The following is a 144,179-nucleotide window of genomic DNA, read 5'->3' as shown; positions in this document are numbered from 1 at the left end:
TTCTGTGGAGATCCTCTTGAGAGTGGCACAAGTGACTTGTGACCTCTCTGTGTGGGGGTATACCAGAAGTTTTTCATTGATGATTTATCATGGGATTTTCTAAGATGTCTCTCCCATAAGCTTTACTGAAAACAGGACCATGGAAAGGCAGTGGTGAGGTAGAGCATGGCTCTGTTGTCTGCTTTCACACAGTGGCTTGGGCCTGCTTAGGATTCTTGCCTACTAGCCTGTGGTGACCAGAGCGTTGCTTTCCCATTTTCTTCTTTTCTCATCCTCCCACAAAGGATGCAAGCTGTTATGAGTAATAAAAGAGTTACTCATTTTTTTATAAAGGGTTGCAGAGTTACAAGTTAAGTTGGGAGCTAATTGCTGTCCAAAGAGGGTTCTTTGTTACCTGCATTTGTAATCACCTGTTAAGTGTCAGTCGTTAACCCTCTACTGTGGAGAATTCTCCTTTTTTTGTGTCAGTACCACCCTGCCTGGAGCCAAGTTGATAACCCCTCTCAGACAGTACAAGGAGGGGACAACAGAGTACGTGCAAATAACCTCAAACCCAGAATGCAATGAGAGAGGATGCCCACCATACTTACTGAAAAAAAGCCCAAAAGCAACGAGCCAATATGAAAAATATGAAATTAAGAGATCAAAGTGATGTCTGGACATTAGGACAAGAGTCCAGAGCCTGCAGAGATGATGAGAACCTTGGTTGTCCCTCGCCCTAGGCAGAGAAGACCTCAGCTGGGGCCAGTACCCTGGATGGCAAACTCAAAAGGTAGAGACGGGTTTTACCTCCACTGCTCTCGTGAGGATGGGACCCCAGCTCTGCTCCCTGGACAATGCTGCATTATCCTCCTCTTCCGAGTCACTCCTGGGAGTGATGATGGCGAGACTGCGGACCCGTCAGGTGGCGAGACCGTGGATCTATCGGGCCTCCCAAACTTAAGCTGATCGCTTTTAATAAAGGCATTAAAAGAAGAATCTCCTGCTCTATTTCTTTCAGAAGCCTCCACAGTAGAGGGTCATGATGATTTTGTCCCTGTACCCCTACTGTGATACAGGAATCACAACCCTGCTATTTAACCCACACATTTAATTCCTGTCACTGGGAAGGCTCTCTACTTGGGCTTTAGAGCAGACCTGCAGCCATTAGAAAATATATTGGAAAAAATTTTAGAAGCCCCACCAAAAAAACATGTCATAGCTTATGACCTTGAAACTCAGCCTGGCACATCCACTGATGAATTATTTATTTTACCATTCTCTCTGTAAAGAGAGAACTAGCACACACTCAAGCCCACCTCTGTATTTTTGCTTTTCTCCAGTTACCTTGACATTGGCTTTAAATATCCAGGAATTAGTGAACATTTCTAGCTTGACTTCTGACTGAGCAGATGAATGTGAGTGTGCTGGTTTTTGCTTTTCAGCTTGCAGCTGTCTTGTAGCAGGGCTAGTGTGTGCTTGAGGAAAAAGAGCAGACAAAGAATTGCTTGTCTGCATGCCGCTGTCTTGTCTTGTGTCCAGATTTGGGCAGGAGGGTGGTGGAAGGGTTTCTGTGCTTTTGGCTCTCATCCCCCCTTTGTGCAAGGACTCTTCCCATTTCAACTGTGAAATTTGTCATTCTTGTAAGTGCTTGTGCCAAACCAATGTGTAAGTGGCTTTAAGGAGGTTACAGTCATGAGCCCTGGCTTTTATTAAAGGATTTGAATGGATTGCTTGCTGCTTACAGGCTCAAAACTGCAGAGAATAGGTATGCAGAGCACATGGGCTGTATTTGTATACTCTTGTTTGGCATCTTACCTGGTGCCAGTGTCTGGACATTCTGCATGCTCCTATTCCTCTCAAAATTTCAAATAAAAATTCATTATTTCTTATTCAAAAATTATTATTTATTATTAAAAATATTTCTTACGGTGTAGGCAGTAGATTTTATATTTTGGATTAATTTCTCCTCCTCATGTTTTAACTGTGGTTTATACTTTGGAAGAAAGAAGCAACTCATTCCTGTCAGGTCTAAAATATCTTTTGGGAAGCCTTTTTGTGATCCCTTCCTTTTCGGTTCTTTAGCTGTCGATGTCAAGCCCCATCCCCATCACACTGTAGTACAATTAATTATTTCTTCTTTTAACTCTGGCATATAAAAATTCCTCTCTCTTTTCTTTCCTGTGGTCAGGGTAGTGTGAAATTACATCACATTAACAGGGTACCAAGTGCATAGGTGGGGCACAAGGAAAGCCAACCTGTTGTAAGGTAGTTAAGGGCTGACAAAAGGTCCAAGTGAGGCTGGGGTCACACCCTATCAATTGAAGGAATTACCTGGCAGCTCATGGGAGCTGGTGGTAGAAATAATCCTGTGGACTATTTTTCTAGAAAACACAGCATTATAAAAATCTGTATTTAACTGAGTCCCCAAGGGGTGAAATGATAAGAACAAAACAGCTGCAAAGGTTTATATTAGTCTTTGATGTACTGTCTTATTGCAACATGTGGCATATGAAAAAGTTTTCTTAAGAAAGGATGTTCTTTGATGTTTGATCTTTGTATACTTTCAAGCCTAATCAACAAGAAGGGAGATTAAATCTGTGAAACAGATAGCAGCTAACAAGCAAACTCTAAATGATGCCAATGTATCAGAAAAATAAATCCTTCTTTAAGTTTAGGGCATGACATGCTTCAGTGATCTCAGATCTAGGGGGAGGTTTAACAAGGATTGGGAAGAAACGATGTTCGCTGATATTGGACACAAAGAATGCAGAATTTATGTGACATCTGGTAGAACTCCCATGATAAGGGAGAAACTAATAAAGCCAACTCAGCAACTGTGCTGAAAATAGCTCTGACTGGGTAAAAGGTAATTCCTGGAGGGGAACCTGAGACCACTGGCTCACGGACCACAAACCCAAGAAGCCCACTGACTCAAGGGAAGAGAAAGAATGAGCAGGCAGACTAATTAGCATGGGAAGCAAGAGAATCGTTTACCAGGACAAGATAAGACATTAATTAATAAGAACTATGTAACAAGTACGTATTGTGGCATTGTGGCAAATGAACACTAATTCCTTTGTTTGCTAAAATATATCAATACTAAAAAGCTTTGAAGTATATGATAGAGATAATTCATGCTTTGTAACTGTATAAAAATTATAAGATCCAACCATGCCTCTGACCCCCATGGCCAGAAGCAGGGCCTTCTTTCTATTCAAAGATTTCCTGGACTCGCCCAGATAAAATCATGACTATTAACGAATGAAATGAATCCTTCCCGGGCAATCATCAACCGTTTCCCAGGAATGTCCAGAACATTCACAGAACAGCACCTGGAAGAGATTACATCGAGGACCTGCCGACATCCTGGTTAAAATTGAAAAGAAGACTATTTGAAGGAGCCCAGACAGCCATCCAAACCTATGGACTGACTTTTGTAGGGGACTGAATCTGTATAGTCCCCATTATACAGATGTAGGGACTTACAGAAATCTTAGGTCATTTCTGCTCCAGGCAGAATAAACTGTATAAAAACTGGCTACCTGGAGCAGTTGTTGTGACACTCTGGCGAGACACTGACACTATGTCAGTTTGACCCAGGTTCACCCAGTGTCAAAGTCTGGGGTTGATGCTGTCTTGGCTGTGGTGGTTTTATAATATTCTATTTTTGGTTGTCGATCTAATAAATTTATAAATTTTTTTTATAAATTGGGCTGCTGATTTGATCATTTACAACAGCTTTAATAGTTGAGGTGCTTGATTTGTGGAATGCCATCAGGCATCCAGGCTTGTGCAACCTTGAAATAAATAATCAATGCCCCTCTAGAGTGTGTAATTATCAGCTTGCTGCGCACCAGGTAATGAATCAGTTTCTTGTGCACAACAGTCTGTTAGTAAATAGTCTGTCATCACTGAGTCACTGTACATGACTGCATCGCCAACCATGACTTTTTCTTCCCCTTTTTTAAAAAAAAGCTTATATTAATGATTTTCAGTATATTGTACCACTTATATTACTGAAAATAAAATTTTAGGTAAAGTCTTACAGCATGTTGTAACTTTAGGGATCACAAGACCATTAATCCACACATCATTTCATGTCTAATATAGCATGAATTCTTACTGATTAGGGGAATGTACAGGAACTGTCTGTTAGTGTTTATCACCCACTGAAGAGTCTTAGTTAGCATTTGCTAATAGCAATTTTGATTTTTCTGAAAATTTACAGTACACCATCTTCATCAGTGTCCCTTTGCTCAGGAGGACCAGTGTTACACAGATCTTTTTCATCTGCTTTTCCTAAGGTCACATGAGCCCTTCCTAATTTTCACACTTTTTCAGTTCTGGTTGATGGTGAAACAAGAGCTGGAGATGTGCCCATGAATATATGTTTAGATGGTGAGTCACAAAGAATCACAGATCTTTAGGTTAGCAGATTGCTTTTGCTGAGCCTTGTGCGTGCTCACCTTTTCAGAAAGGAGAAAAGCATTGTGAGGACCTTCTGCTGCTGTTGAGTGGTAGTGCCTTCATTCATCAGCTCAGCAGAAGTTTGTGAGAGAGGCAAGAGGTCACAGGAGACGTTCTTGTACTGAAAATGCTGTGGTTTTCAAGTAGCAGTGATTAGCAGTGGTTAGGTTTTCAACTTAAGGACAGAGAGTTAAGATGTAGTTTCCTGGTGAGAAAGTTTTGTGGTTATTTTACGACTTTCAAAAGATCTAATTAGTGTACCTTTCCATGATCACTGTAACAAAAGCACTTTGCTCATCTTTAGGAACAGGGAGACTTCATTGAACTTTAAACTTTGCAGAGTCATGTCAGTTTTTGCTTTCTCTTATTTTTTTCTTTTCCCCCACTAAAATCAATTAGAATATTTTAAAAATTCATATTTTTCAAGGTTGTCTTTGAAGCCCAGGTTTTGCAAAAAATTATGCTTTCCATACAACCAGAAACAAAGCTTTTCATAAAGCCTTTAATGGATACTTTGTAGCCCCGGTGCTTCTGAGAAAGGAACATCAACTTTGTGAAGTGTAGTGTTGGAAAGTCAAAGTTGCCAGGGTAGCTTTAGTTCAGGCCCTTTAAGGTTAGGCATTTTTATGCCAGCTTTAATTACATTGTTGCATACATGTTTTGCTACTTAAAATTTCATCTACTGTCATGCTAATGTTAGTAAACCTTCCAGTGTTTGATTTTTATGGTGCCTTACTCTCCAACTCTGGCTGCTCTATGTCCCAGGAATTCTCTTTGTGCCTCCACCTTGACTCATGGGCTGTAAGCTCCCTCTGAGCCTATCAGAAGCAGTGTTCCTTGGGAATTCTGCTGCCTAACCAACTGCTGTTGTCTAACACCTTGGAATGTTATTTACAGGTACTATTTGCCTGGATGAAACAATATTATATTTACTGGACTTCTGAGGAAAATTCCAGCCCATGTGATGGTCAGGAGGAGGACTGACAACTACATCTAACCCTGAGCAGCACTCCTGCATGAGGCTCTTGGAGCTCTGCTGGGCCACAGTCGCTGCCCCAGCACCTCCCTCCCATCGCAGCATCCCTTGGAATTCAGCAATTTTGCAATTTACAACCCTTGGGCCACCAAAACCTGGCATTAGAGTCTGGGCTGATATTTCCTTCATCGAAGCTCAGCCTGTTGAGAGGTGCAAAGACATCCAACATGAGTATTGCACTGAACTTGAGGTGAATTTTTAACAGGTATATACCTCTGTACATACTTCTTTGCGCTCGTATGCATGCATGAATTGATTTAAACATAATTTCCCTTTGTATGTTTCATTCATGTAATAGGTAATACAGTGAACCTTACATTGAACTTTGTTAAGTTGTGCTTTTGGAAGTTTATATTTAACCTTCTGTTTGTTTTTTTTTAAAAGAACTCTGATGATTATTCTTTAAGTGGTGTAAATCACTCATTCATGACAGATGAGGAGAAAGCTGGAAAAATGGGGACATAATTCCTTGGGATTTTTAAAAAGGAAGCCACCCCTTAAACGAAATAATTGTCTTCTTGAGATCTCCTGACCTTTCACATGGGTCTTTAACAGAGATAAGGAGTCCCGACGCTTTTCTCATTATTTGAATTAAAGGAGTGACTGGTGGTGTAGAAGCCAAATTGACTTGAGCTTCCTAAAACACGAAAAAACAAAACCACAGACATGTAATGCAGCTTGAGCTCCTGGCCTCTCTTCCTTGATGACATACAGCATAGTCTTCTTTTCCTCTCCTTTTCCAGTCTGACATGATGAGTATTAAATGTGAAGGTGCTCAGAGAAGAATCAAAATCCCAGGCCCATAGTACTGTATTTTTTTGAGTTGGTTCTGCCAGTGAACACAAGCTTTGTTCTCACAGCAGCTATTCATCTGGTTTTAAGTGGATGGGAATTGAAATCAGCCTGTTCTAGCTCCCTCTCAGTGCTGTTTGAGGGATGCTGTCTTGGACCTCCCTTACGCGGAGCTAAGCACTCACACTTTTCAGGAGCTGCTCAATTTCTCAGAGGACACAGACCATGTAGCAAATGACAGAGTATTTTTCTAATGAAAAGAATATGTTGGAGGACAAAATAAATTACTACTAGAGAAACACAGACATTGGAAAAGGGGAACAATAAGAACATATTTTAAAAATCAAAATCTCGTGGAAAAAGATCTTTGTGGTTGAGGGGATGGAATACAGACTCCAGTTTCACCAGCTGTAATTAAAACCATAAACTTCGGTTGTGATCTGATTAAAAAAAAAATCCAGAAATCCGTATGGAAGTCATTATTTAACTTCTTGGTGCACCACTGAAAGAGAGAGGAAAGCTGCAGTGTCACAAGTTACTCCACACGGGCAAACTCCTTTACCTTCCATGAGTTCCACTAATTTTACTAATTAGTAGGGTAATGTTGTTGTCTCAGATATGAGCTCATTACCTGATGCACAGCACCAATTCACACACTGAGGAGAGCTATTTCTGTCTTTCATTCTAAATTTTATTCTAAGTAGTGGGCTTGGTAGTAACCCATGAAATCCTGGCTCACAGATCATTAAAACTTTACACTATTCATACATTTTAGCAACGTACAACTCAGTATTCAATTGGTTATAATTACATAATTTTTAAATTTTTTAATACTCAACCCCCTATTTGTTAGTTATATTTCTTGTTTTTTATGCTTCTTAGTCTGCAGGTGCAGTTGTTCCCTTCACTTGAGTCTGGGGTCTCTTTCGAATAGGTGGACACAGAGTCAGTGGATATGATGGCTTGCTGCTGGAATTATCTTTCCCCCACTTTCTGCTCAGTTCTGCTGACTTTATGCTGCTGGCTCTCATCCAGACCCCCTATTCACCTTGGGATTGCCATCAGTTTCCCTTAAAACAAAAGATTAGCCAAGCATACAACATTCACAGTGCAATTGCTTAATCATAACTGTCCAGCTGTAGCTACTGATTAACAAATAAAAGTTTGGTTCAAATTTGGAGGTGCTTAAATCTTCCTGGGCTTGATACCAAGGTCTTAAAGGGACATGACTGGCAGCTTTGGGGAGCATCAGTGCTTGGCTTGGTCTCTGCTTTTTGGTTTTATCAGCAGGATGATGGCAGCAGCACTAGAATGGGTTGGTGAGCCAAGCAGGTGGAGGAGCTTTGCCCAGCCCAGTGCCTGCAATGTGCTGCTGGTGTGATCTGCTCCGTGCGTCACTCTGACACTGTGCAACGTGGCTGTGTGGGCTTTGCCATGCATTCAGGCAGCTGAGGAGTGCTGGCTCTGCTCCCCAAAACTGTGCTTCAGCACAGCAGGGTCCTGGGTCTGCATCAGACCATCTGCCATCCCCACCCAAGGTGTACCTGCCCATCCTACGGCAGTGACTTTCAGCATGAAGGCGTCAAATATTCAGACAGTGTCAAACCATGAGTAACATGAGATTCCCCAGTATTTATGAAAGGATGTTGGTATAGAATCAATAAGGATCTACCCTTTGAACTGTCCATCTGTGCAGGTAAGAGATGTGTTATGAAAAGGGTACTCTTTTGGACCATTATAACTTTAATAATGTCTTCTTTAGTCTTCTCTTTTTCAAAAATACATAGGCAGACATTGTCTCAGTAAAGAGAGACACCAAAAGATGCCCAGTGAAAGGGGTTTTCTTTTCTTGACTTTCTGTCCATGAAAGAGCTCATTGTTCCACCTCCACAGTTCACTGCTGCTTGTAAAGAAAGGAGTAAATTACTGAGTGCCAGCAGAGGAAAAGTATGGTATTGAACTGAGATGAACAGAGGGTTTCATCATCACAAGAACAAGACAGATAAGAAATCAGTTGATTTGTGTCGATGGCTGATGTTATAGTTTAATGTTCCAGTAGTGGCTGTGCTGTCTCTGATGCCTTTTGGAACGGTTTGTACTTCAATTTAATTGAGAATTAAAGCTTTAAAACAGAGTCAGTAAGCCCCTGGGGAGAGGAGATACTTGTCAGCTGTGATTACATTTAATTAGTACAAGAGTGAAGTTTTGAAACGCAATTTTCCCCCTTAATCTTAGCTCACTAAGCTCTATTGTGTCTCTTTGGAGTTCCATATTCCCTTTTGGTTCTCTGGGTTCTGAGTTATGCTATACTCTACCATGTTTCTGATGTGAAGTTTTGTAACAATCCTTGTTGACACAGAAAAAGATATAAACCCAGCCAATAAAAAAAAAAAGATCATGTTGCATGACCAGGTCATAGCAGAATGGGCAATATAATAAGGAAAAATTTAATTTAATTTGTGGATGAGTATTAATTGGGACTTTTGTGCATGTTGAATTTACTTAGTGGTAACCAAAGCTACACTGATAGAGATCTACATTTGGCAGTGTATTTCTCTGGTTTAACAGAATTGCCAGCAGCTATTTTGCTGGGATCTTTTGTGCTTGGCTGTGCTATCATAAAGTCTGAATGATGAGGATCAGAAAATTTACATTCAAAAAGTACCAGAGCTTTCCTGGACTACTGCTGCTGAACATTACACAGTGTCTGCAAACATGTTTGATAACCTATGTGAGTAAAATGAAATAGAGGGAAGAGGCTCGTCTTTGGGGAGTTACACATGGAGGACAACCAGCAAAGTATCAGGCCAAACAGATGAAACCTGGGAATCACTGAAGAAGGGAAATTGGTATATTCAGGGGGCTGGAAAGGTATTGCAGAAACCATCTAATGGTTAAGTGAACGAACAAAGCATGCTTTCTTCTACTTTGGTGTCTGACTGCCTGTACATTAACCTGATGTCACATCAGTGGCAGGCCCTGAAAGCCCTGTGCATGAGGAACAGCTGGCCATAAGAATCTGTGACTCGGAAACTCCAATAACACTGCCTCAAAGGGAAGAAGAATTCAGGGCTGTGTACAGACAATCTTCATGGACATGGGCACTGGGAAATGTCCAGCAAATTTAGGGGCTGGAGAGAAATTTCCTGCCACTCTGCAAAGGATCTGTACAAGGGCTGGTGGTGCTGGGCAGAGAATTTCCTTTTGACAGGCATGAATTATTATTCTGCTTCCTCCCAGAGGCATGCCTTGAAGTGTCATAACCATTCAGCTAGTGATTTGTTTTGTAGTGAAAACAGTGACCCATGGAAACTGAGTTGCTTTAATTCTTCTGGAGGTGAAAGTGGTGCTTTATTAACTCCTTCAGCCTCTGGAGTTCCCAAGGGGGTTCCAAGAGGTAAGAAACCTTGAATCCAAAAATTAAGATTTTCAAACCAAGATCTTTCTGATACTGCAGAGCCTGCGCTGTTTGCACAGCATGTAAGCAGTTGCAGTTTAAGAGAGAGCTATTGTTTGTGCAAATGTAATTTAATTTTCTCTTTTTGCCCATTAAACCAAATGTTAGTGCCCAGAAACAGCTGGAAAATAGCATTTCACAAAGCTGGAAAAATGAGGAGAAATTCTATGGACAGTAGTTTCTCTTTGAGCCAATAGGCCAAAATGTTTAAATAAAATGATGGCATGTGACTTCAATAAGACACACTGAAGGTGAAGCAAAAGTGTTTTCTCAGGAGACCTTGGCTAGTGGTTCACACCACATGATCTAGGACACCCGGCCCAATATGCTAGTTGTTATAAATGATCAATTCAGCAGCCAAATTTATAAAAAATTTTATAAATTTATTAGATCGACAACCAAAAAAAAAAAATAGTATAAAACCGCCACAGCCAAGACAGCATCAACCCCGGACTTTGACGCTGGGTCAACCTGGGTCAAACTGACATAGTGTCAGCATCTCCCCAGAATTTCACACCAACTGCTCCTGGTAGCCAGTTTTTATACAGTTTATTCTGCCTGAAGCAGAAATGACCTAAGATTTCTGTAAGTCCCTACATCTGTATAACGGGGACTATACAGATTCAGTCCCTTACAAAAGTTAGTCCAAGGGTTGGATGGCTGTCTGGGCTCCTCGAAATGGTCTTCCTTTCAGCTGTAGCCAGGACTGTCCCTGTTTAATCTCTCACAGGTTCTATGAATGTTCTGGACATTCTTGGGAAATGGTCGCTGATCACCCAGGAAAGACTCATTCACTCGTTAATGGCCATGATTTTATCTGGGCGAGTCGGGGGAAATCTTTTGGAAATGAAAAGCCCTGCTTCTGGCCATGGGGGTCAGATGCATGGTTGGATCTTTATAATTTTTATACAATCTCCAAAGCATGAATTATCTACATCATATACTACACTAGTCAAGGTTTCTCTTGCCAAATGGATGTCTTCATGTCTGTGTGGTATGTCCCTGACACCATATTCCAGGCAATTCTCCTTTAGGAAGTGGCACCTCCTTTTGCACTGAGACTTGCCTGGAAAATTGATGTCTTTCTCTGCAATGCATCCTGGACTGCTTCAGACAATACTGGAGCCAATGCTTCAGAGTTGGATTCTGGGCTTGATATGACACATCAAGGATCACATTTTCCCAAAATAAGCTCTGTGGTTCCCCTGCATCTGTTTTGATGACTGTTAGTTACTGATGTAATCAAATCTTCATCAGCTATCATAGATGAAAGAGGAAGATTCAGAAGACAGGAAAATACACAGTATCATCCCTAAAGTTCGTCAGCAGCTGTCTTGAGTACTGTTAGGGGGAAAACAGTGGCAATAACTGTAATTCGAGAGATGTGCTCACCTTTGTCATGAGTTCTGCTTCTCAGGCTATCAACCTTGTATTAATTACCCCCTAAAGGTACCAGCTGAACATCATGAGCTTCCAGGTGCTCTCAGTGCTTGCAGGAGCTCCCCTACGTCCCTGTCTCTGAAACTCACAGATCTTTGACTTCTGCAGCCTTGCACTGCTGTCTTCTCCCTGATGATGTCTCTTTTCTGTTCCCAGAACCATAATGTGCTAAATGAAGCTGTTCTGTGTTTTCCTTGCTGAGCCAGACTTCTCTTTCCTTGGTGTCATGCTTGTTCTCTTTCTTGTGAAGCTCCAGAGGACACAAAGGGACCTGTGACTTCCCATGTATCCCCAGTCTGCTCACCAGCATGGCAGGATGAAAATCAGAAACCTCTGTGTAAGCTCTGCTCAACAAGAAGAAAAACATCTCTCTATTACCAAACCTGTGTTCTACACAAATCCAAAACAGTCCCATGCCAGCCACTGTGAGGAAAATTAGGTCTACCACAACCAAAACCAGTGCAGGCCCCTAAAGCTGCTGTCACAACTGCTGACCAGCACAATGCCTGGCTTGCAGCCAGCTTGCAGTGACCCTGGTACACACACCGTGAGTGTGGTGCATCTGCCTGACTATCAGACAAGTGTGGGCTGCCTTTCTGGTGGCTGTGGCTGTCCACTGGCACTGGTTGCTTGAAGAAGTCAGATGTGAGACAGCAGAACCTGTGTCTGTCCGAATACCAGGAAAATGCCTCTGGGGGTGAAGTTAAGCACTGTTACAAGCAAGTGAAACCATCAGAGGAAACCTGCTTTATCTGAAAGCACCAACTCCCTGTTGGAATGCTGCCACTGCGTGCCTGCTCAGATGGTACACTTACCATGAAGTACATAATCTTGATATATCTCACAGAAAGCAGAAAAGCTCTAAGTAATTTTCTGTGTTCAGTTGGCTTGTGTTGGTGTCCCTGAAATAAATGGAGTTGCACAAGTGAGATGTGCATATTAATTGCAACTGCTCTAGACTACTTTTTGGAGAATTTGTTTTCTTATTTGATATGATCCCCAAACTAGAATAATTCTGACCATGAAACTGGAACTTAGCTCCTCTTTAGAAAATATTATATAGGCATGTTCTATAGCAGTCTAGGTGCAGTCCTGCCTTTTTGCAGCAAAGCTCCACTTGTAAGCTGGTGGTGAAGTCCTTTAACATTACAAAAATATCCCAGAAAAAAAAATAGTTACCAATCCTAGACTAATTATAAGTTGTGTTGTCGTCTCAATTCTTCCAAGTTATGGCCTAACTAAAAAATGGCAAGATTTGTATTCTGTCATAAAATGCCACAGACCAGAGTTAGAACCATGTCAAGGTACGGAGTTTGAGCTACCAGGATGGCTGAACTTCACTGCTTTTCTCAAAGATGCTGCTAGGTCAGCAGACTGCCAATTTCCTGAATACTAATTCAGAAAGTCTGTAAGCAATTGGCTGGAAAATGCAGGATATTTATCTCACCGTTTCATTATTGCTTCACAAGTGCCACAATTATTTTTCTTTATCTGTGGTGGTGGGTTGACCTTGGCTAGGTGCCAGGCACCCACCAAAGCAGCTCTCTCACTCCCCTCTGCAGGTGGACAGGGGAGAGATAATATAACAAAGTTATGTTCATGAGGTGAGATAAGGACTGGGACAGATCAGTCACCAAATACCATCACAGGCAAAACAGGCTAGATTTAGAGATATTAATTGAATTTATTACTATCAAAATCAGAGCAGGATAATGAGAAGTAAAACAGACCTTAAAAACACCTTCCCCTCATGCCTCCCTCCTTCCCAGCTCTACCTCTCCCCCAGCAGCACAGGGAGACAAGGAATGGGGGTTATGGTCAGTTCATCCCATGTTGTTTCTCTCGCTGCTTGGGGTGAGGAGTCCGTCCCCAGCTCACTGTGGCTTCCCTGTCATAGGAGGCCATTCTCCATGAACTTCTCTGATGTGAGTCTGTCCCACAGGCAACAGTCCCCCTCAAACTGCTGCAGGGTGGGTCACTCTTCAACGGGGTGCAGTCCTTCAAGGACAGGCTGCTCCAGTGTGCACTCCTCTCTCCACAGGTCTCCTTTCAGACATCCCCCCCCTCCTCTGGCGTGGGGCTCCTCTGGTGCCTGGAGCCTCTTTTCCCCCTCCTTCCCACTGACCCTGGTGTCTGCAGGGCTGTTCCCATCACATGTTCTCACCCCACTCTTCTCTGGCTGTGATTATAATGGTGCAATGAATTTTTTTGTCATTTGTAATTTCTGATCTGCCCAGCCTTGGCCAGCAGCATGTTGGCCTTTGGAGCCTCTTGGCATTGGCTCTGCTGGGCATGGAGGGACCTTATGGAAGCTTCTCACAGAAGCCACCTTGGTGGCTTTTGTAGCCACCCTGATACAAAAGCTTGGCCATGCAAACCCGATCAAGTAGTTAAGTGAGGGAAATATTAATATAAGGACATGGAAATAAAACCAGACTGCCACTCTGGGCACTGATAGAGACAATGCTGAGATTATAGTAACAATAGGGAGCAAACTCCTTTCTTCTCTACACAATTTTCTCATCTTCATTTCATTGTCCAGCTTGCTTTGTAATGAAACCCAGAATTTAATGAAGAGCAGCTATATTTACTCAGTTGGGCTATGTGAGATCAAATTACTTTTTGTCTTACAGTTAGCTGCTGCTTATTTATTTGCTGTACATTATGTAAGGCCACAATTTCAATACTCTCCCCAACTGCATGAAAGAAGACTGTGTGTGTGCATGTGTGTGTTCAAACTGTCTTTTCTCTGTGTGTGGTGAATGAATGCCAAATACATTGTCCTCATTACCAAAATACAATTGAATAAAAATAATGCAATATGCAATAATGTGTTTTTCATGTGCATGAGGTGTGCAGGCAGACCTATTTGGTGCAGCTTAGCAGCCCGAGCTTTAAAGATTTGCTCTGCAGTGTCTTGACACAAAGCTTTCTGTAAACTACATTGCAGGCTGATGCTTTGTTATTTATTGGTGCAGAATATAAAGACACCAAAGATCTTTCTCTTGTAACTCCCTGGATAAGAGGAAGCAGGTGTAACTGCTAAGATCTTGCAGTAATGAGTATCTCCATTATGGGAATGAGAGAAATACAGCAATCAGAAACTTGCTATGTCTGGTTAATAATCAACCTTAGCCCTGTATCTGAAAATGATTGTTCATTTTTTAAAATCAGCACACATTTTCAAAGTTCAGGGCTCTTTGCTATCCTTGCTTGAACTGACAACATGAGAAAATAAAACCCTGGACAATTTTTGTCCTCCAAGGCTACTCTCTGTTTCCTCAGGAACACACAGCTTGCTTGGACTCTTAAAAGAAATATTGTAAATATAAACAATTAAAGGTGGAGCCCAACCTACCAGAACAGTTTCACTCATGCTAATGGCTGAACATTTTTTACAGCTGTCAGTGCAGTTCTTCTGTGACCCTTACCAGAACTGACACTCCCTTAGGGAACTGTATTTTAAAACAAAAGCAGTACTTAACACTTGGAAAACTGACAAGTGTCTGAAGAACCATAAAATTACAGGCAGTTTTGCACAAGTGTCTACGGAAAGAGAGCAAAGCATCCCTCCTTCTTCCATTCAAATCTGAATAAAAAATTTTTGCCCCTACATCTTCCCTGCTTTTAAACTAGAACCCCGTGTGGTTTACTCTCTCTTGAGTAAAATTTATGTTAAGAAGGTGTGCACGTTAAGTTTGTGTGTCTGATGATTTGGAAAATATTTGTATTTCTATTTAGAACACACTGGAGTCCACTGAGGGGGCATACATTGTGCATACTGTAATACTCATGAAAGGAACAAAATAGAAATGTATTTGGCATGTGTCTAGATGTCTTTTACTGTGGTTGAGCAAAGTATACATAAAAGGTGCAAGACTACACTTCTGACAAGCATTTTTTAGAAAATGGGCAGCAAAATTGTGTTGATAACAATTTCAGAAGAAATCAAGCCTATTTTGCAGGCTGGCATTCCTCTTCAACCTAGTGAACAGGAAAATGTTTGAATGTCATGAAGATTTTGCTATCAATATTTAAGTGGAATGGTTACAGTGTGTAATACATACCTTTCTCTCTCGAGAATGTGTACAATATGCTTTATATTATATACTATTCAACATGGCAGTTGAAAAATTGACAGTAATACGGTAATAATTTAAGATATCTTGACTATTACAATAATTTATCCCTGGGTCCTTGAATTTCCTTTCTGAAGCATTTTGAAACTTTAGGCTGTTGGCCATTCAAAAGAGTAAAAATTGAAGATTCTTCATAAAACTGCCACTGCTCAGGACTAGTGATGACTGCTTTATTGACAGAGCTCTGGCGCCAGTTAGAGATAAGATATAACACTTCAGATAAAGTGGAAGAAACTGATTTGAGACAGCTACAAACTAGAAAATATAGTTTAGTTGGTCAGAGCATGGTGTTAATAATGCCACAGTTGTGGGTTTGATGCCATTCACTGAGGAGTTGGATGTGGTGATCCTTGTGGGTCCCTTCCCACTGAGATTACTCTGTGATTCTGTAATATAGTGTTCTTGAGATTCATGGTAAAAGTACTGCCTTGCTTTCATATGTACAGTGAATTTGTTGATAGAGGATAGCTTAAGACTGGACAAAGAAAATGGCTTTCCTATCTTCTATTTTTCTGATTCCGCAAAATGATACCATGTGCTGTCAAGACATTAAAATAAGCTCTGGGTGCTCACCTTCAATTTCCAGCTTTACATTCAGTAATAGCAAAATGTGGGGCATTACTCAGGCTCAGACTGCTGCCTGGCACTAGTGGGTGTACTGTGACCTGACACAGTCAGAAAATTATCAGTTCTGATTCTGACCTGTAGTATATGGTAGAGATAATTCATACCATATATGTGTATAAAATATTGTAAGATCCAACTCATGTCTTTGACCACCCTGGCAGGGAGCAGAGTCTTATTTCTATTCAATTAGTTCCCGGAACACGTTAAGATAATATCAAGTCTGTTAACATATGCATGAAACCTTCCCAGGCCATGATTGCTGACTTCCCTGGAATGTCTGAGCCACTCACAAGGACTTGCACCTGGGGAGATTGCATCTACCAACTCAAGCACCAGGGCCACTCTGCTACATGTGAATGCAGGCTCTGCCAAAGAGTTCAGACAACCATCCCAACAACTGGACTGGCTTTTGTATATTTCTGCATCTGTATGGCCCCAGTTCTACATGTGAAGGGACACAAAGGAACATTCAGTCATTTCTGCCTCAGGCAGAAGAAACTGTATATAAGCTAGCTGCATGAAGCAGTCGGGGTGAACCACTGAGGAGACGCTGGCACTCTGTTGGTCAGATCCAGGTTCACCCAGCACCGACACCCGGGGTTGGCACTGCCTTGGCTGTGGTGGTTTTTATTTGAAATTCTATTTTTGTTAACGATCTAATAAATCTTTGTTAAATTTTATTATAAATTTGGCTGCCAATTTGATCATTAATAAGATGAGCCTCCCCCCAAGGCCACCATGCAATTTAGAAGGTAATATTGAGTAGTAAAATCTTCCTACCTTCCTTTTTGTCACTTAAGGGCAACTTTTTTCATGAAGAAAGAGGATGGAGGCAGCTGAAGATTTCAGTTAAATCAAATGCTGAATCACCTCAGGGCAAATGCTGAACCATACAGTGCTTCAGATTTCTATGGCATTGCCACCTTTGTAGTTTGCTACAAAAGGACCTTTCCTCACCTTTCTTTGGAGGAAAGAGGTTCAGGTAGGAAGGGAATCTAGAGTCTGGTTCTTGACACTGGGCTTCAGCACACTGAGAAACTGGCATGGTCTAAATGGCATATTTTTTTCAGGACATGCAATTTCATTTTGAACCACCAGTATTGTTATGAGTAAAAAAGAACTACTAATTTTTTATTTTAAAAGGGTTGCAGAGTTGCAAGTTAAGTTGGGAGCTAATTGCTGGCCGAGGAGGATTCTTTGTTACCTGCATGTTGTAATCACCTGCTAAGTATCAGTCGTTAACCCTCTACTGTTGAGAATTCTCCTTTTTTGTATCAGTACCACCCTGCCTGGAGCTAAGTTGTTAGCCCTTCTCAGACAGTGCAAGGAGGGGACATCAGAGTGCATACAAATAACCACAGACCCAGAATGCAACAGGAGAGGACCCCCCACCACACTTACTGGAAAAAATCCCAAAACCAACAAGCCAATATGAAATTAAGAGATCAAAGTAGTGTCTAGACATCAGGGGCGGGGTCTGGAGCCAGCAGAGACACTGAGAACCCTTTTTTGCCCCTCACCATAACCTCAAAGATGTTGGCTAGACAGAGGACCTCAAATCAGGAAGTTGGGAACAAAGGCTATGCCCCAACTGCTCTTGTATGGATGGGATCTCCCAGCTCTGCCTGCTTGTGGACTGAGCTGCATTTTCCTCCTCCTCCAAGTCACTTCTGGGAGCAATGATGATGAAACTGTGGACCCGTTGGGCCTCCCAACCTTGAGCTGATCACTTTTAATAAGGGCACTAAAACAAGAAAGATCTCCTCCCCTGTTATTTCAAGTATAGATTGTAAGAGAAAATCCATTTTTCAGGAAGCTACCTGTGTACTTGAAACCAACATATGCAATTACCCATCGGTGAAGTGGGCATTTTAAGAATGCAGAAGACTTGTCCAGTTACACAAATCTTTCAGTTTTCATTTAATCTTTCATCTTTCAGTAGAAAAGCTTAAACAACAAGATAAAACCTTAAATTTGACTTGTTGGGGTTTTCTAAATATGCTGTTCTTAACATTTCATAAACAGACTGCATGAGATATAGAAACATTCAGGAAAGCTCACTGTTCACCAGTAATGGCTCAGTCATGCCTCCACTAGCAGAAGTCTGTTACTTCACTTTTGTATAATTCTGATTTCTTTTTAATAGCTGCTCACCAGCAGCCATTTGGTTGTATACTGAGGTGCTCAGAAAAATTTTGAGGATGCTAAAAAATGCTGCCCTTGCAAATCTGCTCCTTTGCATTTGGCAGGAACGATGTGGCAAAAGTGAAAATAAAAGGAAAGAGACTTTAAAGTATACCAAGGACAGGCCAAGGTGATAATGCCATGAAATTTAGAAAAAGCTGCACTTTAAAAAAGGTTTTCTAACTTGGGAAGGGTCAGGCTTGTGCATTGGCAAAGAATTTGTGGAAGTCTGTATGGACCTTTTATAAAATGGCTTGAAGGTAGTGCTGAATACAAGTGAGGGAATAGGAGTGGCCTGGTAGCAGAAGGATTGGATGAGTTAATAGATCCTTTCTGTCTTTAGTGCCTGTCTTTCATACTCTATCAGTCAGCACATGGTATATGGAGAGAAAATGTGGTGCAGCCAAATTGGTTTTACAGATGAGATTGTTTTCAACAGTTATTTCACACCTGCCAAGAACCACTTGAGTAAAGTCCTTAACCCATCAAACATGGGCACATTTCAGCCTTCAGGGCCTCACTGACACTAAGGGAAAAAAGAAATCCACCTTTTTGTGAACTCACAAAAGGTGTTTTCCTTCCCGAGGGATGGTGCTGCCCTTTGCAGGCAAAATGGCTGTGCCAGCCCTGTAGTGTTGACTTCTTGCATTTAAAAATCAAAAGACCTCTAAGTAATGGCACAACTGTAATATACTTTGGCTTCCTTGAATGTTTGTTCTAGCTTTAAACTCCTTGTATTTATGCTTTTATTATTTTTCTTCCTCAGGAAAAAAAGCTAATCTCTTTTAGAAAATCAGGGATCCCTGTAATAAGTTCATACACCAGGAACTAAATATTCATCATTATATCAGACATGACAGTGAGTTGCAGAGTTCACTTAGCAGAATGAACAAACATTTTACTTATGGGTAAAACAAGACCCCTGTAGACTTCTACATGATTTGGGAATGCAGAATAGAATTGTAATTTTGAACATGGACTGTTTCAGTCCATATTATTTTAACCTGTGCTGATGTCAAGGAATACCATTATTCAGGATCCCCAGAGCCCACCAGGGGACTGGGAAGAAAGAATTAAGTCACAGTATGGGATGAGGGTCTGCAGGAGTGTGCAGAGTTAGTTGGCACTGGTACATCTTCACCTTCACTTCAAAGCAGAGAGGCCATTGTCACCCCACACTCATCTATATGACATCTCATGGAGATGTATGACATCTCAGGAGTCTAACCACAGCTGCCTGGTGACTGAAGTACTCGTGAGGGTCAGCTGGGCATGCAGTCCCATTGGAGGGGACACTGTGTGACATGGCTTGGGTCCTGTCTGCCTGGGTGGCTAAGTTGCAGGTCAGCCCACTATAAACAGCTTTCTTGTTGGCCTGCTGCCACAAGATGCCACCAGACAGGTAGTGTTGTACCTTTTGAGGTGAAAGACAGTAGAGATAAGTGTGCTACAATAATTTGTTTTCTCCTGTGCAATGTCAGTCACTCATGTCCAGAAATTCTGGTCTGTTAAAACTCAAAAAATGTGCATGTTTGAGCAGTGTTTTCCTTCTCAGCAGATCCAAGGTTCCTCCATTGCAAAATAACCTGGCAATGACAGGCTGTTTAAATGGATAAATAGAAGGCAAGAAAGTAAGCAAAGCAATTAGTGTCACTAAGGAGGTGATGGCTCATGCTCCACCCTTCCATCAAGGTGCCAGCTTTTCAGGTTTTGAAATAAACTCTACTCCCAGTCTTCTGTAAGCCCCAATGTTCATATGTTATCTGTTCTACTAGTGTTGAAGCAACTAATATGCCAAAATATTCCAGCTGTCTGGGCTGAACTGATCTGGATGTCAGGAATTTAAAATTATGATCTTGTCATTAAATTGATTTGGATAAAGGTGCAAATAATTGCATGAGGAAACTTTGCATGAGGACACTTTATGTGAGAAAAAGCACAAAGATTCTCATTTAATTACTAGCTAAGATCCATGTTATGACCTTTTCTACAAGAAAGAGAGTTTTTTCCTCCCCCCTATATCCTTCTTCTGTAGAAGGCTGTCCTGCTTTTTGCAGTCCTGGATGTGCATTATCCATAAGTGGAGTGGGAAGCTAAGTCTTTAAACACAGCGCTGCTTGACAAATATAGAAGGCAAACTGAGTCTGATAATTCATTAATAGTTTATTTCTCACTCAGCAAATATTTTTAACACAAACTGTGGGAGCACTGGAGAATACAGATCAACCTAGAAAATGAGTTGTCCCTTTAAGGTTGGTGGGATGATTTGCATGGATAAAGTCTACTCATGATACTACAGGCTGTACTCTATGACATGGGTTTTGCAGCTGTGCAGTCTGAAGTCCTGCTCTGAACAGGTACTGGTTAGAGCGAAGGAAAAGACACTATCTCCCGTGCTACTACAGCTCTATCCTTCTGGTTAGAAAATTGAACAGAGGGTTTTTGGATATTTTTAAATTTTTTTTTTTCCTGAACTTGACTAGGCCTTATGCTTTTGAAAAAGCAAAACATTAGTCCAGAAAGCATTTTTTTTTCAGCATTTTTTCTGCAGTGAAAATAATGGGAAGATTTGAAACATAACCTGTTCAGTAATTTCTTTCCAATTTAAAATTTGCAATACTCCTTTTGGAATACACCCACAAAAAAATTTGGGTTTTCACAGGTCATTTTCAGCCAGTGTAAGTAGTCTGTGAGGTTCTAAATATTTTGGAAGCCTGTTCAAACCCAAAGCTTTTCTATTGAAAGTTGGAGCGAGGTTGTACTACTTTAAGACAAACTTCTTAACAGTCAACAGAGCTCACTGCTTGGTAAGAACTATTTGCCACCATCTGCTAGTTGTTGCACTAACAATTTTCCTAATGAGTAGATGCAATAAGAGTGATTGAACAAGACTGCAGCCTGATCATGTGTGCAGGTGGTCTGAGAGCTGGGGACCCGAAGGCAGTGGTCACCTGTTTCCTGGGATGGAGCTTTGGAGCCAGAACGCCTCTGCTTCTCACCATGGCTTGCCCAAGCCAAGTGCAGGTCATCAACAGAAGGAAGGAAAAATCTTTGGCTGAAGTCTGACTCTGGCAACTCCCAGAATTCAGGAACTGTCTGCTCTGTGACAATGGTATCTTTGACTCTTCAGCCTCTTGGTTTGCAGGTATAAATTTAAGAGTCTCAAAACTTTTACACTGCTAATCCATCTGTAGAAGCCCAAAGTTTAAAGAATATGACTCCTTTTCACACATAGTGCTGTCAGGAAGCAGAATGTTGTCTGATGCTTGCACTCTGTGAAAATTCTTGGGGCTGCTGCCTTCATTCAGTGCAGAATTCCTCTAAACAGAATGTTCCACTTGTTTTGAAACAATATTGTAAAGTGTGGCTGATTTCCGTGCAAAAGATAATATAAAACCATCATATTAACTGGTTTCCGTGGTTTCCCAAACTGTTAGTGGAGGTTAAGTGGAAAGCATTTTTATAATTTTTAGTGTAATGATTGGTATCCAGTAGTAGCTCCTGACTGATGGTGCCAGGAAAGGAATTGTGTCTGGCCTATCATCAGCAGCATGCTGCATGTAGGGCTCAGGTTTAACTTAGTAACTGCAGAAGAGGATGACACAGGTGTAGAGTGAACAAGTGTGAAGGCAGGTGTATGACATCCCTTGACCTCTATAGGATAAGCACCACAGAGTACAAGTGGAGGAGCAATTATGGGCTCATAGACATGTTAAAGCCATTTATTCCCCAAACTTTGCATAGAAAGCACTGAGGAGAAACTGAGTGCTGTTCTAGTGTAATGCTGGGCTACAAATAGCTGAACTATAGGCATGATTTTTTAGTTTATGCTCTAGTTTCTTAGGATGGCGGAGCTACTGTAACACAAGGAAACAGGGAGTTATTAAAACTCAAGAAAATCCATTCACCAAGCAGCAGAACCACCATTAACCTGAATGACTACATTCTCTACTTAATTCATAAGGGTACTGTGTCAGGGAAGGTTTAGGTTGGATATCAGGAAAAGGATTTTCACCCAGAGGGTGGCTGGGCACTGGAACAGACTCCCCAGGGAAATGGTCCCAGAACCAAGCCTGTCTGAGTTCCAGAAGTGTTTGGGCAATGGTCTCAGGCACATGGTGTTACTCTTGGGATGTCCTATGCAGGACCAGGAGTTGGACTCCGATGATCCTGATGGGTGCCTTCCAGCACAGGATATTCTGTGATTCTATGACTTAATTGGCACACACACTTGACAGCAAGTACTTTCAGTCTGTCTGCAAGCAAAATGAGTAATCAGTATTGCAGATCTGGCACATTCATAACAGTGTAAGTTTCACCCAAGGCACACAACACACGTGCACACAGTGTTATGTTGACCTAGTTCATAATTAGTCAAAACTCGTTTGTGCCTTATCATGCTCATCCTGAAGCAGCTCATTGAATGATCCTACACTACAAATACCAACCTATTATTTCTCTAATATAATCCCTTGAAATAACAATAACTAAGTTGCAGTCTTGCCACGAATGTTAATTTGCAGTTGATGTTGTTGAAGGACCAGTTTACTGTCTGAAACATCTTTTTTTTAATAGTTTGTTTTACAGCTTTTGCTGTACTCGTACAAGTTGATATTTGGATTTATTCAAATGAGATTACATATGAACAGCAGTTCAAACAGAACTATGTCAGTTTGGCATTTCTTCTGGAAAAATTAGGTATTTTTATTTGGTGATAATGACAATTAAACTTACATACTTAATATGTGATGGTTACAGCAAGACATTAGGATCAGCTCTAACAATGGCAAAGTAATTTTCTTTCTCCTCACTTTTCAGAGAGTAATGGGCATCAGGAGCATTTCTTTCCTTCCAATAATGTACGTAACTATGACAGTAATGGAAAGGAGGAACTATCATAGTGATAGGTGTGTTTTTGTGAAAGCATGGACTTACAGTGACCGTGCTGTGAACTGCACTCACAAAGAATTCTCACTTCAGCTGGAAATTATGTACATCTTTCATCCTCCTCCTTTTAAACTTTTTGTCTTGATTTTAACTATATGAATAATCTTTTCTCTCTAACAGCGAAACTACAGCATTTTGACATAGTCTGATTTCATCAGGAAAAGATCTGTCCCAGGTTGCTGCAAACAAATTAATTCAGATTTTAATTTAGGCTAGCTTCTGAGTTCAGTTGTGAAATGGGGCAGACATCACCAAGCTGATTTTAAGTGACCTGAGATGCAGCAGGAGCGAGCCATGAGGTGGGCTTAGAACAATACAGGAGTTTTAATTTGATGTGTTCATTACAGCTTGGCTTTAGTACTGGGATTTGAGAAGCATATTGGTGCAGTGAAATAGTTAACTCTTTTTTCTCACTTCTAATATTTCCCTTCTTAAAATTTGTAATGAAATCATGTTAGAATATAGATAATATCTGCAGATGAGTAAATTTCATTGATGAAATATGTGAATATCTGCTATTCAGAAGTTGACTGGAAAAAGAATCATAAAGTAATAAGATCCTATTTTTTTAGAGATTGTTTAAAGCTCTCCTTCTAGGAGGGTGCTTTTTGTTTCGGCTTGGGGTTTTTTTCGACATTTATTCAGGGTGGTTTCACTGGTGCCCAGTGCTATTTTTTTCTGCATTTTTTGCCAAAATATTTGTTTCCAGCAACAAAATGTCAAGGTCATAGGTCATGACATGGGCAGAGGAGAAAAACAAGAGGGAGAAAAGATGCTGAGAAAAATAAATGAGAAATTCCGAAGCAGTGCATCCCACCTTCCTTTCCATTATTAGTCCTGGTCTGTACCAAACATGTGGTGTGTCAATAAGGTGGATGTGCACGCTGTTTTTCAGGATCATTCCCACCTGTCAGAGGGGAATGTATTTCCCAGGGGGTTAAAGGTTTTTTGTTTGATCATCCCTGTTTCAGCCTTCGGTGGAGAGGTGTGGGAGACCAGGTTGCCTAGTCTTAGTAACCAGGGAGTAACCTTCAGCTCTTGCATCTGCCTCCAATTCCAAGATGTTTAACCAACAGAAATGTGTACTGGGTTCACAGGGTTCAAGTAAACATGTTTCAGCTCAAGCATGTTGTGTTAGTCAGCTGTCTTGGGGGAAGTTATTTACAGCTAGTTCTGCCTACATTTTGACCTCACTAGCTTTCTGCCCCCCTTCCCCAAATTCTTGATTAATTTCCAGGGTATGACTAATGCATTTCTCTAAATGCTTTGGGCTGCACACCCCAGCTCTTTTACTTCAATGATTTGTTTCGTCATAGTCCTGTTAACTAGTGTTTCAGTCAACAAGACTTGCTTGCTCCCTGAGGAGAACACAGGAGTAACAACGCCTGAAATTATTCCTAATCAAGTTCCAACTACTACATGATGAGAAAGATGAGAGATTAATTATTATTAATATAATCTTGTCAGACCTCAAATGTTTTGGTAAAGGGTATCAAGATAAGCACCCAGGTACTTAACACAGAAGGAGAATTAAGAATGGTGCTATTAAGGTTTAAAATGGAAGGCTGTACCCTTCTGCCAGTGAGTGTAAATCAGTTGAGAGAACAGTTGCAAATATTTTCTGTTGTTTCATTTAAACTTGTCTGGGCTAGCGTTTATCCAGAGATTTACCAGTGCTACACCTTCATTAAAAGTTTTGTAGTGTAGGAAAAATAAAGTTAATTAATCAGTTCTAGCCCTGGTTTAAATACCATTGGTTTCTGTCTGGTCAGCTGGTGGCAGGCAGAGCAGGAAAGCTACCCCAAGGAGATACAGCAAAGAAGCTGCAAACACTGGAAAATGACCATCTCTGCCCTCTGTGTGTCTCCCATCTGTGTTCAACAGAAAGAGGAGGTTGGGGTTTGGCAGGGACTAATAGCTGGAAGGAGGTCTTTGTGGAAGTGTAAAGGAGCCTGGAACTCCCTTTAATCCTTGGAGAGGTTCCCGTGGGTGTGGGGTAATGGGTGTGACTATGAGTGTGATCTATGATCAGGGACTGGAGAGGTCACTGTGACTTTATGTGCTTCTATGTCTACTCTCTTGTACTTGGCTGAAGTGAGAATCTTTCTCCATCCAACATGTGCATGACTAGTTATGTTCTTTCCAAAAGAACATAATGTCACCCCAAAATTCCAAACTGGGATCCTGCTGATTTGTTCACAGAGACATGGTCATTAACAGGATTTGTGTGGAGGTCCACAATGTTATGATCAAGATATTGTGCTCACAATATGTGGAAAAGTTGATTTATTTCAACACAAGAGAAAAATGTGTGAAGTCACCTATTCATCTGAAAAACCAAGTGGGCACAGTGGACTAAGAGGATTTTTGTGCAGTTTATTTGTAATATCTCAGTATAAGGAGATGTAATATTCCATGTAGGATCCTACAGACATGGGAGAGAAAGTGACTTAGTCTGGAACCTCAGCAGGAAGATGGAATAAGACTCACACACAGTCTTGTGCAAGCAGGCTGACAATAACAATATGGGCAGTTGTCTGGGAAGGATCCTAAGCCTTTGCTGGAATTCCAGACTCATAAGCTGGTTTTGTGTAAGAACTGTTCTCACAGTTTTCTAAATCCTAACCTGTTTTTTTTGGAATCCAGGTAATTAAGATTACCTGGCACACTTTTGTTAACATCCAAAAATCAGAAAACAATTATACTGAGAATGTTTACCATTCCATTTACTGCAGCTGCTGCTTTATCATTTGTTTCAAAATATGAGCAGGTGAATTCCTTTCAATTTTTACATTGCAGTTGACAAGAATTAATCAGCCAAAATTTTCAGTTCTTGTTTTGCAGATATCATAGAGCTGATAAGTAAACGCTGATAAAATCAAGTGAAGTTTCAGCTGCTTTCTCCAAAACATATTGAATCCCACTGTTCACAAAACAGGAGCTGTAACAAAGTTTCAGTCACAACTAACCTAGTTTGAATCTTGGAAGCTGGTAGCAGTGTTATGTCACCTTTGGAGAAAAAGGTATCTTGCTTGATGTTAATTAGGTGACATTCTATATTTGAAAGTTATGCCCCAGATATTTTAAAGTCTGTCTGATGTTTTTGATGTTCCTCTGATTTGAAAATAGATTGATATGAAAGTAGTTGTTTTTGTAGTATTTTCTTTGTCAGGGAAAAAAATCTGTTGCATCTTTGTGTTTTTCAATTGGCATTTTAAATATAATCTTTATTTAATACTTATTTCATTAAATTGCACATGTTTAACAACAAAGGAAGTACATATTCTGCCATGTAATGTGCTAAAATAACACTAGTACATTTTGCTTCAGGCCTGTGTGGTACTTGATAAAGAATAAAATTTCAGGGAGTTGGTGCTCTTCTATTCTCAAGCATTTATTTCAAACAAACAAACAAACAAACAAACTATTCCCAAAAGGCCAAGCCCAAATCCAAAATGGAACCTCCCTCCCCCCAAACTCATGAAAAACCTCAAAACAAACCTCCCTCCCCAAACCAAAACCTGAACTAAAGAAAAGTTAATCAGTGACAAGGACAAGATGTACACAGCCTGGACTCAATGTCCCCATCATTTACAGTCCTTTTCCAGACAATCTTCTCCATTTTCACATGTTTGTGCATGGAAGGATGAAGTTTGCCTCCTGCAAACAGTTTCCAAATTTCATCCAATTTGAGTACAGACAAGTTGGAGTTGAAAAGTGAGCAATCTTTTTCTGAGAACTTGAGACAAAATTCACCTGTGTGTGTGTGAGGAGTGGGTGAGCCCAGGTAGACAGGGATTTCCCTACTAGATTTCCACTCTATCCCTTCAGTCTTTTCCAATTACAGTTAAACTGTGTGAGTGGCTCAGGAAAAAAGGAAAAGGAAAAAAGGAAAAGGAAAAGGAAAAGGAAAAGAAAAAGAAAAAGAAAGAAAAAGGAAAAAGAAAAAGAAAAAGGAAAAAGAAAAGAAAAAGAAAAAGAAAAAGAAAAAGAAAAAGAAAAAGAAAAAGAAAAAGAAAAAGAAAAAGAAAAAGAAAAAGAAAAAGAAAAAGAAAAAGAAAAAGAAAAAGAAAAAGAAAAAGGCTGTAAATTGAGTGATGGAATGCACTGGGGGAGCACTGTAGTCTGCTCCAGAGCTGCTGGCTGCTAGGAGTCCAGCTTGACCTGCTGAGCATGTAGCGCCATTTCAGTCCAGCAGACACGAGCTGCTGAGCTGGCAAGGGCAGGGCACACAAGCAGGAAAAGGACTCATGTTTTTGTCAGGAGCAGATTTCCAGGAAGTTCGCTCAGCTGGTAAGGAGCACTTGCTGGATTTCTTATGAAGGCTGACAAGGTTTTAGAGGAGTGGTAGGGTGCTCCAGTACCTAAAGGGGGCCTGCTGGAGAAAGGTGGTGAGGGACTTTTTACAAGGGCATGTAGTGAGAGGGCAAGGGTAATGGTTTTAAACTGAAAGAGAGCCGATTTACATTAGCTATTAAGGAGAAATTATTTTTTGGAGGGTGATGAGGCGCTGGCACAGGTTGCCCAGAGAAGATGTAGATGCCCCATCTCTGGAACTGTTCAAGACCAGGCTGGATGAGGCTTTGAGAAATCTGGACAAGTAGAAGGTGTCCATGCCCATGGCAGGAGAGTGGAATTAGATGACCTTTAATGTCCCTTCCAATTAAAGCCATTCTATGTTTCTATTGACCCTGATTTACTTGGGCACATTAAAAGGTTGCTCTTCAATGAATTTTTTTAGAAGAGAATTCCTGTAGAAGAATGACATCAAGTGAGTGAATGAGGAGTTAGGATGTTACTGACTGTTAAAGGCCTGGGCTTTCATAGCAAGGATGATTCAAGTAATTGAATACAACAAAGCTTTTTGTTCAAGGTTAATTGACAGCTCACAACACCCTCCTAAACCAAAGCCCAAGTTCTTCAGTTAAGTGACATCTGACAGGCTGTTCCAACTAAAGAAGTACAGTTAGTAGTTGTTTCTTGGATCTTATTTGTAAAGAAATCAGTATTAAATGAAAAAAGGAAAGATTAGGGTATGTCCCTAGAGAACTGCTGATGTTTCTTCATAAATCCTTCTGTTTGGATACCCTACACTTAGAAATTAGGTATTAAAGTAAACCATCTGCACTTGGTATTAAGTGATACTAAGATATTTACTTGACTGACTGAACTTGCTACAAATATAATTTCTCCTTTATGTGTTTCCTCTGAATTTTTGCAGGCTGACTGGTTAAGACTCAGGTGACCATAGAAATAATAGACCATGGAAATGTCAGGAAATAACATGGCATGATATTTCCTAAGCAATAAATTAAGACCTTCTTCTTGCAGCAGTGGCAATGATGTGCAGTGGCAGTGACGTGCTGGGTACTCTCCAAAGAGTACACACAATGCAATGTGTGCAGTGAAATAACATCTAGGAGGAAGACCAAGTGAAAAAAAAGAGGGAAGAAGAGCACTAAAAGCTAATTGGTATTGAAACAAACAAGATTCTCCACAAGAAAAAACAAGATTAAATCCCTAAATAAAGGTAGTTTGGTAGTTTGTTTGGTGTTGGGGATTAAAAACAAAGTAAAAAGTGGAAATAATAATGGCCTGTAGAGAAATTCATGTGTTCTGTCTGGAGAAGAGCTAATAAAAAAAGTATATAAATGCCTTTGTGGGAAACTGCCAGTCACAGAGAAATGAATGATTGCTTAGCAGAGTGTCATGAGAGACAATGAATGTAGAGACAATTACAAAACTGTGAAAAATGGGAAAAAAATTGCAGACCCAAACAATCCTGTAATTTCAAGGAGAAACTGGGCAGAGAACAGCAAGACACATTACAAAGGTAAATGGCAAATAAAATATAGCACATAGAGCCTACATGTTCATTTCTTCATGTGTGCCATGACACATTTTCATTTTGCAGTCCTCTCCCACTAATGCAGCAATAGTGAGAAAGCTAGTGCAAGTAATGCACTACTAAAATTGCTGCCAAATTCCTTCCTGTTTTCAGAGGCAAATCACCTTCAGATATGGCACTCAGACATGAGGAGGGGTGAGTGGTTCCCTGGGAGGCCCTGGAGAGGCCTTGCAATTAAAAAAGGCAGGATGTTGTGAGCCAAATAAACAACTCACTGACCACATCACTGTTTGTATCCTAGGTGACTCATCTGTATTTTCCTCACCTTTACAAGTGCTTCTGTGCAGACCTTGCCTATAGAGGAAAGATGCTCATGACAAACAACCAGGCACAAGGATTTTCATTTGTTCCAAAGGCAGCTAAAAGCATTTCTGAATGTCTCCAGCATACTTTTTCCTCCTTCCATTTTGCATCGTTTCCTACCACTCTTTGGAAAAAGTCTTGGTTATTTAGAATGGATTGGAGTCAGGATGGAGTATGAGCAACTTCAGTGTTCAGCTGCTTTGATCCAATTCCTTGTGGCCTATATAGCTGCAGGAACAAAGTTTATTCCTGCCTTGAGTCCTGGCACTTTATTCCACATGCATTGTTGTGGCTTCCATGGTAGGTGGGTACTGGTCAGTGGACACAGCAGCAGCACCACGACCACCACCATTTGGAGCAATCTGATCTGTGTGAGAAAGCTTTTTGTGCAGCCTGAAGGGGCTATCACAGGAGAGCTGTCAGAGTAGTGATCTCTTTCTACATGAAAGGAAATGAAAAAATGCCACAAAAGCAAATTGAAAAGAGAACAGAAGGTGAGGGTTGCACGTACTTGAGCATAACACAGCAAAGCTCAAAGTTTCAGACAAATGTAACAGCAAGGTTACATTTGTAACCAGGGAACCAATTTTTTTGGTGATGAAGAAGGTGTGGGTGTGATGAAGAAGGAGAGGCTTTTGTTTTCCAGACATAACCAGAATCAAGGCAATAATATAGCAGTCTGCCTTCCTCCTATAGCTCAAGACGGTAGCTCAGGATACAGAAAAGTTTGTCTGAGTAAGACTAACCACCATGGGAGAGCAGCAGAGGTGTGGAAGTGGAGATCATGTCAATGGGTGAGAAGTGTTGACTGAAAAATAGACTGGAAACCCTTTGGTGCCTCAGTGAGACTGAGGAAGGGGGAGTAGGACCCACTGAGGAATCATTGCAGGGACTTCACTGCATCTTGCCATGGTGTGCTTAATTCTGCTTATTTCAAATGTGATGCAGAAAGGAATTCCTAGGATAACTGACTACATCTATAACTAGCCTCATGATTGTTGTTTTTTTAGTCAAAGATTCTGCTGGAAGTATTAAGATATTATAAATGTCTGCTGAATTGAATGCTTTTATAAAAATAAAAACAATAAAGTTGTTGAGAGAAGAAAATGAGGTGAGGAAAAAAGGGCTAGTTATAACTAATTATGTTACTAAGATTCTTAAACTTACGTGAAAATATTTAGGAATGTTTTTGTGCACCCCATTATATTTCTAAGCTGTGTATCCTGATGGCCAGCTCTATTGCTTTCTGGTCAAGAAAGGACTGCCAAACCAGACATTTATTTACTCTGGTTATTAGGCTACACATATTTTTAGCTGTTTAAAGAACAATAGTGTATCACAATTGCTTTCAAGAGCAAATGAAGTTTGGTTGCAGGAATTTTATGGCCTGTGCAGTGCTTGCCTGAAGAAGCCTTGGTAGAGCAGCATTTACTTGTGAAGCTATAAAAATGCTTGTAGTATTAGTATTAGTATTAGTATTAGTATTAGTAATAATAATAATAATAATAATAATAATAATAATAATAATAATAATAATAATAATAATAATAATAATTCTTTAGTTTGTTTAACCTTTTTTCTCTAACAAATTAAGTGTCTGAAGTACCTTAAAAATATACCCTGCCCTGGGAAGGACTTTTTCATTTCTGTAGTGAATTCAGTGTTCTGGGTTCACAGATTTAAGGACTGCAAATATTTTGTCTCCCACAAAATAATGAAAACCAATAACTGATAACATTTTCCAGGTAATGAAAAGCAATACCTGCTCACCGTACCTCCTTGTATTTTTGAATTGTTTTATTCTATTGTAAAGCTCTAACTGCCTTTGCTTGACAAATCTGTGGCTCTCTGGAGAAGCCTGCTGTATAATGTCCTCTTAATTTCAAGATGCTCATTTAGGGACTTGCCTAGTCTGTTAAGATCTGAAAGAATGTGGGTTTATGTTATTGGGGAGGATCTCTGTTTCTACCAGTGCTTTCTCTTGGCATTCATGGTACGTAGTGTACTTTGGTCAGCAGCTGCTGGGGTCTATCATCCCCAAAAGCTCTGGATCACCCAGAAGGGGGTCTGCCCACTTCTAGACATTTCTCTCTTAGCTGAAGAGCCAGTTTTCTTGCCATCAGCTAAGAAAAGGTTGTTCTAGTTGAAGGAATCTCATGAACTGTGAATTATCCATATGAGGAGAAGTCAGGTAGATCAATTCAAATTGGTTGGCTGGATAAAGCAATTTTGAATGGACAGGAGAGTGCTCCTGTAATCCATTTTCCAGTGTTGTTTATAGGTTTCAGAGAATGATAAAAACTAACCATCAACCAGAACACCCATTTGCCAGCTAAACATTTCTCTACTCCCCTGATTAATTAGCTGGGGCTTTTTGTTTTCTCTGAGCAATCTGTGTGCCAGGAATACCAAACAAAAGTCTTCTGTAAATGAGATATCCCCACATGATGTAAGTTTTCTGCAGTTACCTGACAGTTTATTCATATTTAATTTGCCATATTCAAACAAGCTGAGAACGAAATCCAAGTTAAAATGCTCAAATTAGTTGCAATGGATTTGGTTGCCAAAACAATGCTTAGATAAAATAAATGCAGGCTAAGAATCAGTTTCCTTGAAATCTTAGGAGGATGGTGGAAAGAGAAATGTAAGAGCTAAAGTCCACATGGAGTCAAACATATTTTTATCAAGCAACCACTTACTAAAAGACTGTCACACTCAAGAGTAGTTTTTCTGAGTGTCTGTACAGGTTTAGAAACAGTAGAAGAAACAGGTGCTCTTTGCACACAGCAAGGCCCCTTGTATAACTATTGCTCTTCTTGTCAGTGCTAATAAGGAAATGCATTACCCAATAGTCCTGGTAACTAGTCTATCATCAGAAAGTGATGTTGCAAGTATGAGTAAAGGCGAGGAAGATAAAGATAACTCATTTAGAACAGGAAGGGCAATGTCCTTGGTGACTATCATCACTGCACTTCTGCTCTACAGGAAGAAAAATAGGTACAAAACACAAGGATTTTTTTAACTGCTGCAGAAGATTTCACTGGATGCCTAAGAATAGAAAAACCAATTCATTTACATTGTTACATTTTCTCGGTTACTAGCTATGAGAAGCATCCATTTTCTCTGCAACTGCACCTGTAGTGTTATGTTTAATTTCTGATCAGTAAACAGAGACAATAATTGAGGTCAAACCCACAAATTGTAGTGCCAGTTTGAGTTGCTGTTTTCTTCACTAAGAAGCTACTAATTGATTTACTGCTGTCCTACTGTGATCCTCACTGTTTTTTTTTTTTTCTGTAGCAGTTCTCTTTTCTGCAGAGTGAATAAATAATTGTTCACCTGGAGTTTATTTTTCCCTCCTGGTCCTATGTCTAATATTTAGAAGGAGATTAAATATCTCAAAAGCTTTACACTGTTTTTTCAACTTTAAAAACCTATCCAGTTGATTTTTTTTCTCCCCAGAGAAAATATTGTTGAAGATCTTGAGGCTATTCAGTTTTGCTACTTAAGGAAGCATGTAGAAGACATGTAGTACATTTTTCAGCTTGTTGACTGAAGCTGATTATAACTGCTGGGGTTTTTTTGAAGTATGCAATCACATTGCATTTCAAGTTTTGTTCTGCTTTTTTGGTATCACCTGTTACAGACTTCCAGTAAACAATAGAAATATATGATGTAGTTCTTTAGCCAGTTGTTCATGCCTACATTTGCATAGCATGAACTAATTGTAATTGGTCTTTGGAAAACAGGAAAAAAAAATTTAATGAAAGGTACTTTTCATAAAGAAACTTTGACTTAACAAGCATTTCTTTTAGCAGTGGTGCTGTTGTTAAAGGCTGTTACCCCTTGCCTTTATTCTCAGCCTATGCTTGAATAGTTTTAACTCCACCCTTCTTTGTCACAGACTAAATGAGTTTCCAAGCCAAATTTGCCTTTATGAATGGGATTAGCTCAATTTAGCTACATACACTCAGTTGTAAAGATATCACTGGTTATGAGATCATACAGTGGCTTAGATTACAGAGCTCATCTGTGACAAAAGCTGGAAAAAATACAGAAAAAATATATCACAATCAAAAGGATTCACAATTCACAATCAAAGGATTCACAGTTGTGCAGGATTCACAGAGTGGGGATGCTGGTGAAGGAGTGGTGAGAATCACCAGTGTTTTGATGGACAAACATGAATGAACCTGCTTTGGAGAGGTTTTCGGTAGCTAATATCCAACTGATATTTAATATTCAGAAAGTGCAATTTTTCTATTGTAATAATTCACTTGCTCTAGTAATTTTCTTCCTGTGATCTGTTTGGACAGTGCTTATCAAATAATTATGTTTATTTTTCAAATGGATTTACTTGATCTCTCAGCAGATGAATGCTAGTGATGAAAATAAGATCAACAAGAAATAGAAAGTCTGGTGTTTCCAAACACAGAAATGAGATAATCTTTTATAAGATGGAAACTTGTAAACATCCAAAAATAAAAGGGGTACTAGCAGTTTGAATCACAGTCTGTCTCCTCCTTTTTTTTTTTTTTTTCAGAAAAAAAAATCCTGTAAAAATTGCTACTCTCACAAAAATGTAGCAGCTCTAAAACCTGTTCTCTTGTTGAAAACCAATTTGTCAAGGGAGGTGATCCTGTTCCTGAGAGAAAAACTTTCTAAAGGTACTCTTCTCAGAAGCTATATATAGAAGAAACCATTTCAGATGGCTCTTGACAATAGAAGATAGGAAACGTGCTGTGCTTCCCAATTCACAAGAATAACTTGTGGTTTTATTTGTCCTTCTCTGCTGACTTAAAAGTACATCTATGTGTTCCCTTATCCAGCATTGCCGTTCTCTAAATAATGGTTATAATCTTTTCTTTTTTCACTCTAAATAAGTTTTATTTCTTAAATGGAGGTAAGTCTACTATACAGTTTTAGGTCCCATACGATGTGACTGCTTTGTCAATTGTACTATGATAGGGAAAAGATGAGCTGCTTTGATATAAAATAACCATACTATCAGGGTGTGAAAGCCTTCCTCCCCTGTGGTGTGTTTCTGTGAATTGGAATTGTCATCCGGTATGGCTCAGGTGTGGGGTCACCACTGGGCACCGCTGCCCTTCCCTACTAATGTCCTAGTGAGTCCACTTGTGTGGCTTTACTAAAGAGACAAAGCCTTAGTGAGTGATTTGACTTCAGTGAGGTCCAGTCTGGAGAAATTTGACACTGAATGAACACTGTACACACTGGAGGTTTCCTTGAGACGTAGCTGTATCAAGTTTTTAAACAGACTTACAATTTGAGGATAATTTCTCCTGCATTAACTCAGATTATTAAAAAGAAGGAAATGAAGATGCCCTCTGGTTTGTGATATCTGAGTCAGTGCATGGAGCAATTTTGCATATGGGTAGTATTTCAACAATATGACACACAAAAAAAAGACAATTAAAAAAAATCACTAATAGAAAGAATAATTTCCTTTAGGAGGCTGGGTGAGTGAAAGGAAAGCAGAACCGTAACTCTATTTACCAGTGGAATTGTTTACTTTTTTGAAGCTGCAACCAAGTATGCCTTGATAATTTCTGTATTTTCTTGCTTTTATTAAAAGGGAAGGAAGACAGTGTGAAGTGAAACTCTTGATGTATTTTTTTTGCAGGCTCACAAATGTCAATTACTGTTGTAAATTTTAGGTGTTGCTACACAGCTGATGAGGGACAATAGAAAATAGTCTGAAGGATAAGATGGATTCTGAACAATACAGGTAACTAGGAGAGATCTGTGTGCTCCTCATGCCTGTGCCTAGAGCACCATGTGGCATTTTGCTGTCTTTTCAATTTACATCCTTCCCTTTACAACAGTATCTCAACAATATAATAAAGTTCTCCGATTCACCCTCCTTGTAATTTTTATTTATCTTATTTAATCTAGTGCGTAGGTGGGGATTTCTTACAGATCGCACTGCAGTGTAAAATCTGAGCACTCAGTCTTCTGCCTAAGAAGTGAGGGCTTTATCTCAGAGAAACCAGACAGCACTTTAAGAACATTATTAGATAGCTTGCTTCAGGCATATTTTTAAAAGAAGTTTTCTGTGTCATGACATTTGGCACATTACAAACTACTATCTCCCATTTATTTTAGCAGAGAGTGTCTAAATCAGATAGCTGACGATCTAGTTAATAAATTCAAGAGCATGTGGGTTCTTCAGACTTTCTAAAAATAACTTATTACATGCTATAATGTCTTCAAATTAAAATTGTTAGTATTAGAGTCATACTGAATGGGACAGAAGAAGAAAAAGGTGCATCGTATGACCAAAAATGTATTAACTCTATTCAGCATGAATACTTAAAAAAGGAGGGAAATTGGGCTTTTCACAGAGAAGAATTTTCAAGCTCATGTGTATTGAGAACACGAGCTACTGCCTTAACCCTGGTTGCCTGTAGTGTTCTGTTCTGCAGGACCAGGCTTAGTGGAATGAGTAAGAGATTACTGTGGCCACAGAGTCTTCAGTTCCTGCAAAAAGAATTAGTTTTGCTTACTTCAGCTACACTAACCTTTCAACTAAACTAAATCGCACCAAGTCCAGTGACTTCATCAGAGCCCTTTTCTTGTCCATATCATATGGTAAAACATCTTAGCTTTTCCTCTTCTTTAGTTACTAACAGATAACTTGCTTTGGAGATAGCCCTGCATTAATAATTCAGCTTTACTTTATGCTGATCCCCAATACAAAGCAGGGAAATGTGACTGGTGCCTCTGCTTTGTCCTATCCAATGCTTCCAGGGAGCTTGCAGCCAGACATGGTCTGGAGAGGGAAGGAAGGATGGCAGCAGTGACCATGCTTTTCTCCAGGCCAACACTGAGCGCAGCTTTAGCAATTTAGAGCATGAGAAGACATGTTTTGTTATCAAAGGCATAATAGATAATTACAGAGTGTGTGGAAAGCAGATATTTTCAGTATTCCCCCCACTTGGTTTATTTAATATGCAGACTAATTGGGAGCATCTTCTGATATCAGGTCCAGGGATATAGATTTCCTTTGTTTAAAAATAAGTCAGTAGGAAACCTGACACTTCCTTGGCTACCTGACTGCATTGTTTGCTAGTCCAGAATATCATCTGGAAATGAGAAATAAAAAAAGTGCCAGAGGGCCTAGAAGACTTTTAGTGCTAAATTCATCCACTGCTCTTTTTTTTTTTTTCCCCCAAGGACAATAAAAGTTCACAGGCTTTTCATCTACAGTGCTATAAGCATCTGATTAATTTCTTGTGTAGTCCAAGAGCAGACAGGGGAGGTGGTTTGTTGGAGAGGATGGTTTCTTACTGGTGGGGAATATCCTGCAAGATGTGGCTCTGGTGGCAGCTTCAGATGTGATGGAGCAGATACTGCTATTGTGTCTGAGTTGAAAAAATCATTGGAAAGCAGCTCATGGTTCTCTTCCTGTTTTTATTCACTTCATCCAGCTGCACCAGTGAGGAGCCGTGCAATAACATGAATGAGTCATTTCTTACATTGCTTAATATTTGTTTTGAAATTCTGACACAGATTTGAGCACCTGACTTCTCCTTCTTCTATGATGACTTGGCTTTAATATCAGTTGTGGAGTTGTTGAGCTCTTGATTTAAGGAGGAAGAACATGTGCCAGCTCTGATCAAGCAGAGACATGCTTCTGAGCATTTGAGAGCAGAGTTGGTCTCCGGAATGGCTCAAGCATTTTTTTGTGTATGGTGCAGTGATTCTCTGTCTGGAGTCTCAAAAATATTTTTGTGCTCCCAAGGTGTACATAGGGACAGCATCTTTTTATGCAAACAATGGGAACTTGTTTTTGTACCCTGTCACTGAGTCTCAGTCAGGGAGACCACCCAAGGTGGAGAGATGGGAACAGGAGGAAAAAAAACTTCACAGGCTCTATCAAGCGGGATTTTTTCCAGTGTGCATGCTCTGTCTCAGGGTTTCAGAAGGGAGCTTTGGAAAATCCCACTCCCATTGCCTGCACACATGAATGTCACAGGGTGAAACAGATTGTTTTAGCCCTTTTTGTTTTGGCATGTAAAAAGCCCAATTCCTCTTCTCCTCCTGTAGAAGATAAGAACATTGCTCATTAGTCCATGTAGGTGCTGGTTTTGGTTTTTCCTCCCAGTTTTTACAGTCAGTGAAAGCAAAAAGGCATCAAGAATGAATAAATAAACAAACAAAAGCAACAAACCAGAGCCATATTCTTAATTCCAAGTGGCAATGTGTGACTTTTCTACTGGGAATCCCACTTATCTCTACAGAGATATCCCAAGGGTCCAATCTGCCCCTGCACCACCTTTCAGCAGGTCTCTCTCACTGTAACTTGTGGTGAGTTATCCTACTGTGTCCCCACAGGTTCTCACTGTTACTACCCCAGGAAAACCTAGCCCTAGTTCCTCAATGGAACTTCAGCTGGCCTGTGCATGGCATGCATGGCATGGTGAGTGGCAGGGCTCAGCCCGGGCTGGCCCTGGCTGAGATATGTGCGAAATCTGGGGAGGACTTTTCCTCAGGGGTCTATCAAATCATAAATGAAATGTACCAGGCAGGGACATCTGTTTGCTGTCTCTTCCAAAATGAATGTTGGGAGGAATCAACAAGCAGAGCTGCTGGTTCACCAGGCTGATAGGGGTCAGGGTGTGAAAGGGCACCTAAATCATGCATGGGTTGATGAACAAATTAATGAAAAAGAATTCTCCAGAGGATTGGCTAATGCACAGTGACTGTGTCAGGTTTGGGAGGTCTATGAACTGGAAAAGGTGAGAGGCTGTGAGGAGGGCACTATAGGGAAGATGTGCTTATGTGGCCACAAAGTTTATAGCCACAGGAGGCGCCTGCGGTCCAGTCCAGGACAGCTGTTCTTATTTATATTTATGCAAAAGTACAATAACTATTTTGAAATAGCAAACCATAAGAAGATTGGAGTATTACTTTGAATAATGTCCTAGGAATATTTTTGAAGATGGCAAAAATGACAGGGGATCTTGCTTTTTCCAATGCTTTTTAAAATTACCATTCTCTGCTCACTCATCTAAAATGTTTCTAATGTGCTCATGCATAGTCAGGGATATTGACATTGCTGGAAACAGTGGGGGCTGTTCATCTCAGATGGGTGACTTCCCCCTTTGTCATGGGGAAGCATTTTAACTCAGAATTCTTGCATGGGCTCGTAGCGTTAAGTCATACATTATTTTTTAAGAATTCTGTGAGGTAGAAGGAAATTACAAAATGTAGGTGGAATGGTTTCCAGAGGTGGCTTCAGCCTTTCAAGAAGCCATCCCTACAAGATGTTTTAGTATTTGTGACTCACATTGGAGTGTGAAGCTAATTGTTTATACCAATGTTTTCATGAGAGCCCACTAATTCAGTGTGGCTCCATGTCTGGGTTGTTAGATGAGAAAGTTGTTGGAAACTTCCTCTAATTTAGTCCCACTAGCTCCAGTGGGAGTTAAGAGCCGCTCTACATAAACATGTGAGTCTTACTGGCTGTTCTGCATCTTAATGAATATTTTCATTTGAGCTCTCTGTTCTGTCCTGAAGACAAACAAAGGTGTCTAAAGGACTTTATTTGCCCTCCCAGATGCCTCTGCTATGGAAACCATCTATAGAATAGAATGTCCCCATAGCCTCAGCTCACCAAGAATTGATTTAGGTGAGGCCTCTGTTAGGGCACGGACAGTCCAGCACAATGTTTTCTTGGCTCACAAGGCAGTGAGTAACTTAGATACACTTGGCACCCTCTACCAGAGTGGCACAGCTCTCACATGACAGATCAGTGTGGTTAAAAACAGGAAGGTCAGCTTCCATTTTTAAACGATAGGGTGCAGTATAAACACTAGGATATGTGAACTTGTCATATCTAGCAGTGATCAGTGGAGTTAAATGATGCAACTGGCATAGTGTCAGGAGCTGGTAATTAGTCTGAAACACATTCAGCCATGGTTAACAGTCTTTGCATTGACTCACAATAAACCAGCACGTATAAAGAGAGCCATAATACAAAATGCATAAATTTTTTGTTGTGATTGAAACAAAGCCTAAGTGCTGGATTGTTTGCTGTCTAAATAATGAGAAATCAGAGACAGAGCACAAACCATAACTCCTGTTTATGGTTTTGTTCTAGTGCTTCCTGCCAATTAGGAAGACAGCAGTTTCTTGAGGATACTCTCTATAAAAACAACTGAGGTTGATCACTGGCAATCTTGCACTGCCTGTGTGCCCTATACTAGTTTGATTGACCGGCTAACAGTAATGATTTAATTATTCTGACAGGCACAGAATCCAAGTTGCAAATTTTGTGTGCTTATGAATAAGTTATTTTTTAATGATCAATGTAAAGCCTGTAAGTAGAGAAACTGTCATCAATTGTTGTACATGCCAATAAGGCTCCTGTTGATGCAGGACCATCTCTGTTCCCTGCTGTACAGAGAGAATAGAAAAAGATAAAATAATGATGTTAGCTCCTTAATATACTGAAATGTGAGTTATTTTATATATATATATATATATATATATATATATATATATATATATATACACACGCACACACAGTATGTAACTATTATCATAAAACATGGAATTTTGTATTATTTTTTTCTTATCTGCATTACATGCCAGTGAAATTTTGACTTTAAAAATCCACCCCAAAAAAGTAGGACATTAGTGCAAAAAATACAATAATAAAATCTATCCTAGTTTCATCTCATCAAAAGTCAATCTTTTTGGTTGAAAATTTGTGATGTGTGTAGTATTTTTTAAAACTAAATTATAAGATAAGAAAAAGGAGTGAAAATTAGCAGAAGTAAATCTCTTAAAAGAGACTAAGCTGCAAATTAGTTAAGACAGAAATATCTATTATGTTCATCATAAAGTCTAATGGAGTAAAATGTTAAGATAAGGGGAAAAAATTTGCCACATAAGACCTGAGATTTTCTCACTGCTGAATTACATAACTTGTGTAAGTTCAAAATTGCATTTCAAGGATTTAGGTGTCTGAAACCAGAATAATGACATGGTGAATTGCAGTAGTGTCCTGACATGTGTGTGGGGACTTCCACAAACCTCCAGTGTCTGATTGGAATACTGTTTGAAGAAAATGGTTGGGATGTTCTCTAGTCACTGGCCTTGACATGGTCTGTTCTTGACGGGGGTTTTGCTTCTGGCTTTGAAACACCTCATGCTTATGCCATTTGGTAAGAAGAAACATGACTAGTTACAAACATCTGATGGCCGAATTTTTTCATGGATGAGACTGCTGAAGTGCCTTACATGAGCATGTGCTTTGATGCTCACCTGAGATAGGATCTCCGCTAATCATCTGGACAACCTCTGCAGTTGTCTACTGGCTCTGGTCAACAGAGACTCTTTTTAGTCCTTGAGAAGCTTGATACACTTTCATTTTATGCTCACAGAATCTCAGGAAAAAAATTACAATATTGTGTGCTTCAATTAATTCCTAGAAAAACACTATGAAATGATAATAGAAGACGCAGAAATAGAAATAAAGGAAAAACAAAATAATTGCAAAATTTTGTTACTCCTCAGTACAACCAGGCTGGAAATTTGCTGGATGAGGAATGCTGACTACAGGTTGTATACAGAACCTAGCTTGTACAGATGTAGTGTCCTGTCAGAATATCTCAAGGTATTGATTTGCACAATTTACTAGAGTATGTTCTTTAGAGTACATAATATTGGCATCAGGTCCCACACAACCCCAGTAATGACCACCCCACTTCCTATTGTTTTATGAAATATACATGCTATTTCTCTCTTAGTCTCTGGACCACCCCTGAAAAATATGCACAAAATGTCCACCAAATATCTGTTGAATTAAATTAGTTCATGATTTTGGCGTCCCTCTGTTGTGGTGTTTCCTCAGGACAGGGGAGGTGGTGTGTTGCAGGGACTTACTGAGCACCAATGCCACGTCAGGTTGGGTCTCTGCTGCACTGCAACTGCTTCTTGTAAGGCTTCTCCTCCATTGGTTTGGGTAGTTTCTCTTATCATAAATCCTGAAACATGCAACTCAACTTATGGCTTACAATAATTTAAAGTTCTGTCCATTACATTTTCCACCCCTGTTCCTTTTATGCTGGGTTATCTGGTTTAACCCTGCAACAAACCCCTCCTCTCGTTTTCATCTTGGCCAACAATGAGGGGTTCCTTCCAGAGTCCACTATCAGCACAGTCCACAAGTCCTCTGTGGGCTGCAGGTGATCTCTGCTCCATCATGGTCTCATTGACATCACAGTCCCTTCAACTCGTCACACTGGAGCTCCTTCCTTCCCAGTATCCCAGCACAGAAAGCAGCAGCACCATGCTGGCCACTGGCCAGCACAGGCTCTTTACCGTGGTCATGACAAAAGTGTTCCCAGGCAGAACACAGGAAGGTGATGAGAAGTACAGCAGCAGCAGCAAAAGCAAGAAGTGGCCACTGACAAGCTCTAGACTCTAATATTCAGTCAGGAAATACAGCCCCATGGCGAGCACAGGAGCCTGCTCATTTCCAGCTGAATACCACTAGCTGAATAAGTTCCATCTAGTACATTGCCATCAAATCTGCCATTGTCTCAAACCCCTCAAGCCCCACATGGGGAATCAAAAAGGATTGTGGTTGGTTGACCTGGGCTGAATGCCATGCACCCACCAAACTGTTCTGTTGTTCCCCTCCCCACCTAGACAGGGTAGAGAAAATAAGAAAATGAGTCAGGCTGAGATAAGGCAGTTTACTGAAGCAAAGCGAAAATTTGTACATGCACAAGAAAGAGGAAAAAGAAAAAAGGTTTATTACCTACTTCCCATCACCAGGCAATGTTCAGCCTTTTCCTGGGAAGCAGGGCTTCAGCATATATAGCAGTTGCTCCAGAAGGCAAATATTATATACGATGTATATAATATTACAGTATACGATGAATGCCTGCCTTCCTTCCCTCTTCCTTTGCTCTTATCTCTGAGATAATGTCATTTGGTATGGAACATCCCTTTGGTTAATTTTTGATCAGGTGGCTTAACTGTGTGTCATCCAAGGATATTGCTCACTCCAGCCCCTTGATGGGGAGAGAATGTTGGAGAGGCAGCTCTCTTGCTGTGCCAGCCCTGCTCAGCAGCAGCCAAAACACTGCTGTGTTATCAACCACCTTCCAACTAATGCAGAGAGCAGGACTGTGAGGGCTGCTGTGAGAAAAGGAACTCCAGCTCAGCCCAACCCAACCCAAATTATTTGCCCTTAGAAAAGTATTAGTATTGTTGACTGTCAATTATTACCTCCTTTAACATGCAGAAGAATCTGCTTCATGATCTTGCTGGACACAGCAGTGGGACTGGACGGTCTATGGTTTTTGGGTCATCTTTTTTTCCTTTTTAAAAACGGACCTTATATCCCATTTTCAGTGAGTGGGATCTTCACCAGGCTGTGCCCTGCCTAGCCATTCAAACCTGACAAATGGTGGCTTAGATATCTCCTCTGCCAGTTTCCTTGGGATTTATGGATGCATGTCATTGTGTACCACATATATGTGCACCTTCAGCTTCCTTAGATGGCCTTGAACCTGATTTTCTACAGCTCTTCATTCTCCAAGCCTCCGCCTTTTCCTTCTGCAACTCAGGTGGTGTGGCTGGCATACTTGACAGTGAAGATTGAGGCAGAACTTTGTTGAGTGCCTCAATCTTCTTCATATCCCAGGTTATCAAGTCTCTAATTTCCTTCTTGAGTGGCTCCACCATTTTCCCTTCTCTTCCTTTTACCACCAGCATACTCATAGGAATTTTTCTTGTTGGTCTTGATGTCCCTGTCAAGGTTTAATACTATCATGGCTGTAGATTTCCCAACCCTCATTTCCTCCATGTTATCTATCCCTGTGAATATCCTCTGTAGGTTTCCTTTTTGTGTTTGAATTTTTCCATATGAGCTTCTTGCTCATATACACATGCCTCCTGGAATTTTTGCCAGATTTCCTTTTGGAAGGATACACCACTCCTAAAGTCCAGGGCAGTGAGCTTGCTTCTCACCGTCCTCACTGCTGCAAGGATCTTAAACTGTCCCACTTCATGGTCACTTCAGCCCAGGCTGCCCTTGAGCTTCACCTTCCTTGTCAGCCCCTCCTTGTTGGTGAGATCAAAGTTCAGCACAGCACCTCTGCTTGTTGGCCTTCTCTCACTTGAAGAAGGCAGTTGTCATCACTGTATGCTGGGATCCTCCTGGATTGCCTGTGCCCTGCTGTGCTATCCCTACAACAGATGTCAGGGGCTTTGGAGTCCCCCAGAAGGACCAGGACTTGACATTCAGAAGAATGTGAGACTGCTCTTATCTGTCAATGGAGAGGCTCATCCTCTTGGTCTTGCTGGTCAGGCAGTCTATAGCAGACCCACATTATGTCACCTGCCTCTGCCCTCCCTTTAATCCTGACCCATAAGCTCTCAGTTGGTCCCTTATCCATCCCCAGACAGAGGTCCATATACTCCATCAGGTTATTAACATGAAGAGAGACACCCCCTCCTCATCTCCACTGCCTGTCCTTCCTACACATCCCGTGTCCATCCATTCCAACACTGGAGTGAATCATAGCAGTCATCCCACTACATCTCTGTGATTCCAGGAAGATCACAGTCCTGCAGACATGTGCAAATCTCTAATTCCTCTAATTTATTCCCCATGTTGTGTGCATTTGCATGGAGGCATTTAGATATGGCTCCCTATGAAGCTGACTTACTAACTGCAGTGGTTGGAATTCTTTTGAACTGTCTCAGTCCTCCTGCTGACCTGTGATCCCTCTCTAGACTGAGGGCATCTGTTGCTGGTCCTGGCACGAGACTAGTAGGAATGGGATGGATTGAGGTTACCTTCTTCTGGTGACTTTAGTTTAAAACAACACCACTCTCTCCACACCACTGCTTTGTTTCTCTGTCTTAAATTGATAACTTGTGTTTAAGTGAAGGCAAAGAAAAATGTTCTTTACAATTAGAACAAGAAAAATATTGAAGAGGATATAAGCCCTCAGCAGGACCTCATTATTAAAATGAAAAAAATGAAAAGGACAAGACATAATATGTTGTGTTAGAGAGTTTGGAAGAAACACTATACTTGACAAAAAAAATCTTATAGCTTCCCCAATTTTTTTTATTGATACACGAAACACAAAATTCAGTAAATGCTTGGATTTTATGAGCATTTTAATGTCAGTTTCTTCATTAAAGGTATCAGAACTCATTGGAAAGGTGTAGTGAAGCCTGGGGGTGCTCCAGTGCTGCCTCTCTACCTTTAGCTGGGCACAGGCACAGCAGGCTGAATCTGAAGGGCCTTGCCTTCTGCCCATTTAACTACTTCACTACAGCCCAAGCAGTGCTGCTCCACAGGAGAAAACAATCATGGCCAGATGTAATTTTGAACTCATTGATCCTGGTAAAAGAACACTCCTTAAGGAAACACTGCCAAATGTTGAATCCTGTCAAAAGACAAGAATGTTCTGTGCATTCACAGCACAGATATCCTCTTGTCATTTTTCTGAAACACCTTCTGTTAAGTCCTAGATGACTCTGGTTCCTGTGAACATCTTGACTAACTGATTTCTGTAGCTTGTCCACCTGAAGTGAAGAAACTTCTGTGGTTCAGTGTAGAGGCCACAAGGTCCATGAGCACCCTGGGGACTGGGGTGACTTCCAGAAACACTTATGCTGACTGCTAGGGAGATGCCTCTTTCCTGCACATGCATTTGTGACATTACTAAGAGATTCAGGTTCTCCTTTGCGAATGATAAGTGGCGCATGTCATCCAGTAGGCAAGTAAAACAGCAGAGGTTACATTCCTTTTAACCCCGTGAAGAGTGTTACATATACTGGAGTGCCATCTACTGGCTCTTTTCCTCTGTAATAGACAAAAGTGCCAGCTTTGTGTATGTGTGTTACTTCATCTAGGACTATAATGTAAGTTGCATCCCAAACAGGATTCCTCACTTCTCCCTCTGCATCCAGGACCCAGACCCCCAGAGACCTTCACCCAGCTCCTAGACCTTCAAAGTCTTCATGCTGGTATTCAGGCCAGCCCTGTGCATACCTCAGCATCCTAGTTCTTCCCTTGTAGTGGTTCTTCCCACAACTTACCATTTTTGCTGCCTTTCAAGGTATCTCAGGAGAGAGGCTCAAGTGACTCCACTGAAACACTCAAACACTGTATGCACAAGTAACGTCAAAACAGTTAATCATGGAATCACAGAAACATGGAATATTTCAGATCAGAAGATAGCCATAAGCATAATTGAGTGCATCTCCCTGCTCCTCTTGGGACTAACCATACAACTAGAGCATTATCCATAATCTCCTTGATGACAGACCTCGTGCTGTGACCACTTCCCAGGAGAGCATGTTTCAGTGACTGACAATGCTTTCAGTGGAGAACCTTTTGAGAAAGACCAATCTGAACTTCTTCTTAAGCAACTTCATTCCTCTAAAGGAGCTCTGATTCCCAGAGACAGTAAGTCAGCAGTCGCCCCTCCTCTGCTACACTTCAATGAGGTCCCTCCAAGCATTCATTTCTCCAAGATGCACGGGACAAGTGACCTCAATGCTCCTCTTAAATCTTGACCTTGAGTGCTTTCACCCTCATCTTGGTCATCCTCCTCTGAAAATACTCCAGAGTTTGATGTTCATATATTGAGGTGCCCAGAACTGACACAAGATTCAAGGTGAGGCTACCCCAGGGCAGTGTAGAGTGAGACAATCACATCCCTTGACCAGACAGTGATTCTGTGCTTGATGTACTCCTGGGAATGGTTGGAATAGACAGGACACTGCTGACTCATGTTCAACTTGCCATCAATCCAAATCCCCAGGTTTCTTTCTGTTGGGCTGCTTCCCTGCCTCTTATCCCCCAGTTTGTACATACCCCAGGATTTTTCCATTTTAGATGCAGAAGCTAGCATTTTCTCTTTTTAGTTTTCATATCATTCATGATTGCTCAGCTCTCTAGTCCATCCAGATCTCTCTCTAAACCTCTCTACCCTCAAAGGAGTTCACGGTTACTTCCAGTTCAGTATGGTAGGCAAAATTATTAAGTGAATTTACGTTTGATTCCTGTGTCCAGATAATTTATAAAAAAACATTAAGGACCACTGGCCCTAAATGCCAACCTGTTCTAGTCCCATTTGATAAAATCCTTTGAGCCCAACCTGTCAGACAATTGCTCAAAGTATCATTGACTTGTCCAGCTGTGAGCTGGCCAATTTATCAGTAAGCATACTGTGAGAGACATTACTAAAGGCTTTGCTAAAATTAAAAACCACACACATTTTCTGGCTTCCCCTAGTTAACTAGTAGTGTGACCTTATCATAAGAGGAAATTAATGTAGTTAAGCAGCACATTCCCTTTGTTAACCTGTGCTGGCTGTGAACAGTGATTTTGTTGCCTCTCAAGTGTTTTTCTGTTGCTCAAAGATTAACCTTCTCTGTAATTTCAGCAGGCACCCTGAGACTGACAGACCTGTAATTGCCAGCCTTCCTTCTTTCCCTTCTTGAAAACTTGGGCAGCATTTGCAAGTTTTTAGTTCACTGGGACATCTCCAGATTCCAAGGTGTTGAAAACAATGGAGAGAGGTCAAGAGATACTGTCAGCCAGCTCTCAGTATCCTGGAATGAACCGCCTTGGAGTTATTTATGTGCATCCAGGTGAGGAAGCAAGTTATGAACAAGTTTGAAGTTGACAGAGAGAGTATCTTGCCCCCCAGTCATGGTCTTCCAACACTGGACTCTGGGTGCACCAGGGCCCACGACTGGTGTTGAAGACAAGAGCTGAAGAAGGCTTTAGTTTTTGCTTTGTCTATGTCCCTATTAATGACCAGCCTTGTCAAGTAATGGACCAGTCTGATCCTCCTTTAGCCTTTCAGATACTTGTAAAGCCCTTTTGGTTGTCCTTCACAGCGCTAAGCAGCCTGAACTCCAATCGAACTTTGCATGCAGGAGAAACACAGTTTCTCTGTACAACAGGGAACAGCATTGTCTGTGTTTTCTGTTCCCATTTTCAATGTATGTGCACCTTCATTTTCTGCCTAAGTTCTGGAAGCAGATCCCTGCTTAGCCAAACTGGCGTTCTGCCCTGCTAGCTTCACTTCTGACACTTTGAAATGGCCTGCTCCTATGAAATTGTCACTTGTAAGAGTTGACAGAAAAGCAACCAGCATCCATGGACCCAAGAAAATTCAAAAGCAGATCCTCAGAGGACCTTACTAAGTAGCTCCTTCTGCACTCTGAAGTCTGCTCTCCCTGTATCCTGTTTATTTTCTTTTCCCTTCATTCTTATACAAAGGGTCTCCACAGTGTCACCTCCAGCTGCAAGAGCCATACATTCCAGACCATCCATTACATAAAGCACTGCCCCTTCACCTTACCTGCTCTGCCTGTGCCTCCTGAAAGGGGCTGTAACCCTCCAGCAAGGCACCCCAGTTACAGGATTCATCTCACCATGTTTTGCTTTTGCTAATGATATGTTTTTTCTAGGACTGGCCCAAGACCCAGTCCTGCCTTGTCCTGCATTTCCCTTTTGTATATTTATAGACTTAAAGAGAAATCTTCAAATGCAATAGTAAGGATGGGAGTAATAGCCATAGATTTGAAGGGACTACATAGCCATATAAATAAATTTTTATATTGATCATCATAGGAAAACTGGACTTTATTTAAAAAGAGAGGACGGAAGAATGGCAAGGTTAGTATATTTGAAAATATTTATTTACACAGGTCCACCTGTCTCTTGTGGTGGTGTCTGTCTGTCTCCTCTGTTGATAAACATTGTTCCTGTAGTGCTGAGTTCACAAAATTATTTGCAGGTGTTTAAGTTTTACAGCCACATTTAGGTTTTTGATTCATGTGCCTTTTGAATACATGGAGATAGAATTAAGTTTCTACTTTTTTCTCCTGGATGGAAGAAGAGATGGAAGAAAGCATATAGATCTCCTTGCTTTCTTCTGTAGTTATTTGCTTTGTCGAGTGGTACAATTTGTACCACTCGACAAAGCAAATTGTTAGATATCAGGGAAAATTTTTCCTCAGAAAGCTGTTGAGCACAAATTGTACCATTAGCATCCATTTACTGTTAGAAACACCAGCCAAAAAGTATGTCATGTCATGTCACACCAAAAGTTGACTCTTTCCAGAGCCTTTTTCTCCTGTAGTTAGCTGCTCTCTGGATGTTACTTTGAAGTTATTTCCGTACAATGAAACAAAAGAGCGCATTGTTTATATCACTGACAGATTGACTAAGAATGGTATTTTATCTCTACCATCTAAATAGTTGATTAATTTAGATGTAACAAATTATGGTAAGGATGGACATAACTGACACAATGCAAGATTAATCCAGTTTAATCTCATGCTCTCTCTTTTGCTTCTTTTAAGCAAAACATCTGTTGAGTGGTCCACTGCTTTCCCAAGTAATCAGACCATGATTTTCCTTTGATGCTGGTTTCGCTGTACGGGGAGCCCTTGCATTAAGGTGCAGCTGGTTCCCATGTGTTGCCATCTGTTGACAGCTGAAACTGCAGATCCACAGGAGAGGTCGTAGAAAGACAGAATCTCACAATAAGTTAAGTTGGAAGAACCCCATCCAGATAATTTAGTCCTACCCCTGTCCCTGCACAGGACATCCTAAGAATCATGCTGTGGGCCTGATAGCATTGCCCAAATGCTCCTTGAAATCTGTCAGGCTTGGTGCTGTGACCACTTCCCTGGGGAGCCTGTTCCAGTGCTCAACAGCCTTCTGGGGAAAATTTTTTCCTGATATCCAACCTAAACATCACCTGACACATCTTCATGCCATTTTCTTGAGTCCTCTCACTGGTCACAAGAGTGAAGAGATCAGTGCCTGCCCCTTTACTTCTTCTGGTGAGGATGTTCCCCTCAGCCTCCTTTTCCTCAGACTGAAGAGACAAACCACCTCAGCCCCTCCTCATACAGCTTCCCCTCCAGACCCTTCACCACCCTCCTTGCCCTCCTTTGGGTGCTCTCTAACAGCTCAATGTCTGCTTTATGTTGAGGCGCCCAAAACTGCCCCCAGCACTCGAGGTGAGGCTGCCCCAGAGCAGAACAGATCAGGACAATCCCCTCCCTTGCCTGGCTGGAGATTCTGTCCCTGATGCCCCCCAGGACAGGCTTGGCTCTCCTGTCTGCCAGGGTACTGCTGGCTCATGTTCAACTTGCCGCTGACCAGGATCCCCAGGTCCCTTTCTGCAGCACTGCTGTCCAACCTCTCAGTCTGTGTGTACAGCAAGGATTACCCCTCCCAGGTACAGAATACAGCACTTGTCCTTTTTAAATTTCCTATGGTTGGTGATTGCTCAGCTCTCTTATTTGTCAAGGTCTTTCTGCCCTTGAAGGAGTTGACAGTCCTTCCAATTAAGGACTGCAAGTATTACTTTGAGTCCTGCATCCAAGTATTACTTTGAGTCCTGCATCCAAGTTGTTAATGAAGATTTTGAAGAGAACAGGGCTGAGGATGGAGCCCTGCAGGTCCCCACTAGTGTCCCCAATAGTGTCTGATGTTACCCTCATACCCTCATCCAGTGCCTGGCCACTGGAGCTTTTTCCCAGCAAACTGTAATCCAAATTTCTGTCTGTTTGACTCTCTGTTGTATGTATGTATGTATGTATGTTTGTATGTATGTATGTATGGCCAAAGAGTGATGGAAATAATAAAATAATAATTTTTCCACTTCTGCATAAATGAGGAGCTTTAAGTTAATTAATATAATTCGGCATATGTGAACATGTGTGTGTATAAAATTGCAAATAATGAGTGAGTATTGTATTACTTAATGAAAACAAATGTGTGCTAACAGAATTGTAAAATTTTTTCCCAGAATTTGGCTGAGAGGCCAGGACTGTGCAACATGGCATATTACCCACAGAAAATGGATACTGAAACCTCTGAGACATTAAGAAAATTAGGAAGAAAAGAAAGTTCTTTCCATGGCACATATTCAGCTGTCTCACTTCCTCTTGGGGATAATTAGAAGGCTAAGCCAGGCCTTGGAGGACCAGGAACACCATGGATTTAAAATGTTGGTCGAGGCATTTTGTCACTATAGTGATGGAAATCTTCGTGCTCAGGAGTATGAGGTGGTGTTTTTCCCAAGGATCTTGTGTTGCTAAATGATGACTCAGTGCTGTCTTGTTAAGACACAAGAAGACAAGGGTATTCTGGAAAAAGTCTCGCAAAGTTGCCTCTGTTTTCCAGCAAATTCCAAAGCTTATGTGAAGAAAACTGTAGCATGTCATAAGTTTTCTGTAAGATTTTTAGAATACTAGCTGATGATCTGAATTTTGTCTAAATCATAGTAACTTCAAGACAGGTTTTAGTGTCTATTACATTTAATGGTGTTTTTTTCTCAAAGAATCTTTTATGTTGCAAATAATTCTTTCAAGAGTACTTAACTTTATAGCTTTGATTTTTAGGAGAATGTGATTTTATGGTTTTAAGCATGTATTTCAAGCCTCAGTCTGTGTATCCAGGGTTTGAGCATGGCAGTATATCTGGAGTTGCTCCACTGGGTGCAGCCAAAACTAAGTAGTAAATGCAATTATTTGAGCAGTTTGCCCATTTGTCAGCTCACCAGGTGCTACAAGCAGTCACATAAGCAGTCTCTGCTGCCATTGTGTGCTGCTGGATATTAATTAAGAAAGCAGGTCTACTGATGGCCATTCATTCAGCCATTAATTTTTAGCTAGAAGAAAGACAAGAATATGATTCTAAGTTGACTTATTTAATTCTAAACAGTATTATCATTAGAGGAAATATATATATGCATATCTTCACATGGAATTCCTGAACATTTCCAGCTAAAAATTTTCAGAAGTCGTACAAAGAGCAGAACATATGGTCTGTAGAAACTCTTCGAAATATCTCCTTTTCTAATCAAAAAAAAAAAAAAAAAAAAAAAAAAAAAAAAAAAAAAGAGCATTTTAGTGATTATTTAGGATTTTAAAGTGGGTTTTAAAGGATTTTAAAGTGGGTTTTGAGGCTATAATAAGACATTCAAATTGCTAATAGAGCAGGATAGATTCATTGACAAAGACAAGTTTGGATAAATTCTTCTAAATCACACCACCCAAATATCATTATTTACATCAATTGATTAGCATTTTTTAAATTGACTTATTTGTGAGGCTTTTGATGTTTTTTCTATCAACCCAGTTCTTTTGTCTACCATGAGAATCTAATGAAGATTACATCCTGCTGTACTTTTGGTTTAAATTTCAATTTTTTAGAAAACTTGAAATACAGTGTTTCAGAAATGTCAGAGAAATTACACGTGGCTTTAGAAACAGTAATTGTAAAAGTGTGTTGGCATTCCTTGTAGTTTTTCTGACTTAGCTGTTGGATTTCCTTTCCACAAGGGGCTCAGAGATCTCTACACAAAAAAAGCTCTTTCTACAAGTAGATTCAAGCTGTAACTCTTTTCTCAGTCAATACTAGAGAGGCATCAGAGCAATGTTACTTGTGTTTCTGTTTGTGACATTCCCTAATCAATGTTCAGCAGCTGAACTCATTGACTTGGGAATTAATATTTGAAAAGAATGCAAGGCAGCTTTTGCAAGTTTCTGGCATGAAATGAATCAATCTGATTTGTCATCTGATGGTGCCTTTCACCCTTACCCAGTGCCAGTGTCACCTCCCTGCTCTGCTAGCACTGCTGCAGGCTGGTGCTCCTGGGGGAAGGTTTGACCCCCATCCCGCTTCCTGCTGCAGTCTCCTGCTGCTCTCAGACTGATTGGCAAAATCATCCACTCAGCTGTGAAAAGATGTGGGATAATGAGGGTAGTAGGCACAGACTTACCAGTTAATGCAGTTCAGACTCCTCTGAGTCATTTGAATGTAGAGGTAGGGAAACATTGACATTGAATGGTACATTAGGATGAAAAAGGTGTTTCTGCCAGCATGGCAACAGTGCCATGCCTTCAGACTGTTTTTGTATCTACTTCCAGGACTCCCTGATTTTATCATGCCCTTTGACAGGCAGAATATACACTCTGCATGCCTCTAGACAAAATGGCATTTTAAAATCCCATCCTGAAAAGAGTAACCTTTAGCAAAGCCTGTCAGAAAAAAAAAAATATTTTGCATTAAGTTTAGAAACAGAGGAAAAATTCACCTTGAAATATGTAAAAATCAACATTCAGTGCATTTCAGGGCTGTAGAAAGGGTTTTCAGCTGTCTGTGAAAGTGTGAAGAAGGAAATTACAGGGGTTCTTTGTGCATAGGCTGTGACACTGTAACTTAAAAGCTACTTACAAGCAAAATTGATGCTTGCAAATTTACCGAGGCATTAATGTTTATACAAAACATGGTTAATTTTGGTGTCATTGCTCTTTTCCCCAGCTGGATTTATCTGTTTGGCAGATGGCTATCACTTCAGCAGTGTACAGAAGGGTATGCAGACCAGTACTTTCCACTTCTTCTTCATTATGGGTTTTCAGCTAAGGTAGAAATAATTGTGTATTACCATCCTCAGCTTTTTCCTACTATGGATGCTTCAGCTCTTGGAATATATAGTAAGTGTTTATAAAGAGATGGAGATTTGAAAAAAGGGAATAAAATGTGACCTGTTTGCCAACATGGAAACTTTCACAGTTCAACAAAGTCCATCAGGACTAGCGCCAATTCTCTAAACCTATCTGCACTGAGAATATTTTCATATATTTTTATTTACAAATAACATTCTGGATGTTCTAATTTAATTGTCATAGAGCTAAATTAAAATTGTTTGGGGTTTTTTTTTTTGTTTGGGTTTTAGTTTGTTTATCTGGTTTGGTTTGGTTTTTTTGGGGGGGTTTGTGATTTTTGTCTTTCAAGCCTTGTATGCTGCAAAGAGAACCTAGTGTAAATGAAATCTTTGTTCTCAATCTCTGATTAGTATTTGAGCTTCCAGGGTAAAGGGAAATCTAGCACATATCTCCTTCTATGTTAGCTCCAGTGACAAGCCTCTCTTCAAAGGTTTGCAACCTCTTCCTGTCTCCTATCTCCTGACCCTGGCTGCCCTTTCCCACATCATGTCAAGATTTGACTACTGCTTCTTGTGCTAATACAATTGTCTGTGGACTGTGCTGTGGATGGGATCACTGCACTAAGCTGACTTCAGAAACTGATTATTTGCTTTGATTAGTGATCCAGTCTGCACCGCAGCCCCACAGAGACATACTGATGAGGGCAGCAAGTAGAGGAACTTAAAGAAACACTTGACTGTATGGATACAAATATAAACTGCAAACAATACTGGAAACACTAACAAGCTGTACTGTGATAAAAGTACTTAATGAAATCTAGTTGCTGACTGAGTCAGACCTTCAGAAACAAAACAAAATATTCACAATTCACATATGTCATAGCAAATATTCACCCACAGGCAACATCAGACTGCATGTTTAACTCTTTTATTTTTGTATATTTATAAGTATTGCCTTTGCATCTCTGATTTTTCTGTTTTGCAGTTTTTATAGGGTAAGATTAATAACTCAGCATTCAATTTTTTTCCCCATTCCTTTTCATAAATCCAGTAAAATATTTTCAAATGTGGCTAATAGATGTAAGTGAGGTATTATTATCTTTAAATTCTGAAGAAGACTTATAGGACCAGTGCTCTGGTCCCATTTTGACTGCAACTACAAAATACCCTGTTAGAATTTTCTGACTGCTTCTTTTTGAAAGTACTTGTAAATCCACGCACATCATTCTTCCCAAGATATTCTTCTTTCTGTTATTAAAGAAGTACAGAAGTCTACCAACTCAATTTTTAGAACATGATTATTACTGTCTGAATACTTGAAACATAGTCTAACTAGGGATATTCAGGGATGGTTTGAATTCTTGTTTTGTATTAGAAGTCTTTCCCAAGTATATAAACCCACAGGATCTAGGATATTATGAAATGACTAATATAAGAATGCAGCAAAAGGGAAAAATACTAGTTCAGAAAAAATGTTTTATAACACAGGTACTCTTACAATTGCAAAGGCAGGCTTAATCTCTTGGGGAATATTTCAAACATACGAAGTTAATACTCTAAGAGAAATAGCAATACGTTTCAAAACAAAAACCCCATGCAGCTCCATGCTAAAGGAAAATGAAAAGGTAAAGTAGTCAGGGTCACTGGATTAATTTCCAGATAAACTTCCTTCAGACACCTGAATAACAACTCCAAAGAAAAAAAATGGCTTTCACTGTCCTGTGTGTAAGAGGATCCAGACACCACTCAGGAGCATCTGAGAAGGTAGGCTGTTCTGCAGATGCTTACACCCTTTTTCATCTGGGTCTCACGGAAAGAATTTCAGATAAAGAGTTATGATGGAATTATCTAGTTAAATACAAATACTTAATGCAAGAATTGTATTTTGTGTTGTTTTATTCCCAACATATTCTTTCAGATTTTTACTTCCCAACTTGACTTGTCCTGTAAACTACATTTTGGCTCTTTTTCACTGTTAACTTAGCTTAAAGGCCAATCTGCTTAAAACTGGTAAACTTAGGGTGTAATATCTGGATATAAAGGCAGAAGCAAAAGTCCTAACAGAACTGCAAGGAGGTGCAAATGCAAACTAACAGAGAAGTCAGAATCTATCTCATTTTGCTAAGATTTTTTTAAATCAGAGTCAGGCTCTTCTATTAAAGCTATGAAATTTAAGCATGTCTTTGTGATAGAAGAATAATCTATGTAATTTCCTCCATGTGCAGAATTGTAGATCTGAATACAGCATGAGAGCATACTCATGTGGACACTGTAGAATGTCCTTCCTCAGTAAGGCACTTAAGCACTTAAACATTAGTGTTTGTCATAGGTAAGTACGTTGCAGAAGGGTTTTTTTCAGCAATAACTATAAAGAAGGTGAATAACTTGTTTGATTCTTTTAGTCCTAGCATGCCAAACCTAAATAGTAAACTAAACACTCATGAAAGATTCATCACTTACGAAATTAGTATCTTCTTATATTTCAGTGAGTGAAACTTCACCAGCGCCACCCGTTCAATGACAGGCAGGATGATATTGTGGTATGCTTCATCTTGAACTACCCAGCCTTTGGACACTCTCCTGTATATCCAGCACCAGCAGCAGCCCTGTGAAACACCACAATGACTAAACAGGACAAGTCAACAGAAGGAAACGGTAATTGCAAATATCATGCTGCAACTTAAGCACATATTCAGCTCAACAGTGTGAAAATTCTGTTTTCTTCTACTTCTTTTTTGATGTAAAATCTTGTCAGTCAAAATTCATTATCTTTCTTCAGAAATGTGTTTTATTTGGTAGTTGATTAGTTGTAGCATGATAGTGTGGCTTTCCACTGATTAGTAAATCAAAAGATTGGGACTACAGTCCTGCTACTTGTCTTACACTTACATGTAGTTTTTAGGAAATACTGAGAAAACAGTGTTACTTTGTGGCATATGTAAGGTGCACAAAAAAATGCCTCTTTTTCTTACTGCTTTCTATATTTATTATGAAATGTCAAACATTCTTCATAATAAGATTAACAATATTTCTATACTGATACTACACTGTTCTGGATCTAAGAAATATTTTTTGTAGGAAAATAATGCCTAATGCTTTATTCTGGCAATGTGCAGGGCAAGTCTAATAAGGGAAGTGTTCTCAGTTCTCATGACCAGTGCTACTCTTTCTAAAGCAAGGATCTGTATTGCATGCAACAAGCATGGTGTTTCTCATCTTCAGCATGGCAAAAAATTGCCAGGGACCTTATTTTAGGTTTTGCTAAGTACCAGGGCTGCTACTACTAAACAGGGCTTCCTAGATTTTTAATCCATAACTGTAACACTCAATATTAATAAAATATGTTCTTGTTCAATAGAAAACATCAGAAGCGACTTCTGAGCATTTTGACAGACTATAACAAGCAGTTCATTTTAAAAACCCATCTTAGTTGCTTTCCTTTTATTGTGTGAGATCTTATTTTTCTCCTCAACATTTTTTCTACAACACCCTTTACTGACCAATTTAATTTTCAAGCAGTACATGCTGATGGAACTCATTTTAACACAACAGAATCACAGAATTTAATGCAGCATAGTCAAAATACTTAATGGCTTCAAAAGAATTTTTATCTCCATAAGAAATCTTATGAGCATGACCATGGATCATACACATTTTTATAAGCATTTATATGAACAAATTCTATGACTAACAAGGTTCTAAGTTTGCCATTAACATCTACATTTTACTTGAAAATACTTGGCTGAATTGACTTGTATTCATTCAATGATTTTATTATTAATTTGAATTATAGAGGATATCATTCCCATGACAAGCCCTTTTTATCTGGAGAAGGCAAAGATTTTCGTTGCTGAATCATGATCTCTCTTTGACACTTCTTTTTTCCATGAAAATTTATCTTTTACATATAATTTACAGTAAAACCTAACAATGACAGTTTATGTGTGTATTTGGAGATGAGATCATGTGAGTAAGCTTAGGAATGCATTATGATTTCAGAACATATGAAAAGCTCAGCCTACATTGCAAGTAACTATGAGACACTTCCAGAATGTAGTTCTCAGTCCACTCCTAACTTAAAAAGCCCAGGGGCTGGAGCTATACAGCACAGAGTTCAGGAGCTAATCTATTGCAGTTTCTTTACAGTAGGTTTTGTATCATCACTGCTGACAGTCCTGAGGAATATTATTGCAATAGTTTCAAATAATGCATTTTTGCTTTTTGGTATCTTTATCTTTAGTGAAACCATTCTTGGTTTGGTAATTCTTTATGTTTCACAGCATGTCTGCTGCAAAGTCTAAGATAGCAGGAGATGTATGGTTCATTATCATGAGTTCATGAATGTGAATTCATTGTTCTTGGAATCTCACACAGGAAAAGACAAACTAGGTAAAATTTTTTCAGAGTGGATTTTCAAAAGGGAGCAGCTGGAAAGTGCTTATTATCCTCTAAATATAGTAAAAAGAATATGTGGTGAGCTGGTCAGCTCTAGTCATCAACCTTAAAAATCTTTCCTCTCATGAATAATAAAAAATACAATTGACTTCATATCTACTAAGAACTCTCCATTTTTAACTTGAATATAAACTCTTTTCTCCATATACATATGTGCTCTTCCCATTTTAACAGCATTATAAGTGAATGACAATGAGCTAAATAAATCCCATTTCAGACCTGGAAAAGGCCAGATTGGTATGGTTTACTGCAGTCTCAGACTTTTTTCCTCAGGGCGCACTGAATACTTAATATTCTGATCCTAATTCTTGCAGTAAAGCCTGCAATGAAAATGGAAAATTGCCCACCACTGGCTCATTGTGTCATGCAGACCAAGTGCAAGTGTTGTGTCTTGTTCCACTACAGCAACCAATGTGCCCTGCAAGCTGGTCAGCTCTCTTCTTCTTGGATAAGGAGAAGCACCCCAAGGTTAGACCTTTGCAGGGCACAGGTAGGAGAACACAGAGGTGGAGTGAGGCGCAGAGGCCTGGAAACTTTTACGCATTTCCTTGAAGGGGCTGAGGGGCTTCTCATTGAACTGTCTTCCTCCTCTGCCTTTTGTAAGATTTATAACAGTAATATCAGATTTTAGAATCCTTGCACTGAAGTCATGCAATAAACAACTTATTTATCCCAGAGGGGAAGATTAGCCTAGAAGAAGTCCTGACCCTCAAACTGAGAGACAGCTATCAAACCTTGCCATGTGTAAGTACAGCCCAGCAGGAAGCTGGGAAGAAAGAGGAGAGTGCAATCAGATGATGTATCCCTTACTAACTACAGGGTCAACATGACTTATGTGAGATCAGTCTCTGACCTTTCAGTAGAAAATCAGTAATTTTTTTCTTACAAATGGAGAAGAAATGAACTATTTGTGGATGTGAATTGAAAGGATTTCATTTGCTCCCTGTGGTCTCCAGCTGTAGTTTTCAAGTATTGATTTCCAACATTTCAAATATTAAGTGGGCAAATTTTCTTTGCTGCAGAGGGAAAACTCATTGCTCCAGAGACAATTTCTGGAAATGATTTAGTTATATAGGCCTGGAGGACACAGCATTGTACATTTAGACCAGTAAGTCTTCCAAGACCCTGGTGTCTTTATGACATTGAAGCATAAATATTCTGCCTACTTTGGTATTTAAGATATTGCCATCTTTGGTATTTAAGATATTTTTGATGGAAAACCAAGCAATATATTAGCCAGTTTGTGTGTAACTGAATAATGATTATTATTTTACTTTATAAATTCATAGCTATTGCTGGTCAGGATACATTTTTTTGAGCTGCATGATTGTTATGTTTGTTCTTTGAAAGTAAAATTTGTGACACTTACTGGGAAAAAGCAGAGGAAAAATAAAGCATGGTCTGTAATATTGAGTGTTATGGTTGCTCTATAAACGAAATTTTTATTTGAGATTTCTGTGTTTCAAGCTCTCTTCTTTTGTGCCCAAGGTGAGCCAAGGTGCTCTTTCCAAAGTCTGTAAAGAGACTAAGAGGACAGGGTCTCTAGTGTTAAGGTCACAAATCTTATATATTGAAGCCTTCACTAATTCACTTTTCCAATAGACTTTCTGTGATAACTTGTATTACTTCTCGTATATTTCACAGGTGTTACTTCCAGTGATATTTATTTTTACAGGAGTGTTGTGAGATACTCTCATATATCCATGATTAGAAAGAATAATATGGAAATGTATGTAAATATATAGAACTGAGTGTTGCATAACACTACCCTTTTATGACTAGCACTTGCCAGGTATTTATTGTCTAATACAATCTTGCATTTCTGACATTTCCTCTTGTTGAACTCTTGGTTTATTATATACTTTGGATGATGTCTTTCCAGCACTTAAAGGACGTGATCCAGTTCAAAGGAAAACACAGATGATCCATTTCATTGGCTTGACACTTAACTAGGTAGAAATTTATGTTCATAACATATATAAAAATTTAGACAGCATTTTTGATATACAGGTTACTTTGCATTCCACTGAATTTTTTGTAGCACCAAAATGCAGAATTGCTTAGCAGCAGTCAGCTTTACACAGTAGGAGTGGGAGCACAGATATTACAAGAATGGGACGTGTTCTATGAGTTAGTCTCAAGAATTATTATTCCTCTCACAGTGAAAGATCCATAAAATGATGTCAGTATAGAATAATAAATAAATAATTAGATATAAATATAAAAATAAATAGAGAATAATAAATAATTAAATATAGAATGATAAATATAATATTTATATAATTTAAATATAGAATAATAAGTAATAATTTAAAAATTCCAAAGCATGGAATCTGGTTAATAGCTTCTGATAGAAGGTATAAAACCAACTTGGGAAATCAAGGTAAGGGTGAAAGTATTCATATGATCTGCTAAATAGACACTTGATAGAACAAAGACTATGGTGTTATGCATTTTTTTCTGCCATAAGTTTCCTCAGCAGTCAATATGTCAATGTTTGGAGCCCTCTCCCTGAGCTGTCTGATATTCTGCCTTGTGTCTGTGGCTTGCAGGATGGTCTGAGCCCATATTCAGGACACCCTCTTTAAGCCTTGTAGTCTTATTTATGGCTATAGTCTAAATAAGACTTGGGGTAAAACGATAGCTTACTTAGATTACCCTATCACTGCCCTTAATCTAGAAAGATGAGAAAGTTTCCCTTAAACTACTTGGAAAAAAAATAAGAATGTTATTGGATTTCCTAGACTAAAAGGAATTATGGACTATATCTTCAAATATACTTAATGGTACATATGAAACTATACAGTCATTAGGACAAGATAATGTATCCTGGAAGGCATAGCAGTTGAGCTTTTGCTCTGAGTCAGCCTAACTCAAGTTAGCTGAGTCAAAGGCAGCTGTTAGCCCTATGAATATTAACACTGTGAAGATAAGGGGTTCTATCAACCCTTTTCTGGAAAAATTGGTAATTCTAGACAGTGCTTTTGTGACGGTTGTTTTACAGAAGAATTCACTGAACTTTTCATAAGTGGGATCACATGGTCTGTTTAAAAATTCCCAAGATTAGTTTACAAATTTCTCATATAGTGAGGGTTATTTTCCTGCAATGAATACTACAATTTAACAAAACAAAGCATAAAAAATATATTTTGGCTCCCTCTAGGATGAAAATATAGCGCCTGAGGAATTCACTCTAATGTTTGTCCCTGTTGTGGTTTACAGCAGAACATCTAAATTAAGTACTAAACTGCATTTAGATATAGTGTCATCACAAAATATTATTTGTGTTTGAATATTGCAGAAATGCTTCTTCTGTAATTCATTGAAACTTTTACACAAGCACCTGAACTGCTGCATTGTGAGCTGCCTAGCCTGTTCCATTCCTCTTTGAAAAGTATAATGGAGTTTATGACCTGAAATAGTTTAGTAGTAGTAGTAGTAATAATAATAACGCTTGTTATTATTATTATCATTATCATTATTATATTATTCAAATACCCAGCTAACTATCAACACTTTTCTTTCAATAATAAGTGCAAAACAATAAGACACTAAAGTTACTAATGCAGCTTGTCTGAAATACAAGTTGACATATATTTTGTTCAGCACAGTTCTCAGGGGTGACAGAGCTCTTCCATTCTCCTCTGTGGGTTTTTCACTTCTAAACAACACTAACTGCTATTACTGCTGTCACAATCAATAACTTTTAGTTCTACCTTGAGCTTCTGCAAAATGCTCTCTGCATGCACCTATAATCTGGAAGAGGTGTCTTTTTTTTTGTAGATATACCAGAATGAGAAGGACACACCTCTAACAGTCTTCATAATAACACACTTTTTCTCCATATGAAGTTCACTTTGGAGATGCAGTTTGAAATCTCTGCAGACATAAATTTTGAAGTGCTTGCTGGGCATGTCTGAAATACCCATTTATAGCTAATAGTCCCATGTAATCACTGGTCATGCTTTCTAGGTTTTTTTAATGGAAATATCTATTTCTGTCTGATTAAAGGCTTTTTCCTTATTTTTAAAAAAATGTTCTTTACCACTCATGTTCCTGATGAAAAAAACCATTATCGTACAGAACTTAATATTCAGATAAACTCATCCATAGCAATGTTTTCAATGCTTTTTCCAAGCAGTCTGAAATCTGCAAAGTACCTTAGAATTTTATCTCAAATTTTCAGTGTAATGAATTTGCTATCCTTATGGTACTATAATTAAAGAGATTCCAGCAGCTATCTTCTGCATTGTTTAAGTCTGTGTCTCACAATCCCGTGTCACTGTCACTGTTATGTCAATATGATGTCTACTCAAGCTTGGTAGACTTCACAGCGGATGCATATTTCAGTATGTATGGTAAGCTTCCATTTGTTTGCATGTTGTATGGGCTCATCAGGCTGCACTGAGGCCAATCTCCAACCAATAAAGTGCTTTCCTGGGAATTCCTGTTTGACCATAGGACATCGGCCACAGCAAGAGGCAGTGCCCTCCTGTTGCATGTGAAGTATCTCTTTAGAGGTGTTTGTCTTCATCTTTGCAAGCTTAAATAGCAGCACAATGGTCTTTATCAAAGGAGATCCTGTTACTGTCAGCAGCAGAAGGCATGTGTCCAGGCAGAACAAAGGGGCACTTATTGTCACATTCCAATGATGATATCAAATGATAATATTTTTGCATAATCTTAAAAATTATGGTTCAGAGGCTGTCAGAGTGGTAGAAAGTGTTAATTACAATTAGATGTTTTGTGCAGGGAAGTAAGACTTAGTTTTAATATGCCAGTTAAATTCTGGTTAATAAAACTTTGCCTGTTACTGCACATAGTGAAAGAAGACCCTGGACTCCTTCTTGTTTGCATCCTGACATACTCTTCATTTTACTCCTTTTCTTTGATATTAGGCAAAGTCAAGAAGTTAGCCACAGGAGTCCCTAAATAAATCAATTTGTGTATAAATTTTCAACAAATTGGTAGTAGCTTAGTAAAATTTATAACAGAAACTGGGCAACCAGGGAATGTGTGAAGAAAGAAAAATTCAGAAATGTTAGAGATGATTGAAAAAGAAAGATACCTGCAGTTTCTTACCTAAAAAATGCAACTGTAAGGATCAGCACCTATCACCCATCCAAAGGGGAAACTGGACAATACATATATGGAACATACATATTATATAGGAGTGGAACAACTACTAGCATACTTCTACTCTTTCATGGTAATCTCTGTTAGTCTTCTCATTAATTTCCCACTACCATCTATTTCTATAATTACCACCAAAGTGTCTAAAGTGTTTAGCCATGCATACAAGCTCAAAAATACCTCAAAAGGGCCCATTAGAACTTGGCTTCTCAGATATTGTTTCTGAAAAAACTTTCCTAGGGAATATCAGTAGCAGTTTCAGAAGCAGTTTCAGATTACTTACAAGATAAGTGATATGTTCATACCACTGTATTCAAAAAACACATTAATTAGATATTATGATGGATATAACACATATGAGAGTATTTTTATTATTTACTTTATTATCTATAAATCCATGATCACAGTTTCAAAGTGTACCAGGCAGCGGATAGTTTTCTGATTATTAATAGGTAGCACAGACATTGTCTATCATTAGGCTTATTGAGAATGAAAAATTAAGCAAGATGTTTCTAAGGAGAAACACTACAATCTTCTAAAAATAGACTATCCCTCTAAAGCCTTCGATGATAAAAACATCTTGTGTGGTAGAGTGGTAGAATAGAACTTGTATGTGGTACAGCATGGTGATGCTGGATCAAGTTTTGTCCCTGCACTTAGAAATTTGGTGGCTGGAACTGAGAGTAGGTCTGCTCTTTCTTCAGGAATGGCACTCTTCAGCTATGCTGCATGTCTGGAGCTTCATGCCCTCCAGTCAAACCAGAAAATGATTATTTTAGTATTTTTTTAATCTCAGCAAGTTATTTATCTCTCATGTTTAAGAAAATTTCAGAGAATTGTCTGAGAAGCATTTTCATCCTTGTTCTCCAAATTTTAGGGGTTTTCCAGCATCCTCTTTCCTATATATTGCTTCCATAAGAAAGAGTTCTTCCCAGTGTTCTTTGAGGTATATTTATTTGAGTGCTGAAGGAAAGCGTAACTGGTTTTTCTGCCTTCATCTTACCTCTTGAAAACTGTTTGCCATGTTCTGAAAAGCTTGGTTCATAAAAAGTTATAAAGAGGTACAGAACAGTAATTGCCAAGAATTTCTTGAAACCCCTGAATTCCTAATGATTGATCTACTCTTCACATCCACTGTCCTTCTTTTTTTTCACTTGACAGATGGCAGTGATGACAATGAAGAAGGCAGCGCAGTTGAGAATGAAGAAAATGCCAAAGGAGCAGGTCAGTGATGTGGATTACTTTGAGGGCAGACACAGGCACCTTCTGATTATTAGTAAGAATGAAGGAGGAGGAAAGTTCTCCTTCTAACATACACCCTCCTCTCATGTGTTTTTATATTTCTTTAATCAATCACAGATAAAGGTAGGAAGAGAGCAACACCAAGAACCAGAAGAACACATGCCAGAGGGAGAGACAGGCATGGTGATGAGGATGATGAGGATGATGAAGATGGGATGAGGAGAGCTGGGCCTCGCAAGCACAGAAGCCGTAGACGAGGACGAGCAGCTGGAAATGAGGCCAGTGATTCTGATATGGAACCTGCAAAAGCCAGGAAGAATCAAGCAAATCAGAAATCCAAGGAAGATGATGAAGAAGAAGAAGATGAGAAAGGAGGTAAAAGTGGGAAAGGTAAAAATGAGAAGAAAGGGGACAAAAAGTCAGATAAAAAAGGAAAAAAAGAGAAGGCCAACAAGAAGAAAAAAGACAAAAAGAAATCAGGATCAGGGTAATTAAGTTTTTTTTTCCTTATACTAAAACTATAATTGTCTTACAGGAAACCTGTTTTCACTTATGGCTGTGAAATACCAAGGGTCAATATGCCTCCCTTACTTGTGACAGTCAGACTGGAGCTGGACAGATATGCTTTGTCCTCCAATGATGAAATGACAGCTGAGTGAAATGGAAACTTTCTGGAAAGTCATATTTAGTTATATTCTAAGTTATATATTTAGTTATATATATAGATATATATTATATGAGCTGTATTCTAGAGAAAGGTAGTGAAAATGACAAAGGAGAAGAGAAAGTGGTAGAGGGAAGTGATAACATGTGAGATCTGCACCTCTTTTTTCTTTCTGCAAAATTAAAATGCCCCAAACTCCAAGCTGATTACCTTCCAAGAAAGCCAAGTTTTATTTCCATTATAGAACTAAAATCTTGCTGCTTCTAAGAGGATCACATTCTTGTTTCCCCACCAGTTTTGAGCCAATTTTTCATATCAGTTGCAACATTTCAAGAACGCTGAACCAAAAACTAAAATGGGATTTTCCAATCTGTCTCCCACCCACTTCCTCTGAAATGTCACTTTTCAACTTTCCAAAGTATCCAATGAAACCTGGGGTTTTTATAAGACTCCAGAGACAGGGAGCCCTTCAGAAAAACATTTCTATTTCTCTGCCATCCTAGCATCCCTTTGCTCCTTGTCCCTTCTTGTGCTTTTGAAAGGAAGCAACCCTGGGAGCCATACATGAGGAAGCAAATGGAGCTAGCTATCTCAATGGAGAGGAAGACAAACTCCCATTCCTCATTCAGCACTTGTTATAGCTTTTTTGTTCCCAGAGGTGTCACTGGAGAGCACAGGCGGACTAAAAGGAAATGAAAAAATACAGTAAGATATGCTGTTGTATTAATTTGTCTCGGGTCCCGTTTCTATAGCTTTCTACTTCATTACCCTTCCCAATGAGAATTAGAAGGCCTAAAATCATTCTTTCTGCTGGGTCTTCACTGTGGTGGCAATTATAGTCTTGTGTGCAGTTTCCTGTACTCACAGAGCAACAGCCCTGACTCTGTAAACCTACGTTCCTTTGTTTATTTTTTTCTTCATTATAAACATTTACGAAGTGTTAACTATAAAAGGCCACTAAAAATAGAAAACTGAACAAGGGTGCAATGTTTTTCATTGTCTTCCGAAGTTTTTAATATTAAAAACCATAATTTTGAGCTAAATAACTTGAAATTGCTGCCTGAACAAGACATTGATCCTAAAGTAGTAAGCCTAATGACATTTGAGGAAAAACTGAGGATACTCTCAAAGATAACTCAAGAGTACTATATTTTTAGACTTACAAGAGCTTTTGAAAAGATTGAAGAATAATAAAAATATTTTAAATTATTTTCAAAGGAAAAATCAAAATAATGTAAGAATGAAAGATAGTAGGCTGTTGATCAGTTTGGCTGTGATTGAGATAAAGGGTTTGCAAGGCTTCAGAATGGAAAATAAGGTTGCCTGTATAGAAATATAGCCCCTCTAGCAAGTCTGGGAGAACCTATCACAACAAATTCTCTCTATTGTTTAAACATAGACCTTGCTGATGCAGTTTTTTAATTGCCAAGGTGTTTCAGCATGAAACAGCAGGAAAAGAGCAAAATCAGAAGTTGAGACAGAAAACACCAGAAAAAATTCCCTAAATGAAAAGTGGAACTATTTGACAGAGAGATAATATTGTATTTACTGCTGTCATGGTGGCTTTTGCTAAACTCTAGCAACATGCCCCATTTTGGTGAGATCGCAGTACAAGTCAATGGAATCTGTTGCAGTTGCCTTCTTCTCCCTCTGTACTTTTCATTTAAATCAGGAAAACTTCTTCATGCACTACTTATTCCACATAAAAGACTTAAGGTAATCCTAGAAGAACTCTGCATTGATTTTCTGGTTTAGTTGTTTTGTTTTTTTGAAACTTAAATATTCCGCTCTTGGTTAACTTGTGGTAGTGAGTTCCCAGGGTAATGCCATGGTGAAAGGAGCTCTTTCTCCGTGAGTTTTAAAACTTCAGTTTTAAGATGTTTATGGTTGCTGATGAGACTGATTGTTGCCTGATATTAAGGGTGTGAGGAGGGCCTGCGCTACACTGTTCGTAATCTCCAACCCCAAAATGATCAATGATCATTGATAAATTGCTCCTTTAATCTCACTGTGGGGGTCAGAGATGCTCATGGGTTAAAAAGTGGTTTAGTTCTTTACTGCCTTGTTTCGTTTTGTCTGATTGATTTTAGAAACTCTGTGCTGTCATATGAGGAAAAAAAAATAGGAATGGGATCATATTCTTCCTACTGCTTAGCTCTATCTGTGAGTAAATAAACTGACTTTTATTAAGTTCCTTTGAGAGTACAAAACTCCTGTGGAAGCGTGGAGATACATGGAAGATTAGACACTACTTCTTTTTTATAACTGAATAGTATTAACTGACAGGCAATGCTATGGGGATTGTCTGTGTAAGTAGAATTTACACAAAAAAACTAGAAAGAAAGATTTCAAATTTAGTCAAATTTATTGAATTGTTATGCTATACTCTCAAAGTCATACCAGTCTTATCATGTAACATCCTAGCTCAAAGAAAACATTTTCATCCTAATTTTTAATGCCATACACAGAAATCATGAGAAAAGTAGATTTCATCCATAAAGAGGAGATGAAACTAAAACCAAAATAGAGATGCATAATAAGGTCGTAAAACCAAACTAGAGATGAATAGAATGAAGAAATTCATTGTGTGTTCAACTTGAAGAAGCACTTGATTTCAAGAACTCTGCTGACTTAGATGTGTATTGAATTGGAGCCAAGGAGGCTGGGGTCTTTATGTCAAGATATTTATTGACACTTGATGCTTTATGTTAGCCTGCAGGTCCCAATGAACCCTTCTGACCTTCAAATGTGTGAATAAAAAACCTTTCATGAGAGGCTAAGGCTTTTGATTGCAGAAGACAGAATTTTGGTTTCCTGACTTGAATAACATGGTGTTCCACCACATGAGCTGAAGGAAAGGTCTGCTGTTACTCCACCAAGTTTGGCTGCATAATGTAAACACACTAGAAAATACTGACTTCTTAAAAAAACACTGAAATTTTGATTTTTAATAATTTTTCTTGTTCCAAAGCAAAGTGAAGAATGGGAAGATGAGACATGTTTGTAAAGACAAACAAAGCAGTAGCTGGCAAAGGTCACAAAGCCTGTATTATCCTGACTTGACCTCTTGTGTTCTGTTAAACTTCCTTTTCTCAGTAAGCTCACTTCATTAGCACAAAGCCCTCCTGTTTCCCCCTCTCTCACTGCAGCATTGTAAACCAGCAAATTCCAGCTTTGCATAACCTAGCAGTCTTCCATCAAAGAACATGTTTAATGTCAGGCATATCATTCCGCTTAGTAAAATGGAGAACAGCTGATTGCGACAATGGATTCTGAGCTCTCTCAAATCAGACTTTTAATCCTTCTGTTCTTCATGAAGACATGACTCTTTGCATTTCCCCTCAAAATTTTATGCACAAGTAACTTTGTTATCCTTTATCCATTTGACTTCAGTTTTCATGCCATTCTCAACTTGTTCTTCACAATGAAGAGATGTGGTTCTCAGTAGCATTTTTTCTTTAGCTTCTGTAAAGTTTTCTGTAGCTTCAAGCTTTCTATGATACAGTTTTTTTGTCATGTAAAGCCCAACACGGTAAGACTGATGGGTACAACTTTCTAAGATGACAGTCTATTCAGTATGGGCCACAATGATGCTCAGAGGGTTTAAGTACCTTTCTTACAGGACAGGCTGAGAGAATTGGAATTTTTCACCCTAGAGAAGAGAAGGTTCTGGGGAGATCTGCCTTAGGGAAGCTTATGAAAAGGAGGAAGACTTTTAATATGGCCAGACAGAGACAGAACAAGGGAGAAAGGTTTTAAACTGAAAGAGAACACAATTATTTTAGATGTTAGGAAGAAATTTTTTACTCAGAGTGTGGTGTAGCACTGGATCAAGTGGCTCAGAGAAGCTGTAGATGCCCCACAGCTGGGGAGTGTTCAAGACCAGGCTGGATAGGGGTCCTGAGCAACCTGATCTAGTGAATGGGATACCTGCATAAGGCAGAGAGGGTTGGAGAGAAATGATTTTTGAGATTCCTTCCAACCCAAACCATTTTGTGATTCTATGGCTCCATGATAATAAATAGCATTTTAACCTTTAATAGCAGGGTGACCCATAGCTATGGAAGCTTCTTTCTTTCCTTTGCTAACTTCTGTATGTCTGAAAGTTTTCAGCTCATCCCCTAATCTTTAGCTATAATTAAGTAAAATTAATGAAGACTATAGGCAGAAAACCAATAAGAAACTTGTCTTTTTCCATGTTTCAAAATGTATTTTGCTTTTATTTGTTTGTTTTGAATCCTGTAAGTATTCTTGCTGGTAAACTCTTGTGTCATTTATATCCTTTAGATCTCTAAAAAGACCCGTGTTATCTGTTTTGGTAGAGGAAAAGTTTTATAATTTTAAAATTATTCAGGAGATAGAACCTATACATTAGGTATTGAATAATTCAGCGCTCACATCAGATCTTGGATATCAAACTCTCAGAAAGGGGAAGTATGAGCAAAAAAGTCTGAAAACTACTTGCTTGATAAAGTCAGAATGAATTTTTCTCCAGTCAAGCCAGAAAACCATTAAAAAACCCCAAACAAATTTCCAGTACAGTTTTAAACATTCGTAAGACAAAGAAACAGGAAAGCAAATCAACAAAAGGAGCTGAAGAAAGATCAACAAGAACAGAGAGACATGCATCAAACTGCTACCACCAAGAGATCACTTAGTGGTAGTTGTCACTGTCAGCTTTTTAGGGCAGAAAGTCAGAGTCTATTTATTTCCCTTTTATCATTTTTCTGTTCACTTGCATAAAAAAGAGGAAGCACTTGTTGACAATTAATTGCTACATGCCATTATATGACATGCAAGATTGCTCACAGTAAAGGGTATAGAAAGAGTTTAGAAAAGTGAATATTGTTTTAATCAGCAATTCTTTGCAAAGATAGTGCAAACTGATGTATGGATAGTATGTTCAGATCACAGACACAACATATTTGGAGATGCCATTACAATTGCACCTCCTTTCCTTGAATGCTTGCTGAAATGTGGCTTTGAATTTTTTCCATCTATGAAATGTTATTGCCTTGGTAAGTGCATGGGCTGTCATTTGTCTCTCTGGTGTGACATACTGAGGTGAAGGAGTTTGCTTTTATGGTTGCAGTTTGAGCATCCTCACTTGACCATAGTGAGTTTGGGTGGGACTCTTAGAAGGCTGATTACAGCTGCAGAAGAAATAAGTGATGGTCAGATTTTACCCCAAGAGTGCTGCTCACTGTCCCCCAGTTCTGCACTTTGTGTGCAGGCTTTGCCTTTCATACTAAAATTAATAGCAAATCTAAAGGAACTGTGTCCTCCCTTCTGTGTAAGTGTGAAGGCATTAATCTAGCCTCAAATTTAACAGAAATTAACACAAAGTATATTTTTTTTCTGTGAAAACATGTGCCCTATCTGAGTTTTGGTGATGTTTTTGTTCCTGCTTTTGTTTGAAGCTCTGATTCTGAGTCTGAGGAGGAACCAATTACAGAGGAGGAATTGGCCAAGCTGAAGGAAGAGGTAGAAGAAAAAAAGAAACTGATTGCCACACTGCGAAACAAGCCATGGAAGATGAAAAAGAAGTTGTCTGTCCTGAAGTATGGTTTGATTTCCATAATGAATATCCATTTTCCTGCTTTGCACTATTTTTCTGATCTTTCACTTTAGTTCTGCACCTACTCACAAAATTAACTTCAGACCACCTCTAGTCTCTCTTCCCTAGGAGATATGCTCACTGTAAGTGAAGGTAAATGATGCTGCAGAACACTGCTTTCTTGTCCCAGTAGAGCTGAAATCAAATACGGAAAGCTAAGCCTTTTGTTTTCAGAATTTCCGCTAAGCAGCACAAAATCTTTCTCTTTTCTTCAGTTAGGTTAATGTTGATGAATTCTTCCATTGCTGAGATTAATATCTCATTAATATATCTCAGAAAAATTATGAAATTGCAGGATTATCTCAAGATTGCTAGAGAGAAAGGAGAGGATTTTTCTCCCTAATCATTAAAGAAAGGAAAAAAAACAGCTTATGGAAAAGCAAACTCTTTGGAAGCAGAACTTGTACTTTCATGCATTTTTATTTATGCCACATAGAAAACTGTATTTTGTCCTAGCATATCTATTGCTATATTTATCGGAAGCCAAAAATTAAGTATTTCTTTACATTTAAATTTCTACCAAGCACAGGAACTGAGTAAATAGAGAGAATTTTATTCTTTTGACAAAACTGCTCCCCTGTTTTCAATAACTAATTTGCTGCAGCAATACCAAGACACCAACAAAACGTATCTAGCGGAGAAAGGATGGTCTCTCCTGCAGTTTTTAATATGAACAGAAAACACAGAAATATGAAATATTAAATATGATCTGGAAAGTCTATAGATTTGTCCTATTAGAAGGTATGGTAATTTTGGAAAGGGTAAACTTGCAAAGAGGTAGTGAAAGACTCAAAGTAGGTAAAAGGGAACAGTATCTAGGAGATGTAGAGTAGAAGAATTGTGGTGGTAAGAGAACTTTCACTAAATATAAATGAGTAGATTAGGTTTTGGACAATCTACAGCTGAAGGATCCCCATGTACATAAACTTAACATTTGTTTGTAGTTTTCCTATGGAAAAAGCTTCAATTTTTACAGCCATTCTTCTATCCCATAATTCACAGCACATAATTCATAGCAATTCCAAGGAAACTTCATGACTTGGTATGTCCTTTAGATTATTTTCCATTATTAGTTTTCCATGTGGGCAGTGATGACGCTGCAACATGTAGCTCAAGGATGATCAAGAGACACTTCTGGGTCTTGGGATATCTGGTAAGGAAAGCTGGCACAGAAGTTATTTTTTCCACTATACTTCCAGTTGTGGGCACTGATACTGGAGAAAATAGATGCACCCAGTCTATTAACACAATAATTCACAGAAAAAATCCTCCTAGAAACTCTGCTAAGGCTCTTGGAAGATGGGGAGGTGTGTTGAGAAAATAAGCACTTCTTCACCAGGGAAAGAGCTGCCTGAACAAACCTTCTGTGATGAAGTTACTACATCAGTGGACAAAGGAAGGGTTGTGGATGTCATTTAGCTGGACTTCTGTAAGGTCTTTGACAGGGTACTCCGCAAACTCCTTCTCCCCATATTGTAAAGATGCATATTAAATGTGTGGGCTGTAAGGTTGCTAAGAAATTGTCTGAATGGTCACACCTAGGGAGCTGGTGCTCAATGTCTGCTTGGACATCCCTTTGGAGGACTTGGGGGTATTGGTGGATGGAAAGTCAAAGGAAAGTCTAGAACGCGGGTTTGCAGTCCAGCAAACCAAACCCAAAGCAGCCTGGCCAATAGGGTAAGGGAAGGGATTCTGTTCCTCTAAACCACTATAGTGAGACTCCACTTGGAATATGGGATCCTCAGTACAGGAAAGGCATGAACTTGCTTGAGCAGGTCCAGAGGAGGGCCACAGAAATAGTCAGGGGACTGGAGCAGCTTTCCTAAGGACACAGGCTATGAGACTTGGGTTTCTCAGCCTGGAGAGGAGAAGGCCTCGAGACACCTTATAGCAGCCTTTCCATACTTAAAAGGGGGTTTTTAAGAGAGATGGGAACAGATTTTTACAAGAAGATGTGGTAATTAGACAAGAAGTAATAAAACCTAAAGAAAAATGGTAATAAAAACTTAGAGAATTTAGATTCAGACTATATATAGGGAAGATGTTCTCTATAATGAAGGTGTAGGGACACTGGATGAAGCTGCCCAGAGAAGCTGTGGATGCCCCATTCTGGAAGTGTCCAAGGACAAGCTGGATGGAGCTCTGCTCAACCTGGCCTTCTAAGAGGTGTTCTGCTCATGGCAGAGGGTCTGGAAATAAATCATCTAAAATGTTCTTCACAGCCTAAACCATTTAATTATGATCTCAGATTATAGATACCAAAATATAGTTATAGGGTGTGTTTTCTAGAGCCCTGCTTTTGCAATTGTTTCTTTGGAGCCTAAGTTCAACTGAGTTGCAAGACAAGACTAGGAGTTTTTATGCTACTTAAAGTAAAAAATTTATCTATAAATAGGCTCTCTACTATGATTACAGTTACAATAGTATCAGCAGGTAAGGTATCTATGTTCTGCATTTTAGCAAGAAATTTATAACAGAATCATTAGTCCAATAGATTGGCATTGTTGGCATTGTTCTTGTACGTAAGAAAAATAAACACATGCTGGCTGTACATGCCCTTAAACTTTTAAATCAATAATGTGACTTTTGAATAACCTTTGTTAGTGTTTCTGGCTCTTGAAACTCTTGGTGAACCATTGTTAGTAGTAAGGTTTTCTCTCCTCTCATCTGCTTCTTTCCCTGTGAAGGATTTAAAATATTGTGGTGAAAAAACCAAGCTATCTCCTTACAGGTAGAAGAGCAAATTGCCCTATTCTTTGTATTCCTGCTTTCACAATTGAGAGATACTTAATTGGAGGTTTCTTCTCAGACTTATGATAAACGTTACATAATTATATAAGCCAACTCCCACTTCCATGTTTGTTCTGTATTAGCATCTTTATTTCCAAGAATGGAAAAAAAGTGCTATCTAGTAATACATGGCAACAAGACCAAAAAATGCCTTTTTATATTATTTTGAATGGTAAATATTAATATCAATTAGGACTTTTCATTTTAATAATGTTTTTTTAAAAGAACTATTGTCAAAACAAACAGTTTTGGGGGAAGGAGTTAATTTCCAATTACAAGTGTGTTTTTTAAAAATCAGAACATTCTAAATAATTTTAAAAAATTGTTTAAACATTTTCAAAGGAAATTTTTTTCAAGACTAAACTGTGTAGGGTGGGAAGGATGATTTATACTTAACTCTAGTGATTACTTGGTTAAATAGTAAATATTTTCCTTCATTCTTTAGGAAATGCATGAACAAACAATCATTTTAGAACACAGATGTAGAACTAGTTACTCTGCAGAAGATGCCTTCTGTAAAAATGACAACTCACTGCAGAAATGGCATTCTTAATAGAACTACACTGGCAATTTAGATCAACTCTAACTTCTAATTTAAATCCCTGTGTTTAAAAAGATGCATTTCAAATAACCCATGATTATTCTCTGAAGAGCCGTGACTTGATGAGGATACTGCTCTGATACAGTGTCCCTCTGCAGTTTGAAGTTGAGCTGTATTGATACTGTCAGACTCTAAGCCTACCTTGAGACATCAGGGTCAGATCTTCACAGCTCTGGAGATGTGAAAAAAAAGAGAGGAAGAAGATATAGAGAGGGGTGAAAAATGTTACAACAGCATCCCCATTCTCCTAGGCCCTAAGCAATAGACTTCTGGGCTGGGCACACACAGGTCTGTGCTGCTGAGTAGATGAGTGTGCCTAGAGTCCAGACTTTTTGTCATTTCAAAGACAAATCTTCTCCTTCAGAGTAGTTTTCTTGTTCTAGTAATATCCCTTCTACTGGTTTACATTGCTCTACCTGTTCTATGGGAAATGAGAACTTGGGACATTTCTTCTGGACCCTGCTTATTCAGGTCAGCACCAAGTTACCTGAAGAGCCACCAGGTGAAAATGATCATTAATTATTACTTGCAAGACTGAAATTTAGAGAGAGGAGTAAATTGATTGATTGACTGATTGACAGAGACCCTTGGGAGTTAGTTGAAGGGCAAAGGAGTCCAGGAAGAATGGATATGCTTTAAAAAGGAAATTGTTAAAAAATCAGGATCAGGCTGTCCCCATATGCAGGAAGACAAGTCATTATGGAAAAAGGCCAGCCTGGTTAATATTAGGCCTGATCTCAGGAAAAAAATAGAATCCATTTTTTCTGGAAGGAGGGACATGTAACTTGGGAGGTCTACCAGTATGTAGGGAGAGGATTAGAACAGCCAAAACCTTACTAGAACCTGACTGGCCTCTACTTTTAAAGACAATTAAAACTTTCTATAAATAGTTTTGAAATAAATGGAAGGTCAAAGAGTGTCTCCATTGTTTGTTGAATGCGAAGGGTAGTGTAGTGGCAGGGAATAAGAGCAAGGCAGAGGTACTTAATACCTACTTTGTCTCAGTCACCAGTATCAAGATCAGTTTTTCTTATGATAGCCAGCTCCTTGAGTAGGAAGTTGGTGATGGGGAAATGAGTGACACCCCCACAATCCAGGTGGAGGTGGTTAGTGTCCTGCTATGCCAATTAGATGTACAGAAGTCTATGTATCCTGGTGAGATCCACCTGGCTGGAATAAGAGAACTGGTGAAAGAACCAAAACACATTCAATCACCTACCAGCAGTCCTGGTTAACCAGAGAAGTTTCAGCTGACTAGAAATTAGCACATGTAACACTTGTCTGCAAGAAAGATCAGAAGGATGATCTGGGGAACTACAGGCCTGTCAGCCTAACCTCAGTTCTGGGCAATTTATGGAAATATTATCCTAAGTGTTGTTATGCAGGACAATCAGGAGATCAAGCCCAGACAACATGGATTGATGAAAGGCATGTTGTGGTTGGCCAAATTCATCACCTTCTAAGACAAAGTGACCTGCTTAGTGTATGAAGGGAAGCCTGTGGATGTCATCTATCTAGACTCCCAAAGTCTTCCAGAAAAACTGGCTTGGATGGGTGCACTAGGGAAAAAAACTCTTTTTCTGGGCCCTGAGAGTGGTGAGTGGAGCTAAATCCAGCTGATGGCCAGTTGCTAGTGGTGCTCCCCATAGCTGTGTTTCAGGGTCAGTATTGTCTAACATTTTTATTGATGATCTGGGCATGGGAATTGACTGCACCCTCATTAAATCTGCAGATGATATTGAGTTGGGTGGAGGTGTTGGTCTGCTTGAGGGCAGGAAGGCACTGCAGAGGGACAGGCTCAATCAGTGGGCTGAGGATGACTGCAGGAGGTTCAACAAGGCCAAGTGCTGTGCCTTTCATGGAGGTTGCAGCAGCCCCTGTGCAGTGCTGCAATCTTGGGGTGAGGCGGCTCCAGAGCTGTTCTTCAGAAAGGAACCTGGGGGCTGCTGTTTGAACATGAGCCAGCAGTGTGCCCAGGTGGCCAAGGCGGCCAGTGGCATCCTGGGCTGTGTCCAGAGCAGCGTGGCCAGCAGGACGAGGGCAGCGACCGTGCCCCGGCACCGGGCGCTGGGGAGGCCTCACCTCAAGGCCGTGCTCAGCTCTGGGCCCCTCACTTCTAAAGGGACACCGAGGGGCTGGAGCCTGTCCAGCCAAGGGCAGCGAGGCTCCTGAAAGGACTGGATAACATCTCTCATGAGGGACAGCTGAGGGGCTGGGGGTGTTCAGTCCCAAGGAGAGGAGGCTCAGGAGGGACCCCATTGCTCTTTGCAGCTCCCTGTAAGGAGGCTGAGGTGAGTCGGGGCCCAAATCCGCTGCAGCGCCTGCGGTCAGAGGGCAAGAGGGAACGGCCTCAGGCTGAGACAAGGGAGAGTCAGATTAGACACTAGAAAAAGCTTTTTTGCTGTTAGGGTAGCCATGCTTTGGAACAGGATGCACCAGGGAGGTGGTGGAGTCCCCATCCCTGGAGGTGTTCAAGAGGCGTCTGGATCTGGTGTTTGGTGATGCGATTTAGTTTTGGGGTTACAGTGGTAGTACTGGGTTGGTGGTTGCACATAGGGTCTCAAAGGTCTCTCCCAACCTTGAGCATCCTATGATTCTGTGATTTTTGGATTAAAAGAAGGTACAAAGAAAAAAAAAACAAAAAACCCCGTCAAACTAATGGGCCAGAGATTCAGCTGTTGCTAACTGGATAACCTTCAGGGAAAGTTATCACAGTGTAAGCCTGAGGTCTGGATTTTGGGAACTGTATTCTTGATTGTGCATTTTTCTGCCTGAGTTTTGCACCAATATAAAGAAAAGGAAAGGGTTTAAATACTGTGCTTGCCTCTGGTATACTCATCTCACTTCTCTTACTAGTGCTCATAGTGCTTTAGCTTGACAAAATTCTGTGCTATTAAAGCACAAATTCCATTAGTAACTGAGTGGTTTGTATCCAACAGCAATGCTTATTTTGGTAAGATATGATTGGAGAACTGAGTGCAGGAACCCAGAGATGTGCTTGTTCTCTAAAGTTACACCACAAGACAGTTAGTACACTATCAAAACAAGTGAAATAACAAGTTATATAAAAAAAGAGTAGCAAAACATCAAGTTCAGGCTTTTTGAAGGACTTCTAATTAAACACAAATCATAAAGAAATACACGAGAACTAATTTTTTCCCCTAGAAAAATCAGTGCAGTGAAGGATCTGTTCTTCACTTAGAGTCATAGAACAGTTTGGGTTGGAAAGGCCCTTAAAATTAAATTTATTCCAACCCATCTGCCGTTGGAAGGAACACCTTTCCCTAGACCAGGTTGCTCAGAGTCCCATCCAGCCTGGCCACAAACACTTCCAGGAATAGGGCATCCACAACATATCTAGACAACTTGTGACAGCACTTCACTACCTTCACAATAAGGGATTTCTTCTCAATATCTAATAGAAATGTATTCTATCTCAGTTGGAAGACTTTCCCCCATGACCCATCACTACAACCTCTCATAAGAAGTCCCCCCCCCTTTCTTGCAGGTCCTCTTCAGGTACCAGAAGGCTGTAATTAGGTCACCTTGAAACATTTTCTTTTCCAGGCAATGCAAAACCAGTTCTTTCAGGCTTTCCTCATAGGAGGCTGGCTCCATCCTTCTAGCCAAGTTACTCCAAGAGCAACCTGGTGGTTCCCCTTTGGACTAGCTCAAACAGGTTGATGTGTTTCCCTTTTCCGCTGATGTGGTCACTCCATCATAGCAGATCCCATGCTAGGGACAGAATACATTATGGTGATTTTTCAGTATTTTTCTAGCATAATTTGTTTTATTACGGGACTTAGACTGCCCATCAAGACAGATGAATTGGAAATAAGAAATTTTACAAGCATATAAAGCCAAAGATATATAGTGTGAGATAGTGGAAATTTCTCATCTTTTGTTGGACTCTTTGTATTCCCATCAATCAGTATTTCATCTCTCTTACTGTGGATATACTGACAGTCCTGGAGGCCAGACTGGCTGTCTTGGAGGCCAGCTGGGTATTAAATAACAATATAATTTGCACACTATTATTGCTGAACTGCTTTTCAAGTGAGTGGTGCCCGACAATATTTGCTTTGAAGTCTATTTTCAGCCAGTCTTCTAAGACTTACAAAAGTCCTGGATGATCAACATTTATTTTTGTTGAGCTTTTAGTTCTTAGAGTCTGAAACCTTCCTGAACTGTTACTGAAAAATGTGATCAATCCACTCAAATTGTATTAATTAGCAACAAGCTCTAAGAGCTGTAACGAATCCCCTCTGCAGCCCTGAAGTGCCTGAGGTACTGTACACCTAGCACTTTGGAAGCTGTAACTCCACACCTTGTATTAATAATTAACTCAGGCTTCTCTGGGACAATAATGCCTGGCCCCCTGAAACATTTATTAGTTCTTGCATCTGTAATTCAATAATAAGCTTTCTCTAAAGCTTCTTTAAATCCACAGTTAGCTAGTGGGGGACACTTTGGCCTATCTTGTGATACAGATAATTTACCTCTAACACATGATACCAGTGATTACAAAGCTTGGTTTTGTTGGTCTGCGTTGTTTTTGACACATCCGCATGTTTGTGAAATCACAATACTTCCAAGTGGGCATGAATACGTATATATGCACTTTTGGTTTTTCTTGTGGTTTCTAAAATATTTCTAAGACTTGCTCATTCTTCCTGTTATTTATAGCACAAAAGAAATGGAGGAAAGAACAAAGTTTGACAGAAACTCACAGGGTTGTACAAATAGAGGTATTTCATTTAGATAGCTTAGACATCAAGGTAGAAACCTTAATTAAGTAATCTGTTGAATGATATTTAACAAGAACACATGTCACAGACATGGAAGGACATGGCAAACCTGGTCCTGACTGAATGGTGCCAAGTTAATGCTGAACTTTTAAGGTCAGGAGGTTTAAGTAACTTACAAACAGAAATCAGGAGTATGTACTCAGTGGAGTAATTAGTTAGTGGATTAATCTGCTGCAGAGCTGGGGGGGGAAGAAAAGGTGAGGAGAGAATGAATGCACATTCTGTTTGATGCTTCCAGCATCATAAGCAATATGAAAATGTTATTTAGAATGTTATTGGTAAAACTACCAAAATATAAGATATGCCTGTAGAACATCAAAGGTAACGTGACTTCTTTTATTCCAATAGAAGGAATATTTCTACTATTCTTTCACAAAGTAATTACCTTTTTTAAAAATAATTTTTCAATTCCATAATAATATTACAAAACAATTCAAACTGGCAAAGAGCCTTATGATCATGAAGTCCAGCCATTAACACAGCACTGCCAAATCCGCCTCTAGTCCAAGTCCCTCATCATGACATTTACACATTTTTTCAAAACCTCCAGGGATAGTGGTTCAACCACTTCCCTGGGCAGCCTGTTCCAAGGCTTGACAGCCTTTTGGTGAAGAAATTTTTTGTAATATCCAATCTAAATCTTCCCTGAAACAATTCAAGGCTGTTGCTTGTCCTGTCACTTGTACCTGAAGAAGAGACTGATTCCCTCTTCACTGAAACCTTCTTTGAGGAGGCAAACTGATTGAGGGTGCCCTTCATCCCCTCACCCAGATCATCAATAGAGCAGGACTGTCCTCAGTACTGAGCCCTGGAGAACACTGCTGCAAGTGGATGACAGATTGATTTAACTCTATACTACTCTTTTGGCCATGTAGCATGTGCTACTCTTTTATTAATTATGTTGTGATTGTTAACTATGTGATGATTTTGGCCAGTGCTTCACAAGAATTGGAAACATTGTTGCCACCATTTTTAATGCATGTTTGAAACGTCTTCTTGTCATGGTCAGCGTGCATTAATGGTCAATGCATTGATGCCAGCAATTCTATTAATAAGAAAAATAAATTAAATTGCATTGTTATTAGACCAGAGTAAAATTCAGTGTAAATGAAAATGCAAATGATACTGCAAGCCCAGCATTTGGACTTAGCTGATTTCTTTCAGCATTTGTACAACAATCATGTTAGTGTGGGAAAGCAATCTATTAAGAAAGTGAAAGGAGTTGCTTTATGCTTCTATGATGAAACATGAAAATATCTCACAAATTTTGTGCACATGTGGATCCAACAGTTTTTTTGGTCCAGTCTTTATTGTGCAACTCTGTTGACTGCACTTGTAACCACTCAGTAAGAAATGTTTTTTTGTGATGCAATTATTAACTTAGTCCAATGCAGGGAAACTGAGTGAAAATCAGTGAAAATTAGGTTATAAAACATTTAGGAATGATGGGGTGAAAGAAGAGAGGAAAATTCAGCCACTGGCAAAGCGGAATCCAGGGAAACATTCAAAAGCAACAGCAGCATAAGATCTGTAGGTCCAGATTACCACCTTCAAAAAGCAATTTATTGGTTTGTTGTGGAGAAAAAGCTTAAATACTGATTACACTTGAAAGATTGCTTGATAGAGATCCAGGAGGCAGATGAGGTCTAGGAGAAAATATTACGGAATTAATTTAAAGCAAGTTAAAAAGGGGTTTAAGATAAATATTGTTTAGGAATTTGAAAGTGGAAAATTCCTTCCTTTTCAGCTTAGCTTTATTTTATATCAGAACAAGTTTGTGGAGAGCTTGAGTGTTTCACCTAGAGATGTAAAAATGCTCATATATGCTATCAAGGACTTTTTAATGTATTTATTTCTGTTTTCACGTTATATTCTTAAATTTCTAACTTATTGCTTCACTCTGAAAAAAAACCCAACTTAAAATTTGAAAATTTCATATCCTACAGCATAACATAATTAGTGACTGAAAACACAAGTTTTCTACTCTGTAGGTTTTGATTTCAGAAAATTTTCACGAACAAGCCTGAATTACCCAGTGATAGAAGTGATAGTAGAATATAATATGCTGAGGTGGGAGATTGATAGGTATGCAGTTAATTGAGTCTGCCTGCTTTTATGACACTGTTCCAGCACAGACTGCTGAATTTAGGAGGAAGCTGCCATCTGCTGTCAGGATGCCCTTATATCTGTTGACAGTGCAGTAAGATTTTGGATCTTGAGGCTTGGCTTTAAAGGTCACCCTTGGACACAGGTTTCCTGAGCAGAACTAATCTGTTTTATATTAGATACTTGGAAGGGATGAAATTTAGTTGTAGATTTTTCTGAGAATCAAAATGAAAAAATGATGAGTGAGCAGTGTGTTGTAAAATCTCTGGAGGACTCAGAGTGGCTTGGAAAATAAAGAATCCCCAATCAGTGTCAGTACTAGCTAAATACAGAAAGATCAGACTTAAAAATCCAGTATACAAATGCGATCTAGAAGCACAGGAATGGAAATAAAGGATCTACACAAACGGACACTGACTTGATGTGATTAATAGGTGGGCTCTTTGGCTGTGGGGGTGACGGGGTATTTTTATATTTTCTAATCTGAATCTTTGCTTTACTTTTGCTATAGAGAGGAAAAAATAGGTGATTAGATTAACATTCATAATTTCAAATGTTGGGAAATAGCATGCAGAAGTCATGAGAGGGCCAGGTGAACTTGCACTGGCCCTGATGTTTCACCATCAGGGTTTGGGTGAAAGCACTTGGAAGGGGAAAGTGCTCAGAGGACTCTCAAATAAAGAAAGCTCTCAATGACTCAAAATAAAATTCAATAATTCAATTTTGCATTTATGTGCACTTATTTGGATCCTTGGTACTACAAGCTAAAGCAATTGTTGCTGCAGATGTCTAAGTTGTGAAAGGCTTTGATAGATCTTCAGACTGAAGATAACCTTAAACATTTGCAGTTACTGAAAATACACAGCTACTTTTATAGATGTTGAGATTTTTAACCATTAAGAAAAGTTATGTCATGGCTAATGATCATGGTCTCAAGTAATTTTATTTCTCCTTTATCTCAACTACACTGCTATACTGTCATTAGCGCTGCCAGATTTTGCTGTTTAACACTAGGTTTTTCCTTCCTTATATAAAATATATGAGCAGAAAATATGAGCATGATAATTAATTTCACTTGGTAAACTTTAGCAGTCCTGGAAAAAAAAGAAAAGCACGTCAACATAAATATGCATCACAATTAGTATTTTCCTGATAGTCTACCTTTTCCCAGGTACTTTGTGCAATACAATATAATAATAATAAACATAATATAGAGTGCTTTGAAGTTATACAGTGTGACAACAGAACAGTTTACAGCATTGTGTGTACACTGAGAGTTAAGAATCCACAGTCTGTTTTCAAGGGGTTTAGGACATTTAGCCTTTAGAGCACATTTCCTCAAGAGACACATTGTGTAAAGTCATACATGGAAATTGGAATAAATGGAGGAAACATTAGAATGCACTTGATCTCATCTCTTTATTGTTTCAATCCATGGACTTTAGGCATTTTAAGAAGAGTTTAAAATTCTTCCTTTCATCTTTATATTATTTAAATTATATCTCTATTGGCAAAGTTTTAGCCTTTTGGGGATCAGTGAAGCTGCGTTTCAAAGAAATTACTCTGGGAATGGTACAGCTAGAGAAAATACATACAGAAATTCAGAAGGGCTAAATTAAATGCAGTATTGAGAAGGGTGGGCAAAGGGAACCAAAGCTCTAGTGTACACATCTCTCTCCCAACCTGGGAATGCATCCTAAACTGAGTACACTGAGGGAAGAGGTTCAAAGATATCCAGAGCATGACTAATGTTGGTGATTAAAATGGTAATTCAGTTTTATTCACTATCAAAGAAGAGAGCAAAGAAGAAATTAGAAGAGTAGGAAAAAGTGAAGGATTACAGAAAGCAAGAAAGGTGATCATGACCAAGAACCCACAGTGTCCCATGAAGTTCTTTCTTCTGTTGGAATAACTGTCGGGATAACAGGAATAACTGTTTGTGCATCACATAAATGGGCAGTAGCTGAACTGCAAAAGTCAGTTTACTGACTTACTGTGATTAAACGTATTTAGTAACCTAGATTGGACATAGGCAAATCTGAGAGCTCCAAATATGTTGGTATTTGATCAGGTGAATGAAGTTGCTTATATTTTTGCATTACATTTACATTACATGTAGAGTCTTCTGCAAAATACAAAGATGCTGACCTTTCCTTTTCAAATATTACTAAAGTTACAAGATTTTATAAAATTTTATGAGGAGTAAAAAAATTAAATTAATATGATAGAGACAATATAACATTTACTATAGCATAGTCTATATCTCTCTTTTGCCTTCATTTTCCAGGGAAGCACAGCTTTTTGTTGAGAAGTTTGAAGGTGCTCTTGGAAAAGGAAAAGGAAAAAAATTCTATGCATACAAAGTGATGATGACCAAGGTAAACTGATTGTTTCAGTAACTTCCTATAAAGCTAATGGGAAGCCTTCTGGAGATTATTGCCATGGGTACTCATCTTCTACAGTAGCATTCCTTGTCTCTCTTTGGATTTAAAACTTCTATTTTCACTGCTCTTGCATGAAAATATTTCTAATGAAAACTTATGGTTTGATTTTTGAAACTTGTCATCAAAACAAAAATCAGCTGTTTTATAGGAGTTTGAAAGGGTTCAATATCTTGTGAAAGCTAATTTTGCCTTGGTGTGGATTGGGTATTTTTGTGGACTGAATCCGAAGTTCAGTTTTTCCTTTGAGACAGCCCTCTGTAAAAGACAAACTAAAAAAGAGAAAGAGAAAGAGAAAGAGAAAGAGAAAGAGAAAGAGAAAGAGAAAGAGAAAGAGAAAGAGAAAGAGAAAGAGAAAGAGAAAGAGAAAGAGAAGAAAAAATGAGAAAGAAAAAAAGGAAAAAGAAAAAGGAAAAGGAAAAGAAAAAGAAAAAAGAAAAAGGAAAAGGAAAAGGAAAAGGAAAAGGAAAAGGAAAAGGAAAAGGAAAAGGAAACGGAAAAGGAAAAGAAAAAAAAAGAAAAAGAAAAAGAAAAAGAAAAAGAAAAAGAAAAAGAAAAAGAAAAAGAAAAAGAAAAAGAAAAAGAAAAAAAAAAGAAAAAGAAAAAGAAAAAGAAAAAGAAAAAGATTGGCATAAAAGGAAGTTATTAGCTAATAATTCTACTTGTGGTAGAAATAGGAACTTCACACAAATCCAGTAGAAGACATTAAAATAGACAAAAGGAGATGGCTCTTCAGAAACAATTACTTTGTGGATTCTGCCAATGGATTTTGTGGATGATTAAGGGGTTACATTAGCTCAAGAGCATCTGGGCACTGAGATGATGGTGTGGTTTTTGTTTTTTCTTTTCTGTGACTCTTTCCAGAAATGGATGAAATTTCAAAGAGATTTTGAAAATTTTAAGACAGCCTGCATACCCTGGGAAATGAAAATTAAGGAGATTGAAAGTAAGTAAGAATAGGATCTAGCATCATATTTCTGATGTCTGCCAAATGATACATGTTTTTAGTATGCATCTGTAGCAAATATATAGTTAAAAATCAATGAATATTTTTTTTCACTAATATTTGTTAAGCTTGATAATAAAACTCGTTGAAAATTTTCTTTACAGATGAAAATAGCCGCGATACAGGCAACAGTTAAAGAGCCAGTGTTGAAATTAATCCTAGAAAAGTGTAATTGGGATTTAGCCATTCACTTTATTCACCTTCACTTTATTTTGTCTGTATTTATTTTACACAGATTATACAATATGGGCTATACCACAATTATTTCAATTATTTCTGCCAATTTTTTTCATTATCTTGAGCTTAAGTTGTCTTTCTTTCATTGCCAGCCACATAATAAAACACAGAGAGAACAGTATTTGTCTTGGAATCCCCATATATAAACAAGGCAGTGTAGTTAGTACTATGGGTATATTTGAGAATAGAGATCTGTCACAATTCAGTTCTGTGCTGAATTTCCAGTGACGAATTTCAACTGCAGCCCTTCATTTGAAGGAGATTTGATTTAAGTGCATGGTTACCTGAATGAAGATCTACCACTTAGATTCCTTCTACAACAAATGCTTGCCACACAACATAAAGAGCCTTTCTCAGTTGAGTTAGACTCTTCCAGTCCTCCAGCTATCTAGAAAGATCAAGAAAAATCTTGAAGCACTGGGCTCCAGGTAGGCTCCCTTCTTCAAGATGTGAATCCCTTCTAGCACAGGGAGACTGGCTTCAGAACAAAGGGCATCAAGCTCTGCTGTGAAGTATCCTCATGTGGACAACAGGTCCCTCTGATGCTGGGGCTTTGATGTTTAAAACAGAAGTTGACTAATGTATGACATATTTATATTTAGAAAATATAAATATTTCTTTTCTTTGCAGAACAGATATTCAGTATTATCTGTGCAAAAGGACTTTATGGGAATCACACAGACCTGCGTTGGGCAGGGTGACTCCTATTCCACTGACTATAAAAGGCACACCGACCTTCATGCCAATGCCTCCTGTGGATGCAGGAAATGATAGCTAAAGTTATTTAAAACTATTTCATTCATACACAGAACATGTTGCACCTCAGAGTGGATTCAAAATACTGGTGAAATTTGGACTGCTTTTGTTCAGAGCTTGTGCCGTCCATTTGTGATATTTTCCATGTTCCCTGCTGCAGGCCTCTATTTGGACCTGCCCACTCTGAAACTGCAGCTGAGGGCGGGCAGTCATGGCTAAATTGTCCTCATCCATAGCTAAGCTTTTTACTTACCAGAGGTGTCTCTTCTTGTCTGATTGGTGGAAAAGAATAAAGCACACGAGCGGTCTGTGCATTGGCTTGCAATAACTATACTGATGCAGGTAATTCCAATGCATTACCTCACTGCAAATATTCCAGATAGATGCATAGCAGAGGCTTCAGCAGGGTAACTGACACAAGAGCTATAACTCAGTGCATGAAAAAAAGGTATTCCTAATACAACGGGGATATTAGGATTTGAGCACAAGAAATAATGGGGCATGGAGAGGTCTACAAAAGTTACCTGAAATCATAAATATTCATAATTGCCTGCACTGTATTTTTTGAGTCTGTAGTATCCCCCAAGGGCTGTAGTTTGGTTATAATTAGGTAATCTGCATCCCACAACCAGATAGACTAGCTCAAAGTCTCTTGATTTATACCTCTTCCCAGACTTCCCAGTATGTTGGTCTCTGCTAAGATTGGCCACTTCACACAAAATTTCAAAATGATGGTTTAATTCTGAACCGTGAATAAAGCAGATTAAAAATGCTGAAATCTTTGACAGAATGGCTTGTTCTTCCCTTTGCACAGCTGTGATAAATTTATCTTAGTTGGCCTCTTTTTATATTTTGGGATTATACCTATTTAAGTGTATTAAATTTTCTACCAGCTGAGCTGTTACAGAAAAATATGAATATTTGCATCCCAAATAACACAAGATAACTTCATATTACAGTCTGAAAGAATGCGTTACGTGTCTGCAAAATAATTTGGAAGCAATGATACAAATAAGTGTCTCTGAACAGAGAGATTTACTTTTCATTTGCTATCAGAGTACTCCAGGCTGCCAACCTTGACTGTATATGAAAAACCTATTGAAAGGTCATTTTTTCCCCTGCAAATGAATGGTAATGGAACTAAAACCTTGTACTTTTCTAACTGACAGCTCTCCTATAGTCAGCAGAACTGTGCTAAAGCAAGTTGGGGTTGAATCTGAGCTTTTATTTTTGTTTGCCCTGAGTTGCAGAGCATGGGTCAAAACAGGCTCTTGGTTCTCAGTGCTTCCCCTGCAGCCTGTAATCTGTGCTCAGGTCTGGGTCAGGGTCTGGAGTGTGTGAGGTCAAGTCCTTCACCTAGAGATGGGACTGCCTGCACACCTGGCTACAGATGGAACACATAAACAGAAGAGTAAGAGAAAGAAAGGGTATAAGCACTTGCTGATAATGTTCTCATCTCTAGTGAAAAAAATCGGGTCAGCACTCTTATAACAGCACTGACAAGTGTTTTATCATGGAAAGACTTTCCCTGCTGGCTAATTCTGCACTGCTTCCCATTAAAGCTGGGCTGGTTCTGGCCTAGCATATCAAGAATGCTTAAAATCCACATCAGACAGAAAAAAAAAAAAAAAAATTGAAACATACTTCTAGAGATTACTTAATAATAGCAAGAATCACAGCTTTTATATGACCATAGAAACTCTATTTAACTAATAGTTTTATATTTTTGTTGTTTTTTCAGCCTGCTCAAGACATAATAGTATGCAATATACAAAAAAATTATTAGAATTGTGGTAATAAGGAAAAATAAAATTAATTAAATTTATAATTAATTGGAATATAAAATTAATTAAAATTAGAATCCATCAAATGTGTAAAAACTTCGCCTGATTTTACTTCTTTTTAGTAAATTTTGTTCATCCTTACGTAAAATAACTTCAATGGACCAGCTTATCTGCCCTTTAATCACATCTCATATTTTCACAGGTCACTTTGGCTCATCAGTAGCATCTTATTTCATATTCTTGCGCTGGATGTATGGAATAAATATGATTCTCTTTGGATTGACCTTTGGTCTTGTAATGGTGCCTGAGGTGGGAATCTTTTAAATTATCTCTGTGGATTGCCATATGGATTTCTGTCTTTGCAGTGAGATTTCATAGGACTGTGGCTTTAACATGTTTTTAGTCTCTTTATGCTCCATTTGCAAATATTAGACTGTACTAAGCCTGTAAAAATGGGCTTCCTTTGTGGACAGTTGCATCTATAGAGAGATGTCTTGAATTAATCAGGACAGAAAAATGTAAAATATATTTAAGGTTGTCTTCTGAAATGGTTTTTTAAGTCTGGGATGCCATAGATGTGGGAGTTTTTTTTGTAGTCTGGGGGAGTGGATTTGTTTGTTTGTTTGTTTTGGTGGTCCTGTGCATAATGAAGTAGAGGAACTGAGACTAAGAAAATGCCAGGGGGACTATTTTGACTAAATGTGCATTGCAATAGAAAGATGCATCCTCATGAGGCTCAGAGGATCCTTTCAGATGTAATACTCACATGCTGATAAGGCATAACAGGGCTGTAAAGTCACAAGAGACCTTTCATATTTTGCACTGTGCAACATCTCTGTTAAGAGTGGTACTTAGAGGAGATATTGGACTCAGACATAAATTACTTCTATGAAATGTAATACTTCCTGGGTTTTTTTGAGCCATCATATTGCGCTTCTAAAAGCAGGGCTTTTATGGAAGTAAAATTATTGTACCATCTCCCAGATTTCAATATCCCATATTCCTCTTATATTTCTCATTTTGTAGTAAGCAGATAAGAAAGAGCTAGAAATTTCCAACAGCTTCCCAGCCCAGCATTTCAGTGGCAGGATTTTTCCAGCTAGATCCAGCTAGATACACACCTGTAGGGTTTGATGGGATTCATGATCTGATGTCATTGAAAAAACATCTCAATGATTTTTGAGGAGTTTTGGGAGTTAGGAGATGTCCTAGCTGACTGGATGCTGGCAAGTATTCTGATTTTCAGGAAAAGCAAGAAGGAGAACCCTGGAAACTACGGGCCTGTCAGTCCCACTTCAGTGCCTGGTAAAGTTAAGGGGAAGTTTTTTCCTATGAGGTATTGAAAAACACCTGAAGAACAATGTGGCTGTTTTCTGCCACCATGGCTTCATAAGAGGAAAGTCCTGCTCTTCAAACCTATGATCATTTTATGACAAAGTAACTCAAGCAGTTGATCAAGGGAAGCCAGTGGATGTACTCTTTTTGGACTTGAGAAAAGCTTTCAGTATATCTCTCCCTTCTGGAGAAAATGTGCAGCACACAGCTGGATAAACACATCATGGGGTGGGTGAGCAACTGGCTCAGGGGTTTGGCACAAATGGTGATAGTGAATGGGGTGATATCAGACTGGTGACCTGTCACCAGTGGGGTTCCACAGGGCTCTGTTCTTGTCCCTGTGCTCCTCAGCATCTCCTTAATGAACTTAGGAGTGGAAGGGGTACTAAGCAAATTCACAGATGATCCAAAACTGAGAGGACCTGTTGACTCCCTTGAAGGCAGGGAGGCCCTGCAGGGAGATCTCAGCAAGTTAGAGAAATGAGAAATCACCAATTATATGAAGTTCAAGAGGGGAAAGTGCCAGATTCTGCACCTGGGAAGGGCAACTCTGGCCGTGCACACAGACTGGGGGGAATGAGATGCTGGAAAGCAGTGCCATGGAAAAGGACCTGGGGGTCCTGGTCAGTGGCAAGTTGAACAGGAGCCAGCAGTGCCCTGGCAGACAGGAGGGCACCAAGTGTTTCCTGAGAGGCATTAGGGACAGCATTGCCAACCAGGCAAGGGAGGGGATTGTCCGGCCCTGCTCAGCTCTGGGGCAGCCTCACCTCAGGTGCTGGGGGCAGTTTTGGGCATCACAGCATAAAACAGACATTGAGCTGTTAGAGAGTATCCAAAGGATCATGAAGGCTCTCCAGGGGAAGTCGTATGAGAAGCAGCTGAAGTCACTCGGTTTGAAGAAGCCTGAAGAAGAAAAGATTAAGGAGAGACTTCATCACAACCTACAACTTCCTCATGAAGGGAAGAGGAGGGGCAGCACTGATCTGTGGTGACAGTGACAGGGCCCTTGGGAATGGCCTGAAGTTGTGTCAGGTGAGGTTTAGGTTACAGATCAGGAAAGCATTCTTCACCCAGTGGATGGTTGGGTACTGGAACAGGCTCCCCAGACAAATGGTCGCAGCTCTAAGTTTCACAGCATTCAATACGTTTTTGGACAATACTTTGACATTATGGGACTCTTTGAGATGGTCTTTTGGAGGGCCGGGAGTTGGACTTGATAATCTTTGTGGGTTCATTTCAACTCAGCATATTCTGTCATTCTGTGATCTTCATTAGAAGCCAAAACAGAATAAATATCCAATAGTTTTCAGGATAGGATAGGAGCCTGGATAGGACCCCATGAGGAGAGGTACTGTGCCCAAACAAGCATCTTGCCAGCAGGAGGGAAAGTGTCAGAATCCAAAAGCTGATTCCCTAGCATCTTCCCATTCTTTTCATTTGAATTATCCCAATAAAATCCATAATGCAAGAAAAATTAATAGTTTGGTCTTTGTAAGATAAACACCACTCATTAGAGAAATATGGATGCACTTGTGTGCTGCCTTTGAATGTAAGAGGCACAGTTCTCTATTGATTCTAGTGGAACTTTAAATTTAGAACACACCCCTGAATGCATATGCTAAGCACAGTTGCAATTAGTTACATGAGGAGCAGTGAAAGGAATTGTAGAAGTAGGTCTTTCTAATTAGGGAGTTTAGGAACATAAAACCAGTCTTTCAACGAAATGACAGTTTACTGTCCATTTTGTTTGCTACTCTTTTTCCTTAAAATATAAATTACTCCCATTTTTTTGTTTCAGGCTTTGATGGGTAAGCCATATGGCTCTTTGCCTAGAAAAACTGTCCCAAGAGCAGAAGAAGCAACTGCTATGAATTTTGCTACCCTCTGGGATTTTAGTGTAAGTGCATAATCTTGCAATATTGCATATCCACATGACTTTTATTCACAATTACTTCATTATTTAATGCTCAGTTATTTAACATGAAGTATTTCAGGAGATAATTCACAAGAAAATAAATTTTCATTTTTTTTTCACAAGTTTCTTTCAGACAAAACACATAATGAAGCTTGATATTCACAAGCATGTCTCAGTCTATGTAGCAATCCAAAGACACATGGGGAAACATCTCAAAGTGGGTTTGTCATTCTGGCTTTCCATTTCTGAAGTATGAATTTGGTCTTCTGCTTTTATATGATTAAGATTCTGAATTTTAAAATGCAATATGAATTAAGAAATAAAAGAGAAGAAAATACGTTAAAAATAATAGTGAGCTCCACACATTTTATCCCTTTGATTGCATACAATGCCAGTGATGGATTCTCCTTGGATAAAAAAAGCATTGGAAGATCTTTCTAAAAACATATGTATGTAATATTTTGTAGTGGGTGCTTCTTGAAATTTCATTTCATCTAGTGCATTAGAGGTTGCATATTTGAGGGACAGTAAAAATAAATCTAAACATGTGGCTGGGGAGTTAGATAATGATACTGAAATTATAAGATGAGAAATAAAAATATCAGGGAAATATTGGAGAAAAAAGGAATTACAACAACTTGAAGATTTTGCCAAGAGAATAGACTAGAAGAGCTTCATACAGATCATCAGAACAAAGCTTGCAAAATAAATGTGTTGCAAAGAAGATGGATGAAGACATGGTGAAAAGACGGAAAAGTTTTTAATAATTGTCAGAAACCATCTCACAGGTGTGAAGAAGAAAATACAATAAGTAACAATGTAGCAGTTAACAAAAGAAGCAAATGCAAACATAATAAAAAATAGAATAAGGCAATGAAAGAGATGGAACCCCTGAAAGATTGACGGGAAAAAAAAACTTTTCTTGAGGCATGTCAGATTGTCAAATATACCCTGAAGACAATGTCATCTTTGTTTAAACAGCACAGGAAATACTACCTTTCATCTGCTAGCAACACTTGTGTGCTACCAGGTAATTTAGAAATAAATGATCACATATCACTGATCAATATTTTATCCTAAACAAAACTCCAGCAAAATCCAAGAACTCCAAGCCCTGCATACGGACTTAAAAAATGCAACAGGATACACTGTCCCCATAAAATAAGCCAAAATAATGGAACCCGAGATAAGCACAGATGCTGCAGTAGTTAATTCCAGGCCTAACAGGGGTGAAGGCTTGGTTAGCATCTGGACAAAAATTCCCACTGTGGCAAACAGTGAGAAAGGAAGCTAATGTTTGTCCACATGCCATCCCTAGTCACGGGAACCTTGTGGACACCTGGAACTTGGACTGTATAAAGGTGATACCTCAGAAGAATGTCTTGGGACTCCTCCACTGAAAAGGCCAGGGTGAAAAAGGACTGGCAGGATGCCACATGAATCCATATGGTGATAGTGATATCTTTATCTTCCTACTTAATCTCTCTGTCTCTGTGTCTCCATCTCTCTTTCTCTCTGTCTCTTACACCCCCTCACTCCCATTTCTTTCTCTCTCTCTCTTTCTCTCTCTCTGTGTCTCTCTCCCCTCACACTTACCATTAAGTAAAATCTGTGCTGTTGAGTTCAGAGTATGGTCTCTTGTGGTCACCTTATTTTGGGCAGAGACATCTCTTTAAAAATGGATCATAACACATAACCACTCTCTAAGACAAGAAAAGATCAGCTCAACATGCCCATTCTGCTTTCTTTTGTGCTTGATTCACATTACTGACACGGCAAAGGGAAGCATATTTGGATTTTGATATATTCTACTTGGAATTCAATTTTAACATATAGTTTTCAGATTATAATCCAGTCATTAAATATTAGAGTCTCAAGTCCTATTGCAGTAACACATTCAATCAATAGTCTTTTATGTTAGGCTCAGAAAGGAGTGAAAGACATCTTCCATGCACACCTACTTCTACACAGTTGAAGTTATTTCTAATCTTATGGTGAAGTGCTGTGGAATCAACAAACTGAATGATACAGGAATTACCCCTGACTTGCAGAACACAGAGTCTAAAAAGGCATTTTAATAATTTTGGGGACCCAGAAGGCTTTACAGAGCTGCTTTAGGCTGTATTGAAACTTGGGCTAAGATGGAATTACAGGATCCTATAGGTGACCAAAAATATGCAGTGTACATAGTATTGAATTTGAATGTGTCCTGATTTATGTAGATGTTTTACTGGTACTTAGAAAGAAACGTGCTCCATTAGAATACTTGCCTTATTAGAAATGAGCATATTTTTATCCCCCCATGCATAAGTGTATCTCTGAAATCTAGTCAGAGATGAAGAAAAATTAGATATATGGATCAAGATATTTCAAATAATATTTATATGTGCCATATGTTAATATTGATTTTCAGCTTAGAATTGTGAATTGGGTTTTTCAAATAAGCCTGAGACTCATTTCATATATAGTAAAAGCCTCAATAAATCAAGTGTATGTTTTGAAGAAATAAACAAGAGAAAGATGTTACTAATTTTAAGGAAAGTGGGCAACTGAAAACACAAGGATAGCAAATGGCTTTTTAATTCACCAACCCTTAGTATTATTGTATTACTGTCAAAATTATGTATGGTTTATCCTCCAACTACGTGGTGAAATACTACACATTGCACTTTGAATTCTTGCATCCAGCTGGAGGTTTGCCACTGTTGTGCATGCACTGGTAAAGGCTCTGGCTTTGGCCTTCTAGGAGATGAGTTCTTGCACTAACCTGAAAATTACGAGGAAGATTTAGCTTTTTGATCCATGTAGACACCAGCAATTTCTTACATTTAATAAGGTACTTGAAATTTAGAGAAATCATCTGTCTGACCAGTAGAAGAGAGGGAAATTCATATTATGATATTTAAAAAGAAAATAGGCTTTGAATTGCAGAGAAAGTGAACTTATATTGCATTTTTTACAGCCTTGGAATTGAGTCTAAGTGTGCAAAAGATCTACATACTGAATAATCTCCTATAAAATGCCCCTGCCTATTGGTTATTGTATATACTGAATGATCACCCAATTACCAGCAGACAACTCTTATTAGACAAAGAAGGCATACGAGACTTCATATCAAATTCAGGCAAATAAATTTTTGAAAGGTGAAAATTAGGTTAAAAATATGGGGTTCTATCTGCAAGTAATCTGAAAAACAATTTTTGTTAGACAAGGTGTTTCTTTCTTTACAAGAAGTATGTTGATGAAGAAGTTTTGACTCATTAAATCATTGAGGGATTGTTAATGACCAGTTTTTATAGATTTTGAAGTTGCTATGAAGTATTCCATGTATTTTTAAAATAGAGGTACACATTTTCCATCCTGTGAGCTTTATTATAGTGATATTTGCAACTGATTTGAATTCACTGAAATGAATGTTTTAATATGTTGCTACTGACACATTTACTGATTATATGCATTATTAAGAAAAGTAATATCATTTTTTTTTCCTGACTTTTCAGGGCTTTGCACAGTATTCTGTACTCTTTTATGGTTATTACAATAACCAGAGGACAATCGGGTGGCTCAAGTTCAGGATGCCTCTTTCCTATTTCCTTGTTGGAGTTGGGTCTATTGGCTATAGCTTTATGATTGTCACTCGAACGTAAGTTCTCCTTGGCTCTGGAAAAAAGTACATTCAAAAAGGCAGGTAATTCCGCTGTTGACCCTGGAGACTGTCTTCTTAAAAAATGCGCTAATTTTAAGTACAGGACAATGCAAGATGAAGTGCAAGGTCAAAGTTATGTAAGACTCATTCAACCTATATTTATTTATCAGTTCTGTACCAGAAGTTGTGTTACTGTGTTGTGAAAGTGAGAATGAATATTTACTGAAATAACAAAACACTTCTCTCCTAAACTTCAAAATTAGGAATGAATGTGTAAAGTGAGGAAGAGATTTTTCAGCCCATCTCTTCATAATACTTGACATCCAGTAGATTTCGATTTTGGATTTTCAGCTAAAATCCAGGAAATTCCATAATTCTACCTTCAGTGGTACTTTATGTGAGTTAAACTCTTTTATGAAGGAAGAACACAAGAAAGAAGCATATGGCAAATAATTCTGCGTGTAGCTCACAGTCCACAGTAAATGCTGACAGTCAATATAATCTTTAATACACTTGATTCAAGCAAGATGACCACCTAACACAGTATTCACCTCTAGCAGTGGTTTTATAAAAAGCCTTTAATGAAAAAAATAAGAAGCTTGCAGTTCAAGACGTAAAGACACTTTTAAACATAGAGAAAAATAAAGTTAGTGTATTTCCATTGTTTAGTTCTGAAACCAGTACTTTACACTTCCATGAGCACTAGATTAATTCATGTTCTGTTTTCAAATTGGCTTCCTGCATAAGGCAGGAATAGTATAAAATTAGTTTTAAAAATATTTTTGATAAAACAACCACCAAGATTAGAAAAGTCTTAGTGTCAGACAATTTTATTTCAATGACTCTCTCAGACAAAAAAATATTCCTGATAGCAGGAAAACATTGTAGTCCAAAACAATGGAATATCCTTAAGAAAAAAAAAATACCTTGTATGTGCTAACTTTCCATCTGGCCACGACACTAATGATTTAGGTAATCATATGAGAGTTCTTGCTGTCTTCTGCTCTCTTCTGTTTCTTCAGAAATAAGCACAGTGAGCACAGAAACTAAAAGCAATGTAGCTGGAGGTGCTCTTTTTCTGCTGTTGACTGGGAACTGAGGAAGGTCTATGTGAAAGACATTGTTAGGATTATAAGCACTATTATTTTATTTAGGGGAAATATTTAGATGTAGGGCTCCTCTCTTCAGCTCTTGCGGAGTATAACATAAAACTGAAACATTTCTGATTGCAAAAAATTTATATTCTTACCACAATGTTCATAATTTTAATAGAAACTCTTGAGAAGGAAATGTCTTAGTCTATAAATCAGAAGCAGGGCAGACTTTACCAAGAACCTTTTGTGATGTCTGACTCTTATGGGTAAGACCAACCCTGGTATTGATTTTTTGGCATCTCAGAAAGATTTTCTGTATTTACTTACTATTCTCAATTTAGGTTTCAGAGTATGTATTTTACTGGACTTTTAAAAATGGGGTACCTAGAATGCATTAATATTAATAACATAGCTCGGGTGGATTATTGAGATTTAAAATAAGTGTTACCTCTTCCTGACCAGAAATACTGACGACTAAGTTATGTGTATCTTATCAGCACACTCTTTTTTGTGTTTAAAGACTTCCTGAATTAGTTGACAAAGTATGCAAAGCAATATCTCGGGTTTTACATGAATGAAACCCCTTTAAAACAGAGAACTTTAAAGATAAGATTAAGTTTAATCTGAAGAAATACTTCTCTGAAGAAATGATCGGATGTTTCTGGACACTGTAATAAATATTTTTGTATATGCATAGAAGATGATACGGAAGATTGTTGGATGAGTGCTATTTTATATGTTAAAACCACTTTTTCTTCTGTCTTGTTATTTTTAGAATATTTCTTATATTCTTTGAAATGTGTTTTGTTTTATTTATGCATTTATTTTGTTTATTGTTATTTTAGAGTATTTTGCTTCTTGATTTTTCTTCTTTTTCTATTTGGGAACTCTCTAATACAGTCTGTTGCAGTTCAGGATGCTTGGCACTTTCAATTTAAGAGATGTTCTCAATATTGTTTTTCTATTAAGCTTCTTATCCAGCAGAGTTTCTCTGAGAGGTTAGTGAAATACATTCCTTCTTTCTCAACAAAATGTTTGTGGTGAGCTCATAAAGTGTCTAAATATGAAAATCTCCATATTACTCAATTTTTTTCAGAAATAAAGATTTAGTAAAGCATAAATGGCAGCAAGAATGATGTAGAGTTTTTTCAGAAAAAAGTTAGAAATTAGGAACCATTTAAAAGTCATGCCCACAAAGCAGAACTAGTGCTGACAAGGTCTTCCTGTGTCTTTCTGTTTTTCTGTAGAATGGCAAAGAATGCAAATGATGATGGTGGCGGAGATGACACTAGTTTTAATTTCAGCTGGAAAATGTTCACAAGCTGGGACTACCTGATTGGCAATCCCGAGACAGCAGATAATAAGTTTGCCTCCATCACAACAAGCTTTAAGGTAAAACAGAGTTTACTAAGGAGAGGCAACACAAATTGGCTTTCACACTGGTGTGAATCAGGTGGAATTAAGGTCAAGAGTAAGGCGTGCTGAGGCTCAGAAACGTGTACTCAAATTGGCATCTGTACACCCTTCTGGGTATCTGTGTCTTACTATCAGATTTTTTTTCTTTGTAATTGTGAAAGAAATAACAGTAACATTTTTTGTGTCCTCTGTGCTGACAGTACCAGTTTTAGAAAAACTGTAAAAATAATATTTTCTTTTTTTCTCATCTCTGATGGCATTTCTTTGTTATTTGTCTGAAAAACTTTTTTCAAAATGTTGCTCCCCTTTTGTGAACCTCACATTGCCAGCTTCTCTTACAGAGAAGAATATCTCTGTTACAGAGATATTGTAAGACAAAAAAGAGAATAATCTCTATAGGGCTATTTATCAGAAGAACTGATCTCAGAATTTTGAATTTGTACTTGCTTTTCAGTAAGAAAATGTCTTACTTTCAAGTTAATTATAAAATATAGCCAAATTTGCAAGGCAATGTTCTTGGGCCTCTTTCCAGTGTAGAGGGTATACTGATATCATGAGTAGTTGTATAAGGAATCTGGGGCAAGATGCAAGACACAGGTCTGTGAAAACAGTGGAGAGGATATATTCTATATGTTGAATGTTAAAGAATGTGTTTTTGTTGTAGGGTCTCTGGGACACACCAGTGTAACATGCAAAAGAAGGTTTAATTTTCAGTGTAATAATATACAGGGAGCACACAGCTATAGTGCTGTGAGACAATGAAGAAGGTGCCAGGCTTGCAGTCACACTGACAAGTGTGACACTGTAAGCACTGGTTGCTCTGCTCAGCTGCACTTTTCCTGTCCACAGTAGTGTCACAGCCAGCACACCCCCTTCACCCTGTCTGCCTCCTCAGCTGCAGGCATAACAGAGAACTGCCCTCAAGTGTAAGTCATCAAGAGAAGATTTCAAGAAAGCAATTATGGGAGAAATACTGACTGAAAGTGCTGAATCTGTAAGAGCTTCCCTGCCTGCCAACTAGGAGCAGATGCTGAAAGCTATTTGGGAAAGAATACAAATCTGTCGAGAAAAAGGCTTAATTCTGAGAAACAAACTCATGAAGCTTTACTGTAATTGTTGCAAACAAGCAAGGAACCTCAGAAAGAAAGGGCAAAGTCTTGGCTTGGGTGAGGTCATGGGAGATTTGTTTGAAATCTGTTGCAGTCTCCTGTCATTTATGTGACAAACACATGCTGTAAAAGGAGCAGAGCCATGAAAGGCAATTATTACAATGCTGTTCAGCTTCCCCTCTGGGCAACAGATCTCTAAACTAAGTCAGAAGCTGTAACAAAACTTCCTTTCATGAGGACAATCCAGATCAAAAGCTCTTTCACCTGGCAAGAGTAAAAACTGGAGATTATAGTTGCCTTAGAGTCTTAATATTTATCAGTTATGGTCAAGGGTAAATGTGAGACAAAAACTTTGTTGTAGAGTCTGATGCACAACACACAAGCTCTGCACTGTCCAATTTTTTTTTTTGGGATTCCCACATCTCAAATATCTGTTTATTCTTTCTGAGTTGCAGACTTTCAGAGTAAAACATTTTCCTCTTTTCTGACAAATGTGCATTTTTAAAACATGATATTTCCTTTTCTGACAGACAATCACACATTTATCCTGCTGTATCAATCAACCTCATTTCACCTTGCAAGCTGAAAGAACATGCTGGGGTTTTTTTGACACATGAGTACAAGTGTAATAAGACTCATTGTGGCCACACTTGATGCTTGCAAAGGAAATCCTGGGGAGCCAGAATCTTCCAGGACCTGAACAGGATTTTATGAGACAATATACGTTCATCTCAAAACATGAACCCCAGACGTCCATTTGCATCTTTGTAATTTATTTAACTGACTTCTAACAATTGAAGCAATGTGGGGCCTTGACCGTTAAAGTATTGATAATATTCTTTTCTTTCTAACAAGTGCAGGAAGCAATTGTGGAGGAGCAGGAGAGCCGAAAAGAAGAAAATATTCATTTGACTCGATTCCTAAGGGTTCTTGCTAACTTCTTAGCCCTATGCACACTTGCTGGAAGTGGCTACCTCATCTTTTTTGTTGTCAGAAGATCCCAGCAATTTGCCTTGGAAGGTCTGGAGAACTACGGGTGGTGGGAAAGAAATGAAGTTCGTGCTATTTCTATGATAGATGTGGTTTGAATTTGTGTTTTTCTGCTTTGCATGTTGCCTTTTTCCCCCCGGTAGTTTGAATACTCCATGTAGGTGGGAAATATCCAACGTAAGAATTGCTTATGTCTCTCTGCTTCCTACTACATCAAGTTTCTACTTTGCTTCTTTCAAATATCCCTCAGTATTAACTTTCATTTGAGGCCTTTACATTTCCTCCTCTGTGCTCTTAGGATTGTTTTATTGCATAAATATATTTGGCTTCTGAGTGAAATTCACACATTTTTCTTATTCTATAGATTGAATTTTCTTATGTTTGCATCATTAATATATGAATTGAGGATTTGATCAGAAAAAAATCCCAACACCCAATGTACAATTTTGAGTAAACAAAAGTGTAGCTCCTATGTGCAAGGAAGAAGCAAGATCTAAAAATCTACATTCTTCATGAAAATGTTAAGCTGCTTTTGTAGAAAATTTCATTACACTAGAGTCTTTAAGGGATTATACATGGTTTATATGCAATGGAGAAATCCTGGGTAAATATATTTTGTGTCATGTATTCCTGAGGTTCACAGCATAACAAAGGGATGCTGATGACTTTGTGGAAAAGACATTTTTCTCTCTGACTCTCCTTATCTCTCTTTAAAGTTGTCAATTTTTTAATCTCCCTCTCCATATCAGCAGTTCCTAGTTCTGTCAGAACACAGTTCAGATATAAATGTCTAGTGTGCTGTGGAAGGGGGAAATTAGTGGAAAGAGGCAGACTGGGACTGTGTGTGGATTTCATCAACTTGTGATACTTAGATTGGATTTTTGGTTTTTATTAAATCAAATACCAAATAAAAAGTAGTAACGGAAATGTATTTTTCACCCAAATCAGAATTAATAAAATGTTTTGTCTCTAACATTTCACTGTAAACTTTTTCCCCCTCCTCAGGTGAACACAGTTATGTCACTTTTAGGAATGTTCTGTCCAACTTTATTTGATGTAATCAGTTCTCTGGAAAATTACCACCCTCGTATAGCTTTAAGATGGCAGCTGGGAAGAATCTTTGCTCTTTTCCTTGGCAATCTCTACACTTTCATTATTGCCCTAATGGATGAAATCAACCTCAAGGCAAGATATTTTCTTCCCTTCACTATGTTTGACAGGTTGCTGGGCAACATTGAGACACTCCAGTCAGTCACAACATATCAGTGAAAGGCATTCTTTTATTTCTGTTCTACAAATTACATTTACCTAAGTTAACAATGGGAATTTTGGAATAGACATGCCTGAGGGTTGGTAACAAGCTCATGCTGATTTTTTTCCCCTGCTTTATTTCTTTACTTAGTTGGAAGAAGAAAAGATAGTCAAATATAACATGACAATATGGGAAGCCAGTCTGTACAATGGTACTATTCCAGAGAATTCCACTGCTCCTCCAATACAGGTGGATCCTGCTGATGTCCCCAGAGGGCCATGTTGGGAAACAATGGTAGGACAGGTAATGTAGCTGCTTAGAGCTCAGATATGAAAATATGTTATGCAGTCTCTTACAGGATATGATCTCTAAATCCCCTTTACTTTGGCTAACAAGTGAGACAATGCGAGGAAAAGCAGATGTGGGACTTTCTCTTGAACTAAAAGTTTTTTAAAAATAATTTTATTTTCTTTGAATCCTGTCTAACAGCAAATTCTTTCTTCTGTTAATTGACAGAATTGAAAACATTTACTTTTTCCCTCTCCTTTCCTCCATCCTCTTAATTTATTTTCATCTTCCTGATGCCATCTTTGCCTTGCTTGTCTAATAATTTTGAAAAAATAAAGGAGTAGCTCAAAAAGGACATGTATGTAAGACAGCTCTTACAACAGTTTGCTTTTGAGAAGGCATCTCTCTCTTTAGCCAAATAAAATAATGCCAAAGGACAATAAAAGTTTAGTGGAAAATCTGCTAATATATTTTATTGGATTCAGTTGAACATTCATTTTTATTGACACACTAGTATAAAATGTGGTTTCCAAACAATTTTCTTACATACCCTTTCCTTCTATTTTTTCCTATTTCATTGTTGTTGATTTGTCCATGACCAGAAATTCAATATTGAATTAATTTTGCAGTTTCTCCATCACTCTGACAATCTGTCCTCCAGAATGAATAAATCTCCAGCAGAGACCATATGGGCAGAAAAATCAGCCCCTCTCTTCTCACTGATGCTGAATAGGAAGCTAAGAACAACAAATGCTCATAACTGAAATAATTTTATCCTTAATTTCATATCAGGGAGAGTAATAGCTTTCTGGGCTGTTGGGGTAAGGCCTGTTACAGCAGGTTTTAGTGAAACAAAAAAATCCTAAAATAAAAGTAGAGGCATGTGAATTTGCATTTGGACTTTCTTCCTTCCTCTCCATGTCCACTGGACATTGAAACTCCCTGAGAAAGAAGCCATCCAGTTTTTGGTTTTTTTTTTTTTTTTTTTTTTTTTTTTAATCTTCTCAAAGAGGTCAAAAGCAGTTTAAGAACTCTAGAAAATGAGGAGCAGTATTTCTGGCACATTACTGAATCAGAGAATGTAGGAAGGTCAAGAGTTTTGTCTATGTTGAAACAGGATAAGCACAATTTAAGATCTAGTACAGTATTTACTTATTATTGTAACTATTAATTGCTTAAATGTATTTTTAAAAGAGAATGTTGCTTTAACAGGAATTTGTGCGCCTGACAGTCTCTGACATGATGACAACATACATCACAATTCTAATCGGCGATTTTTTGAGAGCCGTCTTTGTTAGGTTTTTCAATTATTGCTGGTGCTGGGATTTGGAGTATGGATTTGTAAGTATCTGATTTTAAATGTCTTTGCTATCCATCACTTCACAATTTAGTAACAAAGCTCATTTTCCTTTCAATGCTACAGAGTTAACTTTTGGTTAGATAAACCAACTTCAAAATTCCTGAACAACATGGTGTTTTTCTTGAATTTGCTTATGTCTTAATATTTTTTTTTTCTTCTTTAAACCTCGGTAACTTTAGGACTTCTTTATTATTTTATTTTATTTTATTTTATTTTATTTTATTTTATTTTATTTTATTTTAAAGAGCAAATTTTATTTTCTTTGTAAGAACACACATTTTTCACACATTTACTATTTTAACATTTCACAGAATATAATCCCATTGATTGAATAGGGTCTTCAAGCACATAGTTCTTGTGGAGAAAAATATGAAAGATCCTGTTCTAGAAGTATTACTATATATATATATATATATATGCATTTCATTAGAATTAGTTTGGCTGATGTAAAATTAGTAAGGCCCATAACATAAGCAGGCATAGAACTCTTCACTTGGGAGCTGAGACTTGCAGTCTCACACTAACCTGATCCAAGTTAAATTTGCCAGCTACTTATTCTTTCAGGGTCTGATGCTGTTTTTCATCTTTTAAGTAATAATCATGGTATTGTCAGAGCTTGTGAAACTCCTGAAGCCTCTTTTGTACTTACTGAGAAGTACAAACAAGGGCTACCTGATTTAAGACTATCAAGGGTACTTCTACATAAGCAGTCACCATAGCTGTAATTTCCACCTTCTTTTGTCAAATTTTATCTTCATATATTTAAAATTTTCTCACATTACTAAGAAATGCATCTTGGGAAATCTCAGTTTTTCAGAGGAAGTGAAAGTTTTCATGTTTTCAGTTTAAAAATTCTTGTTTCTGGTGCAGCAATCTCATTCTTACTAGCTGACTCCCATGAAATGTCAGCAATATTTTTATGTTTTACATTCCAGCAGGACTAGTGTGGGGATGGATACAAAGACTACCAGTTAGTCAGGTTTTGGTCAAACAGGTAATAACTGTTATGATATCAAAATCAAATAGAAGGAGTTTGAATATTGCAAGAAAAATTGGCAACAACACATCTGCTTGTAGGGGATCCTGAAACCATTTTATAATTGACATTTTTATTTGGCAGTATATAGGTATGTCTGTAATGGTCTGGTCCACTGTGGTCCCTAGGTCCAGTAAGCTGCCTGAAACAACTGCTGGAAGTGGAAGTTGAAACTGGAAATCACTGAATTTCTGGAAATAAATAATTTGAAAATCTTCCTTAGGAAGTAGCTATACCTATGTCTCTGTGGTTAGTGGCCATGGATATATATCCATTAATTTTCAGCCTTTTGCTACAAGAAAAATATTTTTGATGATCAAGATGGTGAAGAATTCCAGAGATTAACTTGCATGTTGTGTGGGAAGACCTTATTTTTATTTGTTTAAAAATTGGATTTCAAATTACTTAATCTGTTAATGCTACCACCTATGTTACAAAAAGCAGTCATACATTATTTGATTCTCTATCATTCTTATTAAACCCATGTTTCTTTTGATATTCTAACCTATACAGATCTCTTTAGTCAACTGCTTTTCAAGTGTAATATTAGTAATCTCTTTAATTTTTCCCCTTATGTTAGCAGATTCATAAATACATGTGACATAAATATATCACTTCACTGTAAACATATATATATATATATGTATATATGCACAAAATTACACAGAAAAAGTGCAGAAACTTCAGCTGTTCCAACAGCACAGCACAGTACTAGTCAAAATTGTGGCTTTATTTGAATACTTCAGTAGAACGACTTCGTCCTGTTCCATCTGTAAGGGAATTGTTATTTTTGCATCTCATGCCTCTCTTACCTTCTATCAGTTATCAATATAATTATTAACTGGAATATATGCATTATTCATGGTCTTTTTGTCCACCATTATGGTGAATCATGCAAGACACCTGTTATGCTGTATAAATATATAAATAATATTTATAAATATATAAATATTATATTTGAAACAGTGATTCAGGTACAAACAAAATGTCTAAAGCCATCAATTTCTTAGCAGAAAGTTTTGATCTGGTGCATATGGACACAAAATAACATCTGTTGCCTTTCAATTGTTGCTTAAATTCAGTGTAGTCAATGTTTACAACTGGAAATTTTAATAAATAAGAAATTAATAATTAAAGTAAAATAAGAGATTAGTAAGTGATTAAAGATTAGAAAAACCAGAATGTAGGGTCAAATTATTAGTTCAGAAATAAAAGACTAAACAGTTTTTATGGTATTTATGTGTCCGCACTGAAAATAAAAATGAATGATACAGGGCTATCTTCAGCAAAGAAAGAGATAGTGAGACCCTATAAAGTCCTTAAAGTTCTGAATCCTAAAGGAAAAATTAGAATCAAACCCTCAAATTAGAAATAAGGTATCCATAAAAGAAAATTATTGGCAACCTCTATCAAAGTTAAAAGGAGAACTAAAAGTGCAATTGCTGTAAAAAAAAAAAAAATAGTGCAAGAGTTCAATTGGGTATTAAATCAGTTAAATCACATTCATCACATGAAATTTCACTGCTGCTGCTGTACTGGAGGACAAAATATTTTGACAACCAGAGGCCACAATTGTTTCTTTAAAATTTATCCAGTACCCAGAATAGTCTTGAATTTTCCATTAGCGCCTGCCTCTGTGCAAATGTTAGAAAGATTTCCAGTAAAATGCTGCAAACTATATTAGAGATTACCTTGTAGCCTTGAGTTATATAATTTATCTCATGATTCACTGATAAGATGCAACAAGAGGCCTTGCAACATGATGCCACTGTGCTGCTACTCAAAGAGAGAGTTTTCATCTGCTCTAACGCATTTTAAAACCCTTTGTGCAAACATAATGAAAGTATCTGTATCATTTCTTTCAGCCATCATATTCTGAGTTTGATATAAGTGGAAATGTGCTGGGACTGATCTTTAACCAAGGCATGATCTGGTAGGTGTGGAAAAGCATGTCGTATCTGCAGGATGGTGGGATTTATCTGTATCTGTGAAGGATTCTTCTGAAATCCTGACCCTATCCCATTTCTTTAATTTGATGGAAGTATATGCAATATATACCAAACTCTGGTACATTGCAATCATTTGGAACAATTTAAAACTAGTTATGGACTGAGATTATTGGTCCAGGTATATCAGAATTTTGCACTGAGTTGATAAAACCAACCAGTAAAAATCTGCATAGATTAAATTTACGTTTTTGGTCACTGACTGCTTGCTGTAGTGTTTTGCTTTGAAATTTAGCCTTTTAGTGAACCTTACCACTCTTTTCCCCCGTTCCTGTGCAAAAAGGCCTTTAAGCAAATGTATTTATACTTATCTGTGCAGTCACACGAATGTGTAAGCAATGCTACTGCTGCAGCATTAGTCCTCAGATGTAGAAGAGGAAAGGTGTAGGCTTTCATTCTATTTTTGGACTTTACATGACTGGTAAGAAACAGCAGCATGTAGAGTCCTCATGCAACATGCTCAGTCTTCCTCAGGAACTGTTCTCTGCAAACATTTGACTTCTCAACTCTTGCTAAGGCCTAATTTTTCACATTTAATATGACTTGACTGATCAGGCTTTTTATGCGGTAAAATCTGTCCCTTCAGTAAAGCCCTTTATCTTTTCATTTAAGATACATGAAAAGAGGAAGGGGATATATTAATATAATAAATATAATAATTTTTCTGTACTCAGAAGGTCTTTCCAACCCTAATGTAAATATATTTTCTGTTTCCAAATCGAATGTCTGAGGCACTCAGGGGCAAAGCAGCTTAGCTTGATCACCTTGTCACCTGATCACAAGGGCAAGGATTAAGGAAGAAGTAGGTTCCCAATCTCTTGTATTCTGTACCATTTGGCCAGGAAAATGAATTTAGCTACTCTTAAGTCAGCATGACATAAGAAGGAAGGTGTGATGAAAATAAAAATGTGCCAAATATTTTGGTGTCATAACAATGCAACCATATATAATAAGGGAAAAAACATATTTTACAGAGTCAATAAACAAATTGTTGGCATGAAGCATTAAATTAACCTGGCAACAGCAGCTAAAATAAATGTCAATTAAGCAAAAATATCCTTCTAAAAAAAGTGCTAGTATATCAATAAAAATAATAAATTATGAATGAAATTATTTTGTTTTTACCTAGCTGTAGGAATTGGTAATACCTAGTTTTTTTAAAAAAGGCTGTCCTTTTTTTGATGCAACAGAAGCAAGATGCTACCTGGAAAAATTAAGAGTGAATAAGTTTTCATCAAGTCCTCATTTAATTTGCAGAGAAAGAGAACTTTGTAACAGAAAGTTCATACAGATAATTCTCTTCATACTCATTCAAGCTTTTTTAAAAAAGAGCAAAGACCAGTTAAAAAACGCCATAAAGTTGGCTATATGAATTTCTAAGTGCACAGTGTGCAAAACACATTGCCAAAGGGAATCTGTGGCATACTTGGAAAGACAGAAGTCCTATAACATAGTGGTTATTTTATTTATTTTCTTCTCGTCTAGGATGGGATCTTTTTACGCCCCATGTCTCCCAGCAATCAACGTGTTCCGCCTCCACACATCGATGTACCTGCAGTGCTGGGCAGTGATGTGCTGCAATGTCCCCCAAGAACGAGTCTTCAAGGCTTCCAGATCCAATAACTTCTACATGGCCATGCTGCTTTTCATCCTTTTTCTCTCCACACTGCCTGCTGTGTACACCATTGTCTCCATCCCACCATCTTTTGACTGTGGTCCTTTCAGGTTCTTTGCATTTTACCTCCATCTTTTGCAATTGTTGAAATGGACTGCTTCCACATATCACAGTGAATGATGCAGTAGTGAAAAAGTGCCTCTATGACAAGCATTAGCACCTGCTATGTTGTATGCTGAGTGTTTAATTGTGATGTATTTCTCATTGTGGAGAATTCCCAAAGCAGGAATCCTGGAAAACTGACTAATTCTTTAGGAAGTTTTATCTGAGGTGTAGAATAGAAAAACTTTTCTTTTTGTCAATTTCAATGAAAAAAAAATTAGTATTACTGCTGCACTAAAGAAAAATTATTCTTATAGAGTAGAGCAGTGACCTGTTTGAAAGAGATGGCTTTTAGGAAATGTCTGCATGCCCTGTACAAAGGGCAGATCAGAATGTGTGAGGGTGAGATAAATATACTGGGGTTCAGTTTTTGAATGCCTTGACTCTCTCCAGCTCGCAGAATTTCATGTGTCTGTACTACCACTGTGAAGCTGAATTTGTTTCTGAAGTCTTTAGGGCCTCCATAGTCATGGATCTTTTTCTAAACACCCAGGCCTGCCCTGCAAATACATCTTTAATTCAAGGTAGTTTAGACTATGCCACACTTTCTCCTTCTTTGCGCAGTACCTGGAAAGTCTAGGATCATTTGAATCATGTTTACCTGCCAGGTGACATGAGATACATTTATAATGAATTGCATCACTTGACAATAGACAAGACAAGAAATTAAAATTTTTAAAAGTCTTTAGCCTTTGTTTTTGAACAAGATATTAACAAAGCAAGAGTGGGAGAACCATAAAAAAGGCATTATGGTTGCAAGGAAAGGTTTAAATAATAGATGACTGTTGTAAAATGTTTAAAATCTGTGTGATCCCCAGTGCACTTTAAAAAGGAGCAGAAGTCTCACCAAAATAAATTTGCTGAAAGGCAAAATAACAGAGATTGTCATTAGTACCTAAAAGGGAGAACAACATGACATGAAAAAATTCTGATGACACAGAAAATTGTTTGAATTTAGAGAACTTACAACAAAACATGACATACAAATTAAGATTTTTTTTTTGAGTCCTAGCAAAAACATATTCAGGGAAATATTTGAGGTCAGATCTGAGTAGCAGCTGTAATTGAATTGGGTATTAACTAAATGGTGAGATTACTCTTCAAAATGAGAGGGATAATCTTGCCATATTTTCTCTGTCATGTTCTTAATCAAAAAGTGAAACCTTCAATGTAACTTTTGATGTGCAGCACTTGAAACTGATGAAGGTTCACTCAGCCTCAGTGTAGGTAACGCTACAGTGGAATAGCCAGTGAATAAATACTGGTAGAGTGTTCCTCTACATTTAAAAACCAAAATATTTTCCTGTTGGTAACTCAGTGTCCCATTCTTTTTGAAATTTGTGAATCATTTGGGGTTTAGTTTTAGTTTTGGTTTTTTAAAAAATTTTAGTCCATCCATTAAAGCAACATACACAATTCAACAGAGACCTGCCAGGAGTAGGGAAGACAGGACAGAATCAGCAGTAGTATGGCAGAAAAGGGTTTGTGGATGGTGAAGAGCATGAGGAGAGCAGAGGATGGAATTTCTCATCTATTGTGAGTGGGTAGGGCAAATAGAGAGAAAGAAGAGAAGAATTCTACCTGCAAATTTTTATATTAATTGAAAGAGTGTAAACATTGAGAACGAGTTTAAAAAAAGACCCATTTGTAAGAAACTCTTTACCAGACTGAAAAGCAGTGACAGGAAACTTCAATGACTGGACAATCACGTGGCAATTTGGTGGCAATTCCTACAATTAAGTAAAACCACACATAGACCCATTATGCCAGTCTTGTCCAGGCTAAAAATGACCAACTTCTGTGCCCTGAGGCATAGTAAAAGGCAAATAAACAGAAAGGGATTTTCAGAGCATCTATGGATACACTTCAGAAAGAAAATAGTCTAAGGAGAAAATAACTTTATAAATAAGCTGGGACAACTGCATATGAAGGTAATTAGATTGCTGCAACAACAGCAAAAATGTCCTGAAACACAGCCACTGACTTGTGTAGCATTGGTCACACACTAAAGAGAGAGGAGAATTGAGTGGAACATAAAATAATTGCAGACCACTTCTTGCTTGTCAGATATAAAAAACAGGATTTGAAATTTTCCCCCCATGTCTTCACAGAGCACAAATAATGCTTTGTTCGTTGGTTGATGGTATGGAGTTCACAACTCATGCACTGATTCACTGATAATTTCTGTGGTAACCTGGCAAAATCCATTAGCATACAAGAAGAATTTTGGTGTATTTTTTCCCCTATAGAGTACATAAATACTACTTTATTACAATATTACCTTCAGAGTGTAAAGTTTTAAATAATGTTAACATATCTTATATTATCCTTTTTCCAGGTTTGATGTGATGTGATTAGCTTATGTATTCATAGTTGCCATAATGCTTGTATGTGATATTGTCAACTTTTCTGTTTAATAGTGGGAAGACTAGAATGTTTGAAGTCATATCAGAAACTCTGGAGCACGACTTTCCTTCCTGGTTTGGGAAGGTATTTGGTTATGCCTCTAACCCTGGACTTATCCTACCCTTTATACTGCTGATGGTGTACGTACATAATATTAACTCAATGCTTGATGTATCTAAGGTCTGATAAGTTTCTTTCACTCTGAATCATCACTGCCTGAATATCTTAGAAATGCAGTGCTAATTGTGCAGTGATGAGAGACTTGAACAATTAATGAATCTTTTCTTTTAACCTACTTAATGTGTTTTTGAAGAAAAGTTGATATCTCTTTTTTGTTCAATGTCTTTCTTTTTTGTTTAGTTATACTTAAAAAAAATGTTGTTTCTGCCACAAAAGATAGAAAACTATAAAAATGCAAAAGGCCCACAAGGAATTTGTAATGCTGACATTGATCAGCTTGTCCAGTATGCAGAACAGCACATCATAAATCCTTAACAAGTTCAATAGAAACATGATCATCATGGAGCAGAGTTATTCTCAGTAGTTTTCAGTGAATCATCTTCAGTGACTTTAATTGGTAAAGACTGTACTCTGTGTTATTGGGACAGGGGCATGGGACAGAGTTTTGGAGACTGTGAAACAAGGCTAGTAGAGGTTTTTGTGAGTAACTCATTAATTGGTAAAGAAAAATGGCCCTGGAATATTTGCCCCTGGAGATTTTACTGAGTCCTATTTCATCGAGGCATTTTAACTTGCTTGATAGGGTTATTACGTTGGTTATTTAACACACTGCTGAATTAAAATTTAATTCCATACAAAGACACAGTGGAATTTAACTTTGCATTGCAGAACTGCAAGTAAATGTAGACATTACAGAACACAATAGAAATTACAAAAGGATTTCATGCTAGCAATATGAAATATTGAGATGAAATTTTGCCAAGATTCACTTGACGCTATATTCTATTTTGGCCTTTAGCTGTGAAGGGTAAGGACACTAAAAATAAACAGAAAAGAAAAAAAAAAGAAAGAGGAAAAATATAAGGCAAAATCAGGAAAGCAGAGGAAACAGCATATGCTGATTAATTATTTACTGCTTATGTCAATTAAAGACTTCATAGCAGATGTTTTCTTAATAAATCAGGATAGTGAAAACTACTAATTTCATAAAGTTGTCACAATTCCATATGCTGAAAAATGAAAATATTGTGTTTTTTTCTTAGTAGAAGAAGGAAGCAATAACTGAAAAAAAAGGAATGTTATTTTGGTTGTTTTCTTGACGGTATTTCAGATTCTTTACTATATTTGTTCAGGAGCTTTCAGAAATATGATTTACTCATTTTTAAGGTGTGTCAAGAGACTTAACTTTTGTAAGTTATTCTATAGAAGTAATTTCACAGTTAAGCACTACTTACTGAAATATATTTCTTAAATACTGTAAGATTGAATGTAGAATATTAATGGATAGAATAATTTCTTTCATTTCCCCCCCCCCCCCCCAAAATAACAGCGCCTACTTCATAATGTGCGGAAGAATTGTTCATTATAGTTCAAAATATTAGTACTGGTTAAGCACAATAAATGAGAAAAAGATACAGGCCTTATATTATCACAACTGTAATGGTTGCTAAAGGAATGTTCTGAGTCTTTATATTTAAATCACAGTCTAACAAAAATCTATTATTTTTTAAATTTAGCCTGAGCATTTATTATCTCAACGCAACATCCAAATCCTACAAGGAAGCTAACTTGGAACTTAAAAAGAAGTTACAAAGTGTAAGAATAGAGAATTACTGATTTTCTGTATTTTACTAAATATTAGAGAGACTGTTTGGGTCACTGAAAATTTCCATCTGTCTCCCTATCATTAGCAAGCAGAAGAAAATAAAAGAAGAAATAAACAAAAGGCACAAAAATCAAATGAACAAGAGGAAAATCCATTTGAGACAGAACCACCACCGGCAAAGCCTAAAGGAGATAAGCAAGATGAATCCACTCCAAACAAAGGTAAAAATTGGTCTGCATGTCTCACAATGAGTAATTCATGTATGCATGATCCTCTGCTATAATCTCCTGAAGCACCTTCACAATAATGAATCACGCATATTAGCCTATTTCTTTCTTTGGCTTTTTTAAGAAATATTGCAACATTATTCCATGCCTAGCAACAGTAAAGTAAAAAGCTAAACTATATTGAACTGAAAGCCACAACCCTGCTGAAAAAAAACCTGGTCTAAGTACCAGTGGTCCTTCTTATCTATCACACACCAGTCACAGTTTACATCTTCTACCCTTCTGTTATATTTTGTCGATGCAGAACTATGCAGGAAAGTATTTGTCACCAGTGCCAGGCTCACCTGGAGAAGGTGTAGTAAGAACACAGTAAGTAACCCTTATCAGAAATCCTGGCTGGGGCAGGTGGGTGTCAGTCTGTCCTGAGGGATTTTTCTGGCTGTTTCCTTTCCCTCACCATGCACACATGCCCTACAGCCACTAAACTGCCTCAAGCTAGGAGGGAAACCCAGGCGAGAGATGATTGTCTTTGGAAGAGCCGTGTGTAATTACTGCCTTCATTACCATTGTTAGGTGATATCTAAGTGCATCTTGACAAATTGCCCACATACCCACACAGGAGCCTTGCAGAAAAAATTGATGGAAAATACAGCACGAAGGTCATGAAGGTGCATTAGCCTGGGTTTGGGCAGGGGAAGCCCAGACTTTCTACTGCACTCTAAGATAGTCAGGCAGCTGCTGGATTTCCCTGTCAGAGAGAGTAGGACTTGAATGATCATTTGTTAATTCTGACCTCCAAACACCTTTCAGACAGCAAGAAAGTACAGGATGACAATGGACCAAAGAAGACAGGCCAGCCACAAGAAGCCAGCTCCTCTCAGCATCCTGGCCCTGTCCTGAATGGCCACTATCCTCCACAGGGCCGAGGAGGAAACCTTCCTCCACCATCCATAGCTGTGACAAGGCCCCCTGGGCCCAGGAGGCCTGGAATGCCAGGCTATCCACCTGGAAATCCATGCCTTCCAGGGATGCAGCCAGGAATGCCCAGGGGCCCTCCTATGTACAGATAAGGAGCCTTAAGAATATATTAGAAGACACTGAAGGGTAGAAGTGTGGTCCTAAACCCACCACGCTCCTAGAAGAGCAGAACCTTGCTAAGTTTGTAGTAAATCTTCATGTGCATAGAAGTAACCCATGTGCTTTGGTTTTCTGCTGCATGGGAGCTTCAGAAGTAAATGAGGCATATGTCTTCTTGCATTTGAAGGCATTGTGAAAATGTGTTGTCTGTATCAATAAATTGCTAAAATTATAGGTTTTTATTGGGGATACTTGTTAGAATAGTGGAAAATAATTTGTATTCAGCTGACTTTTCTTAAAAGCTTGAAATTTTGTCCCTAATATCTTTTCCTTTTCCTAAGAAGAACAATTCACTGAAAGCACAACTTTGTATAAAGCTTATGAGAATCAGTTAAACCTTGCATGTATCTTGTCCCCTGCAGTTCAAATATGCTTAGCCAAAGATTTCAGATGGTACCTGGGGAAACTAGGACCAAAACTAGGGAAATCTGCATGGTACCATCTAAAGTCTCTGTAAAAGTGTTAAACAGGAAAAAGAAAAGCAGTGGTCTACCTGTAACTATGAAGAAAATTTAACTCCTATTACACTACCACTTTCAGCTAGTAAGAGTTTTATCGCATTTTCAAAGACTAGAAATAACTTTTAAAAATCAGAGTGGTAAAGGAGTGTCTCCTGTACAGGAAAACATATTTGGGGAATGGAGGTAGGACAATTATTGAGTAATTTCTCCTAAATGCCCATGTAGTATAGAGGCACTTAACATTGCACAAAAGTAAGTACTGCATAATCTTTGTGAATTTATGACTGGATGCCTGTATTGTTCCCTATGTAGTCTGAGGTGGAACAGGTTATTTTCCTGACAGGTCTTGTGGAAGCACAGGACAGATATAAGCCCAGGGGCAAGTTGATGTTACCTAATTTAATAAGATACATTGATTTATTTTTTTGTTCTGATCTTATTTCCTTTTCCAGAACACTGGCCTTAATAATTATTTTAAGACTCACAAGCTTAATAGCAACAAAATTAATGAACTTACTGTCTTCCAAAAAAATAAATGTAATTCAATTGGGGGAAATGTATAACAGGGCCTTCTGTATAACAGAGATTCATTTTGTGTAGTAGGAAAATCTTAACCATATCCTTGTATAAAACATGTCTGTGACATCACAAAACAACCTCCACCTAATTAAATTGTTTAAAACTAGATCTTGTTTTAAAAAGGCTTACAAAACCCCTCAGCATAGTCTACGTATCCCCATAAACCACAGTGATCCAACTTCCAGCTCAAGCAGTCTCTAAATCAATTGCCAGAGCTTGGAAGGATTAAACAAAGGAAAGTTTACTTTATACTTGACTTGGCTGTTTTACTGCTTCCATGAGCAGATACTGGATGTATCTGCAACTGGGGTTCTGTAGTCTTATATTTTAAGTCAGAGAGGGTACAGATAAGAGCAGTGCAAGTTTTTTCGCCTTTCTCCTCATCTATGAGCTTCAGACTCATGGAAAAAGTACAGTAATCCAAAGTGTTTATTGATTGGTAAATTTTCTAATAGAATTTATTTTTAAACTGCTTATATCTCTAGCCCAGAAACAAAAGGTTGCCAGTTTTCTTACAGAGGCTAAGCATGAGACCCAGTATGGCAGCGCTTTCATGCTTTTAACAAAAACTTTTTCCTGCAAGCTGGGCTTGATCTATCTTGAAATATTGATTTACACAGAGATTTTAGTTCGTTGTTTGTTAGCATTTCATAATGAAAGAAAACTCTGGATATTCCTCAGAAAATATATGAATTTTTATAGAAAAGATGAAGAAATTGAGTTTAAAGATATGTTAGAGCTTGGGGAGTTTTTCAAGAAGTGTTGGAGCAAATTGGAGTTGTAAGAACCTTGCAGTCTGGTTCCCTAAAATGTAGAGAGATGTTTACATCACATATACAGACCTTAATAAGGAATCTTTGTTCTGTCAGGAGTGAAAATTTTCTGAGGATGTTAAAGGCTTTCTCACTGTTAGAGGTTTTAGTATTTCATTCTGTGGGTTTGCTTTCCATTGTGAATGGAAGAGAGACACAGCAAAGAATCCCCAGCTGAAATTGTTCTGGGTAGCTTTCTGTTAGATTTGTATGCTGTATTGATTTTCAACAGTCACTGTGTTCTCATAAAATACATGCATATGCAGAGATGAGCATGTACTAGCCAATATGAATAACAATAACAAACCTAGATGTTGTTCTGTGATTGAAAATTGGATATTTATTTTTATTCTTTGGTACTTAAAAGTAAAGGTATTTCATCAGTCTATTTTTTGACACTTTTATTTTTCAGTATAACATGGAAATGTTGCTAATGTTAGGATGCAAAACACTACCAGTATCATATTTGGGTATAAATATTCTCTGTGAAGTAGTTCCTTGTGCTTACATTACTAGAAGTGTAAAAGCTGAAAGATATTTGGTATTAATAATAATTCAAGGTATGAAAAAACATAATCTCCCTGTGTGTCTGGGGAACAGCTGATCTGCACTTCAAATGTCTGACTATTTTATTCTACTTAGCATGAAAATTTAAAGAAAGGAGCTAGCATATGACATCAGAATATTTTGCTTTCTTTTGAGATGTAACGTCTCAGTTGCAGTTCATAGTCATAGAAAGTTATGAATCATGTCTGGTGATGTGTTAGTAAAATAATAATGAAGAATAGCATTACACACTTTGAGGATTGTTTTGGTCATTGACCTTTTGTTGAAATGTTTTGTGCATTTTTACATAATAGCCTCTGCTCTTAATATCACAGATATGTAAATTTTCAAAAATATAAGTGATTTAATTTGGAAATTGCAAAAGGAAAGAGAATTTCCAATACCTGTTTTTGATTTTCCACTTTGATCCATTCTTATATGTGTACACTGGTATCATACACAACTAATGATATATTCAGTAAATAATATTCATCATTTAACACTTGACTCCTTTGTCTGTGTCCTTGCCAGCTCTCCACTGTTGTGGAGAGCTTTTAATATTTCACATTCTTAATCCATTGTGAAGACTTTAATAAAATAAATAGATCAAGAACATTATTTCCGTCTCTTTCTTGGAAATAGATATGAAAAAATCCATTTTGTAATTTGCTGTCAATAATCGTTATAACCAGTTGTCTCAAAATATTGCATCAGTTACATAATAACAGTTATATTGGAAATATCTAATTCCCATAATTCTTAGACTCAATAGTTTGAAATCAATACCAATTTTACCCATCAAAATTATCATTTTAAAGTATTGAACTCACTGATTACAAAATGGCACACGTAGCTATCTCAAGTGATTAATCCACAACCTAAAAGCTATTTTCGTGCAATGAGCTATCTAAAAGAGAGAGAAGTGGCTGACAGAAGACTGGGACAATTAGGTTGCATTACTGATAGGGAATGACTCTTACATTTGTAAATGTAAATAAACAAAAATAATTTTTTTTAAGATCTGGAAAAATTAGTAGAAGAAAGATAAAAAATGATATGTAATAATAATTATGGGAAACAAAATACTCTAAAATAATTTCATAAGTTCTCAAAGTATGAAGGCCAGTTCTTGAGCAAAACACGAATAACCTCTGGAAAGATGATATCAATCTAAACATCTATCTTTACATAACTTATGTAAAGTAACAATCTGATCCTTACAGTGTGAAAATATGTAGCAATATTTCATTGAAATTAGCGTGGGATTAATTTCTTGTTAGCTGAAAGTAAATGTGGTATTTCAGAACTTTTTTTTTTATTAAATCACCTAAGAACTGCTGTGCAGGTACAGCAATGGGTCCAGATATTTTGGATAAAATATAATTTTAGAAAGTCTACTAGTCACACTCACTTGTTTAAAGGAACCATATTTAATACATTAAGGATATTTTCCCCCAAAGCTGGTAAGCCTAGTGAGCTGGTTGTTATGATCTGATTAGCGAGAGATGCCTCTGCCTGAATTAAAGTGCAAACAAGACCATATGTTGACATAAAATATATGACAGAATAACAGAATGAGCTGAGAATATGGATTTAATTTAACTCTAAATGTGAGGTAGAAACATAAAAAAATTATAGAAGAGAGGTTGTGGGGGTGTAAATAGGTAGAAAGACTGAGAGATCAAGCTGAAGACAGTCAGCACCCATGGGTCTGGGGGCATCCCACTGGTTCTTCTTCACCCTGGGCTTCTCAGTGGTGGGAATCCAAGAACTCTTCTACTGGGGATTTTTCACCTTTTACCTTTCCAAGTTTCGAGTATCTGTGGGGTAGTAGCAGATGCTGTTCTCATAACTTGGTGTGGTATGTGTATGAGCAGTTACTTCCTCTCCCACAGTTTGCCACACTGGGAATTTTTGTCCAGATATGTTAGTCATAATGTGATAACCAGATTTCACCTCCCCAGGCCTGGAATTAGTACCTTCCTGTCATAATTGTCATAATTTTTTTGTCTCAAGTTCCTGCTGTGGTGGTCTATCTTATGGCACATTCCTTCTAAGGCCTTGACAGTGTTTTGAGATGTGCAACTCTGTTTCTAAAGCCCTTAATGTGTAAATACCTAGGACTGAGAGACTCTAAAATCCCTCATACAATTTTAAAGGCATGTTCTGATTGCCAGTGCCAACATTCTGCCACCTTCCAGTATCTCTGATGACCACACACAACGATGATGCTGAGGGACCATAAATCAGCCATGTTCCAGCTGCAACTAGATTAAAAATAGAGAAGTGTTTATTTTGGTTTTTTTCTTAACAAGCAGTTTCTTACTGTCTATATTGGCCTCAGTCCTACCATGTAAAAGCAGACTGACAGTTCTGTCTGTGCCACTGCTGCTCTTGTGTGCTTCAAGCAGATGGGAATTCTCAGTTTAAACTGTGCCCTCTAATATTATCTGCCAGAAAAAGCTCCTTGGCACTTGGTGTTTCCTATCCTTAAATGAACTTTGCTGCGCAGTGGAAAACAAATATTCATTTCCAGAAACAGAGAAAAGTGGCACAACATGTATCGGAAGTGAGATACTCTGGGGCATACTGAAAATTTACTATAAATAACAGCTTTCAGAGAATTTTAGCGCCCACCATCTGCCTTATAATATAATGCTGCTTTTATCACCAGACAAGACTAGGAGCAAATCTATTATCTATCTATCTATCTATCTACAACTGAAGTCCCAAGTTCCAAAGCATATCATGTGTTAAAATCTCTTTTCTTTTCTTCTTCTGATTCAGTATTGCCTCCCAGGGCCAACAAAAAACCTGTGACTGAGGCACATTGTCCAAGCACCTCCCTGTTGCCTGGAATCAAAAGAAAAGCTTTCCAAACAAGTGGTAATAATATAATGAGCAGTTCTTTAATGAAAGTTTTCAAGTGCAAAAAGATAGCTGTGTATGTGCAAGCACGTTATTGGATTTCCACACTTTTAATGAGTTTAATTAATTAGTATATCTAGCAGGTAAGTTGAATAGAAGACTGGTTGTCCTGGTAACCTAACCCACCCTTGGACCTGCCCTATTGGAAAGACTCCAAGGGGTTCCTCATACCATCTTTTGTTATGTCTCCTAAACGCTGGTGCAAAACTGGGTGTCCTTGTTAGAAATTATTTTCTTGAAAATAAGACTAAACAGAATTTCAAGAAGAATGCATAAATGTGTGAGAAAGGGTAACCTCTAAAGGATAATAAAGTGTTAAAAATTATACAGCTATATTTAAAAAAATCTACAAAGGTACAAATAGATAAAAAATTTATATAAAACAAAAAATCTTTAGGCATCATCTTCCCTACCCTAGCCATTCCCTCCACGCCCGAATGCTGATGACAGTGGGAATCCTGGCCCTAATCTTCTAAACATTGCCTCAAGTCAAGGAGGATTTAAATCTCTGGGCTGTCTCCTGCATGTTCATTCAATGGAACACGTGAGTATGGAGCTGCCACTAACCTTGGCTTTGGATTCCCTGTGGACCAGGTTTTTAGTAATCCCTCCATGGAAGGTTGCAGCAGGATCACTGAAGAGCAGACAGATACTGATGAGAAGAGGCAAGTGACTTTCTTTCCCCTTTCTGTGCAGCATTGTGGTGGTGGCTGTAGTTCCACTACCCTGATGGCAAGCTGGTCCAGCTATGTCCCATGACACAATCTGACACAGCAGAAGCAGGATCTGTTTTCTCCTGAGCTGCCATGCTGTCTGCTTGCTTGAGAGGCTTGCCACCTGCAGCTGCTGCTCCTTTTTGCCCCATATCTGGGGCAGAAAAGGAACAGCATGTCTGCATATCCTCTCAGTTCATGAAACATATCCATGCTCTTTCTGTGAAACTGGGAATCCTGGTGCACTAGGCATGCATATTACGCTAGAGGCATTGTGCTGGGATGGTCATGCCATGGCTGAGGCAGGAGGGGATTTTCTAAGTTTAACCAGTGCTGTTGAAAGCACAGACCAGCCAGGCAGTCTTTTTCTGACTGTAGGACTTCTTTTACACATGGGCTCCATAATTTTATTCCTCTTCTGTTGTATTGATGAGAGAAATCTCAGTACTCCTCCTTTTGCTTTTAATCAAGTCAGAGGCTAAAACTATATTTGCTTACTTAATGTATGGGTTTATCTCATTATCCTACACTCAGTTCCATGTGCAATTTTGCAGAATGCCACTAGAATGTCACTAGTTGTATGTATGGATTTTTAGGCCTTTACCTGAGAGTACCCAGACTAGTTTTAAAGATTACATGGTATCCCTGACAAGACCCTAACACTTTCCAAAAGGCACTCATAAACTCTTTCAATCCCACCTTTACTTTGCCTCTTTGTTTGAAGGTGTCTCTCACCTCAATTAAATCTTGTTGGTGAAATGCTTTCTGTATTTTTATATTCCAGAGTGTTTGAACTAGGAAATAGTTTGTCTCAGTAGTTCCCTAGTTTAACTGAAGAAAGACAAAGATGTCACATTGTTCTTGACAGTATATGAACTTGATGAAATTGTCCCTCAGTTCTTCCTTGTCTTTCTTTCTATCCTGAAATCTTGCTCTTTGCCTTTCTTCCTTGCTATCTGGACATTACTTTTAGTTTAGCTTCTACCCTATTAATTCTATAACTTAAAAATAGAGATAAAAGAGATCATAATCCAGCATTTGCATTCACTGACTGCAGAAGAACGCATGGTCTCCTCACTTTATTAATTGCAGAATAGAGGTTGAATGTAACTTATTAAAAAAGACATCTGCCTAGCCAATTCTTTATTTCTAACATTTTATATTGTGACATTTACTGACTACATCATGTCCTGAACTACGTGGGAACATTTTGAGGTAGCTTAGACTTTTTTTCTGCTTGTGAGGCTCCCACTGCAAAGCTGCTCTAAATTGGACTAGGAGCTACTAATAAGTGGCCATCTACGCGTGAGTACCTAACCGTTAGTTTCACACTGATGTGGGCCATCAGATATGTACTAATCTATTGCCTGTATGCATAACAAGAAATGGTTTTAAAGCTTACAGTGATGTAAAAAGTGCTTTTTTCTCTTTGTCTTCCTCTTGCCTCATTACAAAAAAAAAAAAAAAAAAAAAAAAAAAAAAAAAAAAAATTACATGTGCCTTTGGTCTTCTCTCCAGTAGAGGTCAGAACAACATAAGATAATTCCCACCATCTTTGTAAGTAATTGCCTTAGGAAAGAATAAATCCTTCCTATTTCATCCCATAAATGTTTACAGAATTAAGGCTGCTAATAGTTTCAGATCAATTGGGAACTTTGGAAGTTCCAGAAGTCTGTTGATATGATGTTTCAACTGATGCCACTCGTACATGTTTGCTGTTCTGTGGTTATCTAAAAGAAATAAAAAAATTAGTAGGCCATCTGAAATAGAGCATGGGAAAATTCAGGAGGAAAAACCTTGTCCAACACTAATGTGGTTTTTAGAGATAATAACTGGTACTTTAACTGCTTAGGAATCAGTATTTTGATTTCTGCTTTTAAATCAACATTGCTGAATCATAAAATCTGACCTATAGGTACTTTCAGACCAGAATAGTCCATCTATTCTCTCACTGCAAATATGAAAAAATGTGATGCTTCTTCAAAAAGCTAGATTTAAACGTTATTTATAAATATACAGAAAAGGCAAACTCCAAACTCGTCAAAGGAAATTTTCATTTTGGAATCTTCTATTTGGTCAAAAACCCAATGCTCTCTGTCTTACACGTCTTGTTTAAAATAACTAAGCATAGATTAAGTTCCGATTTTTATTTTCCTGAAAAAATGTATAGATGTGTAGTAATATTCAGACATAAATTTTATGGAGGATAATATGGGAAACATTTTTGTAGAGCAAAGATGTCCAGATAAACTGCAAACTTCAGCTCCTTCAATAGAGATAGCAAACAGCTCTGCAAAGAATTCATGTCATGGTGAATCTGTAATGGCTAAACACCACAGGAATGAGAGCTTACATGCAAAGATATGATTAAAGAAAAATCTGCAGCCTTTATAAGCTGTGAGAGAATAGGGCAGAGGGATTGTCCTGCCTCACAAACTGTCCATGGAGGCAAATACAACACTGTTTTAAAAAGCTGACACATCTTTTTCAGGAGGTATATGAAGGCACATATCCCTTCATTTTTCACATCATGAGTGAAAAAGTCTCAGGATACTTCAGATTTCACATTTCCATTCTGTAACACAAAAAAATATGGGAATGAAGAAAGGATTCTCTTCTCAACTCAATCGAAGGCAGAACAGTCAGGTGCAATGCACAACAGTTGTATATCTAATTCCCACTTTGTTTCTCAGTTAACTACAACAAATAAATTTACATCAGGAAACAATACTCCCTCCAGGCAATTTCTGCACCAGAACGAGCCCAAGTAACCTAGGCTAAGCTGCACCTAAGCAGAGTGGAGTAAGTTTGTTTTGTCTTTTGTAAGTCACAAGAAAACTAAAATGGTATGGGAATCTTGCAGCAAGAAATCAGGAAAATAAAATCCAGCAAAGTGTGAATATAAAACTCAGCATCATCACAGAATTACAGGATCACATGAACAGTTCAGGTTGGAAGGGACCACTGTGGGTCATCTGTTCTAATCTCCCTGCTCAGACAGGGTCATCCCAGTGCACATGGCACAGGATTGTGTTGACAGTTCTTAAATAGTCTTCCTCCAGTGAGAGAGACTCCACAGCATCTCTGGGCAACCTATTTCCCTGCATGGTCACCCATGCAGTAAAGAAGTTTTTCCTATTCAGGTGGAACTACCTGTGCATCAGTTTCTGCCCATTGCCCCTTGTCCTACTGCTCAGCACCACAAGAAGAGCCTGGCTCCATCCTCTTGGCATCCTCCCTGCAGATACTTAGAGATCCCCTCTCAGTTCTCTCTTCTTGAGGCTGAACAGGCCCAACTCCCTAAGCCTTTGCTCATAAGAGAGATGCTTTGGTCCCTTAACCATCTTTGTAGCCCTCCCCTGGACCCATTCCCGGAGCGCCATGTCCCTGCTGTGCTGAGGAGGCCAGAACTGGACACAGCACTCCAGATGAGCCTCACCAGGGCTGAGCAGAGGGGCAGGATCACCTCCCTCGAGCTGCTGGCAGGGCTCTTCCTGATGCACCCCAGGATAACATCAGCCTTCTCTGCCCCACAGACAGACTGCTGGCTCGTGGACAACTTGTCCACCAGGATCCCCAGGTCCTTTCCCACAGAGCAGCTCTACAGCAGGTCAGCCCAGTCTGTGCTCATGCACAGGCTAACTCCTCCCCAGGTGCATGCCACTGCATTCATAACAAGAGAAAAGGTACATTCCACATTTTGAAAAGTTCACAACTTTCACCTTTGGAGATACTTCAGCAGGTACACAGGCTTAACAAAAATATGAAACTCAAAATTTTTATTTTTGGAAAAGGAAATGAAGCAGAAGCTATTATACAAGTAAATTGCATGTTTAAAGTAATACCTGAATTTGCAGCTATTATCTTTTTCATTTTTATCTGGTTTGCACCTGCAACACTATGCAGGCACCTGAAAAAGAAAAATTGATCCTCAGTCAGTAATACTGACTGAGTAAGAATTTTTCAGCTACCCTTACATCTAAAGGTGTTCCTGATGGGATACAATGTTCCTTTGTTAATGAACAATTAAAGCAAACAATTTGCTTTAATCTTTTTCCACTGTGTAACTCTGAAATTCACAGCAGAAATAAATGTGTGTTCCTATCAACAATTGCCCCCCACAAGACTTACCATATACTTTTTATTTTTCTCCTTTTTTTGAAAAAGTTAACTGAAATTGCTTTTCATTACCATCACAATATTGTGCATATCAAAAAACATGTGCTTATCAAAAAACAGGATATGATGTATTAGTACGTGAAAGTTCAGTAAAAAACCACATGAAACTCAAATAGCATGCCGTTACAGAATTAAGTTTTTAAAAACATAAACAAATCTTCCTGAAACATTATTTTCTCTGAATGTTTCTATGCAAACATTTCTTAATTAATATACTATCATGAAACAAATAAAATTATACGATTCCTGAAATGTTCTTTTCTCTAACTGAATGTTTTCTATGAATATTTCTTAATTAATATACTATCAAGAAACAAAATGATTCGACTATATGGCATTTAAGAACTCTGATCAAAAATTTATTCAGAGATAAACAAGTTATCAAAACTGAATAATTGTAGAAATATGAATAGATTATGTATATATACACAATTCTTTATATGAACAGTATATCTTACCCAGGCTAATGTGGAGTTTTTTTGCAAACTATGACTATTAATTCCATAACAGTCAAAATGTGTTATTACTGATTCTTCTCCGTTTCAGCAAATGTATTCAACTAAGTGAGGTGAGAGCCAAGCTGAGTCTTCACCTCCACTATTTGTGTGTACAATTAACTGTAGCAGAGACTTATTAATTAAGTAAAATAATTAACCAAACAATATTTCGTTTTACAAAACCAGTTCAATCTCCATTATTAGCTAATTATAGATATGGGATCTCAAACAAAATGTTTTAAAATAGCTGGTTAAAGAATTCTGAAGTTTTAGAAGGGTATCCTGGAATGCACAATTCTTCCTTTTAAGAAGACAAGGTCTCTCAGCCTTCAGGGGTTCCTCTGGGTGGCCTTCCAGCCCAAAAGAAGAGTTCCCAGCTGCAGAGCCACTGCTGAGGGAAGGAGTGACCCATGAGGCTCTCTGGTGGGACTCCCCATAGCCAAAATTGGTCAGTCCAGTCACATCATTGCCTGGGGGTGTCTGGCGTTCAGTCCTGCTGCAGCCACCATGCAGATGTGGTGGGGTCAGCGTGCACAGGGGCTGGTCAGTGCTGCAGGACTGGGGCCAGTGTTACACTGCTCTGGTCAGCCATGGCTCATTAGCTGGGGCCCGAGCCCTGCTGCAGCAGTGAACCTCCTTTCCCACTGTGTGTGTTTTGACTTTGAGCCCACCACTTTATCCCACAAAATGCTCAGTGAGCATTCTTTGAGCTCTCCCTGCAGGGAAACGTGGCTGCTTGGCAGTAATCTCCCCTTGAGCTGAGACAGCTCTTAAGGTTGCTCCTCAAGGCTGACAGACTTTCTACTGATGACAGATCGATGGGTAAGTCAAATCTGAGCTCTCTTTAAAGCTGCAGCAGGACAGCATTCCAGTGACTCTCCCTGTAAGGTAGCATGCCTCAGAGTTTGAGATTCCTTTCCTGAGACTGGGATATCCTTCCTTACCCAAGGCAGAGAGAGTTCTTACTTGGAACAAATCCTGGGTAAATGACTGATAACAAGCTGAATTAATATTAATGAAATCCATAAAATTTATTTCTGTAGGCATAAATCATTGTTCATCTATGAGACTAAGTTCTATCTGGAGTTTCAAAAGCAAGGGGTCCACTGTGAAATTCATCATCCAGTGGGAGAGTGTCCCATACCTTTGTGCATTAGTCTCATTCTCAGTCAATTCTGACTCAATTGCATTGTATGTTTCATCCATACAGTAAGTAACAGAGTGAGCCCTGCCATCCAGCCTTGTTAAGTTGTATTTTTATAAATCCATCTAAAAACCATTTTTGCTAATACTTTTGGCAGGGATACTTTGCGTGACCATAAATGGCTCATTTGAGACCAGCATGTATAGATGCCACACCAGCATAACATTTGATGTAAATAATTCTAGACTAGTAAGCCATATTAAACTTTCACAGAAAGAATGAAAGTATAGACTAATATATTTCCTTGTTTAGTTTTCTCATTTTCCCCCTCTATATTTAGGAGAATGTTGACTTTCAAAAATCCCCAGTCTAAATGCTTAGTAAGTCAGTCTACAGACACAGAGCATACACCAAACCAGGGCAAAACAAAAGATCTACAAAGATATTGTAGATATCTCCAAGATATCTCATGGATACTTTGCAGCAATGGCGCAATGCTCAGAATATGTGAACAGATGTCACTGTGCCAAGAGACACTGGAGGTAGGAAAAGAACCTAAATTATAACACCTGAACTGTCCCTCGGTCTAAGCAATCAGTCAGAGTCCCATGTGCCTGAGGAGATGTTTTACCCTGTTGAAATTCAGCGTGGGGTGATTTTTAAAATTGGACACAAGCCAAATTTGTGCTTCTGGTTTACCTTTATGGCAGAAATGAGAGCCTATAAAACTTCAACAAACCCTACTTTTGAAACTGTAAAGAAAATATCAGCATGTGCTTGATGCCACACCTACACAAATAGATGTGCAATCCAGCTGCAACAACACCCGTTTTCAGAAAGGCTTTGTCTCCCCCTTAAAGTCAGGGGATTTGTACTTCTGTGGGATCGAGTGGATACGAGCACTTCACATTTGAACCATTTGAGTTTGAAATTAAACACGCCTACCCAGTGTTTGTGTACATGTACTCCATTAAACACCGAAATCTTTTATTTTTAAAAGGAAACAAAACTAACCCACGGCCCCACCTGAGGGAAAAATCTGCCAAGGATGACATTTTTTAAACCACGGGCTGTTCAGTTTTAGGAGAGCCATTAAAATTTTGATGATTCCCTTGGACCAGAAGTACAAGTGTCAGAATCTGTATTTAAAGCCATTTTGATTGCTATTGATAACCAAGAGACTCTTCTCAGTAGAACCAATCTCTTTAGCAAATTTATGTTCTTTACAGGAAGAGTCTGTTCCCTTCTAGTTTGCCTGCCTCATCATCTTTCTTTCATGCAGATGCTCATAGATGCAGAAGAGTCTTCCAGGATAAAACACTGCTGAATCCATGGGGACAAACTTTGATCAAATTGCAGAAAGATCAGATATTTGCTGAATATCTGTACTTAATTGAGCACACCATTTTTACTCTGACTTACTACCAACAATGTTTGCATCCTGAATAAATCTGGTTTTGAAATGAGAGGTATCTCATGTAAAATTGATCAGTCATAACCCAGCAACATGGCCTTCCCAGTTCACACAGCAGCAGGTGCCATTCAAAGAACAGCAAGGTTGACAAAAGGCCATTGGCAAGTCTTGGCCAATCGCAAGCACTAATAAATAATTGAGCAGCATCCAAGCAGATAAATTCTTGAGTGAATGAGTGAGTTCATCTGTCCCAGATTTTCATTCTGGAAGCAGTTCCCTGCTGCAGCTGGAGGCATGGCTGGCTGGAGCCTCTGACTTCCAGCCTCTTGTCTACCAATGCACCCATGCTTGTCATGAAGCAGGTTACAAGTCACTCCAGAGGTATTTTTAAGAAGTTATTTTACTTTTCATTATCCTGCTGTGATTTTGTTGGCAATAAATTCAATTACTATCTCTAATTTGAATGTTTCCCCATGATGCCATTTGATGAGTGATCTTTTCCAGTCCTTATCTCAACCCATGGACCCTTCAGTATATTTTCTCTCCCCTTTGCAGCTGTGGAAGGGAGTGAGAGAGCTGCTTCAGTGGGTGCCTGGCATCCAGCCACAGTCAATCCATCACAGTGGATTGAAGATTATATATTCAAAAGGCACCAGGACATCCACTTTCTTCCAAAACGTTTGTGTGATGAACTTTGAATGCAGAGGGTTTTTAGACATATAAATGTTTCATTCTTTAATGTGGAAACATTATCATAGTGTGAGCAGAGGATTTTCTCACACGGCCCAGTTCACACAAGGGGCTTCATACACAAAAAGATAGAAATAAATGCTACAGAGAGTGAATTGCTGCATCTATCAAAGTAGCCATCTATCAATGCAAATAATCTAATCTGGCAAAATTAGGAGCCCACATTTAATTAAGGCATTCCCCAAAGTCCCAGTGTTTCTACTGAAAGCTCCCATGATTAGCTGGGTGAAACCTGTATTTCCATTTGTACTGGAGTACCAAATCCTAACATGATCTTTCTGGAAATTATATCAGGTCATGATAGGTAGAATCTCATGCTTAGGCAAGATAAAAGGGATTTTGCCCTCACCACTCCCAAGATGCCTGATGACAATTGCAACTTCCAGACAGAAGTTCTGAACAGCTTCAGGAGAGCTGGTCAGAGTTGCATCAGAGCATCTAAATAATTGCTGTCACAGTCTGTGACCAGTGCTAAAGGCAACAGCAACTGGGGGTTACAGATGGACCATGAATTTCTCTATCTGCAAGAACAAGTGTTGCCCTCCACAGCAGAAGCCATTCTTTGCATCTCATTGCCCCAACAGCAAAAAACTGGCATCCTGTGGCTGTGAGTTGGCAATAAAAGTGTGGCTATGAACATCAAATATTATTTGAAGATTTTTTAATAAACTAAGCTGTTTCATTCCCACTTTGGACACAAAGACTGATAATTCAAGGGAGTTCAAGCCTTTTTTCACCTGTGTTGAACAAGCAGTGCTGTGCCATGATTTCAATGGATTCTGTTTGTGGAGATTAGGCTTTCCTCAAGTTTTCTGGTCAGGGAATGAGAAATGACAGAAAAGGTAATTTTCAGATTAAAGAGAATATAGAGGTCATGCAGATGTTTTCTAAAAACAGACCTATATTTTTTACTTTTGCTGGAAAAAGTATTTTGCAGTATTTTATAAATAGATGGTTCAGAAAAACCAGAGTATTCTGAAATGCATTCTGCACTTTTCCAGGTAACAATATTTAACAGTAATGAAAGAACAAGATCTTTATTAATTCTTTATTTTTTTTCCTAATCCATGGAACCTACCTTTACATAATAATGTTTCTATAAATATAGAAATCAATTTCAGAAAATCCAAATTAATTATTAGACCGATATATTTTTATCTGAAAATACTAAACAATAAGGAGATTACTCAAACCAAGACTATATTATAGATTTTAAAATAAGTCTGTATGCACATATGCACATGAACTCAAGTGGAGCAAGCAAGCAGAGAAAAGAAAATCGCCATAGTCTTCCTAACACAAAGATGTATAAAAATTAAACTTTAAAGCTACTAATACCTTTGTTTTCTTGTTTGTCTTTGTCATTGATTTTGTATTCTGTCTTTAAAGAACTGTATTTTTATAATTTTTTTTTTTTTTTTTTGCTGGTTTGTATGTCTTTGGGATTTTTGAGGCTTTTTTGTTTAACTTTTTTTGGGTTTGGGATTTTATTTATTTTATTTTATTTTATTTTATTTTATTTTATTTTATTTTATTTTATTTTATTTTATTTTATTTTATTTTATTTTATTTTATTTTATGTTTTATTTCATTTTATTTTATGTTTTGTTTTATTTTATTTTATTTTATTTTTTATTTTTTACTGATAAATTTAGAGATCCTACCATTCATTTTTACAAGTAGAAATTTTTTGATTTCCAAGTAAAAGATTCTGCCATACAGCTCCAGGGAAACACCTGGTTTGGTGAATACTGCTGAGGTTCTGCAGGACATGGAAAGGAAGTGATGGAGACATTAAATTTTGTTTTGTCCACAGCTTGGAAGGTGAAACCATATCAAAACCATGACTGTAGCAGATACTGTCTCTAAGGGAGAGCAAGGTAAAATTAGTGGATCCTTGAAGATCTAGGGATGCATAAGGAGCCCAAATACAACTTTGAATGCTCTGCAGTCACCTGTGGCTGGCAGATAATCTGCTGCAAGATATTTGACAGCAGGAAAAAGAAAAGGGTATAAAAAGAGAACCAGACATGGAGCCCTTGAAACGGGTGAATAGTAGGCAGCTGACAGATGCAGTGGCCAGCATTTGGGTCACAGTTTTATGTAATAGTGACAATATTTGATTTTTGACTTAGATATATTCATACTGCTCAAAAATATGCCTTCTGTGGGCCAATTCCTATGCAAATAGCAGATAAACTACAGATGCCTATTTAATGTATTCTTTTAGCAATAATCGTAGAATCATAGAACGGCTTGTGTTGGAAGGGACCTCGCACCTCATTCCAACCCCTGTGTCCAGGGACACCTTTCACTGGAGCAGGTTTTTCAAAGCCCTGTCCAACCTGGCCGTGAACACTTCCAGGAGTGGGGCATCCCCAGCTCTGTGCCAGTGCCTCACCAGGCTCCCAGTAATCTGATTCAGAAAGCTCTACAACAACCAAGTGTCTAAGGCTCATCACTTTTTCTGTAGACCACAAGGAGGTGCAATTGATCTTTTTTTTTCTTTCTTTCTTTTTTCCTTTTTTTTAAATTTGAACTTCCATACTCGAAAACAATTAATTTCCAGCGAGCTTTGATGTTTTTCTTTGGCATTTCCTATTTGGCTTTAGATGAAAACACTAAATATCCAGTACTCCTATTTTTTTGTTCTTACCTAAACTGTTCTTTGGGTAGAACAGTTGCAGTGTTTCTGTTTCCTTGCTAAACTCAAGTCCTGGGTCCTGCCTGCAATGATGTAGGAACCAAAAAAAAATCACAAGAAAATTCCCAAACTACTGTCACAATCCTGAGATGCTTTTGTCTTGTGAAAGGTGTGAAAGTTCTATTTTTTTGGATTTGTAAATTTTAAGGATGAAGTTCATGAGGTATTTCCGCACTATAAAGAGAGAGTGCTAGTCCAGGGTGAAGACCATATCTGGCTGCTGGTTCTGTTGAAATTATTAATAGAAATCTACAACATGTATTTTAGATCAATCATCAGCCATCTTTCTTTCTTTCTGATAAAAAAGAAAAAAATAATAAAAGAACATTTTCATTGGACCTTGCTAGCATTTATCACCTACATTATTCAAGTAAAATTGACTACTAGTCTGCTTTAGCACATTTGAGCAGAACATATATTTAAAAATCTTGTTGTAGCCTCCCAGACAAAATCAGTCATGTTGGCTCATTTGCTGTTTCTTTCTGAAATGGAATATTGCCTTCTTTCAACCTGAACAGTTACCTAATCCTCACGCTTCAGCAATTGTTATTTTGTTTGGGGTTTTTTTTGTAGGTTGGAAACCTGAAGACAGAAAGAGGCATGCCTCCTACAAAGACATTCCTTGAGCATTTCTACAAAAGCTGCATGGATGTGCTGACCCCTTAGACTTTAACTAATTGTCCTTGTGCTCACAGTCCCTTCCTGCTTGTGGTCAGCACTTTGTCCTGAATCTCTTTCTTAGCTCTCCCTCTAAATGACATATTCTGACTAATCTGACTGAGCTGCTGATGTGTTTGCCCCAAAGTTCCCTTGAAAAAGCCATTGCTTTTTTTCTGTATCAGAGTTTGGTCACATCACTCAGTTTCCACTCACACCTCTCTGCATGTTAGGAGTGTGCTGTTTTCATTGTTTCAGTTATCTGTTTCCACAGAAGAGCTTTATTGTTTCTTCTCTTTACTCTGTGTGAAAATGTGGGATTGCATTGCCCTGTGGCATTTCACTCAGCCTGTCTATACAATAAACCTATCTTTTCTTTTGTTCTTTTAATCTATCATAATTTGCTTATTAATAACCTCCTGAAAGATAATGGACTCTACCACTATCTCCTCCCATGATGGGAACATATTTATAGCATCCTTTAGCAGTTTTCAAATTTTAACTGTTGGTTAATAAACAAACTATTTAAAGCTGGTTGCATTTTTCATTTTCTTATCCTTAAAAGACAAAAATGTATTTTGAAGAAATATGAATTTTCAATTGCATTTCAAGCAGTATGTTGAGATCCTGGATGTAAAAAACAATTTCATCATTTACACAGTAAAGAAGGGACAAGAAGTGAACTATTTACATCTTGGTGGGACATTTTGCTCCTTGTCCCTCCATGAGAAGAGCCCCTCCAAAGAGTTCTCCCGTGGATACCTTTCATTTATTCTATTTTAGGCAGTAATGCTGGATCCACCCTTATTGCCTGCACTTGTATGGCGAGTTGAGTTGATCAATCTGTCTTAAAAATCAGTGCAAACCTTAGCTACTCCCAAACAGTGACAACTTCTAGTAATCATCCTTGTGATCCCTTTGTCCTGCAAAGAAAGGACACCTCACCAGGTCTGTCTGTGTTCATTTACTACTCCAGAAATGAAAATAGCAAGTTTTGCAGGAGCTGAGGATTCATTTATGCTTGTACTCAGCACCTCAGCTTCAAAAAAATTGGGTCATCCCAACAAAATGGCACCTCTCATACTTTCTTTCAGGAATTTTCTTGCAATTCCCTCACTAAAAAGTGAACAACAAAACTTCACCGTCAGCGATGCAGAGAGGCGGGGAAGACTGATTTGGTGATCAGAATCCGATTTTAGTGTGGGATACAAATGTTTATGCATATATACTATTTCAGGGAGGCTAGTAATGTGTACTACAGTGATTAGGTTAAAATCACATACACCAACTTCTGCCTATGACAACATCTCTTGCTTGCAGAGTTTAATGGGATTTTCTTTTTCCGCTAAACCCGTTTGATTTCATCTTCTTGCAATCTAAGTCTAATTTTCAAAGTTCCATTTGCTTTTGCCAAGGCACCCTGTTATCAAATCTCTTATGTTAACCAGGCCCAAAGTCCGTCATGTCTTGTGTCCCCCAACATTCCAACACTTCACCTTCCCCGAGATACGTAGCAGAAGTTTTTTCAAGTGTTGTGGGATTTTGGAGAATGCACATTCCACATTACAGTCTGATTGTAAGCCCTTTCTGCCAAGCGACCCGGAAGAAGAGTGATTTCAGACGGGGCCCTGAGCAGGGACAAGCCTCTGAGCAAATCAAGCAAGAGATAGCTCATGCTGTGGCTCTCTGGCCAGTCCAAAAAGGGCGAGATGTAAAAAATGTGCTTTGTGCTGTAGCTGGGGAGAACAGCCCAACCTGGAGGCTCTGGCAGAAAGCACCAGGGAACACTCAGGGTTGACTTCTAGGTTTTTGGACTTGGGCGTACAGAGTATCTGAAGTCCTCTATATTCAAACTGAAAAGGAGGTACCGGCAGCTTATGAAAGTGTCTGGGCACTTCAGAGCTGATTGGTGCTGAGGCACAACTCCTCCTGGCACCCTGCTTACTCATGCTGGATTGGATGTCCAAAGGGAGCATCTCCTCTAGACATTATGCAGCAGATACTACATGGAGTAAGTAGGTCACACTGACCACACAACAAGCTTGGACAGGAAACCCCAGCTCTCCTGGAACCTTAGAAGTGTATCATGGACTGGCCAGAAGGCAAGGATTCCAGATTTTGGAATATCACCAGAGAAGCATGCTGAAGGGGCCCCACTGTATAATAAATTACCAGAAAGTGAAAAGCAATATGCCTTTTTTACTGATGGATCCTGGTGTCTTGCGGGGAAGTATTGGAGGTGGAAAGCAGCTGTGTATAGGAGTCTGCTATGACAAGTCACAGGAACTGCTGAGGGAGAAGGTGAATTGGGTCAGCTTGCACAGGTGAAACCCATCCAGCTGGCCCTAGACATTGCTGAGCGAGAGAAAGGGACAATACTTTATACTGATTGATGGATGGTGGCAAACACCCCGTGGGGGAGGCTGCAACAAAGGAATCAGAAGAGTGACAGCAGGTAGCAGAGTGACAAATCTGCCTGGGCTGCTGCACTGTGGCAAGACACCGCTGCCCGGGTGGAGAACATGGCTGGGAAGGTGGATTGCAGAGGTGCTCATGTCACCAAGGGTCAGGACACAGAAGAACAACCAGCAGGGGTATCGGGCTGCTAGGATTGAAGTGGCTCAGCTGGATTTGGACTGACAAATAAGTGTGAGTTATTCCTAGCTTGGGGCGTCCATGACACCTTGGGACATCAAGGAGGAGATCCAACAGGAGGAGATCCCACAGGGGTGAACATAACTATGGAAGGGTAAGGGAACTAAGTGGTACTTTATCTCCCCCATTTGCCATGGGATCATTTTTCAGGTTCAAATAGATACTACTTTTTGCTTCTCATTTAAATTCTGTTCTTTAAAACTATATAGACAACCACAAACTAGAAAGATAACTAGCTCATGAAAGGTCCAGCCCTCAAGGTGAAATAGAGATGAATAGACAAATTAGGATAAAATTAGCATGGCGGTTAGGAAAATGAGGTTTGAGTTTTAATGGATTGTATAATTCAGAAATATAGGGTGAGTTACTCCATTCTGTCTTCAGCCAGAGTAGAGTGTGAACTACAAGCAGTAGACAATGAGAAAAGTAGAGGAAGGAGTGGGAAGCTTCCAAATTCTCTACAAACCATACTAGATTTAATAGACTTAATGGCCTCCTGACAGATGTTTTGGAGTTAAGTTGCAAGAACCAGAGTTTTCAGGTTTTTACACAATCTTATATATTCATTTCAGCTCTTAGAGGGGTTTTAGAGATGGAATCCATGGAGAAATTTCAGTATTCCAGAAAAGTAACAGTCAAGACTCCAGTCAGGACATTCTTTTTCTTTGGCCTTGCTAAAAGAACATTTTGAGTTTTCTCTCAGAAGAAAAAAAAAGAAAAAAAAAGGTCCTTATTAAGCCAGCATAGTGCTGTGGGAAGAGTTCTCTAGCAGGAATTTCACCTCAGGCTAAATTCCAGCCCTGAACTAGAAAAGTAACTCTAATACTTCCAAGGGCATACTTCTTCCTGTATTCAAACAGCCCCATTCAACTGTGACTCTTTTAGTCCTTACTGTGCATCTTTAAATATTACTATACTACTGAGAATGATTGCTGGAAGTGTTAGTAAATGATTTCTTCTTAATTCTGCAGTCATCTTGGTAACAGGGGCACAGTGTGCTCTGTCACCCAGCCTTCACTGAGATCTGCTCTAACACATCCTCTGTGGATGCATTCCAAGGCGTTGTCCTCTAACTAGATCAAAATGTCTAGTCATACTACAATTATTCCTCACTTCAGTGCAATATAGATCCCTGGAATTAACGATTTCTTGCTCTTACATTCTGCTTACACTGAGCCAATGTGAAAGATAGTATGGAAATTCCTTAAAGCCCTCTTAGCATCATTCCTGGAGAGAAGAAATCATCCAGCAGTCATTTCTCCCCCCCCTTTGAAATCATCCTTCCAAAGTCACCAATCACTCCATTTTGGCAATATTCACAGAACAGACCTCAAGGCTGCGTGGCTGCACATGAAATAGTAGTAGATATTTAACTTTGCCTTTTGAGTACAGATTGCTTGAAATCTCTGGCAATGTCTTCAAAAAGCCTGTGGTGCAGGAGTCTTAGTTTTTATTGACCTCTATGTATCTCATTATCTTAGTTTCTTATTTACTTTGCTCTGACACAGATCTCATCAAAGATTTCTGATTCTCTGCAGTTACACTATTTTTTTACTGAATCCACCACTATGCTTGGTAAAATGGGTAAAACAGTGTTGCTATTAATTTACAATCAATTTTTAATTTTAAATATTGAGTAATATTATTACCAGGTACTTTAAGACAAATAAAATATAAACACACTTTAAAGCTTTATACTGAGTTTGAGTCTGGTAATGTAACACCTTGAGAGCAGAATTTAGAGCAAAACCTAATAGCTGCTATCTGTATAACAAAAAGCAGATACAGAACATGGTGCAGAAAAACGACTGAATCATTAACAGTCTATGAACAGGAAATTGCTCTGTGAGATGAATAAGAAACTTCCAGAACTGATGAAATAAAACACCAGTATAATTTTACTCTTGGCAGATAATGAACAAAGTTTGTTCTTTTCTATATTTCACCTGAGCTTAAATCGCAGTTAAATTCATCACGCGAGCACTACGTTAGCGTAATTTCACTGATCTGCTTTATGCAAAGGTCTGGCTGAGAGCATGATTCCCAGATATCACTGCCAAATATAGGCAGTGTTTAAGCTACACATCAACACACAGAAGTAGCTTTATAGTTTGCAATGTGGTTGTATAGGCTTGAATAGGACTCTAGACATTTCTCATACAGATGTGATAAAGATAAGCCCTGTAAGCAACTATGAATAAACAAAGAAAACTGTTCAGATGACATCTCAAGGTAAAACTGACAGCAAAATTGACAGGTTTACAAAACAGATAGAAAGCATTTTCAGTAGCTGCCACCTAGTTAATTTCTGTTCTGAACTCCTAGAAAAGAGGTTTCCAACAGCTCAGAAGTACATTAATGTTCCTAAAAGGGTTGAACAATTAAGTTTATGAAAACTCTACAATCAAGCTTCTTTTTCTGGAGCATGCTTGATTTTCTGCCCATGAACTCAGAATCCAGACTGAATTTAGACTGAATCCAGGCTTTTCCTTGGGTCTCCCTTCATTGCCTCTTTCATGGTTTCTCCTGCTATGGCTCCTTGCAAAAGTAAGAATCTCATCCTAATGAAAACCTGGCAGTTTTAAACAGAATTAACTTCTCAGGAGAAAAACTGTTGCTAGTATGGAACAAAAAACCAAATGATGGTTATCTTGGATGGAGAAGTCACTTCAAATACCTTCTGAAAAATGCTGCTGCTAACTATTAAACAGAAAAGTGAACTGCAAGATGTTTCTCAAATAACAGTAGAAAACCCCCAAAATAACTGATTGTTAACTCTTGGGAATCTACAACAGTTTTGGCAATATAGCTTGAAAGTTACAACCACAACTGCTTTCCTTACCACAAAGCCTAGCAACCTAATTTTGATTACATGTGCTATACATTTAAATGAGTTCACTGTTAGTCAGAATTTGCTAAGTCTGGGTGTAAATTAAATGAGAACTGAGCCCTAAGTCGCTATGTTTTCCATTATTCCAAAAGGCATTGTATACAAATAATGCCTTAGCAAATCCTAACCCCATGCACAGCATTTAAAATGGTGAAAGTACATGATGAACAGTAATGAATTGGCAGCACAAGACTATTTGCCCCTGCAGCCTTTTAAGCAACTTGAGTTACCTCAGGCTTAAGGGATTTCAGCTGTGAAAGTTAGGTTTTGAAATCAACAAATTTTTATCAATGGAAATAGTGAACGAGTAAGAAGGGAAAGATCTGTACTTTTACAAAACATTTCATAATAATCTGTAGATAATGTTTCTAGTATATACTGTATTAATTTATCAGGTTGTCAGGAACAAAAGTGTTTCTATAAAATATAGACTGCGAGGTAATTCACTTCAACAATTCATTCATCTATATTGCAGTTTGTTATTGGCACTTGAAAGAAAACATGGTGCAAGAAGTGATGAGGATTAAGCATGTATACACCAAAATTCTTCCATTGATGCATTAACAACTTAATATCATGAAATTTCTGTAGTGCTCAAAAGTACTATTTATTCAATTATGAAGAAAAACATGTTAAGATTCTAATCATAAAGCAATCATATCAGCCGAGTACACAGTGTTAAAATATCTTTGGGACTCAGCCAATATTAAATCAGTACATCAGTTTCCCAGGAACAGCAAACTTCTTTGAATACAAAAGTTATTTTAATATAGAAAACAGCTGACTTTAGTAGTCACAGTCAAGCAGCATTTTACTGAGAAAGCAGACGTCTTTGAAAAAATATAAAATGCAGGAAAACCTGAGAGCTCATCGAGTTAATAGAACTCCACCTAAAAGAATGACTAAATAATCCACTAAATTAAATTCCTTTGATCAGTAAAATTTCTTCAAATTTATCACAGGTGGTCATTCACAGAGTGCAGGAAACTGCATTCAAAGAGATTTTTTTATTCAGACACATTGCTGTCTTCAAAGAAAAACAAGAATAAAAAGGCAGACCTAGGGAAAAAAAAATTAAGAAGTAGGGGGGCTTGCTTGTATGAAGAAATGGTGCATAGTAAATCTTCTTGTGACAGGCTCTTTACACAGCTTGGTTAGCTACAGTTCAACTAAACTTACCATGACAAAGTGCAAATTGATCTCCTCACAGTTAACTATTCATGCCATACAATAAAAAAGTCAGAAAAAACAAACTCCAAGATTTTAAGGTTACTTTAAAACTGTAATTAACACAAACCATTCCAGGCTGAAGGACAGACAGGTTGCTCTCCTGAGAGATTCTGACTGTCCCATTCTGGAAATCCTAGTTCATCACTTGTGGCAGAGCCAACCTGTTGGCTCTCACACTGCCACAGTTGGAATAGGGGTGTGCTCTGGGGACTTTGTTCTCTCTTCCTTCAATATGTGACACTTCATAAAGCTCCAGCATTTTCCTGACAGTTCTGGTCTTGTGCTTTACAACTACAAGGCCACACATTGTAAGAAGTAACACAATGACTGAAGCATTTCCCATAAAATTGTGTGCTGTACTAATTTTCCAGCAACTGTCAAAGACTCATCCATTGCATTTGTTTTGGGGGAAAGTTCTCTGACTCAGTTTTTTTATAGAAACGTGACCATGAGTTTTGGAGCTAGAGGTTTGTTGCTTGGACACAAATTTAGCAGTGTGATGCCTTGAATTTTCCTGGACAACTGATTCTCAGAGCCAGATATGCAAGGTTTCTATAGCAAATTGAACATTAAAGCATTTTTGTCTTACTGTGAAAATCTGAATTACTGTTAAGGTGGAGCGCATGCTAAATACCAATACTATTTCTCAGCATGCTAAATCTTGTCTTTAGGGTAGCAGACATTTGCTGCTTACCTTAATTTCCAATAGATATCAAGTTAAATGAAACTGTACTTCGTGTGCTACATCAATGTGACACGCTGAGGTGTATCAGATATGTGGTTCACTTCAAGAGGCTGTTTTGTCCTGAAAAAGGTCAGTCAAAATAGCACACAATTGTGTTAGACAATTTTTGCATTTCCTCCAAAGTAACATACATTGTCTTTCTCTGGAGACATACCAATGCCTGAAATTAACCCATGATAAGTGATGCTGCTGAAGATTCAGTCATGCCAGACATTATTTAGGGGATGGACTTGTCTGAATTCCCCAAGCTCCTGTTGGCAACTGTTAGGACATTCTACAGCAGAACAAAGACAAAATCTGATGGACAAGAGCCAAAAACCCCTTATCCTCCACTGATCTGCAAGTGATTGAATGAAAAAATGATGAGTAGTATGGCAATTTCTCCATATGATAGCATATGGCTTCCCCTCTGAAGAGTGCATTGCTATCCACCAGAAGATATTCAGCTTTCATCAGCACCATGCTACACCAAATTTACGTTTCTCAGGAGCCCACACTAGAGCTAATGGAGACACAAGAGGTGTAATGTTGGCCAATGGTTGAAACACATCCAAATACTAAAAAAACCACAACTGAAATGTAAGTCACCTCTGGTTATACAGATCTGACATTGTTTCACTGCTGGAGTAGTTTAGCAGTAGTGTGACTAAACCCAGTGAGTTGTGCTGATGCAAATTTGGTGTGACATTAGCTTCAGGCAAAAGTCTACATTGAGTGCTGATCATTATTTTAGAGCTTTCAGTACTCCAGGGCCAGAAAAAGAAAGATGTAGAAAGGGTTTACACAAAATAAACAGACTTAAAATTTGGTGCAAATGCTGCATCATTCAGGTAATTGCTGGGTGTATGAGTGACTACGATAGCCCCAGTCCAGTCAGGTGCTGACATAATTTAAGCAGGGTGTACAGAATTAGTAAGAGTGGATGTTGATCTGTTCTCTGTCTGGGCACTGATGCCTCTGCTGACTGCTGACTGTTCTCTGTCTGGGCACTGATGCCTCTGCTTGACAACCTCATGTCACAAATGAATTGTTAGGCTGCTTAAGGAGTTGTCATCAAAGCAGCTGGCAAAAGAGCAGGTTTTAACATAAATTTGAGAAAATGCCGTTTTAACAGAGCTCAGTGGCAAGGCTCACTCTGTCACTTACAGATGAATCCTACATAAGGAAGTCAGACTAGAATTGATGGAGAGTGATTTATGTAGAGGCTGTAGGAGGGTTAAAGTACAAAGAATGTGGATACAAGAAGTTAAGGGTTCAAAATGTTCAAAAAGGCTCAAAAGGGTTCAAAAGGGTTCAAAAGGGTATAGTGGCACTTAATCACTGACTAATTTAACATCAATACACTTATTCAAAGAGATAAGCTAAAATCATATCAGTGACTTAATTACAAATTCAGGATAAGAAAATTCATGCCATAACCAACTCTCACACATGCATAGGCAGAGAGCTGTCTACATCTACATCTGTGTGTTTAAAGGAACCCATCAAAAATTACCCTCCGGTCCAGCCAAATGCTCACACCAAATCCCCTAGCATCTCTCAATGGGCACTGCTGCACCTCGAGGAGTGTGTGTGTTTGGGACAGCATCAGCTGAGGCCTCATAATCAGTGACAGTCTTTCAAGTATTGTCCACTGGAGAGCTGGCAGGCTCCAAGAGCCATCCCACTGGAATAGGGGCACTGGCACAGGTGTCAGTGACACAGGTGGCACAGGTGTCTCTGAGCCTCAGGAGAGCCCACAGAGCTGCTTCCAGAGGGCAGCTTGGGCTGCTGGCCATGGGGTTGGGAGACAATGTGCTTTAGTTATCTGTCCTTTTCCATGCTGCCCAAAACACAAGCTGGTAGCTACTGGACTTTTTCCCACAAAGTCCAGTAATGATGGTACCATTCCACCTGGGCTACAATATATTTTTCAAAAGATCTCATGACATTGGGTCACAATAAGGTAAGAATGTCAGGAAATTAGCTTTGCCAAAGCAACTGCTTTAGGAAATTCCTGCTAGCAGCGTGTAATAGAACACAAAATAGCAGCAGAATAGAATACCTTGTGATCCAATAATTATTACAAAATTGAAGGTTTCATGCCATCTTTATATTAAAAAAAAGTTTAGATTTGTCATCTGTGTGGCCTTAGCTTTTGTAAATCACCACATTGGAGAGAGTATACTTCAGATACTGATTCTTTTTCATGTTCTCTGAAGTCTCAGAGAGGTGCATACTCATACAGACACACTGAGCTCCAGCCTGCAGAACGTGCAGAACACTTTTCCTGGTAAAATGTAAAATTTGATGTGCGTGTGGTTGCTGATGAATTGACACATGTATGGTATATTTGCTGCCATGCAGTAAGGTATATGTTGAAGGCATTTTCTTATTACAATGAGGAGTTTATAGAATTCCAGATAAATGTTTAATACAGTTAGAATATTTATTGTCTTTTAAAAGCAAAATTTATTTCTGAAGTTATTTGCCCAAGAAGTCTGTGATAATTATCATGCAGAACACATTAATCATTTGACTTTGCACATGTCTCCTCAAAACAAATGTTGATTGAATAACTTGAAGGTAATTACAGAAATTAAAAAATAATTCTTTTATATGAATGAAAGGAAAGAAAAATTTTATATTATTCATTGGAACGGAATCTTAAATAAAGACTGTTATAGGTTTGTAGTAGTTTAAAGTTTTAATCTGGTGTAACTTAATTGATTCCAACACTTAGCAGCAACCTGAATGTAGTTTTTCATTATTTACACTGTGTGATAGAAGTATTTCCCTTCTTTCTTACATTAGGATTATAACAGAAGCACACATTTTAATTTTTTTTCCTCTTCTTTGGGTGTTGGGTGTTACTTTGTGTAAACTGGTATTTGGGGCTTGCATCAACATATATTTTGGAAAACCTTTAGTTCTCCAGGTAGCTGATTTTATTTTTGTCTGCTTTCAGTCCCATTACCATGTGAGTTTGGAAAAGGAAAGACTAATCTCCTAATACTCCTTTAGCAGGCAGACTGGCAAAATGTGAAAGTGGGGGCTGTATCCCCTCCTTACAACCTCAATCCATTTTCAGCCTTCCTGAGAGCAAGAGAAGTCAAATACTTGATGCCTAATCCTACAGCAATCTAATTTCCAAAGTCATACAGCAGTTGCAAAAGTCCATTTCTGGAGTTTTTGTGCAAGGTTATGCATGGTTAAAGCAGACAGGTACAACTTCACTTAGCCAAAGAAGGGTTATTCACTGATGTGATCTAGTGGGACAGGACTGTTTGCACGAGCTTTGTGTAAATATGTAGTGTAATGTGTGCATGCAACAAGTTTAATATCAGTTCTCTATAGAGCTTTGCCTGTTTGTTCCGGGACTTCAGCAAAATTGTCCTCACTTTCCCTTTTCTCCTGTTTTTCTCATGAATGCAATTTTTCAGCTGGCACAAAATATCCATCTGGGTGTGCAAACGTCTCTTTGAAAGAGGGGAAAAATCTGATTGTATGTTGCATCTAAGTAAAACCTTACAAAGGGTAGGCCTTGTAAAGTCATGGCCCAGACCTGCTACTTCAGCTGAGCAGAAAAGAACTGCGGGAAAGTGACTCAGCTGAATTAGAAGTGGAAAACCAAGTCATATAACCATCACGTGTTCACATCATAATGTATGAGGGTTGGTTCAATTGTGTTTGTAATGATTTAAAAGTATGTAACTGATAAAGGCCTGACTGCCTAAAAGGGCCTGGCTTTAACAATTAAGCAGCTCTCCTTGGCACCTGCCTGGAGACACTGCACAAAACCCATTTCAGAAAGATAAGTTACTCTGCAACTTTGTAAATTTGATCTTTCTCATTTATCTAAATGTGCACACAGGTGTGCTCTGCAGAAGATCTGCCAGTTAAAACTGGTAAAAACACAGACCAACTACTTTGTTTTCTTTGTGTGTTCTTAGTAGGTATTTCAAACCAGAGATTTCTAACCTGTGCATTTTCCAGTAAAAAGAGACAGGGTGGTGTCATGTTTGCAGAAGTGTTATGTTCTAAATAATCATGTCTAAAAATGGTAAAACAGCTGCCTTTTTGGCATCCTGCACTAAGCAGACTGTCTTTGTGCTTTGTGCTGACTACAGTCAGATTGTAAAAAAATACTGTATGTTGACCATAATATGGCTTCTGTAAAATACACTCCCAAGTGTGAGATTGCATGATGAAATGCAGCAGCCTAAACCAGTCCACTGTCACAATTTATTCTTGTCCTTTTGAAATGTCATTGTGAGATGGAAGTCACAGAAGCACAGAAGGGATTCCACTGAGTTGGAAAGGACTCACAAGGATCATCAAGTCCAACTCCTGGCCCTGAGCAGAATGCTCCAAGGGTCACACCATGAGCCTGAGAACACTGTCCAAATGGTTCTTGAGCTCTGTCAGGCTTGGTGCTCTGAGCACTTCCCTGGGGAGCCTCCTCCAGTACCCAACCACCCTCTGGGTAAAGAACTTTTATTTAATATCCAACCTAAACCTCCCCAAGGCAATTTCATGCCATTCCCTCAGGTCCTGTCCATGGTCACCAAACAGAAGAGAACACAGGGGGTGTTCTCCTGGCCACTGCAGCTGACATGCAACTTTCCTGCTGACCTGGACCCCCAGGCTCCTTTCTGCAGCACTGCTCTCCAGCCTCTCATTCCCCAGTTTATTGAACACAACCAGGCTTGTCCCATCCCAGGTACTGAATCCAGAACCTTCCTTTGTTGTACTTCATATGGTTGGTGATTGCCCAACTCTCTAATTTTGAGGTCTCTCTGCAGGGCTTCCTTGCCTTTGAGGGAGCTTGTCCCAGTTGTGTATCATCTGTGAACTTGCTCAGTATCCCTTCCACTCCTGAGTTCAAGTCATTTATGGAGATGCTGAAGAGTGCAGGGCTGAGGATGGAGCCCTGTGGAACCCCACTGGTGACAGGTCACCACTCTGATGCCACCCCATTCACTATCACCCCTCATGCCTGACCTGTGAGCCAGCTGCTCACCCATGCCATGATGTGTTTAACCAGCTGTGTGCTGAACATTTTCCCCAGAAAGACACTGGGAGAGACACTACTGAAAGCTTTTCTGAAATCCAAAAAGAGTGCATCCACTCAAGGGATGATCAGGGGAATCCATAAGGTGGGTTATCTTGTCATAAAAGGAAATCAGGCTGGATAAGCAGGACTTCCCTCTTATGAAGCCGTGCTGGCTGTGACCAATGACTGTGTTGTCCTTTAGCCTTCCAGAATAACCTTCTCCATAACTTGATTGGGCATTGTTTGTGAGACTAAAAGACCTGTAGCTTCCAGAGTCGTTCTTTTTGCTGTGTTTGCAAGTTAGGACAAAGTTAGCCAGCTTCCAGTCAGCTGGGACCTCTCCTCTCTCTTCGGGTCAAATCTATCTTACACAAAACAAAAGTACAATCTATTGGCTTTGCATTACTGAGAGAAATAAACTATAGATGTATGCTTTGTTTTCTCTTCAGTATTCATTCACAGAATATTCTGAATTGGAAGGGACCCACAAGGATCATCTTAGCCTTGCTAGCACTATGCTCTGAGTTAATCTGTTCTCTCACTATTTCTTTTTTTTTTCTTTTTTTTTAGGGAATTACAATAGCAGAGAATGCAAAACACAAAACCACAATTGTTCTATACCTACATGTGTATTCCTTCACATCTCTGTTGGCTAGCTTTTAACTTTCAAGCTGACTAGCAGTAGGTCTGTAGTTTCCATGGTGGGAGCTGTTTGGAGGTAACCAGAATTTTCCTTCCATTACTTTTGATTTTAAAACTACAATTCACACTCTCTTTTTTCCTTTGCTTTTTTAAACAGCTGGTGTTAGATGCAGCTTATAATAGAACATCTCTCAGCATACTGCAATAGCTTCCCCTGAAAGTTTTCAAGTGGGATATATTTGTAGATAAGTAAATTCTATGGCCCATGTGGACCAGGACACATACACATATCTGCAAAAATAATATTCCCACAGCTGCACTACCTATGACCTATTTTATGATTGTTGTGGCCACACTCGCTCACCAATGCAGTGCATTAAATTCTATGGATGTCCAAAGTCACTTAGTGATTGCAAAGACACAGGTGCTCATAAATCTGGGACACAGATACCAGGCTCTTATATCATTTGCCTGTGTTGCAGAATACATTTCAAAGGTTATTGTTGGATCTGCCTTTTACAGAACATATCCTGCTCCAAGGCAAAAGAAACACGAACTGAAAAAACCCCACAAACTGAAAAAAAACCCCAAAACTAAACCAAAAAAACAAAAAGTCAAGTCAAAAACCCCCTCTGTTCTTGGATGGAGATGTTGGAATTTTTAAAGTTATTTTTCCCCATGTGAAAAAATGTGCCCAAATTTTCCTTGGGGGAAAAAAAAAATCTAAGACAACCTTGGTGCAAAGTTCTGTCCTCCACGGGCTGCATTTGTAATTAAATTTGCATTTGTGCTCGGTCTAAAACAAGGAGCTGTAGGGTCCCCTTTCCCATCCTCCTCCCCGAGCCCAAGCCCGGGCTGTGTCCCGTCGCGCTGCGCTCCGGCCGCCGCTCCCCTCCTGTCCGGAGGATGTCCAGGGTGCTCAGGATTCGTCAGGTCACACCTCAGCCTGTCGGGGCTTGGCGGCGCGTCCTTTGCCCTGCTGCAGCCCACTGCTTCATTTCATCTGCACCCAGCCTGGCAGCAGCCTGGCCTCCTTACGTGCAAACAACCACGGCCGGCCAAAACGAGCTGGCTGTTTCCATCCTGCTTACCTGTCACATCCCCAGGGCCTTGGATAAACTGTTCAGTGCTGTTATCCACCCCGCGGTAAAGAAGCAAGCGCTGCACACATGCCTGTGCAGGTGTGTGTGCAGGCACACGCAGGCATAGGGCCCAGCAAGAGCTTCTGGCTCTGGGCTGAGAGTGGTGGGGGCTAGGCTACATCCCCAGCCCTTGCTTCTCCCTCTCCTTTCCCCCCTTCCTCTCCCCGTGGCTCACTGCCTGCTTAAACTCCTCCTCACTCAGCTCTATGCTGCTTTCAGCCTCTCTCCCTGCTTTCCCACTTTTTCCCTAATTTTGTTCCTGTGAAAATTTGACTCATTCTGTGTCTTCCACTCCCTTGGTCTGTCAGCCTGTTTTCTTCGTGGTAGCTCTTTCTTTTAACCTGATCCCCAGTGACTCCCCCTATGAGCCTGCCCCTCCTCTCTGGTCTCCCCTTCTACCTCTTCTCTCCCATTGCTTTCTGCCCCTCTTCTCTCCTGAATCAATGGAGCAGGGACATCCATGGAAGAGGGGAGGTGACACTCCAGGCAGTCCTGCAGCCTCAGCTGCAGCCACAGCAAACACACTCCTGCTGTCCTCTGCCTCCCGCAGGCTCCCACCCTGGCCTTGGCTCCTGGAGCAAGGAGACCTCAGGCACAGAAACGTGAGAGCTTTGGCCAGACTCGTCTTCTGGGCCTGGGCAAAAAGGTACCCTTCTACACATGACATTTCACACAGTATGTGCACACCTGAAAATTGACTTTTACTTGCTTTCTTTTGAATCTGGTTTCATTAGGGGCTGTGCTATGGAGCCAAACAACTAACTTACTGGTAATAGGAGAGAGAGAGAAAAGAACCAGGATGGCAGCCAGTGCTGAAGCAGCTTCTAAAAAGAAGCAATAATCTAACAGTAGTGCAATACTGTATAGCTCATGTTTCTTTGGTGTTTATGCAAGACATCTTTGCCTCTTGTTAGAAATAAAGGCAAGTTGTTCTCAGGCGATTCTTCTTCCCCGCTTTTCAGCCTTCGTGGTATTTGCATCTCCTCCACCTTCTTCCTTTTTCTTTTCCTTCCCCCATCCCTTTTAAGTTGTAATTCAATCTCTTCCAATACACAATCTCTTTTCTTTTTTTGGCACTCCCTCCGCCCGCTCTCTCATTAGTTTGAGTTAATTAGGAATAGTAGGCAGCCCTCAGTCTGTTATGTGTTAAAACAGAGCAATCCAAAACAGAGGCACAGACACAACTACGTGATTTCATTGTCTAAGGGAGACAGAAAACCAGTGGGGATTCTCTTATCTAGACCAACATCTTCCCAATGGTTAAC

General features: G+C 38.7%; 1 protein-coding gene across 1 annotated transcript; it reads left to right on the top strand.

The window, feature by feature from the left end:
• The first annotated feature begins 46,861 nt into the window (after positions 1-46,861).
• On the top strand, positions 46,862-109,941 carry TMC1 (transmembrane channel like 1). The gene is given in 19 exon segments (XM_059874208.1): positions 46,862-46,943; positions 63,521-63,583; positions 63,719-64,088; positions 69,686-69,826; positions 82,475-82,565; positions 83,493-83,574; positions 86,614-86,720; positions 89,545-89,643; positions 93,162-93,304; positions 95,649-95,793; positions 97,787-97,981; positions 98,922-99,101; positions 99,319-99,471; positions 100,669-100,797; positions 103,718-103,785; positions 105,344-105,583; positions 108,056-108,181; positions 109,739-109,815; positions 109,913-109,941. Coding segments are annotated over 19 exon segments (2,520 nt in total).
• The last annotated feature ends 34,238 nt before the right edge of the window (positions 109,942-144,179 follow it).

The sequence above is a fragment of the Haemorhous mexicanus genome, chromosome Z, assembly GCF_027477595.1.
Source record: "Haemorhous mexicanus isolate bHaeMex1 chromosome Z, bHaeMex1.pri, whole genome shotgun sequence".
NCBI lineage: Eukaryota > Metazoa > Chordata > Aves > Passeriformes > Fringillidae > Haemorhous > Haemorhous mexicanus.
The sequence above is the reverse complement of the archived record's forward strand: the minus strand, read 5'-3'. Positions and strand labels throughout refer to the sequence as shown.